The 140,592-nt window shown below is 45.2% G+C and overlaps 16 protein-coding genes, 4 non-coding genes and 3 pseudogenes across 20 annotated transcripts; 16 read left to right on the top strand and 7 right to left on the bottom strand.

The window, feature by feature from the left end:
• Positions 1-13,602: 13,602 nt before the first annotated feature.
• LOC113201044 (putative olfactory receptor 2W6) lies at positions 13,603-14,544 on the bottom strand. Its single transcript, XM_026414610.2, has one exon. The coding sequence runs from the start codon at positions 14,542-14,544 to the stop codon at positions 13,603-13,605; it is 942 nt and encodes a 313-aa protein (XP_026270395.2).
• Positions 14,545-39,298: 24,754 nt separating this feature from the next.
• On the top strand, positions 39,299-40,240 carry LOC113201043 (olfactory receptor 2B2-like). The gene has a single exon (XM_026414609.2). It carries the CDS (start codon positions 39,299-39,301, stop codon positions 40,238-40,240), a length of 942 nt encoding a protein of 313 aa, XP_026270394.1.
• An 8,867-nt stretch (positions 40,241-49,107) lies between these two features.
• Trnag-gcc (transfer RNA glycine (anticodon GCC)) lies at positions 49,108-49,178 on the top strand. Its single transcript has one exon. It is a non-coding gene; the product is annotated as a tRNA-Gly (tRNA).
• A 292-nt stretch (positions 49,179-49,470) lies between these two features.
• On the top strand, positions 49,471-49,542 carry Trnam-cau (transfer RNA methionine (anticodon CAU)). Its single transcript has one exon. It is a non-coding gene; the product is annotated as a tRNA-Met (tRNA).
• Positions 49,543-56,958: 7,416 nt separating this feature from the next.
• LOC113201012 (histone H2A type 1) lies at positions 56,959-57,351 on the top strand. The gene has a single exon (XM_026414580.2). It carries the CDS (start codon positions 56,959-56,961, stop codon positions 57,349-57,351), a length of 393 nt encoding a protein of 130 aa, XP_026270365.2.
• A 1,027-nt stretch (positions 57,352-58,378) lies between these two features.
• On the top strand, positions 58,379-58,791 carry LOC144256526 (histone H3.1). The gene has a single exon (XM_077801594.1). It carries the CDS (start codon positions 58,381-58,383, stop codon positions 58,789-58,791), a length of 411 nt encoding a protein of 136 aa, XP_077657720.1. The 5' UTR covers positions 58,379-58,380.
• A 13,358-nt stretch (positions 58,792-72,149) lies between these two features.
• LOC113201028 (histone H4) lies at positions 72,150-72,477 on the top strand. The gene has a single exon (XM_077801595.1). The coding sequence runs from the start codon at positions 72,150-72,152 to the stop codon at positions 72,459-72,461; it is 312 nt and encodes a 103-aa protein (XP_077657721.1). The 3' UTR covers positions 72,462-72,477.
• Positions 72,478-72,705: 228 nt separating this feature from the next.
• On the bottom strand, positions 72,706-77,144 carry LOC113201013 (histone H2A.J-like; annotated as a pseudogene).
• LOC144256525 (histone H3.1) lies at positions 73,165-73,575 on the top strand. Its single transcript, XM_077801593.1, has one exon. The coding sequence runs from the start codon at positions 73,165-73,167 to the stop codon at positions 73,573-73,575; it is 411 nt and encodes a 136-aa protein (XP_077657719.1).
• H1-5 (H1.5 linker histone, cluster member) lies at positions 75,797-76,477 on the top strand. Its single transcript, XM_026414588.1, has one exon. It carries the CDS (start codon positions 75,797-75,799, stop codon positions 76,475-76,477), a length of 681 nt encoding a protein of 226 aa, XP_026270373.1.
• Positions 77,145-77,266: 122 nt separating the features above from the next.
• Positions 77,267-77,537, top strand: LOC113201037 (histone H2B type 1-F/J/L). Its single transcript, XM_026414599.2, has one exon. The coding sequence runs from the start codon at positions 77,268-77,270 to the stop codon at positions 77,535-77,537; it is 270 nt and encodes an 89-aa protein (XP_026270384.2). The 5' UTR covers position 77,267.
• Positions 77,538-85,559: 8,022 nt separating this feature from the next.
• LOC113201050 (histone H2B type 1-K-like) lies at positions 85,560-87,589 on the bottom strand. The gene has a single exon (XM_026414617.2). It carries the CDS (start codon positions 87,503-87,505, stop codon positions 87,125-87,127), a length of 381 nt encoding a protein of 126 aa, XP_026270402.1. The 5' UTR covers positions 87,506-87,589; the 3' UTR covers positions 85,560-87,124.
• A 214-nt stretch (positions 87,590-87,803) lies between these two features.
• LOC113201035 (histone H2A type 1) lies at positions 87,804-88,347 on the top strand. Its single transcript, XM_026414597.2, has one exon. It carries the CDS (start codon positions 87,804-87,806, stop codon positions 88,194-88,196), a length of 393 nt encoding a protein of 130 aa, XP_026270382.1. The 3' UTR covers positions 88,197-88,347.
• Positions 88,348-92,985: 4,638 nt separating this feature from the next.
• On the bottom strand, positions 92,986-93,346 carry LOC113201034 (histone H4). The gene has a single exon (XM_026414595.2). It carries the CDS (start codon positions 93,344-93,346, stop codon positions 93,035-93,037), a length of 312 nt encoding a protein of 103 aa, XP_026270380.1. The 3' UTR covers positions 92,986-93,034.
• Positions 93,347-101,195: 7,849 nt separating this feature from the next.
• Positions 101,196-101,577, bottom strand: LOC113201031 (histone H2B type 1-C/E/F/G/I). Its single transcript, XM_026414592.2, has one exon. It carries the CDS (start codon positions 101,574-101,576, stop codon positions 101,196-101,198), a length of 381 nt encoding a protein of 126 aa, XP_026270377.1. The 5' UTR covers position 101,577.
• Positions 101,578-101,876: 299 nt separating this feature from the next.
• On the top strand, positions 101,877-102,323 carry LOC113201033 (histone H2A.J-like). The gene has a single exon (XM_026414594.2). The coding sequence runs from the start codon at positions 101,877-101,879 to the stop codon at positions 102,240-102,242; it is 366 nt and encodes a 121-aa protein (XP_026270379.1). The 3' UTR covers positions 102,243-102,323.
• A 2,837-nt stretch (positions 102,324-105,160) lies between these two features.
• H3c10 (H3 clustered histone 10) lies at positions 105,161-105,571 on the bottom strand. Its single transcript, XM_026414590.2, has one exon. The coding sequence runs from the start codon at positions 105,569-105,571 to the stop codon at positions 105,161-105,163; it is 411 nt and encodes a 136-aa protein (XP_026270375.2).
• Positions 105,572-106,783: 1,212 nt separating this feature from the next.
• H2ac13 (H2A clustered histone 13) lies at positions 106,784-107,227 on the bottom strand. The gene has a single exon (XM_026414591.2). The coding sequence runs from the start codon at positions 107,174-107,176 to the stop codon at positions 106,784-106,786; it is 393 nt and encodes a 130-aa protein (XP_026270376.1). The 5' UTR covers positions 107,177-107,227.
• A 249-nt stretch (positions 107,228-107,476) lies between these two features.
• On the top strand, positions 107,477-107,857 carry LOC113201032 (histone H2B type 1-C/E/F/G/I). The gene has a single exon (XM_026414593.2). The coding sequence runs from the start codon at positions 107,477-107,479 to the stop codon at positions 107,855-107,857; it is 381 nt and encodes a 126-aa protein (XP_026270378.1).
• A 4,506-nt stretch (positions 107,858-112,363) lies between these two features.
• Positions 112,364-113,352, top strand: LOC113201053 (transmembrane protein 161B-like; annotated as a pseudogene).
• Positions 113,353-114,752: 1,400 nt separating this feature from the next.
• On the top strand, positions 114,753-115,918 carry LOC113201014 (small ribosomal subunit protein uS12 pseudogene; annotated as a pseudogene).
• Positions 115,919-119,906: 3,988 nt separating this feature from the next.
• Positions 119,907-119,978, top strand: Trnaq-uug (transfer RNA glutamine (anticodon UUG)). Its single transcript has one exon. It is a non-coding gene; the product is annotated as a tRNA-Gln (tRNA).
• Positions 119,979-123,465: 3,487 nt separating this feature from the next.
• Positions 123,466-123,537, top strand: Trnaq-cug (transfer RNA glutamine (anticodon CUG)). The gene has a single exon. It is a non-coding gene; the product is annotated as a tRNA-Gln (tRNA).
• The last annotated feature ends 17,055 nt before the right edge of the window (positions 123,538-140,592 follow it).

The following is a 140,592-nucleotide window of genomic DNA, read 5'->3' as shown; positions in this document are numbered from 1 at the left end:
AGATATTGTGGTGCTCCATCCAGGTGACCTCTCAGGGATAAGGCACTCATTCCTGGAGAGCTGGCAAAATGATGATTGATGACTCACATCACTATAATTTCTTTGGTTGTAGTAACAGCTTATATCTCTTCCCAAGTTCAAAAAGAACCATTATCTTTTACTTCTATTGAGAAATTCCAGACAGCCATCCTTTCATAGTTCCAGAGCTCCTACTAAGATTTTCTGAGTTCCAGCCTGTTAGCACAAAATGACCAATCCAGGTGCAACCTTCATAGATCAGCAAAGCCTTTATTCATTGATGAATTCATGCATCTGGTGAACCCTCTTTCCTGATGGAAAATGAGCCACTGGCCAAAGGAGGAATCTGTGCTTAAATATGTTACACTGAGAGGTGACTTAATTATTGATAGAGTATGTCAGATTGGGCACTCAGGAGACAGGTTTGTGAGAATTCACAATTTGTTTTTACTGTGCAATATTTTTACTTGGAGAAGAATGGAAGTTCTGGGGTCAGCATTTAGTACTTATCTCTTTCCCTTCAGGGTCTCTTTGTACTATCACTGGGAAAGATCTATTTTGGGAAGGATCAATGCTTTGGCTTCCTCCCAGAGACAGTCTTACTAGGCTTGATGGATGTCTCCTCCCTAGGGATTGTCTTATCACTGGATGAGGTTTGCTTCCTTCCCAGGGATTGTCCTGTCACTGGGAAAGGATGCACTGGGAAAAGATCAATGTTTTCAATGTGTTGCCTCTTCCTCACTCCCTCTTCCCAGACCACACTATTTTGGGATTTGTCATTTTCCATATCTTACAGAGTCTCAGCCATAAATGCATCACCATCCCTCAGTGGGCCCCAGAATATGAAGGGGCTTCAGAAGGTCCAATACTAGGTTCTAGAGGGGCTATGTGGCGATTCAGGTGAGCCCTGGGGGAGGAGAGGCATTGCATCCCCCTAGGGTTCTGAAAGCCAACAGAAATCCAAAACTATACACTTATGCAATCAGCTGCTGTGATTAGATCTAGAATCTAGATCCCCAAAAGCTCATCTGTGGAAAGCCTGGTCCCCAGGGCAGCAATGTCCAGAGGCTGAACTTTGGGGAGGTGATTGGATCACAAGAGCTCTGACCTCATCAGTGGATTCATCTGTTGATATGCGGTAGCCTCCCACAACTGGGAGGTGTGAAAACTGTGGGCTTTGGGGCATGGTTGGAGGAAGCAGGTCATTGAGGGCAGGCCGTGGAAGGGTATTTCTTGTCCTCAAACCCTTAGGTTGTTTTTCATATTTTTTTTAATCATAAGAAATACTGTAACTGAAGGATATGGAAAAGAGGCCCCAAGGAAAGCACCTTCCTGTTTCCCTACCTGCCTTCCTGCCACACCTTAAATGATCCTGCCACCAAAACTCCTTCCAGGACCTGGATCTGCTAAGGCCCTATGAAAACCCAGATCCTCATGGTGATCTGCCAGCATTCCCCCACCCCAAAATGTGTCCCTCCAATGCCTGGTTCTGCTGCTTAATCAAAGGCATCACTGATCCATTGAGGTCAATTTTTAGTCAATTTTTCTTTTAGTCATTTTAGTCAATTTTTCTTTCTCTGACAAAAAAAAAACAAAAAAAAAAAACAAAAAAAAAAAACAAAAAACTTGTATGGATGCATTTTGTGATGAAGGACATATATCCTCAGGGTGAGTTCCTAGACAGGGAAATGCACCTATGATTTCCTTGAACTCATCACTTGCATCACCAGCAACCATGCAAATGGGGAGTCTGGCTCCTGACTGAAAACCCACATGCAGGATTCAGGCCTGACCATAGGCAACTTTACCCAGCAAGCCCTAGGAGGGGAAGCGGACCCCCACACAGGCCTGGAGCTGCCCTGCAGCATAGTCCCTGAAGGAAGCAGTGCCTTCCACCTCTTAGTACCCTGTGCAGGGGATGAACACCTTCACTCCTTGCCCAGTGCCTCCTTTCAGAGGCCTTTCCCCTGGGTTCTCTTGTGAAACCTTCCTCATGTGCTGATTGGGGGTGGAGGAGGATAAATTTGAGACCTCTCTTCATATTCAGTGCCAGAATGTTTCCAGTTCTGGCCTCTGGCCTCTCCCTGCCTCCACTTCTGGGGCCCTAAACCTGTAGGAGCATTTTCTTTGGGGCTTAAGTGGTGAGAAGATCCTGTGCTGCTTTAGGAAAGTGGGCCTGGGCATTTTGTGCAGTTGTTATAATTGAAAAATGGTGGGTGCAGACCTCAACAGATTCAGGGAAGCCATTAATTGTTCTTAGCTGTAGGGACTCATTTTCTGGATGCAAAAATGGCCATCAGTTAGAGAGGGGATTTTGGTTTTACAGGGTACAATCAGAGTGGTTTCATCACTGGAACCTGTGGGTTTGCCATTCAGAAATTCAGGGACTAGTTATGTATGTAAAGACTTTTAACTCAGGTGGACAGATGTAAAAGGTTGAGACTCATTGTAACTTGGAGAGCTAGGAGTCCAGATGGTGAGGAATGGGTATTTCTTTTTCTGGAAGTTATTGTCTCCCAGAGTTTCAGTATTTGCCTTTTTCCTTAAGGATTCATTGTTACCAGAAAAGGATTTACTGGAAGGCTAATGCTTGGCTAGTTTTCCCTCCCTCCTTCTAAGCTGCATTGTCTCTCCACTTTGAGAATTATTTTGTAGGATTATTATTTACTGAACATCCCGCTAAGTGACTGGAGACTTAGGCCAACCTCACAACAAGCTACTCCAGAAGCTGGCCAGAGTCCACAGGGCCTCACCCAGAGAACACAATCAATCTTAGAAACATTTTGTCTCAGTCAATAAGTGTGAAATAGTACCTTGGTGTTATTTTTGTCTGCTCTTATCTAATTGTGAGTGCATTTAGATGTTCACATGTTGGAAAACCATGATTATGTGGCTTGTGAGCTGTGTCTCCATGTTTCTATGTGGCCATTGGCCTTCCTCCTTCAAGCTTCACAGCTTCACCTTTCTTTAGAGCTCTAGTCCACTTGAAATTTATTGCTAAATTGGGTATAGATGAGATCTAGTTTTAACTTTTTAGTGGTTGTTGAACTCTGATGCAAGGAAAGATCACCAACTCCAATTTTAAATCAAATTAAAGCAAGCTTGTATTTGTGTATACAAAGAGAGCTGGTCAGTGGCTGTCTCTCCTAACACAGGCTAGAGACCAGCACCCCCAGCTCTCCAGGAACAAGGTTTTATAGCACAAAAAGTTGCAAAGGTGGGTATTTTGAAAACTTAAAACTAACAGGATTTTGACAAGCATAATACAAAGGCAGATAATAGGTTAATGATCTACATGGCTTAACATTTCAAGGTAGGGAATGAATACAGATCCCAACAACAGAATTTATGAGGCACTGAAGTGGCACCCCCTTTCTCCACAGAAAAGCCCTCTTCACCATGGCTGATTTTAGGACTGTCAGCAAAAGAGTCCATTGTAGATAAACTTCCTATTTTCATGTCACCCTGCTTACTTGGCCACTGGCTGAGAAGATACCAGTACTCCAGGTGCTGGATACCCCCTTACTAGTTTTTCACAAATGTATCCAGTACAGTACTTTGAAGAAATATGCAAACCAGGCCTCTGGCCTTGAGCTGGGCTTCACAGAGATGTCTATATTTTTAAGATAAGTTACAAATGGGCTCCATGGTAACAGCTGGCAGGGGGAGGAAAGAAAGGGGAGGAGAAGCTCCCCGCTTCTCAGGTGTTGTCCTTGAAGAGTTAACATGCCCAGAACAATAAAAAGAAAAGCTGCTTTTATGTGAATTTCTGCAGACTGTGAACTTCTGAGCCTCTCCCCTCACACGCTGGGTATAAAACTCTGAAACTCCCTAAACTCGGGGTTCAGGGGATTGATTGATTACAGCAAAGGCTCTACCCTCTGAACCTTGCTGCAGCTAAATAAAACTGTTTCCTGCTATCTTCAGTGCCTTGCCTCATTTGTCCCTACCACAGCACCACTGAGGTTTCAGAGAGGGTTTTTATCTGGTCAGGAGGAGCCAGGATTTATGAGGCACCACTAAGGTTTTAGAGAGGTTTGTTATCTGGTCAGGGAAATCCAGGCATGGATGAGTTCAAGGCACCTGCAGGAATTCCAAATAACTTTATAAATCTCAGTAATTCATAGCAAAATAGTATTTAACTTTTCATGACTTTGTTATGAGATGGCTCCCAATCTTAAGACAGAATTAGGCTGGGTTCAACATGACCTAGTTATCACCACTCTCTTAAATCAATCCATTTTTATCCAGCAACTTGGGCTGCCATCTTGATCGTACAATTAATTGCCATCTACTCCTGGGTCTAGTCCTTGGCTTTCTCTTTTAATCATGCATCAGTTCCATGCTGTTATAATGATAGAGCTTTAAGATATTGATGGCTGATAGGGCCAGCACCTCCTCATAGTGATACCATATAAGGAACATATCTGGATGCTGAGTAGTTCCTGCAGCATGTTAAACATTGGAATACACAGCCTGGGGGTAACCAGAAATACCCATGGGAGTAACCCAACACACCTATGGGCAAAACCAATCAATGTTGAGCTCAGCACCAATATAAACCAAAAACAAGAGACCACCCATGGCAGCATTTAAGGATGCCCTGATAAGACTGATCACCCCCATCATTTGCTAATCTGACATTCAACTTTCAGCTAAGAGAAGTCATGTGACCTTGGAGGCACTCTGGGACTTGTGGGAGGATTAATCCTAAGTATTGGTTGAAGTATGATTATGATTATTGCTGTGTAATGTTAGTGTGATCTCAATATATGCATTGTATTGAAAGACAATCTGCCTCCAAGTTATCATTTGAAAAGGCACTCATGACAGACATATCATTCTTGGAAATCCAAGTCCACTTTCCTCAGTATAAAAGAATGAACACCTAAGAAATAATAAGGCAAGCATAGAAAAGAGGTTTTATTTAAAGGTTAGAACAGAGACAGACTTCTGAGGAAGAAGGAGATCCAGACCTGGTGTCTGGGAGGGGGTGAATCTTGTCTTCTTATATTTTTCAGGTTTCTTCTCATGCCTTCTACTTCTATCTCACTCTTGTGGCCAAAGGATGGAAAGGGTGCAAGACTGTCCCCATTTTCCATTGTCTGCCTAGAAAGGCAGAAGGGGAAGCTGTCCAGGGAATACTCTGCTTGGAGGTACAATTCCCTGCTTGGAGGTACAGTTCTATGGAGGTAGATGACCTTGGCCACTGGTGAGGAGGAGGGGTATATGTCCTGAAGGTATTAACATTCCAGTCCCTTTGAATCAGCTTCCTTTTCCTAACCTGATCCCCTCATCTATCTATTAACTGCCTGTTCTTTGGTTTTGCTTCAGTATTCTTTAGATTGCAAAGCTGCAGTTTTACTGCATTTTTGTTTTTGGAGGGAATTCTATTAGATATGAAAAATGACAAACCCCAAAATAGTGAGACCTGGGAATAAGGAGTGAAAAAGGAGGCCATACATTGACAGCATTGATCCTTTCCCAATACATTCTTTCCCAGCAACAACACTAGCCCTGGGGAGGAAATATCCATCCAAGCCCAGACTGGCAATCTCTAGGAAGAAGCCAAGTATTAACCCTTCCCAAAATAAGTACTTTCTCAGTAGTAGTACAATGAGACCCTGAAGGGAAAGAGATAAATACTGACCACTGACCCCAGACTCTCCATCTGGTCCACTGACTGCTGACCTCAGACCCTCCATCTGGCCCACTGACTGCTGACCCAGGATCCTACATTATATACACTGGCAATAATTAAGTATTCTCAGTATAACCTACATAAGCCCAGTCTCCTCCTTTGTTCAGTGGCTCATTTTCTACCAGGAGAATGGGTCCATCAGAACCATGACTCCATTTATGAATAAAGGCTTTTGGCTGATTCGTGAAGTTTACATTTGGCCCAGTCTCTTTGTGCTAATGAATTCAGTATGCACTAGTTTCTGGCCAGCACTTCCTGTAATGGTTTTTATTTCTACCATATTTTTGTATTGCAAAAAAAAACTACATTTACAAACTGGCTTTTGCAGACCAGGAACCATTCTCAGTGCATTCATGCATTAATTCATTTAAGCATCAGAAGAGTCCTTTGATACTGGCAATATGATTATTCACATTTTTAAGCAAGGAAATTGGAGTTCAGAGATGTTAAATCTGGTGTTGAGGTGGGCTTCCTATTAGGTCAATGGAGGTGTCTGAGGAACAAAGCACCAAGCAACCCGTGCCAGCAAAAGAAATGCCAATCAGGCTGTCAATCAGCAGGTCTCCAGGCCAATCCTGTGTCTTAGCCAGCTCCCCACCGCCCCCTCCACCAGCCCCAGTAGGTCAAGGAACTCTAAAGACCCCTTTCCTTGTCCCAAGCCCTCCCTTTCTGCTCAAAGCCCAATAAAAATTCCAGTCCGGTCCAGCCCCCGCATGCTTTTCCTCAGACCCACCCTGTTGACCTGAGGGTCTCGCCTGGGAATGAAATCTCAATAAAGCTTTCTTCAGCAGCCTTTTTAAATCTGCCTCGTTTGCTGCCTGACCTTACACTTCCATTTATTCAAGGAAGTCCAGATCTTAAACACTTGTCCATTCTGTAAGTGCATGGCCCACAAATGATGGAGGCAGGAAATGGGAAGCAAATCTCAGATAAGCAAGCTTTTCTTTATTCTATGGTGATGTCATTCCATCAGACCAGGGAGGGCTCATTTACTGAGTAAGGGAAATGGCCCTTGGGTTCCAATGAGGGAAAATTATTCACTGGAGACTGCAGACTTGTGGTTTGGACAGTCAGGTTACCTAGTTAAGCAGGTTAAATTTTTAACTCAGGAAGGTAGTTGTAAAAAATTTGAAACTCCTTGTCACTGAGAAAATCTCACAAAGCAGTGTTAACTGTTTATCTTCCTTCTTCTGGACCAATGTTACCTAGAACTTCACTATATGCTCTTCTCCTTCCAAGACTCATCTGCAATGAGGGAGGGTTAAAGTCTATGGCCCAGCATTTTAGTATTTGTCTCCATCAGGACCCACTGGGTTTGGGAAGGGGTGAATGTTTGCTTTTGGTGGAGATGCTGGGGATGAACCCAGGAGGGGGTGAAAGTTTGCTTTTTCCATCAGAGCTCATTGATAATGTTTGGTTAACTCCCCCTCCCTCCTCCTGAGTCACACAGTTCATCCATTTTTCTTGGGGAGCTGTATTGTAGGAATATTATTTTTCATAATCTTTCACCTTCTCTCTGTTTTTCCCCATGACCTTGAGGCTAACTTCACTTTGACACAGAGTTATCAGCTCTGGGTGAGACAGTGGCTTGGAGCAGCAAAGGAGTATCCCTGGAATGCTCTTCAACTGCACATGGTTCCACAGCGCCAAGGCAGACCTTGCAGTCTCTAGGAAAAGTCACCAAGGACAAACTTCAGAACTTGACCTTTCCTTTGCAGAGCAGGACTGCCTATTTTCAGATATGGGAAATTAGGGTGATGGGAACCAAAAGAACTATGTGTAGCTTATGCAAGCAAGCACCATGTAGGCAGAATTTGTGATCCTCCCCCTAGAAATGTGTATCTATGACTCATTATAGTGTGAAGCTTCTACCTATTCTCAGTCTTAAGCTACTCTACTCCACAGCTACAAAAGATACAGCTGAAACAGAAGGGATCCATGGAGTGCTGCCAGGGTTAACTTAGCACATTCAGATGAAGATCTATGCCTGCACTGTGAACCATACTGAGCAAGAGTGTTGAGAGCCACAGCCAAGTCAGAATGATGCCTGGCATATTGCCAGAGGAAATGGTTGAAAGGTGACACCAGCGAACCATTGAGATGATGATTTGAGTGAAGCTGTATATAATTGCTGTGATGCTGGATTGATTGAGTTGTATATGGACCCTGCTCCAGGAATAGGGCGGCTCTGGGAATCTGCCTCTCTGGGAATCTGCCTCGGGTGCCCGTTACTTTGGAGTTCCCGTGCAGTTCTCCTGGGGGTTCGGGGGTTCGGCGAGATTGGGTGCTTGGAGCCTGGTGGAAGGAGTGTGTTCCTGAGTAGTGTGTGTGCAGTGCCGGTGAGAGTTGGGGAATAAAGAATTGCTGTTTGAACCTACAAGGCTTTGTGGTGGCTCGGTTATTTGTGCCCAGCCAGACTGCGACACAAGAGTGCTGCTTTGGAACTGTTGGTGAGGCATTTCAGCATGTGGGAACTGTCTATGATGAGAACAAGGTTGATGAGTTGCAAAGGCCTCAGTGCAGCTCCTGGGGGATTTTGCTGGTGGGTTTTAATGTGTAGTAAGAGTGTGTCCATAGAGCTAGCAAGGCACGAAAGTCCCATTTGACTCCATTTGGGGCACCATGCTTTTAGGGAGACCCATGCATCTGCTAGTGGTTTCCTATCTGACAGAGAAAGTGCCTTCAAACCAGAATCACAGAGAAAGGATGCCTGGAGCACATGCCTGGATCCTCTGACCTCCCAGTCATTACAAATCAACCTTTAATTGGCTGTGTGTTCATATTTGAATGCTGCTGTTGAAAAACCAGCCTCTATCTCAGAGCAAAGCCTGTCCAAGGAAAGGGCTTGACCTTTGTCCTTGGAAAGACCCACAGAGCACTCCTAGGCACATACTCACCCTGCTGAGTTGTTTATCTACAAATAACTGGAGAGGTCTTCAGCACCAGGTGTCCCTGACTCAGTCAGGCTAGGTGGGGACCCATAGCAACCCCCTAGCAGCCACCAATCAGCATGAGACAGGGAAATACCTGGGATGCCAGATGACCCTCCCAGTAGTTTATGATGGTAGATAATGTGTTGGAAAACCACATAGTTCAGCGTGAACCCCCCCTCTTGGCTTAAACCAATCAGTTCAAAGGAATCCTCCTCTCCCCTGCTCAACTTGTTGCTACCAGTGAATGTGCTAATCATGTTTTAGAGTTGTTGGTGTGTGATGATTTGCTAAGAGATGCTATGGTGTATGTGAAGTCCCTGCCTTCCCCCAAAGAGTGTATAAAACTGCTGCAAACCCTGGGCTCGGGGCCTGTCATTGTCATCAGTTGCTGTGTGCGTGCAGAGGTCCCAGCTAGCTCGCAATAAACACCTCTTTGCTGCTTACATCGATCTTGGTCTCTGGTGGTCTTTTGGGGGTCCCGAATTTGAGCATAACACCATTATTTTGTACTCTTATCAGAAATAAAGTTTAGAGCTTGAAGCATTGTAATTTTGCATCTGATGAATCTTCTTTAACAACAGTAAACTTTCAGTGTACATAATGTTGGTTTTAAAATGGAAAGTAGAGGCACTTTTAGAATGAGCTTATAAGGGAACACTTCTTAGAGAAGTGAATTTTCCACTGAATATTAAAAGCTGACATTTATTTTAGAAAAAAACATAGGGAATATTGCTATCTACTTGATAGTCTGCAATGTACTTTCACATATTGTGTATTTAATAAGGAGAAAAATAAAAGAGAGAGAAAGAAAGAGCAAGAACACAGGGAACATTTTAGCTGAAAAAATAAATACTAAGGGAAGAGAAAGAGGTGTTGCATACTTTTAAGTCAAAGAGAAAAAGATTGACTTGTACAACAGGAACCATTTAAATCTGCCTTACTACACTCCCTTCAAGAATTCAGGTAACAGTTTGTCTATTCCATTGCTCTCACATGTTGAAGAGTGAGTGATAAAACAGCAATTCCTTCTTACCATTGCACACTAAAAAGAGCTTACATAGATTCCCTCCAGACAACTCTTTCCCACCAGCATCTACCACCACTACCATTAGTGTTATGCTCCTCAGAGTTCTGTTATCTGTAACCCCCCTTTGTGTAACTTTCTGGGCTATAAAGCTGGGCTGCAGGAAAGCTGGGGTGCTGTCTTATTCCCACGGTTTTGGGAGGGAGAGGCAGCCCGGCCGGTCGAAATAATAAGCTTGCTTTAATTTGATTTTAATTGGAGTCAGTGGTCTTTTCTTGTGTCCTGGTCTAACACTGTCCCCACTGCAGAAGATCCTCTCAGGCTCACTTCAGGCAGAACTCACCCAGTGCCTTTCCCCACAGGGTGAGTGCAGCCCCACACTGCTGACTCTATGGCTACTTGGCCTGTTAGCCATACTTTGTACAGGTGATCACTCTTCCCTTCCCGGAAACTTACCGCTGTTTACCGGTTACGAGTCCTTGCTTCCCCAATGCTGAAGTATAACACCAGAGAAGCACACCGAGGCAAGTTTAGAGTGGAAAGTAGAAGCTTTACTAAGGACAGTAGAAAAGACTTCTCCCCGGAGGAAGAAGGGGACCCAAGAGGTGGAATCCGTGGAAGGGGGAGGTCTTCCCTTTTTTATAGCTAAGGTTTACTTTCAGATTTCCTGCATTCCCGTGGCAGGCATTTCTGCCCTTTGTTCTGTTTTCTTGCAGTGATGAAATGTAGGTGGGAAGGCCCAAAAGGAGGGGCAAAAGGGCCAGAGGAGTAATCTGGGCAGGAAGGGCCTGGGGCCACTTTTGATTAGCACCTCTCTGTTTGCTGAGAGCTGCTTCATTAACTGTTAGAGTCTGTAAACAAGTCAGGATGGCGCCTGGCATTTTGCCAAAGGGAGTGGTTTGTGAAGTAACGCCAGATTCCTTATTGGTTGACTGCTGTATCTAGTTTATGTTAAGTAAGATAAGCTGTGTGGAATGTATATATACCCCTCCTGTCCTACAATAAACGGCTCCCACTCCTGCTGTATCAATCTACACAAGTTGCTCGTCATCCCCCTGGTTAGTATGCTGCAGCCGGACTGTGGCAATTAACAGTTCCTTAGGATGGGCTCTGGGTCTTGGGGACATCAACATTTCAATCTCCCTCAGTGCTGCTCTGCTTTCCTGGGCTCCATTCTCTATAATGTCCTCCATTTTATTTATCTTACTTGATGTTAGACCCGATTTACCTAACTACACTAACTACCTGTCTTTAAATCTGGCTCAGAAACACTGTCTGCTCTTTCCCCTAGGATCACCCCTGCTCCTGATCCCCCTCAGTCCCTCCTTCCATTCCTCCAGTTTCTCCCCATTTCCCTGACCTGAACTTTGTGGTAACTCCTCCCTTGGCTGGGAACACTTCCCAGCTGTCTGCAGTGTTGGTGTCCCTGTCTCCCTCGGGTGTTTGTGGACTCACTTTCCTGCACCTTCTCCATGGTCCCCAACCCCATGGACCTCTGTCATGCTCATAACACCTACATGGCTATAGCTGTAGAAGTCAATTTTCCTCCTCTTCATGGGAATGCAAGCTCAAGGCAGCAATGATCTACTTTGTGTAAATATAGCTATATATTCTGCTCCAGAACCTAGAATACTGGCTTGCACCCAGCAGCTGCCAGCAAATGCACATTTGTGAATGGCTGCCAGAGGAGGAAGAACTTGAAAATAAAATATGAAATAGGTGAAAGTTGTCTCCAGGGCCCTTGGACCACCTGTGGAGACAAAATGGAAAATGATCTGATGCTCTGACAAGCAGCAGTTATAATGCTCCCCTCCCACAGTCCCTCATTGAAAATCACAGTGAGTACAAACTCCAATGCACAGAGGCATGAGTGATATTTATTTTCTGGGAGGAACTTTGAGCACCATGGCTAAGAGTTACACAACTATGCACAGTGGTCAAAATCCTGAAAATCATTTCCAAACCTCCATCACTTTAGGTAAAAGATAATCTGTAAGGATGTGTGTGGATTGTTGAAAGAATACATCTATAAAAAATAAAAACAAAATATTCCTTCTATGCAATTCCCAAGAGAAGATATACAATTAGAATATATTTAATTCATTTTTGATAAACTTTGTAAACTACTTTATGCACCAAGTAAAAAGGTGGTGCTGGGTGTGAAAATGTCCTTGAGGACCTAGTGACCTTCTCCTCATTCACTCTGACACCCTACAGCCTCTGATAATAGTTCTGAAGAGGGTAGAGAAGAAAGTGGTGAAACATGGGCTTTGTCAAGGAAAAGTGAAGCTTTTAAGAGAATTCGGAGTCCCCTAAATGGCTTCCAACATGGTGTAGCCACAGACATTACACCCTGCCTCCTGATTACCTGCCTGGCTCCAGATGTCAATTTGAAAGTGATGCATGTCTAAGCAATATCCAGATGTGGTGAAAATTATTGACATTGTTGTTCTCTGGAGATGATTCTGAAAGAGTTTATTTACAAAGGAAGAGTACATTTTATTTGTGGTGCCAGTAGGATACATACCACGAACTTCTTTTTGCAGAAGTGATGGAAATGCTAAGCCAAGGGTCTACAAATTCTGAAGGCTGGCTGCACATAGGACCCCTTAATAAGCCTCATGGCCTATCATCCTATTCTAATTAGATAATAAAGTGGGGAGAGTCAAATATGTTCTAATGTTCCCACTTCTTGAAAATAGTAGAATATCCTCCATAATCAAGACAGATCAAAGCCCATTCTCACAAATCCGAACAGAGCCACAAAAAAATCTAACCCATCTAGAAAAAATACAAGAGTTCATGTTCAAAAACAAGAAAATATGCACATTATGTCTGGCAATGGTGCTCTGAAGAATATTTATTAGGCCTGTGGTATATTTTCTGGGACCTCTAAGCTGACTTTCTTTAAATTTTGAGGACGTGTGAATGAGAAATTGTTAATTGTTAATTCCTCTAACTCCTAAGGGTGCCACTGTCAACACGTCCAACCCTGTCATCCTTATTCACTTGCAGAAATTTTAGCATGTTTTTCCACATTGTGGGATGGGATTCCTCCAAATGATAGGTCAGGTCTGAATGTCCTTTGGGTGGACATTTATTCATTTAACATAAATCATTTAAGTCGGTTTCCATCGTCACTGGAATTCTGCTGTTAGCTTTGTTGGGGTGAAGGGATTCCTATGGTTTCCCAAACTCTTCTCATTCCTCCTGCCTTGATTAAGGTTATTCTGATAACATATGGGGAAGGTAGAGGCTAAATAATCCTCAAGCATTTTAAGCAAGAGACCCATCATCTTCCCTTATTGCTAACAAGTAGTAATGAGAAATTATCCCCTCTGCATGCAGCAAAAACTCACAATCTTGTTTTGTCTCTTCTTCTTCATGAGCTATTGCTTCACAAAGTTGAACATACATGTCATTGAGCTCAGTTACATAAAAGAGTTAAAATACACAGAACCTATGACTCCCTGGTATTGGAGGTGCTAAGGTTAAATGGTTGACCAACTTATTTGGGCTCTCGTTCAGGCGTTTGGCACTACAAAGGCACTGTAGGGCACATTTAATTTTCTAGATGAAGCACAGGTGCTTCTTTTGGACTATTTGAAGCAGTCTCATGTTTGTTGAGGACCTCCTGGGTATAAGTCACTGTGCCAACCTGGCTGGCCACCACACTCACAGCTGGTGTTTCCCACACCTGTCTCACCCTGAGTCAAGCCCGAGGAAAGAACGCTTGGCTTAGAGGGACACGAGGGGCACTGTGAGGGGCTGTGGTCCACTGGAGGGGCTGCCTTCCCTCAACCTCCCCATGCCATTTCCAGTCACATCAAGGGCCTCCTGGGTCTACAGTGCCAGACACCCATTCGCTGTCGAGGTCCAGCAACATCCACGGAGGAGTCCAAGGCGATCCCCACCTCCCACCATTGCTACTGCCCTTGTGCTCGCCCCTCCCCCAGCACCTTCTTCACTGCCTCTTTCACGTCTTTGTTTCTCAGGGTGTAGATCAGGGGGTTCACACTGGGTGTGACGATTGTATAGAAAAGAGTGAGGAACTTGCCCTGGTCCTGGGAATAGGCGTTTGCTGGCTGGAGGTACATGTAAATGATGGTGCCATAGAAGAGCCAGACGACGGCCAGGTGTGAGCTGCAGGTGTTGAGAGCCTTCCTGCGCCCCACCGCTGAGCTGATGCGAAGCACGGCTCTGGCGATGTAGCCATAGGAGGTGAGGATGAGCAGCAGGGGTGTCAGGATGATGAAGATGGCCAAGGCGAAGGCCAGCGCCTCGAGGGTCGTGGTGTCTACACAGGCCATGCCAATGAGAGCCGGCATCTCACAGAGAAAGTGGTCCACCCTCCTGTGCCCACAGCGGGGCAGCAGCAACGTCTGGGGGGCCATGACGAGAGAGTTGCTGAAGCCGCTCAGCCAGGCTGCAGAGGCCAGCTGCCCGCAGAGGCGCGGGTGCATGATGACCGTGTAGTGCAGAGGCTTGCAGACTGCGACGTAGCGGTCATAGGCCATGACGGCCAGGAGCACGCACTCCACGCCTCCCAGGGCCAGGACGAAGTAGAGCTGGACGGCACAGCCCACGTAGCTGATGGTCTTGTCTGGGCCCCACAGGTTGTAGAGCATCTGGGGGATGGAGCCCGTGGTGAAGCACACGTCCAGGAAGGAGAGGTTGGCCAAGAAGAAGTACATGGGCGTGTGCAGCCGGGCGTCCAGGGCGGACAGCAGGATGATGGCCACGTTGCCCAGAAGCGTGAGCAGATAGAAGGTGAGTACCACCACAAAGAGGCCCAGCTCCAGGCGGGGGCGGTCCGAGAAGCCCACCAGGATGAAGCCCTCAGAAGAACTTGCGTTCTGCCTGCCCATCACCTGCCCCCACACGCTACCTGTTGGGAGAAAGCCTCTGTGAGCTGCAGGCACAGGTCTTCAGGACGGAAGGCGCGGGAGGACTGGGGCCGCCCTCCCATATGCAGGAGGCTCGGCCCAGGAGTTCCACAGTAGGACCACTCACAGTCTGGTTAGAAGAGCACAGCATATGGAGTTTGGGGGCCTCTTGTCTGTGATCACAGACCAACATGTTGCATCATTCTGTTCAATATGGCAGGGTGCAAAGAGTCAGTTTCAAAAGGTGATGATTTTACAAGGATCAAGCACCCAATTTTTTTTTCTACTTGTTTTCTTTTTAAAGGGAAAGTATCAAATTCTCCTAGTCATCTGTAACCCTGGGTAGGAGAACTGGCTGTGTCACTGGATCAGAAAACCAGATTTGCCATCAGGTGGAATCTCATTCTAAATAGTGTGACATCCTGAGAAGATTGGCATCAGATCCAAATCCAATTTCAGGAAGAAGAGTCTCACCTCATTGTTATTTTATCTGTAACTGGATTCCCATCCTGCTTGCTGCGGCAGGACCCCGTTGCCCACATCAGAGAAGCTGGTAGCAGACAGCTCACCTCAGGCCCCACAGCCCTCTCCCCAGCCTACCCCAGAGCTCTGTGGTCCATTGTGCTTCATACCATGGAAGTGTTTGCTAATGCTGGGACTGCTTCCCTGAGGAGAGGAAAAAAGCAATTCCCAGGGCCAACCCAGTGGGACTGATGCTTCGCATCTTCTGCTAGCCCCTCCTTTAACATGCTTTATTCTCTACTCCCAGGAGTCCTGCCTTGATCATTCATTTATCTTTCCTGATACCTTCAGAGAACTAAAGGTTTTCTATCTTCTGTGACACCTTATATTCTCAGTTACCTGGCAGTGGTTTCATGTCTTAGGGTGAGTGTGCAGTATAATGTAGGTCAACCATAGGCAGAGCCCCAATTACTAATATTTTTAAAATTTTTCCAAAACAGTTAGTAAAAAGTAATTGGGTCTGACTTTTGTTAAGAAGAAATATTTTTATCTCTTGGGTACACTGGGGCACAGAGTGGGGTTCAGATCCACTACTCCAGGAATGCTTTGCCAGGATTACATCCCATTGGCATGTGTCCCCCAATGGTTATAAGATATTGTGCCTTAGAACTGACATTTGCCAGAATTGAAGGATTGCCAAGGTCATCCTTGCAGAGGCTGAAACAAGCTTCTACAGGGGTGGTGAGTGGATTGACAGCATTAACAATATCTAATTGGGTAGAGAATGCTTTGATTTGCTAACTGAGGGCCCATCCATGTTGTCTGTCTAGCGTGTCAGTACGGGCTTTCCCTTCATCTCCTGTAAATTGAAAATCCACAAGAATGGCATTACGTGATAGTTTAGAGGGAACATACAGGTATGTGCAAAGGAGCCAGGAGGGCAGGTGCCAAAGGGAAAGAAGCCAGTGCTTCTGCAGAGGAAACCCATCAAAGCCTGGGACTTACTCTCTTTTGTTTCTTTAAAAATCACTGTTAGGAAGCATGACCATGGAGGAATAGCTGTTCATTCTGAGTGGCAGGGTATATGCATTGTTTCTATAAGTCTTAGTAAGTTTCAATATGTTTTGAAATTTCAAAATATGAAAGAAAAATAAAACTATGAATGTTAAATATTAGCAGGGCTAATATTGTGTCCCTCTTATGAGCTATGTATAGGTACAGTCATCCACCCCACTTTTTCCTCAGCTGGCCCAGGAGGCGGGCACTTTCACCCTTCAGCTGTGCTGGTCATGCTGCTAATCCAGGAGGGTGATGGATTAAGCTTCAGTCCCGCAGTTTCACCCCACGACAAGGTGGGCAGCAGAGCAATTATACCAGACCTGCATGTAAGAAAACTAGCAAGTCGAAGACTGCAACTCAGGTCTTTTGTTTTGCTGCCCAAGATATAATAAGAGTTTTCCTGCTTATAAGTTGGACGAGGCAGGTAGGTAGCTGGCATGGCAAAGAGGCAGACAGAAACCACATTTTTACTCAGAAAATGAGGAATGTAATCAAAACTTGCTTGCCAAATGGTGTGAATATGAGTGCATTGGGTGCTGTCTGTCAGATCATCACTCACAGGAGGATGTGCAGGAGGACTAATTGATAGTGACCATCTTGTTCTGGAATGTTCCTATGACATGTCTGTAGGCCAAGGTTCTACGGGTTAGAGCAGCTGGAAGTGCAGAGACCTGGGGCACTTTGCTTCCCACACAGGATGGTTAACTCACCACATTTGACTGAGCCTTTAGAAATGCCATATCCACAGCTCTTTCTCTTTCTCAGGAAGTCACTTGAGAGTCCAAGTGGAAAGACCAGAGAGCAGGAAAGACAGGAGAAAGATGGCACTTAACAGATCCAGGAGGAGGGGAAAGACTAGGCAGTGCAGGAAGGAGCACAGGGCACTTAAGCCGCCTGATCCGCCATGGGGCACCTGCAGGTGCACCAGCTCCTGCCCCAGCGGTGCAGCCAGAGGAGGAGGAGCCTGAGGGAAGCAGTGTCTGTGCAGCACAGGGGCACTGCAGACCCAAGGACTCAGACTGACAGACAGAACTAGCTCTGGCACCAGAGCTGATTAGGCTGGCTGCTTCCTTTCCTGCCTCACTCTCGGGAGTGGAACTTTTTTTTTCTTTTTATTTTTTTCATTTAAAAAATACCCTTAGCTAATTATCCATAACAAGGACTGGGAGAGGGTGTAGTCTCTGAGGAGATGTCTATTCCTAGCAAGCCTCCACAGGTCCACCCCAGAGAGGAGAGCGCCAGGTTTCCTCACCAGTGACTTCACCCACCGCTGGGAGCAGCAAGCCCCAAGGCACAGAGTGGCTTTCACACTCCCTTCAGAACGCATCCTGCAGTCACAGAAAAGAGCCACACTTGGCCTTGTTGAGTGGCTTTGTTGATCTTCACCTCCTGTGGCAAAGCACGGTGGACTTCCATTGGCTTTTATCACTGTGTGTACTTGAGGTTATTTCCTGTGCGGATCTACAACAATAAAGCTTAGTTGGAATACTTTCAATTTAAAACAGATATGGAGAGAAGGAGGATGGATTAAAAGAGAAAAAAATTGATTTTGATATTTTAAATCAATACAAACACTTGGTCAAAATATTAAAATAATTTTATCTCAATTTGCCTAATTTGGTATAAAATTATTAACATCTCAAATATGTCTATGTGACTGACAATGACCTCATCTAAGCATTAGAAAATAAAATATTAACTAGTTTTGGTTAAAAAAGAATACCAGTATTCAGTTCACGTTACTACCTGTTAGTTACAAGGCAAACAGTATCTAAACATTTGCGTATCAAAAGTAAATATTCTATATTTACCTGAGACTTCTAAGGGAGAACAATTGCACATTTCAGCTCTGTAGCTAAAAATCTTGATTGTACACATGAGACACAACATAAATGTGCTTTGTACATTTTAAATATTAAATTATAATAATAGTAATTACTGTTAATGATGTCCTGTGATCTACTGAAGGCAGTGACAATTTCTGGGTACTTTCATCAAGTAAAAACAAATTATCTGGCCATTAGCAGTCAAACCTGCTTTAACATTAAAAATCTTTAAATTCTTATCACACAACCTGAACACCATGAATCACACTGCTTGGATGGGATGTATCAGCTAGAAACAGTGATGATACCACGATGAAACGCTAAGATGAGCAGTTGAGACCAGTCAGTCCCGACTTTGTTTCTGAGCTCCCTTTTGGTCACAGGGGGATGAAGTTTCCTGGAGAGCTGACTATAGCACTTGGCCTCAGGCATTAGCCTGCCCTGTCATTTTTTCGGCCATCATTTTCACACGGAGACTTGTAGAAACAGCTAGAGAATTACATGCTCTCGTGAACGACTTTGTGAGTCCTCGTGAGGAGGTTGATTCTGTGAAGGATGTGATTCAGAAGCAGACCTCGGTTTCTTTCCATCTCACTTCTGCCGCTTGTGCTCACACTTGCCCACCCACCCACAACCCATCAGAAATGCTGAAACTTGTAGCGCATGAGGAGTTCATAGCTGCAGAAAGTGCTTTTGTATGAGATAAAATAACACAGCCCAAGGGTTACAAATGACCGCAGGATGGCTTCTCTGCACCCTATCCAGACTTTGTACACTACAGGACAAAATCATAGGCTGACTACAAAAGAGAGTCCACTTCAGGCATCTTTCACACCCGGTGCAATCACATCTAAGTAAGTGCTCTTTCACTGCAATTAAAGCTAATTACTATCACAGCAGCTTTTGTGGAAATGAAGGAATGATTTATGTATTCTCAAAATTTTATGTCAAAGATCCACCACTTCTTTGAACTTTATTTCCTAAACCTACTTTTCATAATTTTCATCTGTGTGATCTGTGTTGCCACCAAATTTTAACACGTCAGTTTTCTCGAGTCATCTTTTTCCCTGAATACTCATGCTCATTAAGTCTGCTCATCCACCAAGATGTCTGTCTCCCAGCAGCCCCAGGTGGCCCTGGGGAGAGTCCGGGGAGTGTTCCAGACTCAAACTGCCACCGGGCACAGGGAGCAAGAGCCTGGGAGACCGTGCCTCTGGGTCAGGTCTGGATTTGGGCTTGTGGCAGTGGAAGAGCTGGCCGCCGCTTGGAAAGTCCTTGCTGCACCATGACCGGCTCGCTGAGCCGATTCATGCACCCTCCGGTAACGAAAAGTATTTAGTAATAGCCTTTTGCTGCAACTTTTTTCCTGGTAATCCTTCCTCCTCTGAACTTTCTTCTTTTTGACTAGAGTTCCTGGGCTTCCATCAACACATGCCCCAACTATTCTTGGTTCCACTGGGGTGCCTCTTTCCCTTATCAATTTACTTAACACCCCTTCCATATTTTCATCACAAAGACAATACAATACACTGAGACAAAACAAGACACAAATATACTGCATCAATCCTCTCCATTTTCTTGAAATGGCCATTTTTCCTCTCGCCCTATCTGTCTAGGGACGAGCAGATTTGCTCCTGTCCTATCTAGGGACGGGCAGCTTTTTTTCGTCACTTACCCCCAAGTGTCCCGGGGCTCCCCGTACAGGCCACCATCTACCGCAGTCCGGCTGCAGCAAAATAACCGGGGGGTGACGAACAACTTGTGTACATTGACACAACAGGAGTGGGAGCCATTTATCGTAGGACAGGAGGGGTATACATACATTCCACACAGCTTATCTTAATTAACATAAACTAGATACAGCAGTCAACCAAAAAGAAATCTCCGCACTTAATGGCTCCCTGGCGTTACTTCACAAACCACTCCCTCTGTCAGAATCCCAGGCGCCATCTAGACTTGTTTACAGACCCTAACAGTCTCCCATCTCCAGCTCCAACTTCTGTACCATTTCCCTTTCTCTCCTCCTGGTCTGCTTCCTCATTAACTCTTGTCCACTTGCCTTATGAGCTGTTAGAGTCTGTAAACAAGTCAAAATAACACCTGGTATTTTGCCAGGGGAATGTTAGAGTTCCTAAATAAGTCTGGAAGGTGCCTGGCAAAATGCCAGAGGGAGTGGTTTGAAAAGTAACAAAAGCGAGCCATTAAGTGTGGAGATTCCTTATTGGTTGACTGATGTATCTAGTTTATGCTAATTAAGATAAGCTGTGCAGAATGTATAAATACCTCTGTTGTCCTACAATAAAGGGCTCCCTCTCCTGCTGTATCAAGGTACACAAGTTATTCGTCACCCCCTGGTTATTTTGCTGCAGCCGTCACCCCCTGGTTATTTTGCTGCAGCCAGACCCAGCAATGGGCCAATTTGATTTGCTAATGCTTTGTGTCTCACAACTTCAAATCACCTCCACTTTGCTACCAAAGGGTCCTTTCTAAACTGCAGGTGTTCTCATGCCCATTTGTAAATTCCCAAGAGCAAAGCCCCTAAGGTCCAGAGAAGCACACACTTTTATACTGATTGTTGTTCTGAACCAGCACAATCCCCAGCTCTGTCTAACAAGCTCTTGTTTATTTTATGCTCCCACTGCTCTAAACCACTGACTGCTTCTATAAACAATAAAACATTGAATCATTTCTGGAAAATACCTAGAATGGCTGAAACACCAGCCCAGAAACAATCACTTCAAGCAGAAGAATTAGAAAGGTCTCTTACTTGGGAGGCTGAAGCAGGAGGATGACAAGTTCCAGGCCAGCCTCGGCAACATGGTGAAACCCTGCCTTAAAGCAAAAATGAATTAAGACACACAAAAACAAAACAAACAAAGGTTAGAAATCCTCATTACTATTGAAAGGGTAAAGTTTCTAAGCTGGAAAGCTTGAATGTAAAAGATCAGGTATTATTAAGTTCCTCTGTTACACCCAGATTCCTGAGATAGTTAAAACAACGCCCTACTGGCCATTTAGCCTAGGGCCCTGTGCAGTTCGTCACAGGGCCAGAACCAATCAGTTTGAATGTGTAGCCTGCTTACGAATGACCAATCACCCCCGCCCGATCTGTTCCCACCAATGAATGTGCCAATCACGTCTCAGAGTTGTTGTTCAATGTTCCCTCGCCTCATGATGATTTGTTCTGATGTATGCAAAGCCCACTGCCCTCTCCAAAAAGTGTACTTAAGCTCTGCTTGACCTTTGCTCTGGGCTCTGGGCTGCTCTCCCTTCCTGAGTGAGCACAGAGTCCCAGCACGCTGGAATGGATCCCTAATAAATAAATCCCCTTTTGCCAATTGCATGGAGTCAGTCTCTTGGGTGGTCTCTCCCTCCGGCGTTTCCCCGTACCTTTACACTATCACTGGGGAGAAAAATCACTTTGAAGAATTGTTGAGCTGTGAAAGCTAAATGACACTAAAAGCATGATCCCTAAAAGGAAACAAAATCAATAAATTGACCTTATTTAAAATCAAAGCCTAGCATGGTGTGCAGCCTGTAATCCCAGCAACTTGGGAGAGCGAGTTGGGATGACTGCAAGTTCTAGGTCAGCCTCAGCAATTTAGCAAATCCCCTCTCAAAATAAAAAATGGCTGGGATGTAGCAGTGCCCTTAGGTTCAGTCCCTAGTACCAATAAAGAATAGTTGCTCTGTTAAAAGCATAAAAACCAGTTGTAGACTGCTAAGAGCCACAGCCAAGTAATATGATGCATGGCAGTTTTGGTTGAAAGGTGACGCCAGCTAGCCATTGAGATGATATGATTATGTTAAGATTTGCATTCATATGGATATTGGACTCCTGCTGTTCACCTCGGCCTGCTACGGGACTCCTGGAGAGCTCCCATTGGTTGGGGAAGTACAGTAGGAGGGAATTCCGGGGGAGGATCAGCAAGCTTCCTGGGGGCGTACGGGGCATTGGCGGCAGTTTCAAAAAATAAAGTTTGTTCCTGCTTGAGTGGCTCGTGATTTTGTGCCCAGCCAGACTGCGGCAGTAGACTGGAAGAAAATATTTGTGATCCATATAACTGGTGAAAGAATTATAACTAGGATCTACAAAGAACTCTCAAATTTCAACAGAAAAAAAAACACAAATAATTCAGTTGGAAAATGGGCAAAAACAGGAACTGATAATTATTATGGAGAATATATTATTGACAGCAATAAGTTCATGAAAATATATTCACCATCATTACCCATTAGGGAAGTGCAAATTAAAATCATAGTGAGAAGGTCAGGGCGCAGTGAGAGGGTAGAGCACGTGCCCAGCCTGTGGGAGGCTATGGGTTTCATCTCAACACCACACACACACACACACACACACACACACACACACCCCAAAAAATCACAATGAAATACCACTATGCAATTAATAGGAGGCTAAAATTAAGAATACTGATAATACCAATTACTGAAAAGAATGAGAAGTGATCTCTCACATCTGTTGGTGGAAACGTAAGCATACACCTGCCAAATGACCACATCCCTGAGCCTTTACCCAGAAAAGTGAGAACGCATGTTCACATACCAGTTTAGATAGCACGGTTTTCCACACTTAGACACAGCCACTGCCCAAAGCCCTTCCGTGAGGAAGCTGCACCCGTGTCTCAAAACATGACTGTATTACACAGAGGAACAAACTGTCGACATGCGCAACAGCTTGGGTGAGTGGGAAGAAGGATCAACCTCAAGAGCTTACACGGCATAGTGTCCTGCGACTATCCCCACAATGACAGACCAGAGTGAGTGAGCACATCCGCAGCTGCCAGGTTGGGGATGGGCACTGAGAGGGAAGCAGATACTCTGCAGATGGAAACCCCAGGGAGCCTGTGGGGATGGAGCAATCAAGCACCTGGATGGTGGCAACAGCTAACAAATCTACACTGCACAAAACTGCATAGAACTACACACACACATGCACTCACACGTACACACACAGGCACCTTATGGGAGGAAGGAAGAGAAAGAACAGGAAGGAGGTGAGAGCCAACTCTCTGACACTGGAGATGGATTTGGAAGCCTAGGTATGAACTGTGGATATACACTTATATGCACCCACACAAAGATGTAAAAATAAAATGTGTGTGTGTGTATGTGCAGAGTGTATTCATCATTGTTGCTATAACAAAATGCCTTAAGATGAGGATAAAGAAAAAGCATTTAGCTCAAGTTTGGACATCTGAAAATCCCAAGGGCATAGTACTGGGACTAGTGAGGCCCTGGGTGACATCTCATGAGATCATGTTGGAAGCACATGTGACAGGGAAAGATGCAGATGTGAGACAGGAAGCCAGAAAGACCCTGGAAAAGCCCTCCCACAGATCCCTTCTGCAGAACCAACTGGGGCCAACAGGAACCGCATTCCAAGGTGGAGCTCCAGGATGCACTGTGCTTTGGAGGGCTTGGATCTGCCACACTGGGGACCAGCCTCCAACCACGGACCTCTGAAGGACAACAGAGTGAACTCCAGTGTTAGTTATACACACAAACATCTCCAAGCTCCATTAGCCCACAGAGCCTAGAGGAACCAGAAGTCAGGCAATGAACACCACCGGTGTCTGGATCTCAGTCTATTCTCCAGTACAAAGAACCAGAAACCCTCAGAAAAATGGCTGCTTCCAGGACCCAGGTGGCAAAAGTACAAGATGACCCTGAGCAGTTGGGAGTGGCACAGAGTATAGAGGAACTCAACATTAATGGGGGCATGTTAAAAGGACACAGGTGCCAATTTGAAGATGTTCCCAAAGGCCAAAGTTGGAACAACGTAAGTAGCAACATAAATAATGACACAAATTAATTATAACCCATAGGACAAAGCACCACACAGACACAGGGCACCTGCTCATCCTACACAAGTGATCATAAAGTACAACAAGGAATCATAAAGGACGTGCTGAAGACAGAAGGGCCAACTCAAAGGGACTGCCAAGGGACAAATCAAGGACAATTCTAGCAGCAAGCTAAGTAACAGTAGTACTGGACTATAACCAATATGATAAGACAAACATCCATGAGTCCATACTGACTTAAATAAATGATTAAACAAAGTGTGAATGAGGGAGAAGGATCAGCTGTTTGTTCAGTAGCAGAGATTGAACCCAGGGACTTTGAAGTGCCAAGCCACTTCCTAGCCCTTTTTGTTTGTTTTACAGAGTCTTGCTGAATTACTTAGGGACTCACTAAGTTACTGAGGTTGGCTTTGAACTTTTGATCCTCCTGCCTCAGCCTCCCGAGCTGCTATAATTATAGGTGTGCACCACCATGCCCAGCACAGCTGTTCTTTACAGAGAATTTCCAATAATAAATGTAGAATAAATAATGAAACTAGAAATAGAAGTCAGAAACATTGTTGCAGGCAAGAGTCATTGTTGAATCCCAAGTGGCGAATTTAAGAAATTAAGAGTTCACTTCCATAATCTTAAAGCACTCCTCCACAGTAATTGCCACTTACCAAAGGGAAGTTGTGAAGAGCATCTTGCCCAGGTGACAAGGTTAGCTAGCATCACACTGCTGAAGGAACTCTGCGCACTCTCCACAGACACAGGAAGAGGGCGCTCATCACCAATGCACATTCCTGACAGATGTGCATCCTGGATCTGCCCTGGAAGGAATCATCAGACAAACTGAAGGAGAGAGTATCTCTACAAAACATCAGGCTTTAAAACATCAAGGTCCTGAAAGACAAAGGCATCTGGGAACTGTTCCAGTTGCAGGAGATGAGAAGACCAGGGGATTAAACGCAATGTGAAGCCCGGAAGGACACTAGGACATGGTGTTCTCCTGACGTCAATTTCCTGTGCCTTTACAGTTTTGCTGACTATGTAAGGTGCCAGCTTTAGGGAAACAAGGTGAGGGGTCTATGGGACCTCCATGAACTACTTTTGCAACTTCCTTGTAAGTCTAAAATCATTTCCAAATGAAAGGCAAAGACATCAAAATGCTTTCAGAACAACTCCTTTAAAGAACACTTAATTTAAATGTAAAGCAAATATACATGCATATGCCTATATATATATATATATATATATATATATATATATACCCTATCTCTCAGGAAAATTAAGAATGTAAGGTGTCTTTTTAAAATTTTTTCAATATTTATTTTTTAGTTTTCAGTGGACACAACATCTTTATTTTATTTTTATGTGGTGCTGAGGACCGAACCCAGCACCCCGCACATGCCAGGCGAGCGTGCTATCACTTGAGCCGCATCCCCAGCCCCTGTAAGCTGTCTTTTTAAAGCATTACCAACATGCTTGACCTCACTGTTTTCCTCAGTTGATGGCTCCTTGCCAAAAAAGATAACCTCGCTGCTTATACTCCATTTATATACAACATGTTAAAATGCATTCCACTCTCATGTACAACAAATTAGAACAAATTTTAAAAATAAATAAATAAAAGGTAACCTCGCTACAAAGCTCTGACAGCCTTTGCTGAAATCCCTCAAGGGCGTATACGGCCTCTGGGTGCCACCCCATTTGCCTCAGACAGATGGAGCATCTCTGGTTTTCTAGGCTGTGATGGCCAAGAGCCGGCGACACTTGCCTAGAGAAGGATGGGTCCCAGAGTCTTCTCTTGCTCAGGCCACACGAAGAGCCCACGTTTCCTGTGAGCTGATCTGTAATAAGCAAGAGCAATATGCTCAAATGGAGTTTGCTTCTCCTTCAAAATTGAAGTTAGCTCAGTTAGTCCATCAGTCCCGGTGGCCACTTTAACAGATTGCCATTAACTTGGTGACTTAAAACAATGTACGTTTACAGTTCTGAGGTCAGAAATCCAAAATCCATTCCAGTGGGTTAGAATTAAGATGTCAGTGATGAGCTGCCAGGTGTCACGGTGGTCAATCTGGAAAACAAGCCAAGCTGAAAGGGACAACCTTTCTTCATTGTCTCTGAGAAGCAGTGTGGGGCAAAGGTCCCGTGGGAAGGTTTGGAGGGAGGTAGTTCTGATTCCAAGAATCCCGCCCTTTCATGGGCCCAGAGAGCCCCTAGGGGAGACAGGAAGGAAGGACCAGGACCATCGGTGACTCAGAGCACAATGCCTTCATCAAGGCTGCCCTCACCCCAAGGGCAGGCATCCAGATAGCAAGTGGCATCAGGCACTGGGCAAGGAGAGTTGGTCAGTGACACTGCACCTGAAGGTGGCCCTGTAGGATTGTAACAGGGCTGGAAAGTTCCAGTTGTTCAGCGACATTGCAGCTGTCATAGCGTAACATAGCTCCCATGTTTGAGGTGATGCTGGGGTAGGCAAAACTACGGCTGTTGTGTAAAAGTGCAGCAGTCAGCTGTGCAGTGGGTGCACCCGATTCCTGCTGATGCTGCTAGTGAACGTCCTTACTGCAGTTCACTTGGACTGGTATCTTAGAGTGCAGTCCATCTGCTTATCAAACAGAGTTTACCATAGAACAGCAGGCCATCTTTTGCAGGCAGCAACCTCCTGTATCTTGAGTTTACTGCATCTCTTGGTTGATCATAAAAGCTACAGGTTGGGCCTGCACCTTTGATGATCTTCACAATAGGACTCTTCACAATAAGTGTTGCATTTCTCAAAACATCGCCTGTCCTTAAGGGACCCAGGACTATGTATGAAAATGGCTGCTGGGGTCCCAGGGGACATGAAAGGCAGGGCTGAGTTCCTGACTCCAGTTTCTCCACTGCAGCTCTCTACTCCCCTCAGAAAATCCATGTGATTACAATGGACCTCCATACAACCACCACCATAACTTCTCCATCTTGTGGCCTACTTAATCCTAACTACAAAGTCCTTACAACCACCACCATAACTTCTCCATCTTGTGGCCTACTTAATCCTAACTAACTACAAAGTCCTCTCATGGACAATGACATAGTCACAGGCTCTGGAAATTGGGATGTGGCTGTCTCTGGGACACCGTTCTGCCTCCCACATTCCTGAAAGGGAGAGGGAGGTGCAAGATGAAGCACCTTGACTTTGGCTTTAAAGTAGACACCTAAAATACTTTAAAGTAGACATCAGCAGGAAGTATTGGAGCACAATACTTCCAGAAGTGTCCTGATTTTTGTACATATAACCTTCCTCCATTGGTAAGGCCCTATGTTCTAACCTGGTTATCTAAGTGGTTTGCATTTCCAGCTCAATTGGTCCGTTTAGCAGAGTGTCACTAGTATACCGAGTCAGGCTGAGATCCTGTTACATGACAAGATGGTGCAGGGCACTGCAGTCTAAGTTAGGGCATGGAGCTTGGGAGCTGACACAGCCCTGAGGAATCTATGCATAATATTTAGCCCCTTTTGGTGTATTGCTTATTGAAATACATTTTCAAAGAAATTGCCACTTTAATATAGACATTCCAGGAACCAGAGGTTAGGTTAACCCTTAAGATGTAAGAGGACTATAACTCTGAGGTCAGTTGCAACTCAAATGGCCTTCTGACCAGGTGCACAAGCATCCATTTCATCCAGCAGATTCACTTGTCTTGTGCACAGGCCAAAGAGACAACACAACTGGGGACTAACGCCTCTGTCAAGCCTTTCGTGGGAGCATGACTCTCTGAAGTCTCCCCAGTGAAGAACCGCTGAGTGCAGATTGTGGCAGTCTGACGACGCCTGGAGTCTTCATTTGTGTTCACTCTCTGTGGCCCCAGGGTGACCATCATTCTAGTCTGTGGCACTTTCCCGACTCCTGACTCTCTCCCTTCCCTTTGGTGAGCATCTCCCTGAAAGTGAAGCCTAAGCTGATTGGACATTCAGGCCACCATATCAGAGAAGCTGTCCTCTCTCATAGCACTTGTGTGTCCTTGAGGTCTTTCCACTGAGACACTGGTGTATTCACTGGGGTCCATCCTCTGAGGTAGCCATGAACTGTTAACTTTCACTCCTCATGCCATAAGAATGTTGAAAATCCTGCTGTATTTTTCAGAGGCTTTGGGCATAGTGTTTAAATTTCTTTCCCTACTTTATTTAAAGACGTCAAATACCAAGTGGAAAAGGTGCCTTGTGTATTGCCCTCAAATCATTTTTGTCACTTTTGTTCTACAAAAATAACATTTCTCTCTGTTGTTTTTCTTTATTCCCTAATCATGTTTTTTTTCCCTAACTGCTGACAGAATGATCAACTTCCTTCTTGCATGCAGAATCAGCAAATTCCCATAAGGAAAAAGCAACTGCAGCTCAACATCCAAGTTGAAGAAAAGCACATGTCTGCAATAGGGATCAGGCAATGCCCATAGCACTCCTGATAAGAACCACCTACGCAGGAAGCAACCATAATACACATCAGTGAGAAACTGGAAAGCCGAAATCAGAGCATTGATGCAGTATTGATAGAGTGTGACTCCACTTAGTAACAAAGGGAAAAGATTCCAGGTCTCATAATAATGTGTAAGAATTTCAAAAGCATTAATCTAAGTAGAAAGTGCAGGTGAAAAGTTACATGCTATCTGATTTCACATGTAAGCAGTTTCAGGTCAATGGAAGAGTGTGCATGGCTTGCACCAAGTATCGGGAGTATGTGAGGATATCAGGGCTCAAGTGAGGTGGCCCGCATGGCAGGGAGATTGACTACAAGAAGATTGTAGAAATGAGTGTTGATGAACCAGGTTTCTTCCACGTGGGAAGAAAAGTATAAATAAACAAAGGCAGAAGACTCGCATAAACCCTATTGATTGAGCTAGAACGAAAGGTATGATTCAAACTCCTGTATTTACTGTATAGATGTGTTAATTAGCTTTCTGTTGCTGTGAAAAAATACCTCAGGAAAACAACTTCAAGGGGGAAGCACTTATATATATTGGCTCAGTCTCTAGAGTTTTAGTCACAGCCATCTAATCCTCTTGTCCTGGCCCTGTGGTAAGGCAAGGGTGGAGTTTGGTGGGAGGGCAGGGTGGAGCCAGCTGCTCACCTCATGAGGAGGCAGAAGCAAAGAGAGAGAGAAGGGAAAGGGCCAGGGACAAGATGCTCTGTGCAGGGCACCACCCAGAGACCCACTTCCTCCAACTAGGCCCACCATCTACAGATTCAGCCACCACCTAGTAGTCCCTTCAGGTACAACCCCGTCAAGGCGTTAAGCCACTGATGTGGCCAGATGATCAGAACCTCATGGTCCAGGCCCTTCCTAAAGCCCCACCTCTGTCTATGGCTGCGCAGAACATCAGACTGCAGCACCTGAGCTCTGGGAAGCTTCCTAGATCCAACCCATGACTATAGGTGGATAGGCAGAGTGAGGGAGTAGATCTGTGTGTGCATGTGGGTAGGGAATGGAGACCAGCACACATCATCCCTGGTTGCATGCATGTGAGAAGGGGGAAAGCACACACTATTCCTAGATTTCAGTTTCTAATTTCCGTTCTCTATTGAAAGAAGCCAGGGCTCTTCAGAGTAATAGCTATTTCAGGCCTACCTAACTGTGCTGAGATTGAGGAAACATTTATAGAACCAAGCAGAGAAGACAAAAGTTTATAGGAACCAGCTTGAACGGACTTCTGTTGGAAACCTAGGAAAACTGGAGTATCTAAACAAAGATAGTAATCAGTTACAAGCAACTGAAGGAATCCATGAGTGTTAGACCAGGACGCAAAGAAAAGAGCACTGACTCCAGTTAAAATCAAATTTAAGCAAGCTTATTATTTCCACCAGCTGGGCTGCCTCTCCCAACAAAAACCACAGGAACAAGATAGCCGTCCATCTTTCTTGCAGCCCAGCTTTATAGTTCAGAAAGTTACACAAAGGGGGATTACAGATAACAAAACTCTGACAAGCATAACACAAAGGCTAGTTTATATTTTTGCTGGCCCCAACATCAGAATTTATGAAGGTCATTAGAGCCACAGAGAGACTCGTTATCTGGCCAGGGAAGGCCAAGATTTATGAGGCATCACTAAAGCTTCAGAGAGGACTGCTATCTGGTCAGGGAAAGCCAGACATGGGTGAGTTCAAGGCACGGGCAGGCATTCCAAGCAAGTTCAGAATTTGCAGTAATTTATAGTAAAGCCAAAATTAGCTTTTATGTCTTTGTGGAGAGATGGCTCGAATTTTAAGAGGGAATCAGACTGGGTTTATCAATGAGTCCATACTGCTTTAAATTTGTGAATAAGTAAGTTGGCATTTGGCATTTGGTAGAATACCAACTAGTAAATTCAGGATGTAGAGAATCAGATGTAACTGCGTTATTATTACTGTTCTTGATGGAGTCTGCCTGCAAACGGGATATTCTGTCAAGGTATAGATAAGTAACAGCGGACATGCTTGAAAACGAGGTGTCTGCTGTCCTTGGGAGGACTTGCCTGCAAATGGGATGTTCTGCCAAGTGGGCTAGGAGGGCGCTGAGAAAAATTTTATTATCTGTTCTTAACTAAGAGCAGAGCTCAACATACTCTGAGCGGAGAATAGATTAGCCATGAGAAGCGGGTCACTTCTGATTAGAAAGTAAAACTTCTGTGTACTATGTTTAATTAGCTGAAAGACCTGATTTATTGATGTTGGAAGGCTGCCTTCTTTGTTCACAATACTATAAAAAGATTGCTTGTACACAATAAAGGACTTTTTTTCTGCTGCTGCTTTGCTTGCTCTGCTTCTTCTTTTTCTTTCTTTTCCCATGCTGACCTGCAAGTGAATTACTGCAACATTCAGAGGATGGTAACATTAGAAAAATCATCACTTCAAAGCCATCATTGTAGTAACTGACTCAGATAAGAGTCAATAAAGGCTGCAACTAGGGGTAAAATTTGAACAAGATAAAGGATGTTTACATAATTTCAAAGTAACTCTACAGATACTTCTTAGTTAATAAATGAAAAATACTTATGAGTTAATTTTAGAGTGAACAAACTTATCAGATTCTTTATAAAGCAGATCATAAAAGACAAAATCTCCACAAATGAGACACATTGACAACAGTGACTTCTAAATATAACAAATGAGATCATAACAGCATTTCTGTGGCATTCCTGCTGTGTCAGGGTTCTCTAGAGGAACAGAACTAGCAAGAGGTATGGATATAAACAGGGGATCTATTAGGTTGGCTTACATGACCAGAAGCTGGACAGACAGTGGCTGTCTGCATGGTGGAGAGCGGGGGAGTCAGTAGCTGTGCAGTCCAAGATGCTGAGGCCTCAGAACATGAGGGATCAGCTATGCTACCCCAGTCTGAGACCATGGGTTTCTGGAAACTCCCTGGCAGAGCCAGCTTTGAAAGAGTGAAGGTCTGAAATCCTCAGGTGATTGCAGCAGTAATCAAGAACCCATTCAAGAAGAATTGAGCTTGCATCTACTGCTGCTTCCTTGTTCTTCCAACTTTTATTCCACCCAAACCACGATCTTATTGGACAGTGCTGACCACACTTAAGGAGAGTCTTCACTTCAGTTGGCTTCTCTCTCTCTCTCTCTCTCTCTCTCTCTCTCTCTCTCTCTCTCTCTCTTTCCAGTTGTAGCATCTATATTAAAATACTCATGTGCACCAGGGTTGCCAATTGACTGCCATCCATAAATGTGCATGTACACACACACAGGAACATGCATGCTCACACCACACATTTATACATACCCAGCAAAAAGTCACTACAACCAGTTGCATTTTTCTATTATAAGAGTGACACATGAAAAAAAAAAGTTGACACATGTCCAGTAAGGAAATTTAGAAAAATCAAAACCAAAAATAAAAAAAGAGGAAATTCAAATTATTACTTATCTCACCACCCAGAGATAAGGTTAGTGTCATTAATGCAGAAATCAAAGGATATAAACTATCTATAAATTACCATCTCAAGCAGTTTGAATCCTGCTTTTCTTAATTTCACAATTATAACATCAACGTTTCTCCACTTTGGCATTTCTTAATCCAATCAAGTTGACAATTCAAATTAACCATTACACAGCCCAAGATGAATAATGATAAAAAAGAAAAGAAGTCCCAAAGTCCCAAATAGAGAAACCACCTGTCAAGTGAGGGACCTGTGTTTTCGAAGAAGTCCACATCATGGAAGACAAGGAACACGGAAGAGCTGCTCAGACACAGGGAGACAGGGAGATCTGACAAGGGCGGGCAGCATGGCACTGGGCTGGACCTGATGGAAAGAGTGGTTAGAAAGGGTATTCTCAGGGACACTGACAGAATTTATAATGATTTGGATGTGAGGTGTCCCAACCAAAGCTCAAGGGTGAGACAATGCAAGAAGGTTCAGAGGAGAATGATTGGGCTGAGAGTCTTAACCCAATCAGTGAATTAATCCCCTGATATGGATTAGCTGAGTGGTAACTGGAGTGGGGTATGGCTAGAGGAGAGGGAGATTGGGGGAATGGCTTGGGGTATTTATTTGTATCTGGCAAATGGAGACCCCTGTCTCTGCTTTCTGATCATCATGCCAGTTGGTTCCCTCTGCCTCACTCATCTGCCATGACGTTCTGCTTCACCTTGAGTCCCAAGGAATGGATCTGGCCTTCTATGGACTGAGACCTCTGAAACCCTGAGCCTCTGATAAACTTTTCCTCCCCTACAATTGTTCTGGTTAGGTCCTTTTAGTCACAGCAAAAAAAAAAAAAAAAGGTGGCAAAAACATAATTCAAGTATGTGGTGTTGCTGGGATGGGCTGGGATGGTAGTATTTGTATCAAGATTACTTTCCAACAGAAATGGTTAAACTGGAAACATTCTTGTCCTTGGGTTATACACTTTGAAGAATTTGGTGACAGTGGGCATCATGTCCACAACTGCAAATGCTTCAAAAATGCACACATGAACATGTGTGTGTAGGTATACGTGCACACACACATAGGATGTGCACAACACGGAGCATGGGGCTTTTGTACTGAAGGCTTTGTTGTTGTTTTTTTCAGCCACATGAGTGGTATCAGTGAGGAAATTGGTCTTGACTGCCCTTGTTTGGAGCAAGCCCCACACTCCCTTTGCTCACTTAAGACAATCCTTGGCCCCTGTACTGGGTGCTAGGAGTTCACTAGGAACAGGTAGCCAGAGTTGGGAGTGTCCTAAGCCACCTCCACCCCTGGCCCAAGAAGCCATGTCTTCAACCTGTCAAGCGATGACAATGTTATCTTACAGAAAACCACCGTTGTCTGTTGACTTTGCTACCATAGAATTTGGTAGTAAAAGTCAATATATTTTTCTATTCTAAAAAAATAAAATGGTCAGAAAAATAGCATTCAAAATAGACTGTTCCAGAATTCTTGCCAAGTAAGAATGTTACTTGCCAAGTAACATTCTTGTGAGAGCTGTGCTAATGGGTAGCTTTCTGAAAAATAAGTTCTAGCAGTAAGAAGGGAGGCACATGGTTCTTTGGGTGACTGTGCAAAAGGAAAAATAATAATAAACAGAGTGGCATTTCCACATAATGCCCAGTTTCCTAACGCGTTCTATTTTAAACTGCCTGGGCCTCATCCTACATCCATGGGATGGAGACAATGAGTGAATTGCCATTTTCAGGTCTCCTGGAAGGACTGAGTGACAATCTTCTCAAAGGACTCAGCACCGAGCACCTGGCCAATTGGAGGAAGGGTCTTCTCTCTTTCCAGGACCTGGGAAAGTGGGCATTACTTGGTAATTTCTAAGTTTAAGAATCTGAATCAATGTCCACTTGTGCATACTTAGTCATTCTGCAGAACAAATATTCATCTTTATTCATATTTTCTTGCTTCACCATTGGTTGACTTTCTTTTTACAGTTTGGTTTTGTTATTGAAATTGCAACCTGTTAAAAAATATTGTTAAAAATTTTCACATGTGATACAATTTTTCTCCTCACCATTCCTGCTCTTACTCCTACTTTTCTCTCCATAAGAAACCACTGGTATGACATTTTTTAAAAGTTTACCTGTACCCAAAGCTATTGCTTTCTCTTCCAGTTTGGTTACATGTTCCATTTTCCTCCCTCCTCCTCCTCTTCCTTCTCTTCTTACTGAGAAGACGTTGTCTCTTCCTCTCTCCAGGTCATTCTCCTTAATTATCTAAGTAGTGTTTTTTTTTCTATTATTATGGAGAAAAGCACTTGTATTTTCTCATATATTCTCATACAGCTAATTTAGAAAATCCTATTTAGTGTGCTTTAAATCATTATTTTACAAAATTGGGACTATATTATGTATATTTCTCTGCTTCTTCAGAAATAAGAAATGTTATTTTATATTAGAACCCATTTTGCTCATAAAGCAACGCCTCAGGAAAATACCTGCAAGCCTATTAGAGCAATAATCCCTCATTTTAGACAGATGCATATTATTTCATTCAGTGAGAATATTAATTATTTAGTAAATTCCCTACCATCACACCATCTCTGGCCATTAAGATATTTCTATCAGAACATCACTTTCCCTTTGTCCTTACCCTTTGTACTTCTCCATGGGATGGATTTCTAGGAATCATATACTAGACTGAAAGTGTACATAAATTTTTAGAAAATATTGCCATATGCCTCTCTAGGAAGCCTGTAATACTTTCAAGATCCTCCATTTGTGGAAGGAGGGGATTTTACCTTTAATTTTATCAGCAAAGACTTCAACTCTCATCTTGAAAATTATGAGTTGGGAGCTTTGTCATCATTACTTTAACATGTCTTATTTTTATTTAATAACTCAATCATATCTTCTCATCTCTAACAGTAATTTGGATTTTCCATTCTGTAGCTTGCTTAATTTATATAAGTTGCCATTTTTCTATTGAAATATTTCTGTTTTTTTTCTTTTTTCCAAATTTGTAAAAAACTTATTTTTCCTACTTCATGGATAAGAAATATTTTCCAGAATTATATTTCTTCCAAATCCATCTATCTAGGAAAGAAATTGAAATGAGCCTGAATATTACAGAGTATAAAATATATGTCGCATTCTGGTTGAATTAAATATTATATCATAAATAAATATTAAGGCAGACAATTTCAGTGTCTATGCACCATCTTGAGCTGAGGAAAAAACTAAGCTTAGAGAGTCAGAATCCATGAATGAGGAGATGTACTAAATATGCTGAGCATGTCTTAATTACTTTTTAAGTTGTTTTATGTGAAATATGTCCCAAACTAAGTTAATAAGCAGTTTTCATAAACAACTGGAGACTCCTTCTGATGTAGAGATCGAAGGCTTAGTCGTCTAACCTCAGTTGACACCTGAGAAAGTTCACCTGGGAAACAAAGAATTCCTTCCTGATGGAGCAAGTAAGCGGCTGCAGAGAACTCACTGAAGAGTTTACAATCCCAATCCATAGCACAACTACAGACGGGGACTTTTGTTTGATAAGGTATTTTAGTCCCCTTGTCATTTCCTTTGTATTAGAAGCTCAGGGTAGAGTCCCCGGAGAAAGGCTTCCTTGGTGCAAATCCACGATGCCAGAGGCGTGCAGTGGTGGGGATGGTCCCTCCCCAGGGTGTGCCAAGCCACTATAAACGGTGGGGAAGGGACTCACCAGTGCAGTGCCAAGAGTTCTGCCAGAGACAAGAAGCCAACACTGACAGGGAAAGTACTTGACCCGAAGCAACACGGACTGGGAAAGGTCGGTAAGGTCAGTACAGATGCGAGTTCTGAGCGAATGTCACCATCAGAGCACACTCCGGCACCTGCAGGGCTGCGCCCACACCTGCCAGCCCTGAATGGGAGACCCCATCGCTTGCTGTTCACTCGGGAAGTCGATGTGTTTCACTGAGATGCTACACAACTGAGAAACACAGGAGGATGTCATTTATCTGTGCACTTTAAATTGATCCTATTGAAAGCAAGACTTCTTGAACATAAAAATAAATTGATCTTCTCTAATGCTAAAAATCACAGGTAAGCAGAAAACACTTTTTAAGTTACTAAATAAAATTACATTGAAGTTTGAATGTCACTTTTTACATATAGGAGAGTCTTCAGTTCTGATCTTCAGTTTGCTATTTAATTTACTCTGGGAACTTGAGAAAGCAATTTAATTTCTCTGAGCATAAAAATTCATGTTTCTGCCTACAAAATTTCATCTTTTTTGAACTGGAAAATATTTATGACAAACATCCTTGTTCTGCTAAACCAACCTACAGAGTGTTAGCTGAGTGGGGAATAAAATGATTTGTATCATTTATCCTTATATTCTAGCCAAAAGAAGGTTTCTGAAAGACTATCTCATGTGGATGTGAGGTAATTTGGGAAAACATAAAATAATTATTTGATGAAAGGAAAACATCAATTACATCATGTTAAAAAGTAAAACTGATATCCAAACTATTGAGTTTATTACAGTTTACTACTATTAAATTAAGCAATGGCTTTCAGGCAGATTGGGGACTAAAACTCTTATTGCCTTTCTTGTCTTGATGTTCTTTCATGATGATGTTTAAAAAGAGAATCTCGAAACTCTGCTGAACCTCGTCTTTTTGAATACTCAAGTTCAGATATGGAATGAGAAAATTCAAGAGGGTGATGACCAAAAAGGCCGACCAATACACAGGTTAAAAAAGGCAGTGAGCATCTGTGTTTGTCTGGCATGTGCTCTAAACGCATCCTGTGGTGATTACACCGTGAAAGCCCTGTGAGCAGCCTCTGAAACTGGGTTCTACGAACCTCTGCTTGGCTCCACCTCCACTGTGCTCTTTCTGGTCTGCTGGGCACTCACAAAATTCAATGAATTCTTTTGGAGCCCAGGTGCATACTTCCCACTTGAAAAGAGAATGATACCATCTTGGTATGCTGGCAAGGCAGCTTTACCCGAAACTGGAGAGATCTACCCGATGCCCCAAGATGTGAGCACAAGTTGCCAATGACTGGGGCAGGTGTTCACAGCAGGTGGCCCGCAGCCTGCTGGACACGATGTCAGAGAGGCAGATCAGGCACCCTAGTTTTATATTGTTTTCTTTTACTCTTTATTTATTAACACTTCACTCCTGAAAGCAGTGATTTGAATAGATTTCAAATTACTTAAAACTTGTAAAACAAATTCTTACCACGACTATTTATCTAAAGATATGCTGCTAAGAGTGAACGGCGTTTGAGGTCCCTGGAAGATGGGGTAATGAGCAAACACTGGGTAACGCTGGGTGTGAGCAAGTGGTCCCTGAGACACCCACCCCTTGCCTTCCAGCCTCCAGCTTCCTTATTCTGACCCAGGTCTTCCTGTGAGTGGTCAATATTTTTCCTCTGCCTGGACACCCAGACAAGGCAGCTGCTACTTTGTAGTAAACGGAAGAGTGGGAGGTCAGTTGGCTAACAGAGAATTCACCATTTTCTCAACAGAGGATCCCTGAAGAGGCAGCCTGGCTGAGTTCTAAGGAGAATCTCCAAATCCAGCACTGGGTCAGGAAGGGCTGAGACCCAGATTGGAGAGAGAACAGGCCTTGGTCCCTGGTGGCCAGAGGGCTCGGGCAGTAAGGGAAGATCGCTCCCCTCCTTGGTGCTGCAGGCCGGGACATCATAACCTTCCACACCACGCAGGAATCCCAGAGCAGAGGTGAACCATCTGCAGCTGTACCAGGAGGCAGGGGTGCACCCGAGGCACACGGCACCCTGACAATGTGGGTTTGAGGGAATCTGTGCAACTCAAGGACTCTGTGAAGTGGGGGCCGTCTGTCCCTGAGCTACAACCTGCTGTGCAGGATTCCTAGCTTCCCTGGCAAAATGTTTTGAATAAAGGAAGATGAAATGCCCCCACAGCCCACCATTTAGATCCTATTTCTGCCTGAATTTTAAGGAAGTATCAAGAGTTTTTTAAAATTGGATTTCTTATGAAGATTAGTACCTGCATGGAAACCAAAGTGTTTCCTAAAGCAAAGCTAGTCTGAGAGAATAAAGCAGAGAACGAACTGGTGAGTAGGCAATCTTTTAAAAATTTCTAAAGTAACACACACTTATTAAAGAGTGGGGGAAGAAAAGGCAGATTTGAAAGTCAAGTTGGCTTTACACACCCACCTCAGTTCCTAGGGTGAGACTGTCTTCACAGTGCTCCAGGTAGCCTTCTGTTTACATCCAACATGCGGCTGATACTGTTTTCCTCCTTTATGTTTAGTAGCTCCTTCTCTCTTAGAGATACACTGGGACATCACTTCTGTATCTGTCTGTATATCTCAGACGAGGTCAAAGGATATTTTTCAGGGGACTGACAGTTCTATAGTAAGTAGGAAAAATTAAAACACACACTGCTCACCTTTGGGTAAATGTGAACAAAGCTGAATAATATAAACTCTGATATTAATAAAATAGTTTAATTGCCATTGAGACTTCCTTGGGAGAGTTGGCATACTAGACCTTCAGGGTTAGGCTCTGAGCGGTCTCTGCCAGGAGCATCACAGTTCCCATAGGAGCATTGCTCCTCTGCAGACCACAGCACTTCTCTGTCCTGGGCACTATGTACGGAGGACATTTGTACTTCACCACAGATGGTCCCTGTGTCTCTGTTGCTGAGGCTGATAGCTGGGTCTGGTCTCTGTGTCCCTATTCCTAAAGCTGATGGCTGAGCCTGGTCCCCATGACCCTATTGCTGAGGCTAATGATTGGGGTTGGTTCCTGTGTGTCTGTTGCTGAGGTTGATGGCTAGGTCTGGTCCCTGTGTCCCTGCCTTCTGGATATCACTGGATATTACATGAAGAATGGAAAGTGAGTTTCATCAGGCAGCGCCCTTTCCACTGGCAACCCAGGAAATCTGAAGGTCTAAACATCATAATCCCTCGTTCCTTGGATCACTGCACTTTCTTTCATTCATACCCCTGTTCTAGAGGGCAGCATCTGGACTAAGAAGTGTGCAATCATGCTACATATCAGGAAAACAAATGAGGAGCCTGAAGATCAGAGGACCAGAACATTCCCAGAGCACTATAACTAACCTGAAAGGGAACTGTCTGACCCAAGGCCTGACAATTTCAAATGCCATGTTATTAAATCATCCTGTACAAGTTCCACAGTTTCTAAAAGTAGAAGAGTGTGTCTCCTTAAACTACATCTGATAACTATCTAGGAAGAGCCTATCTGCATTCATTTGGGAGGTGGGCACGAATAGTGGAAAGGGGAGGTTAAACAATTTAATCCCCAAACCAAGGAATCTCATAGGCATTGAGGATAAATTAGAACCAGTGGAAAGGCAGGAATAGCATCTTAATCTGCCTGATAGAAAGCAGTGAGAACCGAGTAACAATGAACTACCAAGGGAAAGCCCTATGAATGTAGACATCGCTGATATGCTTTAACTTTCAAAGTCGTCTTGCTAAGAAGCTGTTACAAAATTGTCAATTTTTGAAATACCTCAACAAGTAGATATTTATATTTTTACCAATTTTTTTCACATTCTTAATATGATCAATCTATAAATTTGTGCAAGTCACCAGCCAAATGAGTAGCTAACTGACATGATCAATAAGAATATGTTTATTAATGTACTGATGTTTTTTTATTTCAGGAAACCAAAGGTCGGGTCATTTATCATGAGCAGGGCTAACGAGAGTGCCCCACAGGAGTTCATCCTGCTGGGTTTCTCAGATCGACCCTGGCTAGAGCTTCCGCTCTTTGTGGTGTTCCTGGTCTCCTACGTCTTGACCATCTTGGGCAATATGACAATAATTCTTGTGTCTCATCTGGATCCTAAACTCCACACCCCCATGTACTTCTTTCTCACCAATCTCTCACTTCTGGACCTGTGCTACACCACCAGCACTGTGCCACAGATGCTGGTGAACATCCGCAGCACCAGGAAGGTGATCAGCTATGGTGGCTGTGTGGCGCAGCTCTTCATCTTCCTGGCCCTGGGTTCCACTGAATGCCTTCTGCTGGCCGTCATGTCCTTTGATAGGTTTGTGGCTATCTGCCGGCCACTCCGGTACTCGGTTATCATGCACCATGGGCTCTGCCTGCAGTTGGCAACTGCCTCCTGGGTTAGCGGCTTCAGCAACTCGGTTCTGCAGTCCACCTGGACCCTCCACATGCCACTGTGTGGCCACAGAGAAGTGGACCATTTCTTCTGTGAGGTGCCTGCGCTGCTCAAGCTGTCCTGTGCTGACACGACAGCCAACGAGGCTGAGCTGTTCTTCATCAGCGTGCTGTTTCTCCTAATACCCGTGACACTCATCCTCATATCCTACACATTCATCGTCCAAGCAGTGCTGAGAATACAGTCAACAGAAGGTCGCAGAAAGGCATTTGGGACGTGTGGCTCACACCTAATTGTGGTGACACTTTTCTATGGCACTGCCATCTACATGTACCTGCAGCCGCCATCTCCCACCTCCAAGGACCGGGGGAAGATGGTGTCTCTTTTCTATGGAATCATCACACCCATGCTGAACCCCATCATCTACACCCTTAGGAACAAGGAGGTAAAGGGAGCTTTTAAAAGGTTGATTTCAAGGGCCTTCTTAATAAACAAGTAAGGGATACCTGATGGCAGGCCTTAATAAAGGCCAGAGGATTCACATGGCTTAATTCAGTCCTTTCTGCTGCTTTACTCTCAAGAAGATCATGGTGATCTGCAAATGAAAGGCTTCCATGGAGAACTGCATTTGTTTCTACTGCTTAAGTGTGTTTATTGGGTGGTCCTGAGAACTAGTCTTTTATGACTCCCCCAAATTCTGTGGTTTTAAATCTTTACATTCTCAAGCTTTATAAACCCTGGTTAGTATATTTGGAGAAGAGTCTTGGACTTCTTTGAGATTAAATTAAAAGCCCAGAAATTCTTCCCCCAGAAATAAAATGCTTTTATGCACAGACACACACACACACACACACACACACACACACACACACACACGCACGCTGACCTTTAGACATTTGCAAATCTAACAGAAGGCTATAAAGCTACCCATAGCCCCTTCTTGATTATAAACACAAGGTCAGTAGCCCTAGCCTAAATTGCAACATTATTCGCAATACTAAAATCCATGATAATTTTTCCCAGAGTTTCACTCTGCTCTCCCAGTCTTGTTTCTGTGCTTTCCACTTCTCCTGCATTGAAATTCCATCCCACCCCATCCACCAAATAAAACTGCAGCTGCAGCTCACATCCGAATCAAGTCACTGCCTCCTGACACTTTTCTTTCTGATTTCTCCTACTGTGTATATTCTCTTTCTGCGTGAAGTCTGGGTAGCTCATCACATAACCACATCCACTGCATGTTCAATGATCTTCTTCTAGGAGGAAAGCAGTTAGCTCAGTACTCAGCCCTCAGGGAGCACGGACTGTGACTTGTTTTTCTTGCACTAGGACTTTAGAACTCATCAAAGTGTGAAGGAAATATCTGCATGTTGGCAACTGCCTCCTGGGTTAGTAGCTGGGTTAGTTAACTACCTGGTTAATTGTGTGATATGTTGCATTGCAATTAACTGCTTATTTACTATCCTTCTTTTTCCAATGCTTTCTTCCACCAAATATATCAAAAACAGAAAATGCAATAACTAAGAAACACCATTAGGTCATTTTTTCCTCAACATCTTATAGTAACAAATGACATTTTGCCTCACTATAATGCCATGATTTATCTTAACACTGTGACATACATCCAAGTCCCTTGGAGGACTTCTAAAATTCAGTTCACTCTTTTTATGTTTTCTAAAATGAACAATTGATTCAATATATTGTGTACTAGTAAATTTTAAAGAGATTCACAACAAAATTCCATAAATATTTTGCTATCAAGATATTTATAAATATATATAATAAAATAATTTGTAAATAAATACATGATCACTGAACTCCATTCTAGATTCATTTAGAACAACGACAACAAAAATCTAAATTTCAGTGCTTTAGAAGCTACAGACTGATTACAGTAGGGAATATTGTGTGTGTGTGACATGGTTGATTTCTGAGTAGAGTTTGCAAAATTTCTCATCATGCTTTTGCATAATATGGAGCAATGATGATCAAGATGATAGAACAATTGTTTGTTCCCATCTGCTTGTGAAACCCTACTCAAAGTGAAAATACAATACTAGGCCTTGGAAAGAAGCCCTACTGCCACAGACATACATCTCTGTCCTACTAGAATGGGCATCTAGTGATACATGGCATGAACTGAATGAGGACAGGCTCAACAAGCTAAAAATAACACTAAAGGGAGAGAAATGTTGTCATAAAATCTAAAAATAGAACTTAAAAAACGAAAGCAATGAAGAAAGAGGTGGAATTTAGCATGACTCAATATGGACATTTTACTTCATTGTACCTTCTGCAGGGCGTGGAAATAGGACAGGCAGTGAATCCCCGAGGGTCTCACCTGGGAATAGGTGCTGATAATCAGAGGCTGATAAGCTGTTGGTTTGGAGATTTGCATTTAAGAGCTGTCTACAAAACTAAAACACCAGCACAGAACCGTGGCTGAAGCATGGAGTGAGACCACCATACTTCAAAAGAGCTCTGGAGCTTTGGGTGTGTCCATGTGGAGCAGGGAATGCTTAGGCCAAGCAGAGCAAGTGGCTCGCACCAAGCACCAAGCACCAAGGGTGGTCATGAGCACAGTGAAGTTTGTTTCATAAAGGTCACATTTCTAAATAATAGGTGAAAATTGACAGATTGTTTAGCGTGATATAGTGAAGGACTCACACTGTGATGAAACAGTTGAGAATTCCGGCATATGGGAAAAAGGAACGCCAAGATTGAGTTAAGAAACCGACACAATGCATTTCTTCTTTAAATTCTGTTTTAGGAACTTCCTACAGTGAAATCAAATTTGTCAAAATCATTTAACCTGTTAATGATCAAAGGAACCGATACAGGTAGGGAAAACCATAGCTATAATCAAACCTGGGGGAAATGTCAGACTGAGGTGATCCCTTGCAGCATGTAAGAGAAGGGCTGGGAAAGCTATTCTGACTTTGCACATACAAGTCAGCCCTGGAAAACACGGAATGACTTGGTGGGCAGACAGCTCTGTGGAGATATAATTTCAACACTGGAGGAAACTGGGCTACACAGCTTGTAAGATCCCTTCCAACCAAGAAGCCCATGGCTTTACCAATACAATATAAGAGGAATCCAGTTAGATATCAAAATAATTTCTATAAAATAAAATTTTGGATCAAGTGAAGTAACCAATGGTATTAGTTCCCTGCTAAAGCAAACTGCCACATGATGGTGGCTTAAGTCACCAGAACTTAGTTTTTTTAAGTTCCAGAGGCCACAGTCTGAAATCCAGGGTCAGCCAAGGCCATACTCAGGCTGGAGTATGGAGGAGAAAGTGCAGGCCCTGAAGGGTGCTCTGTGCTCCTTGGGTGCTTCTTCCCTGGAGCCACCTGACTCTCACCTGTGGGGAAGGGTACAGTCTTCTCTTCCTTGGGCACTTCTGTCAAACCTCTGCCTGTATCCTAAGGATTCATGATGGGATCCAGAATCCACCCAGATAATTTAAATGAATGCCTCCCCTTGAACTTCCTTACAATGTTTTTTGCGATAACTTTCACAGATCACAGGCATTACCACGTAGACATGTCTTTTGGGGGGCAGAGGGCATCACTCAACACACTATACCATCTGTATTGTTGAGAACTGTGTAGCCCATTGTGGGGAGCCACATTGAGTTACCACGCCTTCCAGTCCTGATGCACCGTGGGATCTGAAAGGTCACTGTAGTCTCTCACTCAGCCTTTTCCCCTACTCTGATAGCAAGGCCAGTCTTCTGAGTAGGCCTACCCTGGGGTTGGGCTACACTCACCTATTCCTTTATAATCCTGCCCCTTTGCCCTGTTTGGGATAGAATGTTCCATGGAAACTCCCTTTGTGTGTCCCCTTCTCTTGCTCTGCCTTTGGGTGTGGCCTTCCTAGATGTCAGTCAGTCTGCTGACAGCGGACATCAGGAAGCTAGACTCAGCCCCTGAAACCTGACCCCTGGCCTCATTTGAATGGCTTCTCCCCAATAAAAGGGCTCAGCATGCGCACGCGGAAACACGCTCTGCTCTCTCTTTTTGTGGACCATTAAGGTCAGAAAAGCCATCACAGGACCCAAAGAAAAAGGTTTCTCTGTCTCTTGTGTGATTATTTCCTACAGCCCAGTTCACCTGGAGAGACCTCGAGTGTTTTAGTCATGAGAAACTCGACAGCCCATCATAAAATTAACATTTTGTGAGGAGGGGATGTTCCAGATTGTATAAAAACAAACCCAGTATACACTGTCTATAAAATATAGACTTCATTCTTTTATTTTTATAAATTAAGTTTATTTAAACTGATTAGATAAAATATAAACTGTGTATGCTAATGGCCTATCATGTGGTGTTTTGATACATGCATATATTGGGTAGTGTTTAAATCAGGTTAAACATATCTCTTCAAGCATTTGTCACTTCTATATGGGGAAGACAATCAAAGAACTGTCTTCCCACTCTGTGAAATGTGCAGGGCATAATTGTCATCCACAGTCATCCTATTGTGCAGCATCACAACAGAGCCTCTGGCCCCATCTGACTTGGGCCCACTGATCAGCTTCTCCATTCTCTCTATATTCTGACTCCCCCACTCTACTCTCGACTCCTGTGAGATGGACTTGTTCTTGTTCCACTAAGAGATGTGCAGTACTTGTCCTTCTGTGCCTGGCTTAGCATACTTGACACATGATCTCCAATAGACAGGACTTCATTCTTTCCTATAGCTGTACAGTCTGCCAGTGTGGATGCTTAGGACACACTTCCCCAAAAGATGACTGCAGAAGTCTGGTGTGCTATCCCAAAATACACTCCTGTGGCATGTTTTAACAGACTGCAGATTCAGGAGGAGCTCTGAAAAGCTGCCCTTTTGCAGAGAAAATGTACATTAGCAAACATACCTGTCAGGAAGCAGGTTGTTCCAGCCACTTTTGTTACCTGGGACAGTCTTCTGCATAAGTCAACCCTGAGTCACTGTGCATTTCTTCCCTTCATCCTCCTCCAGTTGGTCTGTATTCCCACCTGATGCCCCTTTCCTATCTGTAGCTCTGGGTGCTGTATGAGTGTCAATCATGGGTCTTTGTTACCCAAAGACGACAGCTTCCCAGGCAGAGCAGGATGCCAACCATTAAACCAATGGGTTCTACAGATGAGAAATGGATTATTTATCAGGTGTAGGGAGATGGGAGCCCCAAGTCAAATCGGCCTCCATGAGGATATGACTCAGGCGCATTTGTAGGACAAAGGAGCCAGTGGTCTGAGGCATGGGGACAGACTGGAGGCAGAGAAAGTGAAGTATCTGGGGGTTGCGCCTGCAGAATCGAACATGGATCTTCATAAGCCACAAGTTCAGATGATGGTGGCCTCAGCATGCTCTGAGGGAGGAGCTTTCAGCCCTCTGGTGTCAGAAGGCCACCATCAGACAGTTGTGAAGGTCCACAAATGGATGAAGTGGCCTCCACATTTCTTAAAACAATAAAAAAGTGACCACTACTATTGTGACCCCATGGTTAGGTGTCAGCAAAGCTACTGGTGCACACTACTAAGCTGTGTGACATCCAAAATTCAAGCTATGGGGAAGTAAGGAAGAGTAGGAGAAGTCAGAGAATTTCTCCACACTTGCCCTCTTGTCCTGGGAGGTTTCTTTCTGTGCAGGACTTCTCTATATGCACATGTAACCTCACTGGTTTTTTTATTGCTGTCTTACATCGGTTTTATTTGAAGCTCAGCCCAACTCCTTGCTGGACTATATGTCAGGCCTTGTTGGGTTTCCCCTTCAGTTTGCTCCTTTCAGCTCATACCTTTTCTTTGTACAATCACATTTCTACATGGCTGTCCATGCTTTATACAAAAATAATTCACCCTGGGACTTTCAGAATAGTTCTGAAAGTTCCCATGCCAATTAAAACCTATATCAGATAACTTTGTTATTTTCTCTTATAAACCTGCCTTTTCTTGTGGACATGTCAGCCTATGTGTTTTATGATGGACAGGAGAGGGGTCATCTCTTTTGTTGCCCCTGCTAGAAAAAATCACGTGTGAGGAAATTAAATGAAAAGATGACATGATCAACTCCTAGATCAGGGACTGTTTTGCTAGCCTCAGAGGGACTGTGCAATGGCTCAGGACAAGAGAAGCCAGAGTTCAGTACCTGAAGGAAAGACAGTTAGCAAGCACTTCGTTCTGACTGACCAGTAGAGGGAGCCATGCAGTCAGGCCTTACTACAGAACAAGGGGCCTCTGTGGCTGCTGTCAGGGAGGAAGGATGAGGGTTGGAGAAGTCAGAGGAAGGCCAGGCACAAATTGCCGTTGCTGCACTAGTCCCCCTTCCAATGGACAGAGTCCCTTTCTCTCTGGGACCAGGAACTGTGAATTGAATCTGCTTCCAAGCTGAGACTTGTTTTTTATTTGACGCTTCCAAAACTAGGGTGTTCTCCCTACCGCCACGGTCTCTCTCCCTGTCCTAAGGATCCTCTGAAGTAACCTCTCCCTAATCTGAGTCAATCTTTTTAAACACATTTTGGATGACATCCTTGTCAGGTAGGCTACTTACACTTCCTTCTGTGCCTTGTCTCTGCATTCTCTAAACAGCGCTTTCCACTAAGCATGTTTTTAATTTTGAAACTGTTGGGTTTTCCCCCACCATTTAGTTTAGGATTTTTATGGTTACTTTCATAAAAGACAGCGGGATGCTATTTTCCTCTGTCTCCCAATAGTTTTTGAAACTCTAAAAGTTCTGGGGAATTTCCCCGCCCCTTTTTCCTTTGGGAGCGGAGTTGTGCTCGGCCGCAGTGGGACTCTGGCGGGAGGTGGCCGCACAGACACCGCTGCCGCTCGACGTCTCGGCGCCTCTGTAAACCGCAAGCACAGCCTCGACCGCACGTCAGAATTCCCGTCTTTTCCAGAGCTGCCCGCACTCGGGCACTCGGGCACTTGGGCACTCGGGCACTCGGGGACTCGGGCACTCGGCACTCGGGTACTCGGGCACTCGGGGACTCGGGCACTCGGGCGCTCGGGCGCTCGGCACTCGGGCACTCGGGGACTCGGCACTCGGGGACTCGGGCACTCGGGCACTAGGCACTCGGGCACTAGGCACCCGGGCACCCGGGCGCTCGGGCACTCGGGGACTCGGCACTCGGGCACTCGGGCACTCGGGCACTCGGGCACTCGGGCACTCGGGCACTCGGCACTCGGGTACTCGGGCACTCGGGCACTCGGCACTCGGGCACTCGGCACTCGGGTACTCGGGCACTCGGGCACTCGGGCACTCGGCACTCGGGCACTCGGGGACTCGGGCACTCGGGCACTCGGGCACTCGGGCACTCGGGCGCTCGGGGACTCGGCACTCAGGTACTCGGGCACTCGGGCACTCGGCACTCGGGCACTCGGCACTCGGGGACTCGGCACTCAGGTACTCGGGCACTTGGCACTAGGGCAATGGGCACCCGGGCACCCGGGCACTCGGGCACTCGGCCTCCAGCACGACCGCCTCCACAGCGATTCCAGCTCTCCCACCCCGCGCACCGCCTCACCTCCGCGCCTCGCGATTGCATCTCTTCGCCAACGGGTCCGTAGAGCCCTGGCTCTCCCTGTGCCTGAAGGAGCGTCCAGGGCTCCTCTGCCGCGGCGCTTCTAGTTCCGGACCCTGGAGTCCGCGCGGGGGTTTCCGGGCGCCCTCGGCTCCGGAGCCAGCGACGCTCGTCGGAGGTCGCCTCCGAGTCCAGGAGCGCCCCGGAACGCGGGGCGCAGCGAGCAGCCGGGTCAGGAGCCGCAGGGCCCCCACGGCCCTCAGGACCCCCACGGCCCTCAGGACCCCGACGCGCAGGCCCCCACGACCCTCAGGGCCCCGACGCGCAGCCCCCCACGGCCCTCAGGACCCCGACGCGCAGCCCCCCACGACCCTCAGGACCCCGACGCGCAGCCCCCCACGGCCCTCAGGACCCCGACGCGCAGCCCCCCACCACCCTCAGGACCCCGACGCGCAGCCCCCCACCACCCTCAGGACCCCGACGCGCAGCCCCCCACGGCCCTCAGGACCCCGACGCGCAGGCCCCCACGACCCTCAGGGCCCCGACGCGCAGCCCCCCACGGCCCTCAGGACCCCGACGCGCAGCCCCCCACGACCCTCAGGACCCCGAAGCGCAGCCCCCCACCACCCTCAGGACCCCGACGCGCAGAGCACCCACCACCCTCAGGACCCCGAAGCGCAGCCCCCCACGACCCTCAGGACCCCGACGCGCAGCCCCCCACCACCCTCAGGACCCCGAAGCGCAGCCCCCCACGACCCTCAGGACCCCGACGCGCAGCCCCCCACCACCCTCAGGACCCCGACGCGCAGCCCCCCACGACCCTCAGGACCCCGACGCGCAGCCCCCCACGGCCCTCAGGACCCCGACGCGCAGCCCCCCACCACCCTCAGGACCCCGACGCGCAGCCCCCCACCACCCTCAGGACCCCGACGCGCAGCCCCCCACGGCCCTCAGGACCCCGACGCGCAGGCCCCCACGACCCTCAGGGCCCCGACGCGCAGCCCCCCACGGCCCTCAGGACCCCGACGCGCAGCCCCCCACGACCCTCAGGACCCCGAAGCGCAGCCCCCCACCACCCTCAGGACCCCGACGCGCAGAGCACCCACCACCCTCAGGACCCCGAAGCGCAGCCCCCCACGACCCTCAGGACCCCGACGCGCAGCCCCCCACCACCCTCAGGACCCCGACGCGCAGCCCCCCACCACCCTCAGGACCCCGACGCGCAGCCCCCCACGGCCCTCAGGACCCCGAAGCGCAGCCCCCCACGACCCTCAGGACCCCGACGCGCAGCCCCCCACGACCCTCAGGACCCCGACGCGCAGCCCCCCACCACCCTCAGGACCCCGACGCGCAGAGCACCCACCACCCTCAGGACCCCGAAGCGCAGCCCCCCACGACCCTCAGGACCCCGAAGCGCAGCCCCCTCACGGCCCTCAGGACCCCGACGCGCAGCCCCCCACGACCCTCAGGGCCCCGACGCGCACGGCCCCCAACAACCCTGAGGGCCCGACGCGCAGAGCACCCCCTTGACCCTAACGACCCCGCCCCCACGGCCCCGAGACCCCGCGCGAGCCTCAAGGCACCGCAAGTTCCCCCACCGATCCGCCTGGACCCGGTCCAGCTCCGAGAGCCCACCTCTGTCGCTGCCTGAGGCTTTCAATTCATAGTGAGTGGGATCTCCCTGAGAAAGCAGAAAGAAGGGCCGCTGAAGCTCTGTTAGTAAAAGTGAAATTACTGAAGCTTACTTTTTTGAAAGGAAAATATGTCAACAGTTTGATTTAAAAAAAAAAAAAAAAAAAAAAAAAAAGCAGGCAAAGCAAGCATTCTTAGTACCATGAGAGGAGGACGTCAGCGAAGCATTGGTGGTTCAGTGGTAGAATTCTCGCCTGCCACGCGGGAGGCCCGGGTTCGATTCCCGGCCAATGCAGATTAATGTTTTGTGCTTTTTAACCTCGCCATTGCTTCCCCACTAGGAGCTGGCGCACTTCGCTTCTTCACGGAGAAGGAAGCCAGCAGGCTGCATGCAAAAGGGCTAGTTTCCTGCGGGAACATCAAGCTGCTCTCCTCTGGGATGTTTCCAGTCAGTGGCCCTCTGGGTTCTTTTATTTAGGAATGAACCAGGACAAACAATTCGCTTGCAAGTAGCTGAAGGTGGGATGGGGCGGGGAGCCCTTCTGTGGACATGATAAAGGCGCTATTATCTAACATCGCGGCCAAGCAGCAGAGTGGCGCAGCGGAAGCGTGCTGGGCCCATAACCCAGAGGTCGATGGATCGAAACCATCCTCTGCTAACCTTTTCTTTTCGTCTTGCCTTTTCAAGGATGTTTTCACCCAAAAATTCTTCTAAAATTTTAATACACGTTTCAGAAAGCAGACTTCGGTTAAGAAATGCGACGCGATAGATTAATATTAACCCATCACTGGGAATATTTCTATCTCTGCTCCTATCATACTGTGAGCCAGAAGTAAATTCCTGCCACTTCACTTGAAAGAAAATAGCTTTATGTAAAATGGCTCTCCCAACAATCCCTGCCATGTTCCTCCTCGGCATTTATTAATATACTGTATTTTGTTTACTCTTTTAGTATTTTCTCCCCATGGGAAGTCAATTCACCAGGACTGACTTTGTGTCTTAACACTGTAGTTTTTCATTGTACTTAGAACAAGGTCTGGTGCCACCTGGCACATCTTAGGTTCTGTTTTGTTTAATATTAGTTAAAAACTACAATGTCTAATTCATTGGACACCCGTATTCAACGTTATCCCTCACTGTCTTTTAATTTTTAAAAAACTATGGAAGAATACAAAAAGGACCACACAGAATTAATCTATTATTTAATATCATGATATTGACTACAAATCTATTTTATACTTTAATGAAGAAGAACAACCATTCTTGATATGTAAGTACTGTTCAACTCCATCCCCAGACTTGTATCCACTTTCTTAGGGCAACTGTATCATTGATGTTTATCTGTCCCACTCCATTTTCAGTCTGGCCTAAATATGGACATATGGCAATACAATTACCATCTGTCTTGAATTTTAAAACACTTCTCCGTGACAAGATTTTTAATCTCATAGATCTCCAAAGACACATGTAATTTGCCTTCAATAATTGCCAAGCGAGATAAACCATCATTTCCTATTTATTCATGGGACTTATTCAAGTAATGGATTTTTAGTTTTTTCAAAGACATTGTGACTACATAAAGAATACTATTTTAATGTAGGGAACTCTGTTACCTCCTAATTCCTACAAGGACTAGTTCTTGGCTTTATGTAGTTTCCTATTGGTAAACATGGAAATGAAAAGGGTACAGCTGTATAAATGTACCATTTTGAAAAGAGCCAGCCCACAGGCCTCAAAACACATTCTCTTCGTATAGCACTCTTCCAAAAACTGAAACAAATGTCATCTTATTGCATCTGTTGTGATGGTTTCACTGACCCACAGGGAGGAGGAGACTCATGCTGGAAGACATTCTAGAGATCACTTTTAATTGAGGTGAAGGGGATCAGGAAGACCAGACCAGTAAATCACACAGAAAGTGGATTTACAAGCAGCAGGTTGGAAGACGGAACTCAAGCCTCTGCTTCCTCAAAGTGTAGTCTTCAGTGGCCCACTTTGTACTGCGAATGCCAACGATGGAGACTTCCCAATCTCAGAATTTCCTAGGGCGGCCTGATACGCTCCCAACTGAGAACTGCATGTTTCTGTGAGTTTTGGAGGAGAAAAGGGAACTGAGACTCCATGTCTGCCTTGTTTCCTTTCTACACTCTCCACCTGGAATAATTTCGTATTCTATCAATTGTTTTTACAACTTAAATTCTCCCTCTATTGAGTTGTAAAATAGTCTACTAAATCAAGGACAATCAAAGATGCAAACCCCCATGGATTAGCTCATTTCTGGAGGCTCTGCCCGCCATGGCAGTGTACCTACCTAGAGTCTCCTCTGTCCACTTGTAACTAAGTGATGACTCAGACCCTTTTATTAGTAGTCCTGTTCTTCCCTATTACTTCTCCATCCCAGTGTTCAGCTGAAGTCTGTTTTTATCTAAGCACTAAGTTGACTCTTGAACATCTCACCTTGAAAACACAGGCCTCCTAGTGCTGAGAGACTTCCTCCCAGCTGCAGAGGGACAGAAGATAGACCCCGCTGCTAATATTTCAGGTGAAGGATTTTCAAAGGCCACAGACTTCTGAAGACTTTCATGACCCATGAAAGTCCTGCCTGTGGTCCCAGCTACGCAAGAGGCTGAGGCAGGAGGATGATTTGAGCCCAGGAGTTTGAGGAATGCCTGGGCGACATAGTGAGACCCTATCTCAAAATAGCAAAAAACAAACATAACAAGCTAAAAGTCTGTCACTGACTTTTAGTCTATTAGTCTTGCTTCTAAAAAAAAAAAAAAAGTGTTGCCCTATAAGATGCAAGTTGACATCTTTTCCCACTCAAAATGTTTCTTTAAACCAGACAAAAACAACTGGTTCTTCCTACCTCTCAGAAAAAAAAAAAAAAAGACTAGATCAGTGACCCGTTAGATTTCATTAGATAGCTGATTTAAGCCTAATCTGAGAGATCCTGTACTTTATTTCAATAGACTGTAGGAAGCAGTAAGACAAAAAGAAGGCATCAATCACAAAGAAATGGCAGGGAGTTCTAGAGATGGTACCAAAGGAATTCAGGCAGAGGGGACTACATCACAGTGAGACAGAGGTGAGAGGTGACTGATATGCTAATCACACACATTGTGCACATATATCAGAACATCCATTGCACCCCATTAACATACACAACGGATTTGTCAATTAAAAATAAAAGCCAGGGGCTGGGGATGTGGCTCAGGCGGTGGCGTGCTCGCCTGGCATGCGTGCGACCCGGGTTCGATCCTCAGCACCACATACCACCAAAGATGTTGTCTCCGCCGAGAACTAAAAAATAAATATTAAAAAATTAAAAATAAAAAAATAAAATAAATAAAATAAATGAAAAATAAAAGCCAAATGCAGCAATGCCCACACCCTCCACTATTTCCACCTCTTGCTGTCAGCGGCTGAGAATTTTAATTTTTACTTCAGTTCACTTCTGTATACACTCAAAGAAAATGGCTCCTGACGGCCTGTGGAGTGAGACCCTGCATTACAGAGGTAGTTCGTGGGCTAAGGGTGTGGTTCAAGAGTGAAGCATTTGCCCAGCATGCTTGAGGTCTGGGGTTCTATCCCCAGCACAGAAACCCTCTTTCATTACAGAGGTGATCAGGGTTAAATGAGGTCATTAGGGGGGAGGCCTAACCTGATAGGACCCAGGAGACACAAATGAAAATGTGCAGAGAAAAGTCCAAGAGAGCACAACCAGAGGGAGCCTTCTGCAAGCCAGGGGCAGGCCTCAGAGGAAACTGAATCTACCCACACCCGGATCTTGAAATTCCATCCTCCAGAACTGCAAGAAAATAACTGCTGTTCAAGCCACCCAGCTTGTGGCACAGTGTTGTCAACCTTGCTGAATTAACACAGGAGTTTTAACAGGATGTTTAGACACAGTGAGGCAGTAGAGCTGTCAAAGGAGGACTCACAAATATTTGAAAAAAAAAGTCTACCTGCAAAGAAGGCAAGAGAGCAAACAGAACATAAGAACAATAATGTTTAACGAGAAAAAGGAAAAGAAAATGTGCCAGTCATTGAGGTTTCCAAGTTTACATTGGCCAGGTCACCGTGGAAAAACTTCAGCTTGGTCACACAATCATCCTGCCCCTAGGTGTTTTAGCCTAGGTGGTTTTTTTGTTTGTTTGTTTTGTTTTTGCCTCTGTGACCAAAAAGAATAATTTTATAGAAGAAAAAGTTTATTTGGGACTCATGGTTTCAGAGGTCTTAGTTCATAGACAGCCAACTCCATCTCACTGAGCCTAGAGGTGAGGCAGATCATCAAGGCAGAGGAGTGTAGAGAAGGAAAGAAGTTCAGGACATGGCACCAGGAAGAAGAAATATAGCTCAGCTTACCAAGGACAAAATATAACACCCCCCTGAAAAACCAGCCTCTACCTCAGAGCTGTCCAAGGAAGGGACATGACCTTTGTCCTTGGAAGACCCACAGAGCACTCCTAGGCACATTCCCACCCTGATAAGTTGTTTATCTACAAGTAACTGGAGAGATCTGCTGGGCCAGGTGTTCCTGACTCAGTCAGGCTAGGTGGGGACCCATACCAACCCCCCAGCAGCCACCAATCAGCATGAGACAGGGAAGTACCCGGGATGCCAGATGACTCTCCCAGTAGTTTATGGTGGTTGATTATGTGTTGGTGTTACCGCTGTTGACCGGTGACGAGTTCTTGCTCCCTGATGTTGAAGAATAACACCAAAGAAGCACGCCGAGGCAAGGCCAGAGTAGAAATTAGAAATTTATTAAAGGACAGAAGAAAAGACTTCTCCCGGAGGAAGAAGGGGACCCAGAAGGTGGAATCCGTGGAAGTGCAGTTGTCTCCCCTTTTATAGGTTTAGTGATGGAATGTAGGTGGGAAGGGTTTGGGACAAAGGAGTAATCTGGTCATTTCCGAGTCAAGTTTGCTGTTCATTAACATTTCTTTGGGATGAGCTATCTCCAAATCTGTTGGGGGCTGTATCCTGGGCTTCATTAACATTTCTTTGGGATGGGCTGTCTTCAAATCTGTTGGGGGATGTTCATTAACATTTCTTCCAGGTGGACTTTGGCCTAGGGCCTTTTCGGAACTTTATTAACATTCCATGAGTTGTCCTGTTTTCCCTGAGTCATTCCCAGCATGGCCTCCATTTTAGATTTCACTCGATATTAGACCCGATTTACCTAACTACACTGACTACCTAACTTTAAATCTGGCTTCATTGGGAAACCATGTAGTTCAGCATGTTCACCCCTCTCAGTTTAAACCAATCAGTTCAAACAAATCTCCCTCTTATAGTAACCAATCACCCTTACCCAACTTGTTCCCACCAGTGAATGTGCTAATCATGTTTTAGAGTTGTTTTATGATTTTCTCGTGGTGTTGATGATTTGCTAAGAGATGCTATGATGTATGTGAAGTCCCTGCCTTCCCCAAAGAGTGTATAAAATTGCTGCAAACCCTGGCCTCTCAGCGTCACCAGTTGCTGTGTGTGTGCGGGCGCGGAGGACCCAGCTAGCTCGCAATACATGCCTCTATGCTGCTTACATCGATCTTGGTCTCTGGTGGTCTTTTGGGGGTCCCGAATTGGAGCATAACACCCCCCAAATAAAAATTTTTTTAAAAAATGCCCCTGTTGACTTATTCCCTCCAGCCACACCCCACCTGCCTACAATTACCACCCAGTTGATTCATATCAGAGGATTAATCCTCTGATTCAGTTAAGACACTCAGGTGCCATTCATTTCACCTCTAAACTTCCTTGCATTCTCTCACACTTTGGGTGACACTTCACATCTAAACTTCAAGTCATGACAAACCTTCCAACAGCAGCCTCACAAAACTCGGGAAGATCATTGTTTTTTGTCAGTGTTTAGGTCTATAGGAAATATTTAGGTATTTGTTATTTTGAGGGCCAGAACTAGAAAGCATGATCCTATTATTTTCATTTATTTTAGGATACAATTTTGTTTTTTGTTTTGGACAGTTTGATCATACCACAGTACGGCCCCTCTCTCCCTCCACTCCCCTGCCCTCCCCATTCGCCTCCCCTCCTCCACGCTTAAACTTCAATCCTTCCGTGGAAACCTTCCTCTAACGTGCAGACTGCGGCACAGAGAGATGGTCTCAGTCCCCTTAGAACAGCGCCTTGGACGTGCGCTTGTCTTCTACCACACGATGGCAGAAGAGGGCAATAAGTCTTCTCCAGCCGGCTCCCGGAGGTTCATCCCTCGAAGGCATGGAACAGTCTTCCCACAGTCTTCCCGGAAAGCAAAGAATGAAGGGAGGTGACAATTGTGAGGCCTACAAATTCAGGAACACTAGGAAGGCAGCTCTTCCGAGGACTGTCCCCAGTCCCAGTGCGTCCAGCCTGAATGACGGCGCAGAACTGAGGGAGGAAACCCTGTTTTAGAAAAGTAAAGCATAAATCCGTGCATTTTTCAAGATCCGCTGGCTATTAGTATGACTTTGGGGCTCTTTGTGGCCTGGAACTGACAAGACAGAGAACGCAACCCATAGCTTCAAGGAAAGCGAAGACAGAGCAAGAAAGAAGCCTTAAATGGTGGTTTTGGAGTCCCTGGTGAGATCCTGGGGGGGGTAGAACATGGATTTACAATACAAGTGTTCTATGGCAGAGAGGATAACACGGTGGCAGAGGGTATTAATACTATGAAATGCCAGAAAGGAGAATTTAAGCACCATTGTGATACTGGGGAGGGAGAGATTGAGGAATTTTACATCAAGCACTGAAAGTCTCCAGAATACTCCTAGCAAGCCATGGCGTCTGGCTCTCTGCCTACCTCTGTGGCCTTGCTGGATCCCTGTTCTTTATGCACTAGTTCTCCAACCTCTTTTGCTGATAATCAAATCATGGACTCTCAAATCCCAGCCTGATAGCTACCTCTCTGAACCAGCAAAATGCATATCTCCTGATTAAAGATTCTAAGAAAGTGGCTTCTCAACGTTGCTGGGTTCCTTGCTCAACATTTTAACCTGAAGGAGCTTCCCGGCCTGTTGCGCTTGGATGCAAATCATTTCAGCTCGCATATGTGCAGCACTGCAGAGCTTATGCGAAACGGGCGCAAATAACAATTCTTAACTTTACCTTCCAAATAACTCCTTTTTTAAAAAAAAAATTATTCTTTAAGTTTTAGGTGGACACAAAACCTTTATTCTACATTTACGTGGTCCTGAGGATCAAACCCAGTGCCTCCTGCTTGCTAGGCGAGCACTCTACATCTGAGCCACAATCCCAGCCCCCACAAATAACTTATTTGAAAAGCACGACTCCGTGACAATTTGCAACCCCTGGCGGGGTTTTTCAAGTACTGCTACTTCCGGGAGTTCAGTGAATTAATTACGTTGCCAAAAGCGATTTTTGGCTATTGTAGCAGAAAAGAAAACTTCAATACTTTTTCCGAACGCGATAGGGAACACAAACTAACCTGACACTGCCTGTAAGCCTGACCTTTGCAGCGCTTTTTACGCTCTGCCGCCCCTGCGGATTCTTCCCAGCTTCACTGAAGGAAACAAAACAATAAATATGTATCTGCTACTTTCGGTGGAAGCGTGGTTGGCTCTGAAGAGAACCTTTGTTGTACAGGCAGCCATTGGAGAGCCCACGTGGCGGTGGTGTACTTGGGCAGCGGCAGGCGCACCGTGGCCTGGATCTCCCAGAACTCGTGCGCGATTCTTTCCATCCTACTTGGGCGCCTTGCTCCGCACCTCCTTGGAGCCCTCGTGGGGACCGAGGTGGACTCCACTGGCTCGTGTACAGGAAACCTTAAGTACCCAACCAAAAGAGAATCACTACGAGACGGGTCCAGTCCTCCTTAGTTAGAACTCAACTAGCAGCAGAGTCTAACTTGTGATTGGAGGATATATGGAGCTCACGGCTCGGTATTGTCCAATCAAAATGCGTGTTTTAGAAATTGCGTTTACAATATTTAAAATGAACTTACAACTTCAGCCAATGGCTCAGCTTCTTTTTCGCGCCCAAAGTGGCTATAAAGTGTGTGGGGTTTTTTTGTTCTTTTCACACGCGTTTTTGGTGTAGTTTGAGCGCACACGTCATGTCTGGACGCGGCAAGCAGGGTGGCAAGGCTCGCGCCAAGGCCAAGACGCGCTCCTCCCGCGCTGGCCTGCAGTTCCCGGTAGGGCGAGTCCACCGTCTCCTGCGCAAGGGCAACTATGCCGAGCGGGTCGGGGCCGGCGCGCCCGTCTACCTGGCGGCGGTGCTCGAGTACCTGACGGCCGAGATCCTGGAGCTGGCTGGCAACGCGGCCCGCGACAACAAGAAGACGCGCATCATCCCGCGCCACCTGCAGCTGGCCATCCGCAACGATGAGGAGCTCAACAAGCTGCTGGGCAAAGTGACCATCGCGCAGGGCGGTGTCTTGCCCAACATCCAGGCTGTGCTGCTGCCCAAGAAGACCGAGAGCCACCACAAGGCCAAGGGAAAGTGAAGTCCCTATAACCTAACCTTCCTAAAACCAAAGGCTCTTTTCAGAGCCACCCACCGTTTCTGAGGAAGAACTCAGCACTTTATTCTCTGAATGTCAGAGGTGCACGGTTATGTTTTAAGCATATTGGAGTAGTAAGATCAAGAAGAGTGCTTTGAAGATTCACTTTGAATAGAACCCCCCTCCCATTCTATATCGTCCCCTTGCTCTAAATATTTCCGGGTCGTTATATAAGCATTTTTGTGATTTGCCGCAGTGAGTGTGATGTTAAGATGACTAATTTTTCAGGATTTTTTTTTATAGGAGAGCTTGATGGTCTCATAGTCAACTAGAATTCCTTCCTAACAAAGGGCCTTTCAGGTCTGCTTATATTTACTGTAAAAGACCTTAGTATACATCAATGCAAACATCACTCCGCGGATAGTAAGGGAACCTTGAACCAAGCAACCATTTGACTTCATGACCCTCAGTTATGTCAGATACTATTGGTATCACAGTCGAGCACATTTCTAACCCTTCGCCCCACGCGCCCCAACCACTACTTCCCCACACCAGGCAAGACAAACAAGTTTTCATGTTCCAGGAGCCAGCCACTGTGCCAATCTGTTTTCAAACTTTTTTTTTTTCGGGCTTTGGTACAATCGTTAAAAGTAGTTATGAAACACTTTTATATACTAACGATTGCATCATTCTACTCGTAACTTTTTCAATTTATCTGAAATAGGAAACAAAGCTTCAAAAAATGCTTTGGTTTAAGAACAGTTTAGACTGACTCCCACGAATTCCAATTCCAATTCTATTTTCATTAGATCTTATTTGCTTGAAACCGTAAACAAAATAAGTCTCTCAGAAGAGAAAAATGGCTCAGAGGAAAACGGCTCGGAGGAGGGGGTAAGAAACAAAGATTGAATTAGAAGCCAATCAAGTTACAGCTGCAACAGCTCTGACCAATCAGGATGAGATCGTCAGTATAAATTCAGGTCCTTGCAGCCCCATTTCAGTTCTTTTTCCTGAGGGCTCTGGTGATTACTCATGGCTCGTACCAAGCAGACAGCGCGTAAGTCCACCGGCGGCAAGGCCCCGCGCAAGCAGCTGGCCACCAAGGCCGCCCGCAAGAGCGCCCCGGCCACCGGCGGCGTCAAGAAGCCTCACCGCTACCGGCCCGGCACCGTGGCGCTGCGCGAGATCCGCCGCTACCAGAAGTCCACCGAGCTGCTGATCCGCAAGCTGCCGTTCCAGCGCCTGGTGCGCGAGATCGCGCAGGACTTCAAGACCGACCTGCGCTTCCAGAGCTCGGCCGTCATGGCTCTGCAGGAGGCCTGCGAGGCCTACCTGGTGGGGCTGTTCGAGGACACCAACCTGTGCGCCATCCACGCCAAGCGCGTCACCATCATGCCCAAGGACATCCAGCTGGCGCGCCGCATCCGCGGGGAAAGGGCGTGAACTCAAGGCTCCTAGCCACCTCCCCAAAGGCTCTTTTCAGAGCCACCAAAGTTCTCAGTGACAGTGCTGCTCCACCTTGACTTAGGCTTGGTCTTTTCCTCGTAGCCCACGTGAGAAGATCCTCGGCACCACAAGGTATTTTTCGTTACTAAAATCGGTGAACCTTACTCCAAAGGGCGTAAGAGTCAATTTCACATTGGCTCTGGAGTTAGGCTGTGTATGTAGTACGTAGGCAACTGTGGAAAGTGGGTTTCTTTTGTTTGGGGAGCTATTGGAGATGGAGCTGAGTCACATCCCCAGCTATTGCCAAGTTGCTTAGGGTCTCGCTGAAATACTGAGGCTACCCCTGAACTGGGCTAGTCCTCGGCCGCAGCTTCAGGAGTCACTACCGCACTCCGCTGAGGAGTCCTTTCAAAGGATGATTGCTTCCTCCGCCAAGGTAGGCTTTGCCAATAGGTCATCTTGCGGGTTGTGAGTGCTACATAGTCGGGGGGCGGACAACTGTCCCTCCAGGTTCCTGGGAGGTGAGATTGTTAGGTATGTTAGGGGGTGGCACCTTTCAGGAAACAGGCACCCCCAAATGTCCTACCCATCCCACCCGGATTTATGAGATGAAGTGAGGAAGTTTTACGTACCTCAATAACGGGCACGAGACTAAAGAGTGGTCCTTATAGAGAGGAGAGGGATGGGGTGCCCTCCAGTTTTATTGGGAATTCCCAGAGGTTTCCAGAACCCTACCCAAGTCCTCATCTTTACTTGGGACTGACAGCCTGGGAGCTGCATGGACCTTCTCCAAGATAGGATGGTGTAATGTTCAGAATTGGAATTTTTAAGAAAACTGAGAATCCCTGTCAGTTTCCTGCCCCTTCAATCAGTTTATTACCTACCCTTTGAACAGCTACCATCAAGCTTTCTGTGTGAGGGTCTTGATGTTCTGGTTGCCAGGGTGATGGGGGTTTGTGTCAGGTTTCTGTGATGAGGGTACAGGCTACTTGGGAGGCTGTGACTTTGTTGTAGGGACAAATGCATCGAAGATGAAGCTAGCAGGAAACGGTTTTATTTGCCTGCAGCCAGGTTCAGAGGGTACAGCCTTTGCTGTAATCAATCAATCCCCTGAACCCCAAGTTCAGGGAGTTTTAGGATTTTATACCCAGCGTATAAGGGGAGGGGCTCAGAAGTTCACATAAAAGCAGCTTTTCCTTTTATTGTTCTGGGCAAGTTAACCCTTCAAGGACAACACCTGAGAAGGGGAGAGCTTCTTCTCCACTCTTTCCTCCCCCTGCCAGCTGTTACCATGGAGCCCAATTGTAACTTATCTTAAAAATGTAGACATCTCTGTGAAGCCCAGCTCAAGGCCAGAGGCCTGGTTTGCACATTTCTTCAAAGTACTATACTGATACATTTGTGAAAAACTAGTAAGGGGGTGTCCAGCACCTGGAGTGCTGGTATCTTCTCGGCCAGTGGCCTAGTAAACAGGGTGACATGAAAATAGGAAGTTTATCTACATGGGACTCTTGCAGAGACTCTTGTTGACAGTCCCCAAATCAGCCATGGTGAAGACGGCTTTTCTGTGGAGAAACCGGGTGCCACTTCAACTTGATCTTGAAATTAGCTTTTTTTGTTTGTTCATTTGGTACTGGGGATTGAACCCAGGGGCACTTTAGCACTGAGCTACAGCCCTTTTTTAGTTTACAGTTTGAGACATGGTGTCACTAAGTTGCTTAGGGCTCTGATAATTTGCTGAGGCTGGTCTTGGACTAGAAATCCTCCTGCCTGAGATGGGACTGTGGGTGAGGGAGGTTTGACATTCCAGGCCCCATCTTCCAGGTGCTTATCTGTCAGACAAGTCTCCCTGTGGTTTTTACTCCTTTCCTGCTCTTCCATTCAGGGCTGAACTAGCTACCTAACAGGTGGGTCTCATATTCTCTTACCCAGTACTGTGATTGTTAAATCGTCACTCCTGACCTGAAAGAACCACACCTGAATTCAGCAGAGCCAGCTGAACCACTGTCACCAGAAAGAAGGACATGGTCGTGTTCAAATGAGCATTCTGGTTCCCACGAGAACTGACGTTTTGTCTGGCAGTGACTCACCTGATAACCTCATAGGATAAAGCTCTGAAATGTGCATTCCCATGCTAAGACTGTGATGTTGTAAAGTTAGCGCCTTAGCCTTTGGTCTTATTTGCAGGAGCCTAGTAGTGCAGCCATGTGCCTGAGAGGCAATTCAGGGGCATTAGGCCATCTTAACTGTAGGCCAATCACCTGATGCTACACTAGTGATTTACCAGGCAGAAGCCAGAGTGGAAACCACCTGGTACAGACCTGTCTCACCTGGGGCAACTGAAAGCTTCTAAAGACTTGGACCCTTGCATGACTGACTTGCATGAAGTCCTAACCCAGGAGACCAGGTGCTGCCTGACATCTGTGAAGCTAAGTGGTAACAGTTACATTTTGCTTTTTTTTTTTTTCCCCCTGTAGAAGATGCAAGTTATAGACCAAAGATTTGTTGTTTTTGCTCGCTGCTTTATTTCTAGGATGGATTGCTAATTTGCTATCACTCAGGCACAGATTGCTCAGCTCAGCCCTCCAAAGGCTTTAGGAAAACAGAAGATTCCATTCTGGGAAAGACATCAATAGCCAGGGCAGAAGGCCTGATTTTCTTCAGTGGAAAAGACAGACACACAGGCCCACACAAAGGTCTTCCTGCTCTATTTCAAGGACCCTGGCTGGGATTTTAGAGTCTTCTGAGGTCTGCTGTTTCAAATGGAATGCACACTTAAGTGTGAACTTAGAAATTATGGTTTCATTTGATGCTCCTTCCTTCAAAAACTGGAGCCTAATTCCAGTCCCCTGCATGTACCCTGAATTTAGAGATGAGCTTCTAAGGAAAAAAAAAGTCCCGCGCGGCTTAAAGACTAGATCATGACAAGCACTGTACTTCCTACTGGCTAAGTCTAGATGCTCTGGACCCCAGGGGCCATGTGGAAGAACCCTCCAGCAACCCCTTGGAGAGGCCTGCCTAGTAAGAAAGTGAGGCCTTCAACAGTCAGCAAAGAATTATAGCCAGGAAGTGAGCCACTTCTGGCCCCTGTCAAGCCCCAGATGACTATAGCCCCTGCAACAAGTGGACTCTGCACTTCCTGAAATACCCCAAGCTAGACCCCCACAGCTAAACCACTGTGTGCCTCATCTTCAGAAGGTGAGAGGTAGTAAACTTGCTGTATTAAGCTGCTACACTTTTTAGTAATTTGTTTCACAGTGAGGAACTGATGAGACAGGAGAGTCAGGAGTCATCCTAAAGAATCAAGTAGCCCAGGTGGGATGAGGGCCCACAGCTTGGTCCCTGGCTACAGGGACGTCTGGTCCAGCAGACCTCTCCTTTCCTTCCCAGGAATCTGCAGGATTTATTTGTGTTGCTATCCAGAGGCTGAAAACCAGCCTAGCACACTAAGAATTCAGGAGGAGGAGGCAAGCTGTGGCCTCTCAGGCAGAGCAGCTGTGCAGGTAAGCACCTCTGGCTAGCAGCTTTGAAGGAGAAAGAAACCTTACTTTATGTTTTTCAGTTCACTTAGAAATGAGTAAGACTCCAAGAAATCAATGTCCCTGTGAACACATATTGACTTATCAACCAATTTGCTATTTCCAAGGAAACTGGCTAAGAATTAACTCAGTTAAGAGACTGCATGTGCAGGAAGCCTCTCTGACCTTGCCCTGTTAGTGCTAACAATTGTTTCATGCCCGTCTCTTTTAAGCTTTCCCACATTTACGATCACATCTATTAAAGGAACATTGTGAGGTAGGCACACAGTTAGGGTATAGCTCATTCATGTAGGGCAGGGGTAGGGGGGCTTGGCACACAAAATGTTCTTGGTGCAGGTGGGCCCAGGCATTATGGCTGCACCCTCCAGTTTTTGAAGAATTTCTGTGTGTCAGAGGTACCATCTCTAGTGGTCCTACTACTTGTTAACTAAGCCATTACAAATCATTGTTCTCCTTTTTCTACATCCCACACAAATTTAAACCAATGCAGGGGAGGAGAAATATCTTCCTTCTACTTAAATTCATAGGCCAGAGCTTCTGTAACAAAAGATTCATGAGAGAAAAGCATGCAAATGTATTAAATGTAAATTTTGTATGAACAGTCTTGTTAAGGCAATGAGTACTACCAAAAAAATATAAGTCCTCATGCCAATCCAATAATGAGGACACATTGTAAGGAAAAGAAAAAAAGAAGTCTTATTGCTTTGCTAGCAAAGGAGAAATACAGGGGACTTCTAGCCCAGAGGCTGTGATTCTGCCTGTCATGGGAAACAGGACTTTTAAAGAGGGGATTCAAAGGCTACATTCTAAGCTGTTCTTTGTCATGGGTCATAATTCACATGTAGCATTTCTTAGACCTGGGGCCATCCCTGAAGTCTAAATCACTTCATTCCTGTGGTACATAAGCTCAAGGACAGATAACCTGGCCTAGGATGGGAAGAAAAGTGATCTTGATTCCCCAAGGTTAGGGAGGGGAAGAGGGAAAAGAGGTGGGGGAAGGGGATATCAGTTTTAAAATAAGCCTCAGTGGCAGAACAGCAAAGCATGAAATGAACCTGTTGCATTTGGACCCAAAGCAGTTAAACTGGAATGTTGCATGCTGGGGGAGAGGGGGTAGTTACCAAGGCCAGCTCACCAGAGGGCGTCCTGTGGCTCTCTGTCATTCCTTTCCTCTGTACTTAAGACTTCAAGGGAAGGTCAGAAATCCTTCTTGCATGTGCTATTACTCAAGTTCCTGCAACTTTAAATACCCCAAATCCTGGGATAGCATGCTCTGAACCCATCACTCACAGTGGATTTCATTATTTGAATGCCATTTTCCTGAACTACCTGTCAGAGGTACCATCTCTAGCGGTCCTACTACTTGTTAAATAAGAAAAGCCATTGCAAATCATTACTCTCCTTTTTTCTACAAAACAGGTCTTTCCCTTTCTTTAAGAGATGTTTTAGAGGTTAAATGAGGTGATATGAGACAGTGCCTTGATCGATGCCCCAGAGAACACGTTAGTTTCCTCTCCGGATTTGGGTTAGGAGAGCTGGAGAAACAAACCCAAGTCCTCTGATGAGACTAAACTGGGGTTTAACTCTTGTCACTGGTTAAGACTTAGGAAGCTATCCAATTCAATGACTGACACATAAACAAGTCAATTTTATGGCTCATCTCATAGGCAAATAGCTCATCTTATTTCTTTGGCAATCTGTTAGCTTTTGTTTTCCACCAGGCAGACTCCCCCACACTTCTCTTCAAATTCTGGACACTCCATGGAATCCATGAAGCATCAATCTAGGAGGCAGAAATGATGTTGGAAATATGAGTTGAAAACTAATGCTCACAGGGCTCTGATGCTCCCCAGAAGTGCCGAGGTCCTGAAAGGCACTCAACAGGAGCAAGCAGAGCTACAACCACACACTCTAGTCCAGGCTCAGGGCGGTTTCCGCTTCATCACGGGAGCTGCCAGAAGCACTCCCCACTGCCATGGCTCTTACAAGGATGTGGGCCATGGAAACACGCAAGGGAGCATTCCTCTGGTGAGCCAACTCCCGGAGGGTAATGGGCACCCTGTTCTCCACACTTGGAATATTCTACAGTTTCTCCCTGAAACTAGTCAGATAACTAATACATGCTCAATGCCTAGCTGCTGTCCTTGGTGAGGAGGCTCTATTCTAGGGTCTTATCAGCTTCCATCTTAGTCTCAGACACTCAGCTTCTGGGAATAAAGGAAGTTCCTTTATAAATAAAGCTGGCCACTCAGATGAGTAGTGCCCTTTTTACTTCACCCCTGCACCTTGCTTGCTTCTGTCTCTTTCTGTTTCTTTATAGGCTCTCATCAGGAAAGAGGCTGTAAGATGTAAAAAACTGAATTTATTTAGGTATCCTTGCTGATAATAATAATAATAATAAATCTTGAATACATTTAAAATGCTGTACTTTCTTTTTTTTTTTTTTTAAAGAGAGAGTGAGAGAGGAGAGAGAGAGAGAGAATTTTTAATATTTATTTTTTAGTTCTCGGCGGACACAACATCTTTGTTGGTATGTGGTGCTGAGGATCGAACCCGGGCCGCACGCATGCCAGGCGAGCGCGCTACCGCTGAGCCACATCTCCAGCCCAAAATGCTGTACTTTCTGAAATGGAAAATGAGAGAAGCTGTATTAAAATTTTCATTTACATAAGTAGCCTGAAAGAGGGGTTACAAGCAATAGTTCTATATAAGAAAATATGCTTTGAGTGTTTTAATTTAAATTGAAGAAAAATCTTCAGATTTTTTTTAATGTTGTGATTCTTTTTTAGAAAGAGAGAGAATTTTTTAAATATTTATTTATTTATTTAGTTTTCAGTGGACACAACATCTTTGTATGTGGTGCTGAGGATCGAACCCGGGCCGCACGCATGCCAGGTGAGCGCGCTACCGCTTGAGCCATATCCCCAGCCCAAATCTTCAGATTTTTAATGGAGAAAAAAATTTTTGACTTCACTTGTATTCAGAGACATTCAAATGAAAACAGCAATGAAGAACTGTATAACACCCATCAGACTGGCAAAATAAGAAAGCTAGTGTCTGAGTCCCCTAGCACTGTTACAGCAAAAGGTTCTAGAGCCACCTGTTTGTTGCTTACGAACAAGATACTGCCCTCTGTTCTAGGCCAAGCAGTCCAGTATGATCCATTTCCTTGTTCACTGAACATTGAACCTCAAGCTGTGTCCTAAGACGGCAGAAGGGCAGGCAGAACTCTGGGACCTCCACTATTAAAGCCCTGATCCCATGGTAAAATCCTTGAACTTGTGACCTGATCTCCTCCTGAGGCCCTGGCTCTCAGCACCATCACTTGGGGGACTGGGCTTCAACATATGAATTTTGGCACGACAGGAACCTTCCATCCAAAGCACTAAATGTAACTGTGCCTTGGTAGGAAGTGGAGAGACCCCTGTGCTCAGGTGGCCCTTGGCCATGACTTTGTACAAGATGGGTAGGAGAACCACCTACCCATCTCTCCCACGCCAGGCCTGTGCCCCAAGGAGGTCTACAGATCCGTGAAGTCAGATTCAGGATAATAGGAAGGCAGGGAGAATTTAAGGGGATAAGTAAAATAAGAGTGTAGGAACACCAAAAAATGCCCTCTTTTGTCTAAGGTAAGATTAGAAGTAAACGGCAAAAGCCAAAGCTGAACTCAAGACTAAGTCCCCCTTACTACAGGCACCAGTTCACACCGGGGAACACCAGTGCTGGGAACTGAATGGGATGGCCTAGCTCTAGTCCCAAGGAGGCTGATGACCACAGAAGGAGTCCGACCTGTGTGGCTTTTAGAGAAGGCCTGCCTGTGCCTGCCTGTGAAAGCTCCTGTCCCTAGCCTGAAGCCAGAAAGGAGAGTCCGCATGGTAGCAGAGGGCTACATCATCTTGACCTTGGATTCTGTTCTCGAGACATCCAGGTTGGGCGATGTTAGCAAGAGGTAAGTTAGAGAGTAAGAGCTAAATATTGGCCTGAACTGCATGAAAACCAGCAAAACTGAGGGAAGTCTAGAGGGGAGCCTAATGACCACCATTGGCTACGTGCAGAAGGACACCATAATGTGTCACCCAAAATATGCCTCTTTGGCATAAGGATTATGTTAAGCAGATGGTTTTGAGAAACTACAGACATGGGAGAAGTTCTGAGAGCAAAGGGTTCTTTTGTAAGGGGAATTTACATCTAAGCTGGAAGTCTCCATTTGTAATGCTCCCTCTCTCTCCATGCCCCACCATGTCAGGAAAGAAAGGAGGGCTGCCTCAAGATGGATTCTCAGTGACCGTTTGCAGGCCGACCCTTTTCTTGTTGCCATGCTTCTCCACGTCCCCATAACTGGCCTCCCACACCTGCTCCTGTTCCAGCTGAAGATAGTTTCTATGCCACTTCTATGAGGTGCTCAAATTCCTTTGTATCTTTTGTTTATATATGAAATACACATCCCAATAAAGATTTGTATGTTTTGTTTTGTTTTTCTTCTGCTTACCTGTCTTTTGCTACTTTTAAGAACTCAGAAAAAAGTAGAGGAAAAATTATTTTTTCTTCCCTGAACATACACGGCACCAGAACACTGCAAAAACAGCCAGGGCAGAGAGCGCACTCGGTCAACAAGAAAAAAACATCAGGTACCGAAAGGCTCTCATACTGGAAGGCATATTTAGCTCTTTTTTTTTTTTTTTTTTGATAGGATCTCCTAAATTGCCGAGTTAGGCTCAAACTCACAATCCTCTTGCCTCAACTCCTGAGTCATTTGGATTACTGCGGGACCATACTTGGGTCTTGAGAGAATTCCAGGAGCAAGTAAGGAGTTTCTCTGATAAAATGACTTTACAATCAGATTCCAGAGGCTATAGAATTGTGGGCCTTAGGAGAGATGGTGGGATAAGGGCAAGAGAAATCTGATGGGCAGTGTTTTACTCGGCTTTCTCATGGCTGTGACTAAAAGTCCTGACCAGAACAACTTAGGAGAAGAAAGTTTATTTGAGAGCTCATGGATCAGAGGTCTCAGTCAATAGACAGCTCAACCCATCCCTCGAGGCTTGAGTAAAGCAAAACATGACAGAAAAGTGTGGTGGAGAGAAGAAGCTCACATGATGATCAGAAAGAAGAGAAAGAGAGTCCATTAACCAGATACAAAATACATACCCCAAAGGCAGGCTCCCAGTGACCTTCCTCCTCCAACCACACCCCACCCTCCTTCAGTTACCACTCAGTTATTCTCCTCAGAGGATTAACTCCCAGATTAGGTTAAGGCTCTCATAACCAAATTGTTTCTCTTCTAAACCTTCTTGCCTTGTCTCATATATGAGTTTTGGAGGGATACCTCACACCCAAACCATAATAGGATGGATTCTGCATCTGCAACATTCTTTAAGTGGTCTTATAGGAGCTTAGAAAACAATAGCACAAAATATGCCACTTATTTTTCCCCTCAAACCAAGAGCATCCGTGGAACAGCAAATGCAGGGAGAGGCTTTCTCTGAACAGAGTTCCCATCTATCTAAAGGCCTGATCCTTGAGAAGATATTCAATGTTGTGACTCCCTTCCACAGATATCTCATCATTAGCAGGAGACTGGTGCACCCAGAAGAAAGACTAGAGCTGACAACACAACTACAGCCCAGATAAACTTTTTCTCAGGTCATTCCCTGTCCTACCCATTCATCTTCCCTAAAATCCATGCCTTCTTCTTCTACAATCGCCTGCATCCCTAGCTTCCCTCTCTCCTGAGAGGAGAGTTTATAAGGTGCTTGACTCTGTTAGGAGGTGCACACCATAGATTTGTATGCCTTTTCTCTGCTAACCTGTCTACTGCCAGTTTACTCCTCAGACTTGAATTCCAAACCTTCAGAGGGAAAGAGGGCTCTTCTGGTCCTACAGTCTTAATGACACATGGAGACAATGCAAACTGAAGGGTCTTTAAGGAGGGTAGGGATGGTGTTTATGCTCAGCTGTGACCAGGGAAGAGGGGAAGTTCCATGTGTCTAGGTGTCGTGATGATGTTTTATTTTGGGTAAAATGTATGGAGGAAATATTTGAGAGAGTAAGTACATGGGAAGAAAAAGATTGAACAATTAATGGTCTTTGCATTAGTGCATATGTCCATGTGTTCACATGTGTGTTTGGGGATAGGAAAATGAGAATTAGGAGAGGCACTGATGAACTATTTTTTGAAAGAAGAGAAAGAAAAGAATATGCAAAACACAACCTACTAGAGAAAGAAAAAATGATATGCGAAACACAATCCACTAGTCAATTCCAAAGCTTTAAGCAAAATAAGCAGGACAAAATCAAGTGTCAAGGAGATAAGTAAGGTAATATATCAAACTGAAAATTTAGTCACATTAAAAGAGATCGAACCCAAAACCTTGAATTAAGAACATTAAGAAATTGTTAATAAGACAAGTACAGATCAATAAGCAAAACATAGAGCCTTGTTTATTCATTTGATCAGAAAGAAAGGGAATTGTATGAAACCTGAAATGGTCAACATTTCTCTTGAGAATGTTATGCTCAAATTCAGGACCCCCAAGAGACCACCAGAGACCAAGATTGATGTAGGCAGCAAAGAGGTGTTTATTGCGAGCTAGCTCAGTCCTACACACACACACAGCAACTGGTGACGCTGAGAGGCCCCGAGCCCAGGGTTTGCAGCAGTTTTATACACTCTTTGGAGAAGGCAGGGACTTCACATACATCATAGCATCTCTTAGCAAATCATCACACACTGCAGGAAAATCAAATAACAACTCTAAAACATGATTAGCACACTCACTGGCAGGAACAAGTTGGATAGGGGTGATTGGTTAGTACAAGAGGGGGATTCATTTGAACTGATTGGTTTAAGCCAAGAGGGGTGTTCTTGTTGAACTACATGGTTTCCCAACACCATAAACTACTGGGAGGGTCATCTGGCATCCCAGGTACTTCCCTGTCTCATGCTGATTGGTGGCTGCTAGGGGATTGCTATGGGTCCTCACCTAGCCTGACTGAGTCAGGGACACCTGGTCCAGCAGATCTCTCCTGTTATTTGTAGATAAACCACTTAGCAGGGTGGGAATGTGGCTAGGAGTGCTCTGTGGGTCTTTCCAAGGACAAAGGTGATGTCCCTTCCTTGGACAGGCTTTGCTCTGAGGTGGAGGCTAGTTTTTCAAGAACATTCATCTCCCCTAATGTAAGGAAAATACACAATCATTTATCACAATCAATAAGAATTTATTGGGCAACTCATGCTAACTAGCATTACTGTTTCCGGGGGGGGGGGCATTTTGCACCTACTTAATTTAAATGAAACTAGATTCTCCAACTCTTTAAGAAATCTCAAGAATCAATTAATTTTCTCCACATAGGTACAAGAAGAGAATTTTAAAACTCTGATTTGACAAAGAAAATTTACAAGCATTCACATCCCTAAAAAACATGACCCCTTTCCTCACCGTTTTGCTGGTCCTGGCTGCACTTGAGAAAAGACAGGCCAGGGCAAGAAGACCGCAACAGACACACCTCATCATTCTTCCAGACACGTGCCTTCAGAAATGAAAGCCCAACAGCTCGGAGCAGACTGCTGATTTTTATGCTTAGACTTGGTGAGGAGTGGAGAGCTGTGGACAAAAGGTTGCAAACCTGGTGTTCAAGGACTGAAGGGGAGCCCAGCAAGGCCCATCGGTCCGGATTCTTCCTGGTCTCTGTGGCAAGCTTTACTCCTGGGTATGGGGCAGGACCCCTCCAGAACCGGGCATCAAGGGAGATAGGAGAGAGTGACCTCTCCAAGGGTTAGGGCCTGCCTCCTTGGGGAGAGAATTTCTAGTCTGCTGCCCCCTCCCCCCAGCAATTCTGGCTTCTGTCACTAGCTTTGGAAAAGAAAGAAGGGAAGGTCAGGGAAAGGCTTGTGTCTGAGGTCTTTCAACCTGAAATGCTAGTGCACAAAGTGCCAAATTTTGGAACATGGCTTTCTGAGCCCCAACCAACAATGAAATATTCTCCAGGCAAGCCATTGTTAAGCCAATCAAACCGGAGCCCTTCCTGAGTTATGTTGGCAGGGGACCGTAATAATATTGAACTGCAAACTAAGCTACTTGGGTGTAAGGATTATGCTGAGCACATTATTTTAAGAAACAGCAAACACAAGAAAAGTACAAAAACAGAGTAAAAGTTTACTCTTGAAAAAAGAAAAAAAAAATCCTTACATTAAGAAAATTTTCAGGGATAAAAGTATCTTCCTCTACCATACCAGAAGAGGAGAACAACTCACAGAAGAACATGCTCATCCCTGAGATAATTAGAATCTGCAGACTTCACTACATAACCTTCATCTTCATAACACTTATCTTCCAGTAGTTTGCCCTGTAGGTTTACCTCACCCCTTTAAGATGGCCTATAAGCCCCCCTGGGGCCTATTTGCTTCTTTGGGCTTTCATTCATTTTTTGTAAAATCTCCCATATTTATATTTAAAAACCCCATGTTAATATGCCAATTTAATTTGTAAGGCCCAGCTACTAACCCTGAGCTGGAGGAAAAGTCTCTGCTCCTGACACTTCCTATAAAAAGTAGCACTCCTAAGGGTTCTCACTGTTTCAAGATTTCCTCATATAAAGTTTCACTTTAAAAAGAATAACTGCCATTTAATGACGAATAATGCCCGTGGATTTTCGAGTTGCAAGGGAAGCAGATTATGGTGATTATGCCAGTAGAAGAAGCAGGGCTAACACCTTCAATATTAAACATGGGGATTCCATATTAGCAAGAAGACAAAAGACACCAGTTCAATGAGAAATAGATTATATAACAGGAGCATGTAATTAATGCTTTGCGTGTACAATAATCATAGTTCACAGTGCAGTTGGAGAGACTAACTTCTAAAATATCTTACACATTTGTTAAAGGAGTAAATAACCAACCAAACATGCCTGAATCAAAAAATAAACATTCCCAAGGTTGGGAAAAGGAAAGTTAAGAACTCAAGACTTGCATCAAGTAAAGGCAGCTGACTCCTAGAAGCCAGGGGAGGGTCGGAGGAAGTCAATCCGAACTACTGGCCAAGTGGAAACGACCCAGCACTCTGCCTTTGAAACTCTTTACCCTGGAAATAAAGCATCCCTGGTTGCCGGATCGGGCATTATGTGGGCTTCCAGTTAATTTTCTTCAATAGAGGAGACGCTGGAAGGGCCCCAAGCTACATCGCATTCGCCGCACTCTCCAGAAAAAAAGAAAGTGAAACGCCCTTCCTCAAGCTTTTCCCAAGCAGAATAAAGACAATATTAGTCACTTATCCCCAGAAATACGGCGGCGCATGAAGGAAAGAAAAAGTGAATCATGAGAAGGGCAGACAACCACACTTCAGAACAGAGAGGAAGCTACACCTGAGCAGAAGACGACCGTCCTCCTCCGGCGGACAATGCCCAGATCGGAGAAAGCACAAGGCATACCAGCTCACGTCCCAAATACCCAAGTGGCTGCGATGGCCTCTCTCGAAATGGCCAACTCGGTTTCAGAAGCGAGAAGGAACTGCTGCGGCCAATGTTAAACAAGCGACAGAGAACTCTAGGAAGGTTCGGATAAAGGAGAGGAATGGTAGCGCAGAATATTACGAAGTTGGACGGAGAAACTTTTAAATATGTCTCTTCCTAGAATCTGCAGTTTAAGCACCGCCCTTTTTTTTTTTTTTTTTTTCCTTGAAAACGTGGGACGGGCTTTCTCTGGGATTTCTCTGAGCTTGTGCCATTGCCTTGGGAAGTTCTCAAACAGGTCCGAAACTCTGCTATATACATCAGCTCTCAGAGGTGAGAGCGTCAGTGTCTGTTCACTTTGGCGGGATGTCTGGCCGAGGCAAAGGAGGCAAAGGCCTGGGCAAGGGCGGCGCCAAGCGCCACCGCAAGGTGCTGCGCGACAACATCCAGGGCATCACCAAGCCCGCCATCCGCCGCCTGGCCCGCCGTGGCGGCGTCAAGCGCATCTCCGGGCTCATCTACGAGGAGACCCGCGGCGTGCTCAAGGTGTTCCTGGAGAACGTGATCCGCGACGCCGTCACCTACACGGAGCACGCCAAGCGCAAGACGGTCACGGCCATGGACGTGGTCTACGCGCTCAAGCGCCAGGGCCGCACCCTCTACGGCTTCGGCGGCTGAGCGTCCTGGTGCCGCCATCTCTCGTCAACCAACGGCCCTTTTCAGGGCCACCCACTAGATCTCTTAAGGGCTGTAGGCATTTTAAAAAGTTCAGTTTCCCCAAGTTAAAAAAAAATCCTCACCAGCATAATATTTTGCGTACAAAGTTAGGCTGATTCTCCTCTTCAGCATTCAAGTGTGGTTTTAGTCAGACCCTGATCGCAACTATTTAGAACTCTCTTGTCTATTAAGGAATCAATATGTCTCACTTAAGTTTTCCCTTTTGCCTTTTTACAATGGCGAGGACTGCCCGTACATTAAGTAGTTTCATGAAACCCTTTATAGGAAGTTAAGCGTGGTAGCATGGCGCATGTCCAATAGTAAATCAGTAAATAATTCGCAATTACTAAACCGTGATTTCCCTTTCACGTTTCCCAGCATGCTATATTTTTTTATGTCCAAAGTAATGTGACTTCGACTGGCCACATTTCCTAGCTTTTTAATGCACGTAAACGCTAGAAACTCATTCAGTCCATAAAAAAATTCCTAAAAGATAAATGTGGAGGCGGAAAAGCTCCCTCTTTAAGAAGAGGATTGAAGTAAGAACCAATTCGGTGGGTGGAATGAGGAGCGGCAGTCTGCTGTCCAATCAGGACGCGAAGCTTGCTATAAATACCGGAATCTCTTGCTACTTTGCTCAGTGTGGAGATTGGTGAGCTCAAGTATGGCTCGTACCAAGCAGACAGCGCGCAAGTCCACCGGCGGCAAGGCCCCGCGCAAGCAGCTGGCCACCAAGGCCGCCCGCAAGAGCGCCCCGGCCACCGGCGGCGTCAAGAAGCCTCACCGCTACCGGCCCGGCACCGTGGCGCTGCGCGAGATCCGCCGCTACCAGAAGTCCACCGAGCTGCTGATCCGCAAGCTGCCGTTCCAGCGCCTGGTGCGCGAGATCGCGCAGGACTTCAAGACCGACCTGCGCTTCCAGAGCTCGGCGGTCATGGCGCTGCAGGAGGCCTGCGAGGCCTACCTGGTGGGGCTGTTCGAGGACACCAACCTGTGCGCCATCCACGCCAAGCGCGTCACCATCATGCCCAAGGACATCCAGCTGGCGCGCCGCATCCGCGGGGAGAGGGCGTGAATTTCTAGTGGCCAAAAGTCTGAACTACCCCCAAAAGGCTCTTTTCAGAGCCCCTCATTTATCACTAAAATGGAGCTGTTCCACGGATAATCTAACCCAAGGTCGGTTGTCTTCCCAGAGGTACTTTGCTTCTGGACCACACTGACGTGTTCTTGAGTCTTTTCACACCATATAGTGTTGGTGTGTAAACGGGCTCACCACAGCAGCTGGCCCTAAAGCTTTCTGGAAACTGGGCATTGATTAAGGAAAGAGTTCTGAATCATGAGGCTAGAAGGTCTTCTAATTTAACCTCAAGCTCCTGCCATGCTGGCTTCATTGTTCTCTCCCCCCATCTTCTGTTATCTTCCTGCCACACTAGAGATGAGACCAGATGTCTAGACAGGTTAAATACAACACTGTCAGTTACTAGCAGTATAGTTTGCCAAGTCATTCTCTAGGCTTAGGCTTGTACAGCTATAAAATGTGGCAAAAGAAGTAAAACCTGCAGAGAATACTTAGGGGTCACTTGTTATTTACTAAATGCTACAAGAAAGGCATCCCATATTGTTACACACTTGCTCCCCTCAATATTGGAGTTTGGAGTCTTTCCCCTCATTCTTAAAAGTTTTGTGATTGAAATTGTGGAAAGTTTTGGTTAGAGTATTGTATTGTTGATCTTCAGTTTTAATTTGCTTTGTTGAAGGAGACCTATAGCATCATCTGTCTGAAGTTCAAAATAGCAAAGGGCCAAATAGCAAATATTTTTAGGCTTTAAGAGCCACATGGTCTGTGTTATGTATTTTTTTTTTTTAACCATCCTTTAAAATGTAAAGACAGTTCTTAATATGAGGGTCATATAAAAAAAGACCACTGTCCAGAATCAACCACTTTTTTGCACTGGCACGTACTAAAGCAACTTGATTTTCATTTTTTTTTTTAACTTATTATTGTTGTTATTATTTTGCTCAAAAAGAACCTTTAAAAAAGAAAAAAAAGTTGATTTCATTTGAGATCTGAATTAAATCTGAACAAAACTCTGTCCATTTCCCTTTTCACCCCAAAACAACAACCCTCACCTACTTTCTAACTTCAAGGTCATTATCTCTATAACTCTAAGTCCATCATTGAATACTCAATGCAGTCTCACAGTCCATATCCAGTTATTCCACAATATTTGTATGTCTGCACCTACAAACAAACAAACAAAAAAATACCATGCCTATGTATGCTGGCTTCTTACAAAAAAAAGTATTTCTGATAGTGCAGCTTATTAAATGCTAATGGAGCTTTCACTGTGAACACTTTCAAACCTCACAAGGTCCCAGATCATCTAAACAATTTGTGCATTTTAGGGTTACAGAAAGTTCTCAATTTTCTTCAGGTTTTAGAAATTCTTTCAAAAGCAAATTATCTGTATTACTTATCATTAACCCTATTTTAATAAATTTTCCCCAAGAAATAAAGTGAGAAAGAACTTCCACCAGAAAACATACTGAATTTAATTTTGAATTCAGCTGGAGGGTTTCTGAAGTTCAAGTGATTTCAAAATCTGCTTCAGCAATGGAAGAAATCACTCTGACAACTGAGTTTTGCCTAGCTACAAAATCTCATTTTTTGTAAAAGACATCTCCACATGGAAACTAGTAGGAGGCAGAACAGGTTTTTAAAATAAGGTCTGTGATGTTAATTTCAGATTGTAGCCCACCAGACCCCTGTGCCTGTGTTTCTTGCTACAGTTAGAAACAAAGTATATACCCCAACCAGGGAAACTATTGTCTTCTTTCTTGCAAAAATCAAAGGTGGAAACTACTGACAAATCCTTTCAAATAATGTTTATTGGACACTTACTAGAATAACACAATCCCCTCAGTCTAGTGGATTCTTATGAAAAAACTTTTTAAATAAAGGGAGTTTTAAAAACATCTTTCATATACTAGGTGTGACGACAGACAATCGTGAAAACAGACAATCATGTAGACATAGAGGATGTTCTCTTCCTTTTGGCGCTTTAAAACACAAAATTCTGGGCTGTTGTTTTCAATATTTAATCAAATTTGCGGGACTAACAAACACAATTTAGGAGTTCAACCTTGAGCCATAGCGGCCTGAGGGCGGTGGATTGGACGCTCCACCAATCACAGGCCAGCGCCGGCTTATATAAACCCCAGGTCGGAGCTAAGGAGCATTGCAAAAGTTGCTCTTTAGATTTCGAGTCTCTCCTGTAGGAGTTCTTCCTATCGCCATGTCGGAAACTGCTCCTGCCGAGACCGCGGCCCCGGCGCCAGTGGAGAAGTCCCCTGCCAAGAAGAAGTCCACCAAGAAGGCTGCGGGGGCTGGCGCGGCGAAGCGCAAGGCGACTGGACCCCCAGTCTCAGAGCTCATCACCAAGGCTGTGGCCGCCTCTAAGGAGCGAAATGGCCTGTCCTTGGCCGCGCTCAAGAAGGCGCTGGCAGCTGGTGGCTACGACGTGGAGAAGAACAACAGCCGCATCAAGCTGGGCCTCAAGAGCCTGGTGAGCAAGGGCACCCTGGTGCAGACCAAGGGCACCGGCGCCTCCGGCTCCTTCAAGCTCAACAAGAAGGCGGCCGCCGGGGAAGCCAAGCCCAAGGCCAAGAAGGCAGGGGCGGCCAAGGCGAAGAAGCCCGCGGGGGCCACGCCGAAGAAGCCCAAGAAGGCTGCTGGAGCCAAGAAAGCCGTCAAGAAGACCCCCAAGAAAGCCAAGAAGCCTGCAGCGGCCGGTGTCAAAAAAGTGGCCAAGAGCCCCAAGAAGGCCAAGGCTGCTGCGAAGCCTAAAAAAGCAGCCAAGAGCCCGGCTAAGCCCAAAGCGGTAAAGTCCAAGGCAGCCAAACCCAAGGTCTCCAAGCCCAAGGCAGCGAAGCCCAAAGCGGCCAAGGCCAAGAAGGCGGCTTCTAAGAAGAAGTAGGAAGCAGGTTGTTTGCAGCAACCGCAGCCCCAAAGGCTCTTTTCAGAGCCACCCACCCATCTCTGAAACCAGCTGCACACTTATCATTTTATTCCCAGCTCTTCTCCAGAAACACAGCTGGCTCTTAAGACCCGTTTTATTCTAACGAGTTGTCACTTGACCTTGTGGTGGTTCTGGGTCTTGTTGGGCAGGACACTACCTTAGCGATGGTCACACGACCCCGGAGCTTAGTGAGCTCATCGCTGTGGATGGCCAGCTGCAGGTGGCTAGGGATGATGCGCGTGCCGCGTTGCCAGCCAGCTCCAGGATCTCGGCGGTCAGGTACTCAAGCACCGCAGCCAGGTAGACCGGCGCCCAGGCGCCGGCCCCGACCCGCTCGGCATAGTTGCCCTTGCGCAGAAGGCGGTGAACTCTGCCCACGGGAAACTTCAGGCTGGCGCTGGGGCGCGTCTTGGCCTTGCACGCGCCTTGCCACCCTCCTTTGTGCGTCCAGGTTTTCTCAATAAGACAAACCGCCTAGGTCCCTTAAAGCTGATGGTCTGGTAGGACACACAACAGTCTCCTGGGCGCGAAAACGAAGCTGTACGATTGGTTGGATTTCATTTTTATTTTGATAAATGTAACGCGCTTTTGCAGGTCGCGAGCTATGATTGGACAAAACTGGCATCTGACGTCAGGCCAAATTAACCACCAATCACCACAGACCTCTACTACTCCTCATTTACATAACATTCTATACTTAAAGAGGCCCCAGCGGTGAACTCCTCACTTTCGCCAGTTCGTTCTCGCCATGCCTGAGCCAGCCAAGTCCGCTCCTGCCCCGAAGAAGGGCTCCAAGAAGGCGGTGACCAAGGCGCAGAAGAAGGACGGCAAGAAGCGCAAGCGCAGCCGCAAGGAGAGCTACTCGGTCTACGTGTACAAGGTGCTCAAGCAGGTGCACCCCGACACCGGCATCTCGTCCAAGGCCATGGGCATCATGAACTCGTTCGTCAACGACATCTTCGAGCGCATCTTGTCTCCAGAAAATGAAATCTCTCAAACATCCCCCGTGAGACATTAACCATGCAACTGGGCACTAGTTAACAGGACTTTTCAGTTGAATATCAGTCTTAGGATCTCAGCTTTGCATTCTCCATCCAGTGGTTCCCAGCTTTAGCCTTGCATCAGAATTACCAGTAAAACTTTGTTTAAAGGCTTGGCATTGGCTAGCCTCCTCCCCAGAGGTTCTGCTTCAGTGCATCAAAGGCTGTGAGGGTGAAGATGTGCCTTTCTGTGCCAACTGTGGGAAGCAGTCTACAAGATGTCACCAAAGGACCCCTGAAACTGGTTCCTCTGCATGACTTTCCCACACTGTGCCACAGCTGGTCACAGGAGGTGGCAGACATGATATGTCCTCCTGTGATGACAAGAGATCTCTGGTTTGGTGGCTTCCACTCTCTTGGAGTACTCCCTCTAGAGCAAGGGAGCCAGCCCTTGTCAGGAGCAGCCTCCAGGAATCCTGAGGCTCCAGTCCCCTGCAGCCTGTAGACGTTGCAGCCAGTGACTGATCAGAGATGGAAGAAGAACATCCAGTCCCCCTGCTCCCAGAACCTGACCTTCATAACTCTGGTGAGAGTCGCTGAACTTGGGATAACGTCACACAGCAATTGATGATACCTTACACCAATCAAAGTCTCAGCGACCCTTTAAGGGCTCACCTTTGTCATGCCTTTCCCAAGAAATTTCCCAGTCACCTTCCAGAATAATACTTACCCTTCCACATTTCCACATGAATATAATAATATGTTTATATAATAATATAAAAACATATTATTATATTTAGCAGTTAGTGCTAAATATAATAATAATTTACATATTATATAACTTACATAGATATTTGCAAAGATAATATGAAGTACAGAGTTTTATTTTGCCTTGCAAAAGAGGAGGGCCTTATTCCCATCTCTTGTCTTGCAGACAATCCAGGATCACAGCCACATTGCAGTTTCCAGGTCACCCAGCTCAACCATGGAGCAGGGCATCTGTCTCCCAGTGGTTTCCAGGGCCTTCCCCCTCAGGGAGCTTTGTTAATGTGGAATATCAGAATAATCTGCATCAGTTCCTGTCCCATTTTCCCCTTTACTGAATTTTGTTATCATCCATGTGATACTTGCCTCCCTGCACATCTGAGAGTTCTTGATTTAGTTTGCTCTAATATTCTGGTGTTCTAATATACTCTCAGAGTTCACTTCATGGCTTTGTACTTAAGAATCTTCCCTCAAGCAGTGAATAATATGGCCCTTAATTTTTTTTTTTTTTTTTTGGCATGTTGCAGAACATATTGATGGCATCATCAGCTGCCACTCCTGGAGTGTGTGATGTCTCCTAGATACCAGGTACTATCTAATTTGCTTCCTAGTCCTGCAAGGTTGGCACTAGTAGTATCTCTGACCAGCAGGCCAGAACAGAGAGCACTAGACATGTAATAGCACATGAATGTTTCCACTGCTGTATATGGCCAATGGGCTATTGTAGCAAAGTACCACAGACTGACTTGAAAAAAGAAACCTCTTCTCTGCCATCTTCTGGCGGCCTGGTCTATCTCCTTAGCTTGCAGATGGCTGTGTCAGGGAAAATAAAGTGTCAGCTTTTCTTCTACTCATGGTGCAGAGCAGCGAGTGAGGCAGACAACAGAGTGGAGTCAATCCCTGAAAACTTTGGCTACATATTTCACTAGCCAACAGACACTTACACACACTGAATATATGTTGATATGTTACTGGATGGTGTAGGACTGGAGTTACGGAATAATAAAAAAATGGACAGTCCATGTCTTTGTAATTTTTGGTCTTCTTAGAGTGAGGATGTTAGAAAAATGGAAATTTTGTTTTCTTTTCAAATAAGTGGAGACTCATGTGAATGTAATCACTGCAAAGAGAAAACCGTAATAATTTTCTTACATGTATTAGTTGTAGACTCATAAAATCAATCTTATACAATTGCATTCTAAAGATTTGAAGGACTGAAAGTCCTAGAATAATTTAGACCTTGACGTTTATGAAACATTTTATATTTTGTTGTGCTGAGGAGTGTATTTTTAGTAATAGTAAATAAATGACTCGGATCAACCCTGATGCTTGGAACAGCTAGGAAATCATCTTATTGACACTGTAGGTGATAAAGTCTTCCTTTGCTCTCTTAAGGCTCAATAATGAACTCTAGGAAATAAATAGCAGGCAGGACAATAGGAAAACTGGTACAAATTTGTTATGTGCATCACAAGCAGGGAAAGGGGAAAACAGATGTAGACACTTATACACTATATTCATTAGGCACAGGGGAAGGGAAATAGGCAACGGGGGGGAGTATAGGATTTGGGGGACGTCAAGTGGTCCCTCAGGAGAACAGGGGACCGAACTCGGCAAAGTCCATCTGGGCCTGCTGTGAACCTCCAGCCTCCTCTCCTATGATGCCAGCCTTCCCTGGTGGACACATTCCCAGGGAAGGAGTCCCTCACCACTGAGTTCCCCTGAAGGATCTGTCTCTGGGCAGATCCTCAGTTTGAAGTCCAATCAGCATATTTTGGAAGGAATTTTCTAAACTCCTTGGAAAGTATCAGGCAGCTACCAAGACAAGGCAGAATCACAGAGCCGACAATCAGAAAAAGAAAGTGTGTTTTGCAGAGTGTTTTGCAGCTGGAAATAAGAGAAATTCCCTATGTGCTGTCATGGAATGATTCTCAGGGTATGCATGTTCTAAGTAAGATAAGCAGGATAGAAAGACAGTGTGTAGTATGTTACTATTAATGTAATGGGGGGCGTTCAGAGTATATATATATATATATATATATATATATATATATATACTCTCTCTCTCTATATATATATATATATATATATGCTTATAATTAACAAACAATAGAATGAAAAATCAAAATATTAAAAATTGTTACCTATCAGTCGATAGAGGCTCTGTTCTAGTCAGCTTTTTGCTGCTATGACCAAGACTGACAAGAACAATTAGAGAAAGAAAAGTTTATTTGGGGGTCATGGTTTCATTAGTCCTAGCCCATAGATGGCCAGCTCCATTGCTCTGTGCTGGAGGTGAGACAGGGCAGAAGGGCAAAAGGATGTGGCGAAGGATATGACAATCAGGAAGCAGAAAGAGACCTAACCCCACTAGGTCAAAATATAAACCCTAAGGGCACATCCCCCAGTCACCTACTTCCTCCAACCACCCCATACTTGCCTATAGTTACTAACCAGTTAATCCCTACAAGGGCTTGATGCATGAATTAGGTTGAGGCTCTCAGAACCCAATCATTTCACTTCTAAACTTTCTTGCATTCTCACACATGAGCTTTTGGAGGATACCTCATATCTAAACCATAATAGGCCTTATGAGGAAGGAAAAGATCTCTTTGAATGTAGTTTCATTTGACCTTGGAACTCTGTAAAAATATTTTATGCAATGATAAAACTAAATATTAAAAAAGTTCCAGTCCCTAAACGTCAAAAATGCAATGAATTAAATGGATCTGTGTATCCAATGGGGATGAACACAGAGAAGGGAATCTTCCAAACAGACTGGGAAACAGGATTGTAACTTCTCCTCTGTGACAGACCTTACAGCAGCAGTTCTGACACTGTGAACACAGCGCCCATTTATACTCTTAAAAATAATGAGAATCCAAGGGCTGGGGTCATGGCTCAGTGGTAGACTGTTTGCCGGGTATGTATGAAGCACTGGGTTCCATCCTCAGCACCACATAAATAAATAAAGGAAGTAATAATGAGAACCCAAAGAGTTTATGTTTTATAGGTCATTATCATTGACATTATTCATGTTCTATATTAAAACTGAAAAAAATTATGTTGCTAATGTATTTTAAGATAATAAATAACGATAAACCCATTTTATGTTAGCATGCATAGCATATTTTATGAAAAATAGATATGATTTTAAGAAAAAAAGTAAGAGGATGGCATTTCTGTACATCTTTGTAAATCTCTCTGAAGTCTCACTTAATAGAAGACTAAATCTAATTCACTTTTCTTCCGGATCTAAAAGTTTCATTTTTCCCTGTCATACAAAATATCCCCTTACCAAAGTTAAGTTACCATATTTGGGGTTGTTAATTCTAAAAAAAAAAAAAAATGTATTTAAAGGACGTGTTATGGTGTGATAGGAGGTGTATCCCAAAAGCTCACATGAATCGATGGAAGGATACTCAGAGGTGGAATGATCAGATCAGAAAAGCTGTAACCTAATCAGTAAATTACTCTACTTGAATGGATTACCTGGGTCGCTGGAAGCAGGCCTTTAGAGCTCACGTTATTTTGTCTCTGGCACTTCCCTCTCTCTCTTAGCCTGGTACTGCATGCCAGTGAAAAGGATGTGAAAACTGAAAATAAATTGGGGGATATTTTGGGATGGTGGCCCAGACTACGCAGCTGCCAGGTGCTTTGTTCCATGTTTAGCCATGGATTTTCACCCCGGGCAATCTGACTGATTTAACAGGAGAAAAGCTCGGCATCAGGTGACCTGGTGGCTAGAGGAGGCTCCTGAGGCTCTGCAGCACAAAGGCTGCTGCAAGGCTTGCCCGGGAGGCCACTGGGCGGGGCTGGCCCCTGGTCTGGGTTGGCCTGGCTCTGCATCATGATCTTAGCAGAGTCAGTTTCCCATGGGTTCTTAAGGTCTCTGGTAGATGTAGGAGCTCCAGGATCTCAGGGAACTCCAGAGGCGGCCAACAACTTGCAGCCCAATGTCCTCCTCAGCTTTTTCTGTTCATCAGGCTAAAGTTGCATGTGAATCTCATGGCTGCTGCCTTCCTTAAAAGCCAGTGGGGTGGATACTTGCAGATGAAAAAGCTCCAGTAAATGATGAGGTGGCCAGAGCCAGAGCTGCTGAAGAGGGCGTATGACCTGGTGACCCTTTGGCCTGACAGGCTGTCCACCTCTTCAGCATTAAGACCCTCTGCTCATTCTCATTTCCATAGATAAGCTGCTGGGAAGAAAAGGCACTGAGAACCACCAAACCAGGCATGTGGACTTACTGGCCTGTCTGGGCAGGTGCTCTGGAGTTCTGGTGATACCTCAGTTTTGCATACTATTTCTGGAGACATTCTTGGATTTCTTCTAGACCCTAACAGCTTTGCTGTGTCCACTGCATGGCTACTACAGTAAAATAATTAATGTTGGTGTTCTCATAGAACAGTGCCAACCCTTAGAGAATATTCTAGAAATTAGGCAAATCAGCTTTTGGTTGTCCCACTGATTAGAAAGAGATACACTACTAGTAAAGGACTAGACTTCCTGCAAAGAGTTGTCTTATGTCATGTCGCAACTCCATGTATCTCAAAGTAAAACTGAAGGTGAAAAATCTCCCTGAGCCTAGAACCTAATTCCTCTACACATCGGCACAAGAGGTAGGTAGTTTTTGTGTGTAGTTTAATATGCACTAAATTTTCCAAGAATGTAATCACTTTATGAATTAAGAAAAGATTGTATCTTGTTCTGTTCAATGTCATCCAAGAGTTATTAACATAAAGAATAAGTGGCATCATTGAGAGCAACTCTTGCTGGCATCTAAGTCACCTGAGTTGGCCAGCTCCATCTGTATTTGGGATAATTCCAATTGAGATAAAAACAGCCAAAAACTTCAATTTTCTAGTGTAAGGCCCAAGCATTTACATGTGGAGAACATGTCCTTTATTATTAAAATAACTATCTCTTATTTAGCTTTTATACCATAGTAAGTTATTTTAATGATTTTTTTCTTTTTTTCAAAACATTAAGAGAAACTTTACTACCTAAGAATTTGATTTCAGGCTGGAAAGGGGACCAAAAAAAAAAATTAGATATAAGCAGATAGACTTGGGACTGACAGGTGTGGGAACACTGCTTCTCACACAGAAGCTTTAACCTCACAGGAGTCAGTAGAGGGGCAGAACACCAGCTGTTGCTCTAGGCCTGCCCTGGGACCGGGCTGTCAAATTCCGTGACTTGGGTGTCTGCCTTTGTGTCTTGGGATCTAAAGGTTCTCCTCAAATCAATAACTTCAAAACCTCTGTTCCCTTCTCACTTTTCCTAATTTCTCAATCCAAAAATAGAAAACGTCTCTCTAGCAGGACCACAGAACACTAGTTCAGGTGCTCTGTTGTTCTTCCTTGAACGGTGGAGTCCTGGGGCTCCTGTGGGGATGGCTTACTTGTCCTCAGTACCCAACCTCCAGCATTGCTCCTTCCACCTCAGGTCCGCCTCAAACCCTGGTGAAACCACTCACATGCATCAACCCCGAGGAATATTCATTTTCAAGCAATTTCTTAATTATTTTCAAGTCTGGGAAAACACTCTTGGGTTGTGTTTTGATTCATTGGGGCTTTGGTGCTGCACTTTTGCATTACCAAAGTCTCCCAACAGGAACCAATTTAAGATTTGATGATTGTATCAGAAAAGCACAGCCACAGAAGTCAAAGTTAGGAAGCGAAAGGCAATGGATAAAATGTCCACCTGCAGAAATAGTGTGTTTGAATGGCTGAGAAGTTTATGATGAAGAGATGCTAGCAATCCGAAACTTATCTCAGACAACACTAACATATCTGTCTGCTATAAGGTCATAATTGAAGCAGGGTGGCATGCCTAAATCTGGAAGGACTGAAGTTAAGCTCTGTCAAGTTTCTTACTGGCTCCCAGGGAAGGAGTGCTCTCTCCAATGAAGTTCCTCTAGGCTGGATACGGGCCCTGGTGGTGACACAGCTTGCGGTAAAGTCCTTCAGGATCATATTCCCTCTTCTACTTCAATGGTGGAGAGTGCTCTTTTCTGCTCCATAAATTGTTCTTCAGGGAAAATCTTTTTTTCTTTTTTTCTCCCTAGTACTGGATTGAACCCAGGGCCCTCTTCCACTAAGCCAAATTCCTGGCCCTTTTTATTTTTTGAAACTGGGGAAGAGATTGACAAAAAAAAAAAAAAATACTTGAAACAATTTATATAAATTATTAAAGATACCAGGTATGAATTCCAGAATAAAACAATGAAGCAACATCCTATTTTAAGTTAGGGGAAATCAGTTTCCCAAGCTGAGTGGTAAGAAATGTCATCAATTCATCAAGATTATTCAGCAACAAAAGGTTAGGCACTGGGGTCACCAAGATGCAAATAACACAAAAATCTACCCTTGGGTTCTTTTGATTTGGGATTTGTTTGTTTGTTCCTTTTTTTGTGTGTTTCCAGAATTTTGACTTTCTAAATAATGGAGACCAACGATGCTGATACATAAATCTTTTGAGAGATCACAAATTCCTTCTGTATGTGTTTCTCCATTCTGCACAGATTTTAGCCACCCTACCCCTGCATTCTTCTAGACTTCTTTCCTTCTGACAATTCCAAGTCTCTCATGTAGGTCCTGATAACCAAAACTTATCATATGCCTGTGACTTCCCTGTGTAATTTCAATAAGCAGTAGCCTCTGTCATCTTCATCCTGGCTAGAGAAAATACTCAGGAAACTTAACCCCTCTAAATCATTTTCATTTCCTCTCTGGATTGTATCCGCTGCTTTCCTCATTCTGGATAACTGGTTAGACCAATACCAGAATTTGCTGCTGACTATATTGACAGAAGTTCAAAGTCACCTGTGCCATAAGGAATCATTAAATAAACATAGAGTGAATTTACTCTCCTCAAATGTGTTGGTGGTAAGAAGTGGGAGAAGATATATAACTGAAAAAAACGTACAATGCCTGTTCTAACAAAATGATGGAGGGATGCACACCCACACATGTAAACGTATGACACACAAAATACCTATGCACATTGACACCACAGAGAGATGGCACGGAGATTCTGTGAGAGGCTGTGCAGAGGCGAGGTTTACAAGAGCTGGAGGAACTAAAGGAAGTCTAGTTTTACCCTGGCCTCATATAGCCAGCTTTGGAGGCTCACTGGGGATTTAGGTAGCTGCTGAAGCAGGGGAAAGAGCATTTCATTAGCTGAATTTCATGAAGCATGAATTCTATCAGTTTTATGCTACATGCAGATTCAATACATCAAATAATGTGAAGAAACCAACTGAAGTCCCACCAGGATCCCCCAAGTACTTCCTAGAAGTCTGCAGAATCAGGAGCAAAGATATCTGGAGGTTGGCTGATGAATGAATCTTAACCAAAAGAATGAGCTTACTGAATCCATGGGCCTTTTTAATGGTCTATCAAGCTTCTTTTCCCTTTCCTTCTCTCTAAAAGAAATAAAATCTGGAGAAGCATTACTAGGTACAGGGTTCTCATTTACCCATTTTTTCTGAATACAAGTTACATGGCTTGGAAGTTATTTTTACATGTTTACTTTCACTATTTGCAGTACAATATTTGATACATGAAGGGAACACAGATGATATACATGTAAAGTATAAAGCAAGCAAATTATATCAAACACACAGGCCAAACTTCTAACCTCCAGCATAAAATGTTGCAGCTATTTGTCCTTACCTCTGTGGCTTTCCCCATTCCACTTCCCTGTTTTTATTACCAGAGGCCACTGCTGGATATTTTTAAAAATGTATTTATGAATGTCTCCTTTTAAAAGTTTATTATCATATACATGCTTCTAAATACACTTAAACACTATATAATTTGGGGTGTTTTTTTTAACCTCTAAAAAAGTGATATCTTTTTTTTATATATTTATAAAATGGTATCATGAAGCTAATACTGACGTTCCTCTGTACGATAAGCATCCTGTGAACATACCTCAACCTTAGAGTTTATCCTTTTTACCATAAACACGAGCTCGCTGTTAATATTGTTGCTCTATTCTTGTATGTTTCCTGTTGCACGTGTGCAGAATATTCTCACCTAAACACCCATACATCAATTAGTTAAGTTACTGGAGTACACTAACTAAATAAGTTATCATTAAACTTTCCGCAAATAAAAGTCCAGAGGCAGTCTGGGTTGAGGGATAGTGGAACAGCTCTTCTTTCTCCTCTCCTTTTCAAATTTATTCCACTTAGTAGAGAAATATGAAGTGAGAGTGACACAGAAAGAAAGCATCATGTGGACCACACCAAGAAAGGAGGAGAGCAGAAACCAACTTGTCCTGGAGAGCGAATTCCGCAAAGTAAAGGATGGGTTGACTGGTAAAGGTCCACCACCAACAGCCCCGCCTCAATCTCCCAACTAGTCAAAGAAACCGGTAGCTAATTTTCAAATTGCCCGCGCAGCGTCTGGATTGGCTATTGAACCAACTCAGCCCTGATTGACGCGTAGGATTCACCAATGGGGTTCTGGCTTTTGCTTTTCTTTCTTAACTTTTGGCAAATTCAAATAGGGGAGAAACAGCATCGCTTTCAAAAGAAAAATCTTAAATGAGTACTCTCCATGTCTTGATGTCCAGTGCCCAATTAATAAGGGGCACTGGTAAATTATGCAATGTCCAACTAAATTTCGCCAGGTACACGCACTTACAGGTGGGCTATTTTGGGGAAAGAAAAAAGTAACCCTTCTTTATATGCTCGTGAATCAAACAAGACTAATGAAACATAGAAACTATTTTATGCAACAAATAAATGCACGATAAAATATGCGAGTGCCAGTTCTCTTTGGAGGAGTGAGTGGCTCTTAAAAGAGCCTTTGTGGTGTGAGCTGAGGCTACCGCTCCGCGGTGTGCGAACTCACTTGGCGCTGGTGTACTTGGTGACCGCCTTGGTGCCCTCGGACACGGCGTGCTTGGCCAGCTCCCCGGGCAGCAGCAGGCGCACCGCCGTCTGGATCTCCCGGGACGTGATGGTCGAGCGCTTGTTGTAGTGCGCCAGGCGCGAGGCCTCGCCGGCGATGCGCTCGAAGATGTCGTTCACGAACGAGTTCATGATGCCCATGGCCTTGGACGAGATGCCGGTGTCGGGGTGCACCTGCTTGAGCACCTTGTACACGTAGACCGAGTAGCTCTCCTTGCGGCTGCGCTTGCGCTTCTTGCCGTCCTTCTTCTGCGCCTTGGTCACCGCCTTCTTGGAGCCCTTCTTCGGGGCAGGAGCGGACTTAGAGGGCTCTGGCATGGTGGAGAGGACCTGCCGAAAAGTACAACAGGAACAAAGAGTGTACGACTTAGCTGCGTCTCCTTTGGCAGGTTCTGGGGCAAAGTTGAGTCCCTAATTAGTGGTGACTCCAGAAACGTCATCTACTAACTTTATCCAATCAAACTAAGTATATTTCACAGCCATCATACCATTGGTTAAAGTGAAAGTGTAATTGGAGCCAATGGCAGAGTGTCATTTTCGCGCCCGGGAATGACTATAAGTAGCCAGCTCCGGCTAGTTCAGGTTAGATTGCAGCGACTTCCAAAGTCACTTCAGTATGTCTGGACGCGGCAAGCAGGGTGGCAAGGCTCGCGCCAAGGCCAAGACGCGCTCCTCCCGCGCCGGCCTGCAGTTCCCGGTAGGGCGAGTCCACCGTCTCCTGCGCAAGGGCAACTATGCCGAGCGGGTCGGGGCCGGCGCTCCTGTCTACCTGGCGGCGGTGCTCGAGTACCTGACTGCCGAGATCCTGGAGCTGGCTGGCAACGCGGCCCGCGACAACAAGAAGACCCGCATCATCCCGCGCCACCTGCAGCTGGCCATCCGCAACGACGAGGAGCTCAACAAGCTGCTGGGCAAAGTCACCATTGCGCAGGGCGGTGTCTTGCCCAACATCCAGGCGGTGCTGCTGCCCAAGAAGACCGAGAGCCACCACAAGGCCAAGGGAAAGTGAAGTCCCTATAACCTAACCTTCCTAAAACCAAAGGCTCTTTTCAGAGCCACCCACCAGATCAAGCAGAGGAGCTGTGATGCACAATTGTTCCAATAGTTGATAGCCTGCAGTAGTTTATGAAGACTGTTTGGCGCTTACGGTATAACGGAATCCACGAATGCAAAGTTGCCGTGTGCGTTCATACTACAGGGCTGAACTCCCATCTGGGGCAAATTAAGGATCCTGTGAGTAGCGTCCCTTTTCTCCTTGGGCACGTGTTAGAGTGTCCTGTAACCCCCTTTTGTGTAACTTTTTGGGCTGTAAAGCTGGGCTGCAAGCAAGCTGCAGGGCTGTCTTGTTCCTGTGTTTTTTGGGGGGAGAGGCACCTCGGCTGGTGGAAATAATAAGCTTGCTTTAATTTGATTTTAATTGGAGTCAGTGGTCTTTGCGTCCTGGTCTAACACCTCCAACCCATCAATCTCAGATTTACATAAATGATAGTGATGGTAATAATCACTAAGTACCTCATGGAGCAAGGAAGAAGTACAAGTGCTTAGGGGGACCAGTGTTTTGGAGGGATGCAAGGAGTCCTGAAAAGGGGAGAGAACTACAGTCAGAGTATCAGAGCTCCTAATAAGACATGCACAGGCCTGAGCCTCCCTAACAATGCTTTTCTAACCCTTTTTCCCTTGAGGTTATTTTTGATGGCTCCAAAATTATAATATCTGTTATTCCAGATTTTTATTGATTATGCTTAATATTTCAATTACTTACATGATATGATGGCAGTGTCTGAATGGGGTCTGTATAAATAAAGAGGGACTGGCAGTGGGACATTGAAAGTGATCACCTTCCCTTTACTGTTTCAGCTGTTGTGACTGAAGAGGCTCAGAACATATCACCCCAAATAAGCAGTTTTAGTATTTTGATTATTTTGAGCTGAAGAGAACTGAGAAGCAGCCAACAGAAAAATCTCCTTCACCCTCGACTGCATAAAATATATATTTCCCTTTTGTAAGGGAGGCTTACACTTATAAAGGAAATTTTCACTAGCAAAGTCACTTGGACCAAAAAGCACACAGAGATGATTCTGTACCCTGAGAGACTCATCTGTATAACAAGGTGACTTTCATGCCCCTACTCTTCCCTTCAGCTTCCCTTTGTCCCCACTGTCCCCCAGGAACCCCCAAGTTTTATTCCTTTTATTCTGGGGGCCTACATTATCTGGTAAGTCAGTTAATACAGTTAGAGATTTTAAATTTGATATATTAAAAAAATAAAAATTGCAGTTATTGGTTCCAAGTGTAGGGAAGAGGTAAATCTATGTTTAGTGTGGAAAATAATTATTTAAAAACAAAATGTGTCTGATTAGCAAATTGCTAGGGAATTGACTAGACACCTACACAGAGCAGACCTTGCTATAAGCATTTGCTATGTCCAGCAGTTACAACCAAGACACCAGAAATCAGGAGTCTGGGCTTTCCTCTCCAGCTGCACTGACACCCATGTCAAAAGGAGATATGGTCTTTACTCTAAGACCCTGAGAGGCAGCACTGTTACTCCACAGGATTTGCTAGTGTTGCTGCCTGTTTAGTACTCTGCCCTGGCCAAGCATATTACTGACAGAGGTCTCAATGGGCATTAGGAAATTAGTTCAAACCTTCATTCAATAAGTTCCTTGAATAACTACTATGTTTCAAACCCTTACTTGGCACAGTGATACAAGGAGAAAATAAAAAAGAAAAGAAAGAAATCCCTCTGCCCCATGGTGCTACTTTTGCTAGAAGACAAAATAACTGGTTTTTAAGATCTTCATTTTGCTATATCTAGTGGCCAATTTTTCAGCACTCAGTCTTCATTTTACTTGGCTATTGAAAATACTGACACACTGGACTGACAATGTCTCTCTTCTGTACTTCCTTCACTTGAACCCCAACTCATCCCCACCCCCCTAGCCCTACCCACCCAATGGTTCTGTATCTACTGCTAGGCCATATCTTCTCCCCAGCCCCTCAACAGACAGCAGCACAGGGCTGATTTTAGGACTTTTCTGTAAACTCACTCCCTTGGAGATCTCATCTACCAGAACCTTAAACTCCATCTGTACATAAAAGATTTCCACTTCTACATCTCCAACCCAGGTTTCCCTCCTCCAGACATATTCAACTCTGCTTTCTTTCCTCACATGCATACTTCATAAACTAAGGGTGATATACGTAAAATGGAACACCTCATATTCCCCTGCCAAGTCTTATATTTAGAAATCACCCCATTTGGTTGATAATAATTTCACCTGTGTCTGTTTTTATGTTTTCATCCAATTCTTCAAGAAGCTCCTTCTTTTCTCCTTCAAAAAATACACAGAAATTACCATCTCTCAAGACCTCCACCTGTGAGGGACTACCTCCTCTGTGGCCTTAGTCTCCTTAATGTTTTCTTGCTTCCACTTTTATCCTGTGGGAGTCATCTTGAGGCCAGGGTAGTCTCCAAATACATTACCAGATGAACTCTCCCATGGTACAAAAATACTACAGCCAAATTAAAAGGCTGGGGTTAGATGGCATATGGAGTCACTTTAAATGCCCTGCAGCTCAGAATGGAGCAGGTGGGCCCCAGCAGCTGCACAGAGGGCTGGAGAGTGCTCAGGTGTTTCATCTCTCTCACAGATGCATCAGCCATTGTCAGTGATGGTGGCACTATTAAGAACAGAGTCCAGGTTCAGGCAAGGTGGAAGGTACCTGCATTTCATGGAAGGTACCCTGGTCCACGACAGGGACCTACTGTATTGAAGAAGAGAGACAAAATATGCCTGGCCACAGCTGGTGCTCAACACAAGATAGAGAACCATGCATTTTGCTTGCTTCCTGGAAACAGGCCACATGGGCCAGACTGGGTATTGCCAGTGGGCAGCTGAATTGAGGCACTTGGAATCTCCAGCATGTTTAACACCCAGGTGTATCCTGTATAAGTACTGCCTCCTGATCACTTACTCTCAGTTCTTTATCCCCCCTTCCTTTTTTAATTATAATATATTTGAACATGTGCTGTACTTACTAATCATCTACCCTTGACACATGTGGGGAATTTCATCATCACACTAAATATTGTCAAGTAAAACTACGGTAGAGCCAAATTTTCAAATGTCAGGAAACCAAGATCATGAATTCTAGCAATTATGATCCAACCCTTAAACAAGTATTTTCATAATATGGTATTTTGAATCTCATCATTTGTCCTACTTGGTCTGTTTTCATGATAGAGTTGTGAAGAGATAAAAGACTGCTTGTTTTAAGAAAGAGTGAGTCCTCTGTCAGTAACTACATCCCTATGAAAAGTACTGGGGCATAGTAAAATTATTTTGTATAACATCCAATCTCTCCTCTGTTGTTTTCTAAACAAGGCCAATCCATGTGTGTTGTATATTTTCTACAAAGACATTCTTAAGTATTCCTAACAATATATCAGAAGATGTTCAATATTTTCCTGAAACTGGAAATTTAAAAAGATAGCAACTAAAAGTAAGTTAGGAAGAAATTAGTAAAGGAATTTTAGCCACAATAAAATCAGTAATTTCACTCCTAACTAAATAATTCTAGCCTTGTTGATCTTGGGTGAAGCCTTCTGCTTCTATTGTGTCCTGAAAATCTTAAATCAGTCCTCAACTTTAGTCTGAATGGTATCTGTAGGCTTTTCTTTTGATACTTCTTGAAAACTCAATCTCAGATCTGTAATTTGTAGTAGGAAGCTTTGGATTAGTGTATGTAGATGATGGAGATTATGACTTGTTCAGTATATGACTCAACAACAGTAGGCAAAAGGATGAAATCATTTATTTAGGTATCATACTGTCAATAATGGGGACACAGACTTCCAGGTCTTTTGATTTATCCCATAAAAATATTTCCTATTATTTAACAGCAAAAGTATGTATACATAGGAGCAAAACCAATCCATGTAAGGCCAATGTGTTACCACATTTGTGCTAATCTTTTTTAAAAAAGCATAATTGGTAAACAATATATTAATAACATTTTATCTGGTTGAGACAAAATTTTCTTTTTTGACCTGCCCCTTTTCTTATATTATGCAGAATATAACAGTTCTTACAATTGCATATGACTAACTATAAACTCTTATAACATTAGGAAACAATATGTACGACTTATGGTCCCTTAGGCACCTCCTAAAATATTATATATAAATAATGCAGTGGCTGCATTGCAAAAGCTGGCCCTTTATTTGGAAAAGGCTGTGTTGTTACATGTGTTACATGATGCTGCACTACATCAGGCAGTAAGCAAAAGTCAGATTTCTAAGCCGGATTTAAAAATGTTACATATAAAAAGAACACTTAAAGTATATGCAATATAATACTTTCTCTTCAGTGCTGAAGGTTTATCATGGTATAAAGCTGCCTCCTTTTGTCTTAAAGGCTGCCTTGGTGAGGCAAGAGCACCTTACGTCTTAACACAGTTCTCAAATGTCACCTCGTGTTTATGTAACCTTGTTGGAACCCTTTGATGGCTTCCCATTTAACATTGGTCTCAGAGCCACTTAAGGCTTCAAGCCCCTTCAACCTACCGACGATCGTAGAGAAAAAGGCTCAGGGAGACCATTAATAGCACCCACCCCTCCTGTAGCAGAGGAAAATACCAGGGGACCTCGGAGTCTCGTAACCGCTAAGAGGAGCCCCAAAGCCCCAGGGCTCAGGGAGGATCCGCTTCACCCTAACCGAGGACGCGGGGTCGGGGTGGGCTCCCGAGTTGAGGCGAGCTTGTCGGTGCTGCGGCCCTTCCGCGGGAGTGGGCGGCCCTGAAAAGGGCCTTTAGTTGAGAAAAGCGACGGCGGCACCAGGACGCTCAGCCGCCGAAGCCGTAGAGGGTGCGGCCCTGGCGCTTGAGCGCGTAGACCACGTCCATGGCCGTGACCGTCTTGCGCTTGGCGTGCTCCGTGTAGGTGACGGCGTCGCGGATCACGTTCTCCAGGAACACCTTGAGCACGCCGCGGGTCTCCTCGTAGATGAGCCCCGAGATGCGCTTGACGCCGCCACGGCGGGCCAGGCGGCGGATGGCGGGCTTGGTGATGCCCTGGATGTTGTCGCGCAGCACCTTGCGGTGGCGCTTGGCGCCGCCCTTGCCCAGGCCTTTCCCTCCTTTGCCGCGACCAGACATGGCAACTGCAAGCGAAGACCGAAAGCCACGAGAACACCAACCCTGGAGGCTGCCTTTATACGTCTCCGGCGGACCAAGCTGAGAACCACGGGAGGGAGGCGGCAAGCCGGCAGGGGGAGGGGAGAAGACCGCGGGTTCTCACTTCCTGGCCCGACGTTGGCGGGGAGCTGTCTTGGCCCCGCCTTCAAGCTTTGTAAAGCTGCTTTGGGACGCAGAACCACACCCTGTGGAAAACCGGCCTGCGGTTGGGTACCCTGCGAGGTCCCGCCGCACAGAACCCACCCTGCGGCTCACGGATCCTAGACGCCGCCTGCGGACAGCGCCATGCGGGCGCCTGCAACTTCCGAAGGCTGATTGCATTTTAATCAGTCTCCGTTGAGAGAATCCAAAAGTGATTTTCGAGTCGGACCTCTTCATGAGTTCAAAAGACAGTCTCACCGACTCACTAGCAGTCTGATTTTTTTTTAAATAATTCATCTTTTACCCACTGATGACCTACCACTTTTACCACATGCAATTACTATTGAAATTCTAATCTATTACATAATTTAGCCAGTCTTCAGATTGTTCACAATTTGATTTTGAAAATCAGCCTCAGGAAAAATGTTAAAAGTCACTAAGTCTCCTTAATAGTCCATCATAAAAAATTTCTGATTCATTTTAACAGATGTCTAGTATTTAACAATAATATGCTTTCTCAATTTTCTCCTACTATAAAGAAAATTTTGATATTTTCTGGGGATGGCTTCTGTTGAAATGTTTTGTCACAGAGGGTGCAGCTTTAAAAGTATTTGATTAATATTATTACCTTACCCTCAGAAAGCTTTTTTATTCTCACTGGTAATAGCAGTAACTGTTTATAAGTGTACCCTCACTGGCTGTTGTGACTTTTGTAGGTGAAGTGTTGACCATGTGCATGAGGGGTCTATCACTGGGCTACACTCCAGATCTAGTATGATTCTTTTCAATCTATTATACTCAGAATTTATTTTTGATGTAGATGATTGAGTCAGGTTAATCAATTGGCCACTAGGCCTTAGCCTGATTTATTGTTTTCAAGTGAGAAAATATTCTTTAATATATTAACTTCTTGGGCTGGGGATGTGGCTCAAGCTGTAACTCGCTTGCCTGGCAGGCACGGGGCGCTGGGTTCCATCCTCAGCACCTCATAAAAATAAAATAAAGATGTTGTGTCCACCGAAAACTAAAATAAATAAATAAGTATTTAAAAATTCTCAATATATATAATATATATAATATAATATATAATATATATATTAACTTCTTTACTAGGTAAAATTGATGCACTTTCTATTTCATTTCCATTGAAAGGTGTTTGAAACATTGTTAACTAAATGCAAGTTTAAGTAAAAATAAATGAAATCTCTTTAGCATTTTGATCATAATTTATTAATAATGTGATCAGCGTTTATTAATAAATTGAAGCAGAAAGAGTGGCTGCAGGGATGGAAAGCTGTGATCCCTTTCCTCAGACTCCTATAACAAAAGAGAGGCTAACAAGAGAAAACCGTAAATTATTTATTTAATCAAAATTTTACATGACACAGTAGCCTTCAGAAACAAAGATCAAGAGAAAACTGTCTCCTTTTATGCTTCGATTTGATGAACACTAGTTGTATAGAAGTGAAAATGTGCAAAAGGTTCTGATTTAATGGCAACAGGCTGAGAGAGGAACCCAGCAACTCCTGTCCAGATGTCTTGGCCTCTCATGGCATTCCTTCTCCCAGGTGGAGGGCAGGGCTGCTCCAGAAGGTGGTTTTCTCTACCACCAGCCAAGGAAGGTCAGAGACTTTCTTCATGGCTAGCACTTACATGGAAGGGCATGAGAAGGTTAAGTAATATTTCCGTGTTTTATCTGTGTTGTTTGGAAACTCTTTGGATTTGTATAAAGAAATGAGATGACCCAGGATGGGGCCTGGTCACCCACCAACAAGATCAGCCATAGGATTAAAGTCAGGGCTTAAAGCCAGCACCACCTTTCAGGGAGTCTAGGAATTAAGTTCAATCACAGAATGTTTCAGTCATGTCCATGTAATTAAGCCCATAAATCCCTGGACATCAAGGCAGTGAGCTTGCAGCTTGGTGCATACATAGATGTGCTGGGAAGGTGACTTCCTGAACCTACAGGAGATGATTTCCAGAATCTGCATGGGAAGGGCACAGAAGTGCTGCTTTCAGGGAATTTCCAGGCTTTACCCTGTGTGTTTCATTTTACTGACCTCAATTTGAATCATTTAATGATAGAGTGTAATCAGAAGGGCAGACTTTTACTGTATTTTATGTCATTTTTCCAGATTATAGAGCCTGAAAGGGTTGTGGGAGACCCTGAATTTGATGACAAGTACCTGGAAGGACAAGGGGCCTAGTAGCCATACTTGCAGCTAGTGTCTGAAAGTAAAGACAGCCAGTCTCATTGGAAACATGCTCTTCAACCTGCGCCCCTCAACTGGTCGTCTCCAGCCTCTTAGTGCCACAACTGAATTGCAGTACAGCAGTTGGTAGGACTAACTACCAAGCAATTCATGTATATGGTTAAAAATTCAGAAGATACAGATTAGACACACTGGGGAAAAAAAAAACTAAACTAAAAATCACAGTTTAAAGGTAACCCTAGCACTGATATATATCTATAAAAATATTCGTCTCTTCACATATTTGTTATTTTTCAACATCTATTGGGATGCAGGTGTTTGCTGAGTGCCAACCCAAAATATGTTCATTTGCACATCAAACTGAAGGCATGTGAGGAACAGCAAATACAGCCAGGGGCTTTCTCTGAATTCCCCTTATCTAAAAATAGAGAAAGAAATTGTGAGGAATTCTCTTCCAGGAATCTCATCAAGTAGAGATGAGCTGTATCCTAGAAGAGTGAAGGTCACCAGCATGCAGACAGACCTGGCCACAGGACCTCACCTGTTCTCCTAGGGCCCTTCATCTTCCCCCCAAACAATTTGCTTTCCCCTCCCCATTATGAGGAGGGCTAAACTTCTAGACTACCAGGGCCTCAGGTGTTCATCTCTCCTTCACGTGGTGCCCCGTGCACGTAGTAAATGTATAGCCTCTACTTACAGTTCATCCACACTTGGAGGGTGGAAAGTGCTCCTTCCCTCACAGATCTATTGTGCAGGTCTTCTAACTCTAAAAGAAATCGTCACAAATCCTGACACAATGTAAAAAGGTAACTACTTCTTTTTCAGGTTTTTGGTGTAGTTATGACCAGGGAATAGTAAATAGTTCATTCTACCATCAGACAAGCCTAGACTTGAACCCTGGCTTTGGTGCAGTTACTTCTTATTTTGCCTTAATTCCCTCATCTTTGTGAGTGTGAAGACAATAGCATTTGCTCCAGAGGACACTAAAAATTAATGGAGATAATCGAGTGAAATTATTAGACTAGCTCATAAGATCTTACTAGTTACATAATAGCTAAAAAAATCTATTGTTAGCATCTGCTCTTTTGATATTCAGTTTTGATATTCAGTTACCTGTTGACTTTTTATGTGTATACTTTAATTAACGTTTATTTGTATTTATTAGCCTATATAAAGTGTTTATTACAATAATTTATTTTCTTTAAGTTCCTACTCTATTTGAATACATCTTTACCTAAAATTTTGTTTTGAAACAATTTCTAAATAGTATCTTACAGCTAAAATAGGAAAAAGTCACATTAAGATCCTCCTTGAAGCTTACTCTCCTATTTTCTACCTTCAAACATCACCAACACCTCAAACAGAAGACACACACGTACATGTGGTTAAAGTCAAGTCTCAGTAAGCAGATGAAAGATATGAGAGAGGAATTATGAAACCAAGAAGCCACCTAAGAAGGAGATTGCTTTCCCAAGTCTGTCATTACCTTTGTTAGAAACACCTGGTTTGTCTGTATGCCCCAGGGAGGAGAAGAAAAATTATTTTCTCTCTGCCCTTTTGAGTTCTTAGTTGGAGCTGAAAAGAGAAGAGCAATGCAGAGAAGAAAGGGAAGGAGAGAGTAGCAAAAGCCAAACAAGTCCACTGACCTGCTAATGGTATATAGCATATGTCTCCCAGAAATCATTAGTTCAGAAAGGTGAACTAGAGCTCTAGTTTACATAGCATGTTAAACAGAGAACAATATGTTTTTAGAAAAGTGGCAAACCAAGGAAAAGGATCAGGCTTCAGAAAAATCAGCTGTGACATTTGAGTTCAATGCAAGGTTAACGAACAGAGGACATGACCTGGTCCAGTTGGTCTGGTCAATGGCACCAGTGGCTTTGAAAAGCTTCCACATGTCCTGCAAGCTACTTCAGCCCATCCAACTCAAGCTGCTTTTTCCACTTTCATCTTACACCACCGTTTTACATTTTCATCATAATAAAATTCAACCATTACAACTGAATAATAGCTACATGTTAAAATTGATCCATTGTGCAAATTTTCTAAATTGTTGCATTGGGCCCGGTTCCCAAGGTGAATTCTCTCCTCTCTCTCCTCCACTGAAAAAAAAGTAAAAAAAAAAAAAAAAAAAAAAATCGGGAGGACTTTGACCATGAGTTTACAGCAGGTATGGTGTCTTTATTGAGGCATAGAAACAATGCAATTAATGCAAGGAATGGGTATAAATACCTCTAATAGTAATGCAAACACTACTACTCTGGTTTATTAGAACACAGATTTCTCAGAAGTTGACTCATTATTTCTAACCATAAAGATCCAAAGGACATTTAAAGAGGGAACGATGGAATAAACTAGTTTAGCACTGCGGTTTTATTTGAATATAATGCTATTTGGATCAGAGTTCTGTGACTGTCCTGCTCCATCAAGCCCAACTCTGCCTGAGACTTGGCATCACAGCTTCGCCCAAGCGTGCTCAAGTCTTCCTGAGCCCTGTCCTTGCTTTACTCGGGGCTCACCTGAGAGCCCCTTGTTAAAGACCGAGGGACGATGCACGTCTTGATTTCCCATCGTGTGCAATATTCTCTTCCTCCTAGGTTTGTCCTTCGCCCTGGCATTTTGCATGCTGTCCTGGCTTTACAGGGCTAGCCGCCCGCATCCCCGCGGAGCCGAAGCAGCTGGGGAAGTCCTCGCTCACCTGCTCACCTCGCCGGGGCGCGGAGTCCCCGAGCGGCGGGAGCTGCCCACGCCCGGCAGAAAGCGTTTGCGGGGGACTGACTGGGAAGACAGGACGCGCGCAGGGTCCTAAAGACCGCCCGTTCTTTGCAATCTAGCAAGAAAGAATCGCGAGTGGGACGCACATAGTAGTAGGCGGAATTTATTTGGGAAAACGAAAATAAGAAAAATACGAGTACTGGATCTCCTCCTCCGAAGAAGGCGTACGTTCCACAGAACCGGGAATTTTTAAGGAGTTTGAAACAGGCTGAATTTGGAAAGCTCTTAAATCGGGAAACGCAGATGTCAGACCCCGGAAGCCTCGGTCCCTTTAAAGGTAGTAAGGAAGGTTCCCAGGACTGAGAAGAGGCCAAGCCAGTGAGATCCTGCATCTTTGAGCCCCGGAATCTTTGGTCGAGGTAAAGCTCATGAATTTCTTCTGCAGATAACAGATTTTTGCTGAGAATGTAGCATAGCTTATTTACTTAAGCCAGGACAAGGCCGCAGGTAAACTGCCCTTTAAAAGAAAGCATGTGGAGGGGTCAGCAGAGTAATTCAGACTCAAGAATTATGTCTACATCCGGCTCCCATTGCTCACTTCTATTATCTATCACTTCTACCCAAGAAGCTTGTGAGTTTAGGATTTCATGTATGAGACGCTTCTAAATGTGAGGCTCCAGAAATGTGGCCCATTCCCATTTTCCTTCCTCATTGTCCCCTGTCTGAGCTGCCTCAGTGTTCCAGAACAACTCAGTCCTTGTGCCTGAGATCAACCCCCGGATGCCATGAGATTAAAGAGTTAGAAGAGTAAGAACAGGAGAGTTAGACAGATCCAGGATTGCACAGAGTGCAACTTTTTGAGGAATTATTGACAGAAGCATGGTTCTGGACAGCAGCAAGGATCCCTGCAGTTTGGGTCAGAAGGAGAGTATTTAGGTGAATTAAGACAAAAGCAACTCCATTCTGGCTGGACTGCAACTGGCAAGTCTCGAATTAATATGGAGGAGTTGTGTACATTCCTTGGGCAGGGTCAAGTTGTAAAGTTCCACCCACCACTGCAAAGCTTTCGTTTACTTATAGTTTGCTGGAAAACTATGCAGGAAAAACTGACTGGCATTCCTCTGGGGCAGTCCACTCAAGGCGGCGACAGGATGGTGAGCTGAATTCACAAACTGAAGCTCTCCCGTAGTCTCACTTCAAGCTTCATTAAGTTTATTCCTCAGACAACTTGCTGACCCTAACCCTAACCTTTTCAGCTCTAAAGTGGGATTAATAGCAGAGCCTATTTAAGACTGTTGAGACAATGAAGTGAATTAAAACAAAATAATTTGAGTATAGCTTACAGTTAACAAGCCATCAATAAATGTTAAATAGGTCAATAGGTTCATTATTATCCCTAGAAAATACTAGTTGGCTACACAAATTGCTCTATCAACCAAGGGATGTACATCAGCCAGAAGATGCATACTCTAGAAGCCTGAGGTCTGAGGAGCCTAACTTGTAGTACTCACTGCATTCAGGCACTTTGTTGATAGGCTGAAACATGAGACTGTCTTCTCTGAGGGTCAAAAGCAGTCAAATGTTGTGTGTGGCTAAATTTAATATTCTACTCACTGCCATATTGATAGAATTTCTAACAATGCCTGGCTCATAGTGGATGAGTAATAAATATTTCTAGTATGAATGAACAAAGCAAATTCTCTTTTCCCCCAATCCTCCTTCTGCAAGCTTTTTCTTAACTATGTTTTGTGATAAGGAAGGTTCCAGGGACTGAGAAGAGGCCAAACTGGTGAAATTCTGCATTTCAGCAGAAGCTTAAGTCTACATGTCATTCAGGTTTGTCCTCCTTTATTTTCCCCTCAAGTCAGCAGACTCTTGTCCCTTCCATCCTCCTTCCTCCTTTTTCTCCTCCTCTTTCCGACTGCCTTATTTCTAATCTTGCTGCTAACTGGCTTTTCCAACCTCTTGACCTCTGATCTCACTACCTTCCAATCTACTCCCAGTTGAGCCACTAGAAAAAATGAATCTGTATCACACATTTCATAAATTTTTAAATTTTGCATCGAATCTGCCTTCCCATGGTAAATCCTTTTTCAAAGTGAACAGAACCCCTCAGGATCTTAAAGGCCTCTCTGGCAGATCCTGCCACATTTATCCTCAACCACTCATGACACCAGCAACTAAAGGAGTCCTCCATTCTACTCTGCTCAGATCCCTGCATTGAGCAGCTCTTCCTCCGGACTGCACGGGTTCTTATCACTTGAAGCAGGGTCTACTTTGCTTCTTGCCCAGTTTAGAGCCTACATTCCCATTTTTCCCAAGATTCCATGTGGACTTCCCCATTGCAGGAAGTTTGCTTGATGCAAATTAGGCACTTAAAACCAGTTTGCACAGCAAATACATATGACTAAAGGATGGATAGATGGTCTCTTTATAGAGAAATGCGTGATAAGAACAAGTGGATATGCTGGCTCCAGAATAAAACAGGTCTTGGGCAAGCATGGTGGTGTACACCCAGAATCTAGAGACTAGCAACGTAAGGAAAAAGATGAAGAGCCTTGTCAATGCAGCAAGGCTTTCTGAAAATAAGAATCGGCGGCAAATACAAAGAGACAATTCCAACAGGATTACAAAACATTTCTACCTTAAAAACGAAAAAACAGCGAATTGGCTCTTTTTGAGAAAACGTGGGTGGCTCTGAAAAGAGCCTTTGGGTTTAGTCAACGCGGCCTCAGGACCATTCACTTGGAGCTGGTGTACTTGGTGACCGCCTTGGTGCCCTCGGACACGGCGTGCTTGGCCAGCTCCCCGGGCAGCAGCAGGCGCACCGCCGTCTGGATCTCCCGGGACGTGATGGTCGAGCGCTTGTTGTAGTGCGCCAGGCGCGAGGCCTCCCCCGCGATGCGCTCGAAGATGTCGTTCACGAACGAGTTCATGATGCCCATGGCCTTGGACGAGATGCCGGTGTCGGGGTGCACCTGCTTGAGCACCTTGTACACGTAGACCGAGTAGCTCTCCTTGCGGCTGCGCTTGCGCTTCTTGCCGTCCTTCTTCTGCGCCTTGGTCACCGCCTTCTTGGAGCCCTTCTTCGGGGCAGGAGCGGACTTGGCTGGCTCAGGCATGGCGAGAACGAACTGGCGAAAGTGAGGAGTTCACCGCCGGGGCCTCTTTAAGTATAGAATGTCATGTAAATGAGGAGTAGTAGAGGTCTGTGGTGATTGGTGGTTAACTTGACCTGACGTCAGGTGCCAGTTTTGTCCAATCACAGTCCGCGTCCTGCAAAGCTGCGTCCCATTGGTCAGAATGAAAATGAAGCCCAACCAATCGTACAGCTTCGTTTTCGCGCCCAGAGGAGACTATAAACACTGCGTCCTTCCACTTGCCTTTCAGTTTTAGAGGTTCCTCGTGGTTTTTCTGTGAGTATGTCTGGACGCGGCAAGCAGGGTGGCAAGGTTCGCGCCAAGGCCAAGACGCGCTCCTCCCGCGCGGGCCTGCAGTTCCCGGTAGGGCGAGTCCACCGTCTTCTGCGCAAGGGCAACTATGCCGAGCGGGTCGGGGCCGGCGCGCCAGTCTACCTGGCGGCGGTGCTCGAGTACCTGACTGCCGAGATCCTGGAGCTGGCTGGCAACGCGGCCCGCGACAACAAGAAGACGCGCATCATCCCTCGCCACCTGCAGCTGGCCATCCGCAACGACGAGGAGCTCAACAAGCTGCTGGGCAAAGTGACCATCGCGCAGGGCGGTGTCCTGCCCAACATCCAGGCCGTGCTGTTGCCCAAGAAGACCTAGACCCACCACACAACTAAGTGAGCTCCAAATTTGCAAGTGCTTAAAAAGGCTCTTTTCAGAGCCACTTACACAGTCATTAAAAGGGTGACACTAAGCGTTAACGTCTCTTAGATACCGTTAATACTGTCTTTTTGAGCGGTAAACCATCCAGTGTGCGCCACCTCTTTCCTTGCGGTAATTTTCAGCTGGTAGCTATGAGGGACTTGGGGGTATTTGCTGACTTGTGCTCTACAGTGTGAAGTTCTTTACAAGAACATTTAATTGGAAATAAACCCATACTTCCAGTAGGTGATCTTTTATGCACCAGAGCGATTATTACCCCTGATGCTTAGGAAATGTTTATAGAGATGCAAGCAAAAAGCTGCTGTCTAAAGACAATAAGTCTTTAGATTTTTATTTTTAGTACTGGGAATTGAGCCCAGGGGCACTTGGCCACTGACATCCCCATCCCTTTTTGAGACTGCATGTCTTTAAGTTGACTGGCCTTGAATTTGATGTCCTCCCGCCTCAACCTCTAACTTAAGTTTCCTTTAATGTAGTACTACTAAGGCATAAGTTATTTTAGCCTATCTGTTTTACCCTCAACTCTTGAAGTTGCAAAAGTTTAAAAATAATAGTCTCATGTAGGTGTGTTTCACATGTAGGTTTTGTTTCACAAAATACCTTTAAAGTTGTGTAAGAAGCATACTGATATTTTCCAATTCTATTTTGTATATTTCTAGTTTACCTTTTTGTACCTGTGGATTTTTATAGACCCCTCACAAACATTGTTATGGTCAAATGAGTTAAATACCTCCTCAGTACACTAAGCAGGCTAAATAGCTGGCCAGGTATAGTAGCCCAAACTCTGTTGTAATAATAATTATGCTACTGAATGCTGTTATTCCAGGAGTACTAATGGGTGAATATCCTAAGTTGGAAAAAAAATTAAAATATATGTAATATGTATACATATATATTTATATATCCCTATAGATAACATCCACATATGTGTATATCCATATATCCCACCAAAAGCCAATGGCCATTTTGAGAGTAGTGAGGTCAAAGATCCTCATTGTTTTCCATATGTCTATACAGGCATAGTGAGTTTCTTTTATTCTGGAGCCTTAAAAATCATTGGAACATTTGTGCCATTTACCAGTTTTTCCATCTTGGAAAATTCAGATGTAAGGACTACTTTTCTTTTTATTAAATTCTAGTTTGGCTATTTTTTAAAAAAAGTTATTTCTGTCCTAAAAAGACAATTTTACTGAGAAGAAGCAGAATAATGAAGATATTATAGCTAAAATAACCAAAGCATAGGTAATTAGGAGAACATAGAGGGGTAGTATCTGTGGAAGGTAACGTGTGATATGAGGGAAAGGGAAATTGGAAATTATGGGGGATCCAGCAGCAAATGCCCATCACGAAAGACTTGGCTTTGCTGAAGAAACGAAATACAATTTTCAATATTGACAGTATGACAAAGGTTATAAGAGACCGGCCAATAGGAATTTTGTAGGTCACTCTTTTAGTTTAAAATACTTTTTATATAATAATGACTTCCAAATCTTTTTGTCCATCACAAAATTTTTTCCTGAATTCATACATGCATATTCATCTACTTTCTAGATTTCTCAGCCAAGGAAAGTCATAAGACATACCCCAGATGGACCCTGTTTTAGTGAATAGCATTGCTATCTACCTCTTAGCATGAACAAAAATAATCTGGCATTATTGATTATTCATTTTTGTGTGTCATTACTATAGCAAAAATGAATTCCTATATGGTAAGTTGAAAGCATGCATGCTCAAAGTTCAGAAAATATTAACAGACTACTGTAGTTTAACCACATAGAGTGTTTTCAGAGAATATCCATGTACTTATAACTGCAACCAATCACTGTCCCCTGAACAAATGCTTCATATAATCAGAATCTAAGCATTAATTGTGAAAAGTATATTGGCTGTAGATTCCCAGAAGGTGCCCAATCTATCCAGCAAGAATAAAATTTGATGTAAACCTGGAAAAAAAAATTATGTGGGGTCTTCCTGAATTATTAATATAAGTTATTAATATAACTCTTAGTTTCTCGACCAGGAAGGAAGGAATGCACTGCTTACAACACTCAAGAATACCATCTGTTTAGCAATTAGCCTTAGCTTGGATCAGCACACTTAACCTGCAGTATTCAGCAGAGGCCCTGTGATCCCATTGCTTCCTTCCTTCCCAGAAGAAAGTTAATTCCTAATTGTTACCTAAAGCTCAGTCCTTGTCCTTGATGCCAATCCAATAACGAGGACATTATTTTGAGAAAAAGGGAAAAGTTGTATTGCTTTGCTAGCAAAAAAAGGTATTCCTGTCCGAGTCTGATTCTGACCAGGAGGGAGAACAGGGACTTTATACAGAGGCGATTCAAAAGCAACATTCCACATGTTCTGTTAGTTTTAATTTAGTTGTTAATTTGGGAGAGTGAGATTTTCCCTAAATCTGGATTACTTAATTCCTGTTGGTGTGTGCTTAATGACCGATTTCATTGAGCAGATTCGAAGGCTGCAGTAATGATCTTGTCTAATTTCTAAAAGGATTGAGATTGTAATTCTGATTACTGGATAGCATACATTAATAAGGCTTGGGTTTGATTCAAAATTGATTTTTTCCCCAGACATTTTGCAAACTGAAAAGTTCAGGACAGAAATGATACATATACACGGGCCAATCTATCAGGTCTTATTTAGATGCTTAATGAATGACATGTTGGAGAACCCAAATAATATGGAACTAACGAGTACACGTATAACAGTAGCAAGATATTAGAATGAGAGTCTAAGAAGTCCAGAATTGGGACTAGGAAGCACAAGCAACAGCTCTTTTAAGCGTGCGTGTGGGTGGCTCTGAAAAGAGCCTTTGGGAAGATTGCTAGGGAGTCTTGAGCTCACGCCCTTTCTCCCCGGATGCGGCGGGCCAGCTGGATGTCCTTGGGCATGATGGTGACGCGCTTGGCGTGGATGGCGCACAGGTTGGTGTCCTCGAACAGCCCCACCAGGTAGGCCTCGCTGGCCTCCTGCAGCGCCATGACCGCCGAGCTCTGGAAGCGCAGGTCGGTCTTGAAGTCCTGCGCGATCTCTCGCACCAGGCGCTGGAACGGCAGCTTGCGGATCAGCAGCTCGGTGGACTTCTGGTAGCGGCGGATCTCGCGCAGCGCCACGGTGCCGGGCCGGTAGCGATGAGGCTTCTTGACGCCGCCGGTGGCGGGGGCGCTCTTGCGAGCAGCTTTGGTGGCCAGCTGCTTCCGCGGCGCTTTGCCGCCGGTGGACTTGCGCGCGGTCTGCTTAGTGCGTGCCATAGCTCCAGATCAGGGTTCGCGTAAAGAAAGAGAAAGCCGGCCGCTTACTTATAGTCGGAGTCTGAAGCTGATTGGACAAAAATAAGCCAGGCCCCCAACGATGATCAGATTGGTCAAGGACTTGAGACGTTTCCTATGGTACCACAAATACTTTGATATTCTTAGTGTATATGACCTGCCCCCCCCCCATTTTTCCTGTTTGCTTTATACCAGATATTTCTAGTGGAAATAAATGCGAGTGATGTAATTTAACATTTCTAGAGCCAAATTACAGCAAAATAAAACGACGAGAAATGTTTCAATATTTTTCTTAACCCAGTATGTCCACAGTATTTCAACATAGTATTACCATAAAAACTACCATTCATTTTTTTGGCACGCTAGATTTCGAAGGACTAGTGCCAAATAGTACAATATTTAGTACAGCAGTTTTTACTTCGGACTTCCAACTTCGAATTTGCCAGTGATCATGCGTTTGGCTACCATGTTAATCACTTAAACTCTACCGGTGACCTCAATGTTCAAGCCTTCACTTTAAAAATTTTTAGTTTATTTTGCACCAAGAAAATCTGACTTGTATGTGAAAAATTTAAACTAATAATCTGGAGAGAAACATCCTTGCACGAGATAGTTTTCACTTTTAGATAACGCAGCACAATTCTATTTTTAAAGTGTGATTCCCTTACATTCATAAAACCTTTACCCATTTACACAAAATACTTAACAAGTCAAAGTCATCTTTAAAGTAGAATCTAGCATGTGAAAAAGGCCATCAACTTGTGGCATTCACAACTGCTTTAACAAAAAACCAGTAAGGACAGTCAGACACCCTAGCCAGAAACTGTTCAAGCACCATTAATTAAATTGCACCCTTGGCTCAGGAATGTAAAAGACCCTACGTGCTGAGGACTTGTTATGTGCGAAAACTCAGGATATACCTAAAACCATTACATTCAGCACTGAAAATAATCCCTTCACTTGATCCTCTATCGGGAGGACTAACAAGGGGGGGGTGGAAGAGTGGTGGAAAAAACGAGCATAGTCACGACACTTGAGTACGAAACACTTGAAAGTGTAGATGTAGTTAGAAAACTACGATTTGAGGCTGTTTGAGCCTGAAAGATGTAAGCCCAGCGTTCAGTTCTTCAACGGAAAATTGTAGGTGGCTCTGAAAAGAGCCTTTGGTTTTAGGAAGATTAGGTTATAGGGACTTCACTTTCCCTTGGCCTTGTGGTGGCTCTCGGTCTTCTTGGGCAGCAGCACCGCCTGGATATTGGGCAAGACACCGCCCTGTGCGATGGTGACTTTGCCCAGCAGCTTGTTGAGCTCCTCGTCGTTGCGGATGGCCAGCTGCAGGTGGCGCGGGATGATGCGCGTCTTCTTGTTGTCGCGGGCCGCGTTGCCAGCCAGCTCCAGGATCTCGGCAGTCAGGTACTCGAGCACCGCCGCCAGGTAGACGGGCGCGCCGGCCCCCACCCGCTCAGCATAGTTGCCCTTGCGCAGGAGACGGTGGACTCGCCCTACCGGGAACTGCAGGCCCGCGCGGGAGGAGCGCGTCTTGGCCTTGGCGCGAGCCTTGCCACCCTGCTTGCCGCGTCCAGACATACTCACAGAAAAACCACGAGGAACCTCTAAAACTGAAAGGCAAGTGGAAGGACGCAGTGTTTATAGTCTCCTCTGGGCGCGAAAACGAAGCTGTACGATTGGTTGGGCTTCATTTTCATTCTGACCAATGGGACGCAGCTTTGCAGGACGCGGACTGTGATTGGACAAAACTGGCACCTGACGTCAGGTCAAGTTAACCACCAATCACCACAGACCTCTACTACTCCTCATTTACATGACATTCTATACTTAAAGAGGCCCCGGCGGTGAACTCCTCACTTTCGCCAGTTCGTTCTCGCCATGCCTGAGCCAGCCAAGTCCGCTCCTGCCCCGAAGAAGGGCTCCAAGAAGGCGGTGACCAAGGCGCAGAAGAAGGACGGCAAGAAGCGCAAGCGCAGCCGCAAGGAGAGCTACTCGGTGTACGTGTACAAGGTGCTCAAGCAGGTGCACCCCGACACCGGCATCTCGTCCAAGGCCATGGGCATCATGAACTCGTTCGTGAACGACATCTTCGAGCGCATCGCCGGCGAGGCCTCGCGCCTGGCGCACTACAACAAGCGCTCGACCATCACGTCCCGGGAGATCCAGACGGCGGTGCGCCTGCTGCTGCCCGGGGAGCTGGCCAAGCACGCCGTGTCCGAGGGCACCAAGGCGGTCACCAAGTACACCAGCTCCAAGTGAATGGTCCTGAGGCCGCGTTGACTAAACCCAAAGGCTCTTTTCAGAGCCACCCACGTTTCCTAAAAAGTGCTGAGATACTTATTGATGTCATTTTCCTAGCTTTTGCGGTTTTAAGAGATGAGAAGACAAATTGATGGTGAGTTGCAACTAAGAAGTCACCAGGCTTTGTTAGCGGATGAAGCCAGGGAGCGTTAGGTCTTAGCGTTTGAGCTTGTACACCACCCCCCGTGGCCGTGATCTTGGCGTGCTCCTTATAAACGCGGGAATACGCTACTGTGGTACGCCAGGCAGCGGATGGCGAGTTTGGTGATGCCTGAATGTTGTCATGTGTCACCTTGTCGTGGCGCTTCCCCCTGCTCCCCGCCCTCGGCTAAACATATTTATTTTGGCAACAAACGCTTAGAAAACCAAAATGGAGTAAGCATGTTGCCAATGACTTTCCTTGACTTTCAAGGCTTCGGACCAAATTGAAAACTGGAGGAACAGCCTTGCAACCTCTCGTCTCCTGGAGGAGGAGGCTATCAGCGCTGCCCGCTGGCAGGCATCCAAGTAATCTTACGTGACCGCAAGGCTGGCTCTATGCTGAAGCCTTGAGCGTCCTCTAGTCTCCGAAATATGGTTATTTTAGGCAAGGAATTGCTTGGTGAAGATGGCTCTCTGCTTGCGGAAGTGGGAACGTAGTGTAATAAAGTTCACAGCCTAGGTTGGATAGGATGGCTTCTGGCGCCAGTGGCAGCACTTGCCATGTGTCACCACGAATAAATTTAAGGACTCAGTTATCTGTTTATCTGTAGAATTAATGTATTATTACTAAGCACAGCGTATACAGTTTGTCATGTTACAGTGTTGGATTTGTGTTAACTTGTTAACAACAGCACCATAATGAAGTTAAGTACTGCCATCTTTGGTTTCTCAAATGTCCAAGGTCATACAAGCCAAAAGCTGGGTGAATAGAACTTAAGCAGCCGAACTCTGGAGGTGTACTGTTTGTCTTAGGTCATAACCCTGCAAATAAGCACTAAAAGAAGCCTTTGCTTTTATCTGTCACTCTTGTATTACAACTATTTGTTTATTCAATTTTGTTGGATATTAACATGTTCAGGTACTGTGCTTGACCCTTAATCCACTTAGGCCAGTTCTTGCCTCTGTCTTCAAGCAAGTTAAGCAGTTTCTTGTAGATGTCTTTCCTCTGTAAAATGTGAATAACCTGGAGATTTCAATGACAATTTTAAAAGAGAATTCAGCATCTAACAGTCATTCGGTATTTCTTTTTCCTTTTTTCTCTTGACCTTAGCATATATCAGAATCGTGTATGTGAAGACAATATTACAATAATAAAGAATTTTTCTACAGGAAAACCAGTAAATCAACAATCTCTGGCCAAATTTTTATTAATGAACTGCCATCCTGTTGCATTACAGTATTAACAGAACTTAGGAGATGCTTTTTAATCACCCTTTCCTGGTTCTAAGAGAAATTTCTGTAATTGACCAGCCCAAAGTGATCAGTAAAAGTTAGCATCTTGACTCTTCTTAATGGCTTCACTAGCAAAACATATACTAAAGTATATTTTTAAATGTTTTTCTTGGTACTATTAGGTAGAAATTAGACAAGAGCAGGGGATCAGCCCTTTAGGAATACTTGGTACAGAGCACATGAGTTAATCAACAGCCCTACCTCATTGGCATTCAGTGATGTAACTGACAGGACAGCTACTTTAGGACCCTTAAATGGTCTCAGCCTTACAAACTACTCCTTTTGAATAGAAGGAAGACAGATAAATTCAGGAGAGGACAAGGATGCATTTGCTCAGAAGGGCCTGATTGATAAGATGTCTTAAACAAGACACTACACAAACAACCCAGACCAGAGAGCCCCAGACTTGGGGAAGCAGGATGATTGAGACCAGAGCCTATCACCATAAACTATGTAAAACCAGTTCCAATTAGGACCTGTCAGCCAGGCCAAGATGACAGGGATGCCTCAGGTTCTTAAGCTAATGTGTTTGTGAATCCAGAGCCCATAAGTGATATGAGGACAGCACCTTCTCACAATCTCCCTCCTCTTTCTCTCTCTCTCTCTCTCTCTCTCTCTCTCTCTCTCTCTCTCTCCCCCTCCCTCCCTCATGCTTCCCCCTTCTACTTTCTCTTCTAATAAACTTTGCTGTACTTTCACTAAGTCTCATATCTTGCTTGAAGTGCTCTTATGCAAGATCACAAAAGCAGAGATCACGATGCAATCTCTGTTAAAAACTTTTCCCAGGTATCATATTATCTCTGCTATTGGTACCACCACATCCCAGCTGTATTTCCTAAACCATTCACCACCCAGTAACATTTTATTCAGTATCTACTATTCACCATAATCCATTCATTGTCTGCTGGGATAGGAATGGAAAATCCTGAATAAATCTACCAAACTTTAATTCTTAGTCAATGCTGGTGATCCTGCAACCTGGTAGAACTTTCAAAAAGAGTTTCACCAGGTGCAGTAGCACATGCCTGCAATCCTAGTGGCTCAGGAAGCTGAGACAGGAGGATCACGAGTTCAAAGCCACCCTCAGCAAAAGTGAAGCACTAAGCAACTCAATGAGACCCTATCTCTAAATAAAATGTAGAATATGGCTGGGGATGTGGATCGGTGGTTGAGTGCCCTAGAGTTCAATCCCCAGTTACTCCACCCACAACAACAACAAAATAATTTAGTAATATCTGTCAAAATTAAAAGTTCTTATATGTTTACACCCAGAAAGTCTACCTACATAAAATTACTATTTTTAAAAATGTGCAAAATGATATATTTACAGGATTTTTCAGCAGCATAGTTTGAAGTGCAAAAGACTAGAAGCAATCTGAATGTTCAGCAATAAATTTCAGTACACCATTCTACTTGGTGGATAAACAAATAAGAATGCTCTTTTTCTTCCCTGTGCCACATAATGTTCTAAAAGTTCTTTAAATAGTTTAATTTTTCATAGCAACCTCATGAGATTAAATATTATTATAACTGTTTTACAGATCATAAAGTGAGGATTCAGAGGAATTGCACAAACTGCCTGAGGTTGTATAACTGGTTAGTAGTGACAACATGTTCGAAACCAGACTTTGGCTTCAGAGTCCATATTACAGCTACTGTATACTATACAGCCTCTCTAGGCACTTGTGGTGACAATCTTCAAAATTTACTGTCAAATACCAAAAGCAAGTAGAGGATAGTGCAGTAGAAGTGTGTGCATGTGTGATGGTGGGTGGTGCTTGTGTAAAGTGTGTGTGCAAGAGCATGTGTGTGTGCACATGTGTACATGTGCATTTGTGGTATGTGTTTGTGGTAGGTATGTGCCTGTGTGGGGGTGCTTATATAAATGCAAACACTCTCCGAGAGAATACTAAATAACTATAATTGTGGTTGCCTCTGAAGAAAGATAGCTAGATGGATGGAGGATCTTTTCATTATAACTTTTTTAAGGTGTTTGGATTTTGATTCATAAAATGCACTGTTCATTCATAAATAGTATAAAGAATCCCTTCACTCAAATATTGCTAAAACACACCTCAAGACAATATAATGAATATTCCTGGAGAGGTGTGTGAAAAGCCTAAGGGGCACAGAATAAATAGCACTGCTGATAGGAGTAGAGGGAATGCAAGACAGCTTTCCAGGCAATGAAGTAAGAAAATCAGAAATGGTGTGGTGGGCCTAAGGTCTGCAGGGACAGATGGAAAGAGCAGCCCAAGAGGAAGCTGTCACTAAGTAGCTACACCAGGGTCTTCCTTTGAGGTGTCTTTAAATGATGACAGAGCTTGAGGATAAAACAACTAGATATGAACTGTGAAGAGCATCAAGACTCTGAGATATGTACAATTCTAGATGCCAGTTTAAGGTGACAGAGTTACTCATTAAATCAATCTAGCAATCACAGTGTTTCTTTGTTCCTCTGAGGAGGTGGAAGAAAGTAACATTAGTTCCTTTGGGAACTAGTAGACAAATCTGACAAGTAATAATTCACACTTAAAAAGAGAGAGATCAGCTTCCTCACGGTTTCTGCAACACGGCAGGGGAGATCCAGCAGTTCCGGGGTGTCTGGTCCACTACCCGTCCTTGGTGCCATGTTTAAGGTGGTATCAGCATCCTACAGAAGAAGAATTAAGAATTCTTGCAGGGAAGCAACAAAAAGGGAAAAGCAGAAAAGACAGGAAATATAATGGTCACATTGAAAATAAACCACTAACCATTCCAAAGGATATTGACCTTCATCTAGAAACCATGTCAGTTACAGAAGTGGATACTTTAGCATTGCTTACTTTCCAGAATACCAGTGGTTGGTGAATTTCACAGTGGCTGCTACAGTTATATATCTAGTAACTGAAGTCTACTACAGTCTTATGAAGCCTACACAGAAAATGAATATCAGCTTAGTATGGTGCCTGCTGGTTTTGTCTTTTGCAATTAGAAGATGGTGGTGAAAGATCAGTGTGTGTCACCTTTGGATTTTTTTCCTCATCAAAGCAATGGCAGTTTTTATTGTAACAGAGAATTATCTGGAATTTGGACTTGAAACTGGGTTTACAAATTTTTCAGACAGTGCCATACAATTTCTTGAAAAGCAAGGTTTAGAATCTCAGAGTCCTGTTTCAAAACTTACTTTCAAATTTTTCCTGGATATTTTCTGTTCACTCATCGGGGCTTTTTTGACATTTCCTGAATTACGGCTGGCTTAAATGCATCTGGATGCCCTGAATTTGGCAACAGAAAAAATTACACAGTAAGCAGAAAATGCACAAAAGCACATGCAGATAAATATATGTTTTCCATCTTAATGAAGAACATTACTTCATATCAACTTCTTGGCACTTTTATTTATGGTTCTGCTCTGGGTAAAACCAATCACCAAAGACTACATTATGAACCCACCATTGGGTAAAGAAAGTGTCCCTTTAATGACAGAAGCTACATTTGATGCTCTACTACTCTGGTTAATAATCCTGCTGTGTGTTTTGAGATTGGCCATGATGCATAGTCACCTGCAAGCATATTTAAACTTAGCCCAGAAGTGTGTGGATCAGATGAAGAAAGAAGCAGGCCAAATAAGTATAGTTGAGCTACAGAAAATGGTGGCTCGAGTCTTTTATTACCTTTGTGTCATTGCCCTGCAATATATGGCACCTCTGGTAATGCGACTTCATACAGCTCTGCTTTTGAAAATACTAGGTAATCATTCCTGGGGCATTTATCCAGAATCTGTCTCTACCTTACCAGTGGATAATAATCTACACTCCATTTCTGTTTACTCTGAATTACCATCTGCTGATGGGAAGATGAGGTTACTTACATAAATAACAGTGGCACTGAGCAACTTAAAAAACACTTTTACTCCTCTCCTTTTTCGAGGACTTCTATCATTTTTGACATGGTGTTTTGAGATCGGCCATGCTGCTTGCCTCTTTTCTACAAGCCTTTTTGGGCTCTTTTATCATCAGTATCTGACTGTGGCATGAATCTCAGTTAACAAAAAAGGTTATCCAAGTCACACTTTGAATTCAAATATCTGTGTCCTTGAAGGGCTAGCAAAAACCAGAAGAAAGCAAATACAAAGGAAAAAAAAAAACATATCAAAGTATCTTGTTTTAAATGCTTCCTCTGTATTCTCAAGGTGAGTTAATGTTGTAATATTTAAAATCACAAGGTGGAGTGTTAACTATTACACTGTGTCATTGGAATTTTAACTTACTGTTTTAACTAATGTGAGAGGGCTATCTGCAGGGGTAATACTTGTGATTACCTTGGTTTACAGAAACCTCAAGCAGTCTTTCAAACTTCTATTATGACTCTAGTTACTGAATGCTCTTAAAGGTATTAAGGTACTGTTAGTAGTCCTAGTGGCTGCCTATAGAACAATCTTCAAACTGAGCCATGCTTTAGGGGAGAGAACAGAACTAAAGTCATTTCTGTTGGTAATATATTAGTTACTCTTCAAACAACAACAAAAATCCAACAGAAAGGAAGAGATAGCTACTGTATATTACAGTAAGGAAAGCTGCATAGATACTTTAAATTTAATGGAGTTGTATGTGCTTGATATCTGCAAGTACTGCTGCTTAAGAGTAGCAAAAAGTGTTGTTTTAAATTATATTTTACCTAAGTTGAAAGTTTTTTTTTTTTGAGAGAGAGAGAGAGAGAGAGAGAGAGAGAGAGAGAGAGAGAATTTAATTTTTTTTTTTTTTTTTTTTTTTTAGTTTTCGGCGAACACAACATCTTTGTTTGGATGGAACCTGGGCGGCACGCATGCCAGGCAAGCGCGCTACAGCTTGAGCCACATCCCCAGCCCAGTTGAAAGTTCTTTTAAAACTGTTGGCCATATGAACATTTGCAGTCTTGCTGTTAGATTTGGGCCTGCCATATTTTATTTTATTCTGTGATCCTAGATAGTTTCTTTTAATTGTCTAAAAATATTTATCAGTACTGATCAGACTTTTAAGAAATTACGTTGAAATCCTGCTGACTACATGTATGTATTGTATATATAATACATTATATATAATATATTGAGATTATAAAAGATAAAAATATTGGGATCCTTATAATATTTTAAGTTCTGAATGTATGTTAAAAACTCATTTGAATGAGATGTATTTGTATCTAGAATTTTTTTTTCTGTTTGGAATAAGATTAAAATACATTTTGAAAGTTCAAAAAAAGAGATATCAGATATAATATTGCTAGTTTATAGCTTATGATCAAATAAGGAAATGGATTGGAATTGCACACCACACAGATACAGATCTATGGGATGTGCAGCTATGTCTAGTGTTTGCACATTTAAGGAGACTTGGTACAAGTGAGATGACCCTCCCTGTTTGTGTTAATTTGAATAAACAACCTGGTGCAGTGGTACAAGATGCCATCTGGTAAGCAAAGCACCATCCCTCAGCAAACTGAATATATTGGCTCCACAATTTTGAAATCCTGCCTCTAGAAACATATGAATAAGTTTCTATTATTTACAAGCCACCTAGCTTATGGGGTTTTTTTTGTTGTTGTTATAACAGCCTAAATGGATTAAAGTGCACAAAAATGTATCATGTGGGAGAGAGAAAGAATTTCACATGCCATCTCAAATTCTTTGACCTCATTTATAAAAAGAATTATAATTATTTTTGCTTCAAGGAAGAGGGAACATGTCCTTTGATTTTCTTCCAGTCATTTTGTTAAATACAAACTTCATTTATGAAACTAACTAGATTCTGAATTTGTATTTGTAAATATGATAAAATAAAGGAGGCCTGAATGCATATTTTGCATCAAGAAACAGGAGAAAACTGAAGAAGATGCGATTTCATAACAAGAGGATAGAAAGCATGTAGAACCCATACAGTATGCTTTGTTTTTTTTTTTTTTAATCTTCATATATTTAGTGTAGGTAGATTCAAATTCTTTCATGCAAGTTTTTTTCTCATTTTTCAACAATATTATAACCTCATGTTTCCCTATGAGAATCTGCTCTTCAGTCTCTCAGAACATATTTATAAGACACAAGCTAGAGTGGAATAATCTGGGGGATTTAAGGCTGGGAAACCTTGAGGCAAGTCAGTCCCTTTGTGCTGCTCTTTGGCTCACCCGTGGCATCGACAAGATGGCAAGTGTCACCGTCTTCGTACGGCCAGGAAGCTCCGTAGTCACCAGTGGGACCAAAAGTGGCATGATAAACAATACAAGAAGGCCCATTTGGGTACAGCCCTGAAGGCCAACCCTTTTGGAGGTGCTTCCCATGCAAAGGGAATTGTGCTGGAAAAAGTAGGGGTGGAAGCCAAACAACCAGATTCTGCCATCAGGAAGTATGTCGGGGTCCAGCTGATCAAGAATGGCAAGAAAACCACGGCTTTTGTACCCAATGATGGTTGCCTGAACTTTATTAAGGAAAATGATGAAGTTCTAGTTGCTGGATTTGGTCGAAAAGGTCATGCTGTCGGTGACATTCCTGGAGTCGGCTTCAAGGTTGTTAAAGTAGCCAATGTCTCCCTTTTGGCCCTATACAAAGGCAAGAAGGAAAGACCAAGATCATGAATTTTGCTGATGAAAACAGTATTCCAGAAATGTTTTGTATTTTATTTTCTCCCTCTTGCTGCCACTAGTTACATTGTGTGCTTTACCAGTTTTAGGAAATGGAAGAATGATTATTTGAGCATTTGTTAGAATAGGTGTGATTAGTGACCTAGAACAGCTTCCCTTCCTCCATGGAATAAAGGAAATGATTTAAACCTTTAATAAATGCACAGTTTTTTTACTCTAGAGTACTTTTTTTTTTTTTTTTAAAGAGAGAGTGAGAGAGGATAGAGAGAGAGAGAGAGAATTTTTAATATTTATTTTTTAGTTCTCGGCGGACACAACATCTTTGTTGGTATGTGGTGCTGAGGATCGAACCCGGGTCGCACGCATACCAGGCGAGCGCGCTACCGCTTGAGCCACATCCCCAGCCCCTAGAGTACTTTTTAAACTGATTGAATTTCTAGATTTTATTTTAGCGGTTCTCAGGTTCTATTGAGTAAGGATCCATGGGTATCCTTGGAAGCACATGCTTGCCACCATCTTCCTGGGGCTCCAAGATGATAAAGAACCCTCATAAGTTGCTCCCTGTTCGGTTGAATACCTAAAGGTATCAGGATGTATGTTGTAATTCCGTGTCTATGTTATTCTGTTTAAAGTGGGAATGATTTAGTTGATGGAAGTACCTGCCAGGCAAACTGAGGCATAGAGGGAAAGGTTATCAAAGAGCAAGGAAGAATCATAAGCCACATAATTGGTCTTTTGGGTGCCCTTTCCCATGAGTATCAGTAAATGATGTATTTTGACCTTAAGCTTCACTTGTCTGTTGTGTTTTGATAACTGTTGAAGGTGAGTGTTGAGTACATGGAACTTCTACTGTCAAAATTTTTGTTTTTGAAATTTCCATAAAGGGCATGGCTGTTAGCCTTCTGGATTACATTAGTGATCTAAAAGACTCCTGTTGACTGCATTAATAAATGTGGCTAATTTGTTTGAAAAAATAAAAATAAAAGAATCTCTGACTCTGGATCATTTATCAAGAACAGAAATTCGTTTTCTCACCATTTTGGAGGTACAATCCTAAGATCAAGGCCCCAACAAGTCTGGAATCTGGTGAGGGCCTGGGCTGTGCTTCTAAGATGGCTATTGACCTCTGTGTCCTCAGGAAGGGGGAGGGAGTATGGTGTCCCCACTGCCTACTGCAACCCCAGGGCAAAAAGTAACCCACCTCTGACTCCATGGGGCACTTTGATGATGGCATTGACCATAAATGAGGACAGAGCTTTGGGATCTAACACCTCCCAACAGGCCCCACTCCTCAATGTTGTGTCTACCACATGAATTTGGGGGAACGCACACAGATCACAGCCAGCCCCACACACTGGACTCTCCCCTAGCCAGTTCACATCAGCAGTGTGATCAGGTGTGATTGACTGGTGCAAGCAGGGACCTTATTGGGATGCTTGCACTTGATGGATACTCCCACGTTGCCAAAACTTAGAAGGCATAGCAGTGCATAGCAGAAAGCTTCGGAGAACTTTTAGAAATTGCTGTTATAGAAGATGTGCCTGGCCTAAGCTCTGACCACAAGTTCTCCATCAAAAAGTGTTTTAGCGAGGAAAAAAAAAAGGCAAAGTAAAGGAAGTAGCCTAATCACTAAGCAGCATTCCCACAATTCCAGGGGTATATTATAACTTTTCTCAGTGGCAGTCAACACACTTCTGTTTTCCTTCACTTCTTAGAATTTCTTTCTAGATTTTAAGCATGCCAGTTATAGACTCATGCTCGGGTCTGTCATTAAATTGTTACCATTTCACTTTGACTTTTACATTTGACTTGATAATTTTCCTAAGGTCTGGGAAAGAATATTTTATTGTGGTTTTGCTCATATGATAACCAAGTTCTATCCTTTCTTCAAATTCTGGGAAAGAACTCCATTTGAGGCCTGTGACACAAATCCCTTGATGACAGCCTCAGAAGATGCACTTGCATCTTAGAAAGCTTAGCACAGCTCGGTTCTCGAGTAAGTTGAGCTGGAATTTCAGTGTCTGGGTGTACAGAAGTCTACAGGCTCAGAATTTTAGTCAATTTTGCCAGGTATAAGAACTGTGTGTCGGAAAGAAAGGAAAGAGTGCAAAGACCCGCAGGCTTGACCACGCAAAGGAGTCTAAGTTCCCATTCAGTGGCCCACAGCTCTTCCTGTCCCTCCCCATTCAATGGAAGTAGGAGCTAGACCATCTAGCCTGATTCTGAGGTCAGAGCGAGAAAAAAATCAGGATAGGCAGACAGACAACAGCAAGAAAGGGAAAAGAAACTGTAACTTTAAATCTGAGCAGCTCCACACCCTCACCTTTACTCCCCAGGCCTGAATTCATAAAAAGCCTTTAAATTTTAGAGGACTGTGAGTCTAGATGATCAATGCCTGCATGCATGGCTAGCTTGCACAACCTATTTTCTTTAGACTAAATAAAGCCAAGGGAAAAAATATTGTTAGAGACTTGTCGTGGGTATATTCCAAACATCATCTGTTCGCTGGATGCAGTCAACCTAGAGATCCTGAAAGGACCAAGTACTGAGGAGCCTGTCTGTGCTCCTTGGCAAAGAGAATGCAATTCACCAAGCTGTCGCCCCAAACAGCCCCAGTCTCCCGGCTTACAGTGGCCTTTAAAAGAAGAGCCAAAGACCCCCAAAGTGCCTCCCTCTCACATGACTTCTCCCTTTGAGAGAGCATCCTGCACTATTGCTGCTTTCCTGAATAAGTCACCTTGCTTTTCTAAAAAAATCTCTGTGCCTCTTTTCATGCATCCTGGAATTTCTTTCTGGGCAAGTCAAGAACCTGCAGGACTGAGTTGAGTTCTCTTCTTCCTTCTGGGAACCTCCTCAGACCCCTATCCAGTGACCATTCCTTGATGAGAAAACAAAAACAAAGCAACAATCTGAGGATCTGAGGCCACAAAGGGGCCTCCAGCCCAAGGAGGCAGTTGATGGCTGTGCAATGAGACCTGTGCGGAGACTCATTCTACCCAACCTCATCTGCAGAGTGTGAAGTAGGAAACCAGCCGGGTTTCACTGAAGAGTGGTAAGAACCAAATAAGAAGTCCCTGCAACAGAAATAATTAAGCACCATGCATTAAGGGGGATGAGAATAATGCTGGAATCACAAGGGGACTTTGGGGAGCGTCTTCTTATCCCTAATCATCTTATTAATATTTTTTACTTTTTCACATTTCACTCCACTGTCTCACACCCCAGATCCACAACATTGTGACCAACCGTCAGGTCTTAAATAGTCTCCTAAGGAATCTTTGAACTTAGTTGTTCACTAAAGCATTAGTTACAGCAGCAGAAAGCTGGGGTTCGTCCTACCGGACGTCAGGGGGAGTGCTTAGGTCAGGATCCTGTGCTGGTTCCTACTGCCACGTGAGCCAGCCTGAACCCCGGGGGCATGGAACAAATGTGTCATCTTCCCGGGTCCGCAGCCAGAGATGGCCACGGGCGGTGATGCAGACGGTGGGCGAGTGTCTGCGCTCTCTAACAGCCGGACGGTCACGGGCTGGCTAGGGAGGGATTCCGTCTCCGCGGACGTCGGGGGCAGCAGCGAATTCCCGTTTCAAAATGAAGTGAATAGGTCCTGATCAGCGCCGCCAATCGCCTGCCAAGATGGTTTTGGGGCGGCTCCAGACAATCCCGGGAACGGGCCTTTCACTGTCAGAAAAGGCCCGGGAACACCCGGTGGATGCTCAAGCTGGTTTTCCCAAAGTTGTGCGTCCTGAGGTCAGTCGCCGGTGCCGGACCCCAGTGGGCGTGGCAAGACTTCCAGCCTCTCCTACCCCGACGTAACCCCCAAAGGACGGTTGGCCCTGGACCTGCAAAACACCCACAGGTTTCCCAGATGCTCCGCTAGGGGGCGCTGGGACCTCATTGAAAACGACCGTCTTAAAATTTCACGGTGATGGTGCAGGGATTAATTTTCGTCACAAGAAAAACTTGTTAGAAGAGGTTGCTTGCTGGCCCCATGGTGTAATGGTTAGCACTCTGGACTTTGAATCCAGCGATCCGAGTTCAAATCTCGGTGGGACCTCATCCCTTTTGTCATTTTTCCCTGCAAATCCACCGTTATGTTTATCCTTTGAAATCCACTAACACCTGAGACCCATATCTTATCTTTTCAAACCTTCGTGTCATCCAGCCCACCCACCATTTACCCTAATGAGCAAAGTATTCTCAGTCCTCAGAAGTGTGAGCCCACCTGTGCGAGCAAGCCCATAGGCAGAAATCAACACTTCTAGATGGTGAGGGGTTCATCCCTCGGGGTCTCCCTTTGGCTTGATTCCTAGAAAGGAATGTGTGCATAAAGGAGAAGGGCTTGATTTTAAAAGAATGCACACTTACCTGCTCCCTGCCTGGAAAGCAGCATCTCAACTCAAAAATCGAGGGCAATGAACTTGGACCTGCGCTTCCTCCAGGCTTCACTCTGGCCTAAAAGCCCAGCTCAGGGAGGGGCTGGGTTGTGGCTCAGTGGTAGAGTGCTCCCCTAGAGTGAGGCACTGGGTTCGATACTCAGCACCACATTAAAATAAGTAAATAAAAATAAAGGCGTGGGCTGGGGATGTGGCTCAAGCGGTAACGTGCTCACCTGGGATGTGTGGGGTGCTGGGTTCGATCACACCACATAAAAATAAAATAAAGATATTGTGTCCACCGAAAACTAAAAAATAAATATTAAAAAATTCTCTCTCTCTCAAAATATGTAAATAGAGGCGTTGTGTCCACCTACAACTGAAAAAAAAATACATTTAAAAAAAGAGTGGAGTTCACAGGTGGGAGCAGAAAGCATTATGGCTGCAAATCTCATGCCCTTGGTGAAGCCTCTCCCTTGCACTGGGCTTCTCTGTATGGCACTTAGCAGTTTGAAGTGCACAGCCCTGGAGAGTGACTCCAGTCCTTTGCCTTCTGCTTGAGGCTGCTCTCTACACACCAATAATTGTCACCCTAGCCTGCACACATCTCCAACCTATTCGCCACTTTTCCTGTCACACAAAAGCCCAAAGTTAGCTTCGATTTCATCCACTCGATTTTTCCTATTCTTTTGTTTTGCCTGCAAAACTTTCTTTCCTCCTCTCCACCTTCATGAGATCTAGATCTCTAATTCTCTTCCATACTCATTTGGACCTCCCAGACCTTCCCACTGGGGCCTTTGCTGGGATCCCTTTACCTGGGTTCAGGTATCCCATCTGTGGACCTGAAGTCTTTGTCTGGTTTGGGTTACCTGCCAGTTGTAGGAAGCCCAGCTCCTATCCTAGGTCTGGCTCCTGGACGGCACTGTCTACATCTGGAAATTAAATTGAAGATTTTTTATCACTGCAGAGTAGGCAAGGGTCTAGGCTGAAGGCGCCTGTCTCCTTCCTCGACACTGGCACTTACTCTTCCCTGGTCATCAGCGCCTTCCTCGATGCTCTACTCCAGCTGACCTGCAGGAGAGTCTGACAGCACTGCAGGCTATGGCCCCAGAGAGAGCAAATGGACTCACTTTTGACCCCTGCTGCAGAGGCACGGCTCCATGTGGGGCACACTAACTAACTTTTCATGAACTCCATGGAGACAGGGTCATGGGAACTATTTTCCCCTTTGGCATTGGAAAATGGGAGAAAATCAACGTATTCCCTTTGGGTGGATATGCTCAGGGACCAGAAGCCCATGAGCTCTTCCTGTGCAGGTCAAAACCCATCCCCATCATAAGGTTTTCCCACCAGGTTTGGGCATTTGGAGTCTTCCTGTGGAGAATTTTGACTTTCTCCTGCAGGGTTACTACCCTCTCTATGCAAAGAATTGTTCTTCATCATTCTAGGTCTTTTCTAGGCCTGAGGAAAGACCTAATATGAAGTCCTTGTCCTGTGACAGCCACTGCAAGGGACACTCACAAGAAACCTGTTATTTGTAGGATGTGTTAGTCAGCTTCTCACAGCGATGACAAATACCTGAGAAAAACAAGGCTCTGGGCTTGAAGTGCAGCAGAACCTCAAGTCAGAAGGGCGTCAGAGGAAATGTGCTTAACTCCTAACATCCAGAAAGCAAGGACAAAGAGGAAAGAGCCAGGAACTGAGAATACCCTTCCAAAGCATGCCCCCAGTGATGCGTCACGGTTTCCATCATCTCCCAGCGCCGTCAAGTTATGATTCCATCAGAAAATAATCCACTGGTGAGATCAGAGCCCTCATCTCATGGCCCAGGCACTTCCCAAAAGCCCCACCTCTGGACTTCGCTGCGCTGGGACCAAGCCTTCAACACAGGAGCCTTTGGCGACGTTCCAGATCCAAGCACAACACTGGAGTTACCCGGAGGTGGTTTGAGATTTGTTGGGGTGGGGGTCTGGAGAGCTGGTGCCTGAACATCCGGAGGATGGAGGGCATCCTCGGCCTCTAGAGTCCTCTGCCGTGACCTTGGTGAAATCTTTCCATATTTGTCCTCAAAAGCACCGATACCACCCAAGGAAAGGAGGGTTTCCATGGAATCAGTGAGATCTGATAGGGAAGCGGAGTGGAGGGTCCCGGGTCTCCCACAGGCTCCCACCTGCCAAAGAGAGCCCAGGGTGCCAGCTGCCGGAGCACTGCGAGCCTTACACGAGGCCAGCTGCCCTCGCACTGCAGGCCTTACAGGAGCCAGCTGCCCAGGCACTGAGAGCCTTACAGGAGCCAGCTGCCCAGGCACTGAGAGCCTTACACGAGGCCAGCTGCCCAGGCACTGAGAGCCTTACACGAGGCCAGCTGCCCAGGCACTGCGAGCCTTACACGAGGCCAGCTGCCCAGGCACTGGGAGCCTTACACGAGGCCAGCTGCCCAGGCACTGAGAGCCTTACACGAGGCCAGCTGCCCAGGCACTGGGAGCCTTACACGAGGCCAGCTGCCCAGGCACTGAGAGCCTTACACGAGGCCAGCTGCCCAGGCACTGCGAACCTTACACGAGGCCAGCTGCCCAGGCACTGAGAGCCTTACACGAGGCAAGCTGCCCGCGCACTGCGAACCTTACACGAGGCCAGCTGCCCAAGCACTGAGAGCCTTACAGGAGGCCAGCTTCCTGTGCACTGGGAGCCTTACGCGAGGCCAGCTGCCCAGGCACTGAGAGCCTTACACGAGGCCAGCTGCCCAGGCACTGGGAGCCTTACACGAGGCCAGCTGCCCAGGCACTGAGAGCCTTAGACGAGGCCAGCTGCCCAGGCACTGGGAGCCTTACACGAGGCCAGCTGCCCGCGCACCGAGAGCCTTAGATGAGGCCGCAGCACGAGGTGCGCGTCTCAGAACCTAGCAGATGTTCGGTGCAACTACCTCACTTTGTTCCGGGGAAGAAATAGACGCCAGCACACCAAGCTCCGTAACCCCTCGGGGCTGGGCGGGCGGGGTGAGGCAGGAGGAGGCGGTCCTGCCCCAAGTCAGACGCAAGAGGGATTCGGTGGGGGCTTGGGGAGCGCCGTCAGCGCCCTGGACAGCCCGGAAGAAGAGGTAGGAGCTTGAGGCGGGAGCCCCACCCGAGCAGCACACAGAGAGGTCTTGATAAAGAGGATAGCATGAGCAGGCCCCATGGTGTAATGGTCAGCACTCTGGACTCTGAATCCAGCGATCCGAGTTCAAGTCTCGGTGGGACCTTCCTTATTTTCTTCATTTGTTCCTCCCAAACTGCTGATGGTTTTGTGGTTTGTGATTCCATTCCAATTCAGTCACATCTGAAGACACTAGAGCTAAAAGGGGACAGGGTGAAGGATACCCAGCCCTTCCGATAAGGATGAACTTCCAACACAAGTTTGTTTTTTATATACAGAGTACTTTTAAAAAATTATGTATTCGCTTTTTGGTGATTGCATACTGCCCTTAAATTTAAAACCAATGAAAAAACTCAAAATACAGGGAAATATTGGTAACGACTAAAAATAATGTCTTCCTTTTTACATATTTTTCTGTTTCCGAGTGCTATGAAAGGTAGCCAATCATAGATTTTAAGCATAAACACGTTACATGTTGAGATAAAATTCTATGGCAGATCGGGAATGGAAAGAGAGAAGAAGGATTCATGAATATTTTTAAACTGATAAATAAAACTATAGAAGTATATTTTCAAATAATTCCAGTTCATGACAGATTATTAGATTTTAGGTTACAATAGACAATATTCATTAAAAGCTAATTCTTCTAATATTCAAATTTCACCACATGCTGGCAATTCTATTCTCAAAATTATTTAAGACCAGTGGGAAACAATGCATGGAAGCATAAAAAATATGGTGGCAATTGGTGAAAACTCTCCAGGGTTGATGGAGCTTAAGGACACTGCTTTTGATTGACATGATGAGAGAACAGCTCATCCTCATTGTTGCATGATCAGACTCCTCCAGACTCCTCCATTTCTATTTTTCAAGTGGATTTTTGTTCTGTGATATTGTATGCATTTTAGTTAAGATAGTTTGTATTTTTATTTTGTAAGAATTCATTTAAGCATTTTTATTAAGTATTCAATGATTAAATATTTTTTAACAGTTATCAAATCAATGTGTTTTCTTCTGAGTTCTCAATTTCAGCCATATTGGCTATTTATATATTGTATTTAATCACTACTCGATTTTATATCTTGTATTTAAATCACTACTCGATCTGGAACTTGATTTGTCATAAAAAATAGTTGAGTGATAAATGTCCCTTTTTTGTTTTCTTCCATAAGCAAAGTTAGATGTGCTGTCACAATGTATTTTAAAATTACCTTTGCCTACGGATAAGAAATATTAACTTTCTATGCATCCTTGAATCCACTCTTAATTTACATATTTCCCTGTATGAATACATATGCTAATGAAAATCTTTTAATTACCTTAACTTTTAATACATTTAATACATTTTACTTCCCCAGAGGATTACAAAGCTACACATCAGTTTGGGTTGCTTCCTTGGGAGGGCAGAGTTAGGTCTGGGTGATTTCCTGCGCACTGCGGTGTGTGTGGAGCCATCCTCCAGTAGTCAGAGCCGGGGACCAGCGGGCAAGCAGCCTGGTGCCTACTGCGCCCCAGCGGCCCAGCGCAGGCCAGGCTACCAGGCTCTAGGCAGAGCGGCCGCCGCGTGCTGGCTGGAAGGTATCTGTGGAAAGAGAATGTGGAAGACAGGCGGGTCTCCTCTCCCGCTGGTTCTGCATTCCCCGCTTGAGACCCTCCTCCACAGATTGGGAACCAGAGGCGGTTGGGTAAGGACCATTTGGATTCTGCAAGGAGACGACAGGAGACTGCTGGGAGCAAGGCTGGCCCAGTCATCAGAAGGTGGAACTGGGTCTGGCATCAAGCAGAGGCAGAGACGCCCTTAGCATCTAGAAGCTGCGCCATGGAAGGAAGAGACCTGTCCCAGTTGTGTCCCTTGGCCTATTTTACGGCCTAGGAAACTTTGGAACGGGTGTTTTCATGGGCTGAATCATGTCCACTGAAATTCACAGGCCAAAGCCCCAAACCTTAAAGTGACCACATTTGGAAACAGGGTCTTTCAGGTGATTATGGTTAGTGAGGTTGTGAGTGATGCTGTCATCCAATAGGACTGGTGTCCTCAGAAAAAGGGCTAGGTGTCCCTAAGAGAGGGGCCTCACCTTCAGGAAAAAAAGACGGAGACTTGGTCGGTGGGCCCTGAGAGGACCAGCCTTGTGAGGACAGGACCCTCCACAAAGGTGGCCAAACCTTGACCGTCATGCAGGTTGGGTATTTTGGAATGGCAGCCTGAGCAAACTAGCACGGGTGTCACCTGGAACTGGGAGTCTGTGGATCAAATGTTAGGGTGCCACAGTCTGGCTGCAGCAAAATAACTGGGGGGTGACGAATAACTTGTGTACGTTGATACAGCAGGAGTAGGAGCCCTTTATTGTAGGACAACAGAGGTATTTATACATTCCACACAGCTTATCTTAATTAGCATAAACTAGATACATCAGTCAACCAATAAGGAATCTCCACACTTTATGGCTCGCTTTTGTTACTTCTCAAACCACTCCCTCTGGCATTTTGCCAGGCACCAATCCAACTTGTTTACGAACTCTAACATTCCCCTGGCAAAATGCCAGGTGTTATTTTGACTTGTTTACAGACCTTAACATTAGGGGCCCACCCCTCACCCCCCTGGTATTCATAGAGTACTGGTGCCTTTCTGCTAGGTGGTCTTGAGAGTGGGCCAGGAGTATTCTCATGGTGCCTTAAAAGTATCCACCTCTAGATCAGCAATGTTCTGCTTTTCTCTCTCTCTCTCTCTCTCTCTCTCTCTCTCTCTCTCTCTCTCTCTCTCTCTCTCTCTCGTTTGACCTATAGGCAACCCTGGCACTGGATTCTCCTCTTTTATTCTCTTATTCACCTTTGGCAAAATTTTTCAAAGAAAACGACACCTCTCATCCTTTCAGAATATTGATGTAATTAATTATCCTGAAGTGTCAAACCTCCTGCAGTAAATTGAGATACAGAGGAAATGGTGTTTGAAAGGGCCCTGAAGGTCAAGATACTGGGCTGTTTATTTTGCATTGATTCACAGAGAAGGAGGCCAAAATGCTCTTTTTTCCTTCTAAAATATTTGTTGTATGGGCTGGGGTTGTGGCTCAGTGGTAGAGTCCTTGCCTAGCATGTGAAAGGCACTGGGTTTGACTCTCAGCACCACATGTAAATAAATGAATAAAATAAAGGTCCATCAACAACTAAAAATACATGTCAAAATAACTTTTAAAAAGAGAGTTAGCCCATTATTTCTTTTAAAAAAAATAAAAAACAAAATATGTTGTATTATGCAGTATAGAAATGACATTATAGTGTTTTGTGTTCCTTGGAATTTTATTTGTAGTGAGGGAAGGAACGATTTTATTTTTGCCAACATTGTTTGGATTCCATAAATCCAGCTGCTGGGAGCAAGCATCTGCTCCCTACTCTCTCCCTGGCTTGCAGATGGCCATTTTCCCTGTATTTGCCAGGTATTGTCTCTGGAAGGACACCATCATTGGATTAGGGGTCGTTCTAACAACCTCATTTTAGCTTCATGTCCTCTGTAAAGAGGTTGCCAGTGGCTCCATTCTGCTCCCCTGGGGCTAGAGCTTCAGCCTTGGTAATTGAGCCCCCAGACTCCTGCATGGGGCAGAGCCTGTGATCCTGCCCATCAAGACCCTTGCTCTACTGATTTTTAGGTCTTCTCGAGAACTGATGCTTATTGTTGTGTGATGCTTTGTTCCTGATCACCTTTCTTGCTTTAAAGTCTACTTTGGCTCTCACTGTGCTCTGACCAGGACTACTGTTGGCACTGTGTACGCTTTTCCGTGTACAGTTGGGTTTTATTTTTTATTTTTTTTAAGCTGTTAGGGCAGCCTCTGACTTGGAGGGGCGGGGGTAGGGGTCTGGGTAGAACCCAGGACCTTACATGCTAGGCAAGTGCTCTACCACTGAGCTACATCCCCAGCCCAGCCTATGACATTGATTTGGTATCTTTAGGACAATGATGTTTAAAGCAAGGATTGAGAGTTAGATTAACAGCTATCATCATTATTTCTCTGTCCATTACCTTGGTTCTTGTTTTCTTTTTAACCTCACTTTTTTCTGCTTCTCTGATTTTAAGTGAATATTGTATGTGATCCTATTTTTTCTCCTATCTTAGCATATCAATTATACTTCCTTTTTTTTTTTTGTGTGTGTGTGTGTGTGTGTGTACAGCCATCCTGGAGTTTACAATATAGATTTACAACTAATATGCTATCATTTAAATGTATCCCTCAAAAGTTCATGTGTTAGAAACTAATTTATGTTTGTAACTAATTTCAGGGAAACCAATTCCTGTTCAGTGGTGTTTGGAGGTGGCTTTGATGAGGTCACGCAGTTGGGACCCTTGATGGCACTTGACAGTGTGACGGGGGGCAGGAGCTATTGTGCTGGCTAGTTCGCCCTGGCTGCCCTCTGCTGTGAGGCAGGAAGGTCTCACCAGACCCAGGGCCACGCTCAGGAACTTGTCAGGCCCAGGACGGTGAGTCACATGCACTTCTTTCTGTGGTGAAGTTCTCGGTCTGGGTCACCTGGTTGTAGCAACAGAAGCTGGACTAAGACATGACCCCAAGCTCTGAGGTAACACCGAGCCACTCAGTCTTCCTTCCTCTGCTGCCGTTCATTTCTCTAGGCATCCACTATAGTCACAGAGTGTCTCGTTGCCATTATTATTCTTAACAAACTGTTATCTGCTAGATTGAGAATAAGATAAAGATCTTTTTACTTTTATTTATTTCTTCTCTAATGCTCTTCTTTAGTCTGTGTAGATCTAGGTTTTTGACCAATCTCATTTTCTTTCTCTTTGAAGAACTTATTTTAATATTTCTACCCGTGACAAACCCCTGGTCACTCAGGAGTCAGGGCAGAACACTCCCCTCCACTTCCTGCCTGTGATGTGACCCATTGCCTGAGTCAGGTGACAGAGCACGCTCACACACACAAGGCAATGAAGCTGCTGTATCACTCCCTGACAGGCCAGGAGGGACCACAGGGGCCTGCCACTCATCTGCAAGGCTCAAGAAGCCTCCAGGACCCCTCACCGACCCACACCACATGGAGGGATCCTGACGGCAGCCTGCCGAGGGTCACACACCTCACAGGCAACAGGCACCACACCTACCCCAAGGGGCCACCTTCCTAGCCACTCAGACAACATCTAGAACTGCCTTTGAGGCAGGATGCATCCAGGTCATCAGTGGCCAGTGTCATCCTGATCAGAAGAGCTGGGCAAGTCAGAGCCCCCACTGTGACTCTGTGAACTATGGTGGTGATATTCTGTAACCAGTTAAGACAGGGCACCCTAGATACCTCCCATGTGGCCTCACGTGGGAAACCAAGCCCTGGGTCCTGTTGGTATACACGGAGGCATAAAACTGCCAGTGTCCCAGATCACTGGCAGGAAAAGGGGGTCACCCAGGTTAATGGCAGGAAAAGATCCAGAATGGAAAACGTAGCCATTGGTTGGATTTTTCACAGTGGACACCTTGGGAAGCCTAAGGGAGGTATTGTGTGCTGCAGCCCGGCTGCGGCAAAATAACCAGGGGGTGACGAGCAACTTGTGTACATTGATACAGCAGGAGTGGGAGCCCTTTATTGTAAGACAGGAGCGGTATTTATACATTCCACACAGCTTCTCCTAATTAACATAAACTAGATACAGCAGTCAACCAATAAGGAATCTCCACACTCAATGGCTCGCTGGCGTTACTTCACAAACCACTCACTCTGCAAAATGCCAGGCTCCATCCTGACTTGTTTACAGACCCTAACATTTGCCAGGCGCCATCCTGACTTGACAGTTGTGCTTCAAGGTCTTTGAAGCCATGCCCCTGCGGGAAGAGACTGACACATTGGTGCCCCACCCTGCCTCTCCTGGGTCTCAGGTATTCCCTTCCTATCAGGTAAGAGTGGGCTCAGTCGCTGTCGAGACCTGGTCTGCTTGTCCCTGCTCCCTCCACTTCTCCCAGCTACCACTCTGAGGTCCCCTAACCCACGCCCTCTCCCGGCATAAGCAGAGGGTCTTACAGGTGAAATCAGTGCTACCCTCTCAGATAGGCCAAGGGGAACCTCCAGAGCCACAGGTCACCCACTCAGGTCGATGACTGAGCCCAGGGAACCAGCAGGCCCTGGCCACTGGGCCACAGTGCCCCGGGGTGTTAGAATCTGTAAACAAGTCAAAATAACACCTGGCATTTTGCCAGGGGAATGTTAGAGTTCGTAAACAAGTCTGGATGGTGCCTGGCAAAATGCCAGAGGGAGTGGTTTGAGAAGTAACAAAAGCGAGCCATTAAGTTTGGAGATTCCTTATTGGTTGACTGATGTATCTAGTTTATGCTAATTAAGATAAGCTGTGCAAAATGTATAAATACCTCTGTTGTCCTACAATAAAGGGCTCCTACTCCTGCTGTATCAACAGGCACAAGTTATTCGTCACCTCCCCCCCCAGTTATTCTGCTGCAGCTGGACTGCAGCACCGGGGGTCAGGACTTTAATATCAGAGTCTTCCAATACATGTGTCCCCCATGCAGCCTGCTCTCCCATCATCCTGGGGACAATAGAGAAGGTTCCATAGGGAAAAAAGCCTGGAGAGAGGCACTGGGGAGTAGTATCAGGTGCTCTAGGTCCCACTCCTGCATGGGATCCCTGTCTACCTCCGGTTCAGCATTTCCTACCCTTTTTGCACCCTGCAGTCCTCCACCTGAACCCGCAGCCTCAGGGCTCCGCTAGCCTGGGCACGCTGCTCTGTGGAGCTCCCCACAGCTGCGTTCTCTTTGTGTGGCACTGAGGTGTTCAGAGTCTGGAGGTCCCACGCAGCTGAAGAGTCCATCCTGGCCAAGCTCCTTCCAGTGCCCCTTCTGCAATGCCATCTTCAGCTGCTCATGTAGCGTCTCCCTGAGCTTGTGTCTGGGGTGGCAGGGCACGCAGATCCATCTGAGAGAGCCCTTCACTGTGCGGCTTCAGTGATGAAGCTGGGCTTCGACCTATTTGGATGACATCAGGGTATGGGAAAAGGTGAACAACCTGTTTTCCAGTGTGGTCACCATGTTTGCCCAGGGAGGACACTGAGCTTGGAAAGCCAGGATGTCTGCATCATGTGTCCACAGCGGCAAGGACATGCCGAGCCCCCTGGGAACTGGCAAAGGTGTCACGTGGCCCAGCTGCAAGCTTGTGGGGGCAGCTTCCAGGGGAATGTGTCCCAGTTCTTCTTTTGTGCTAACCTGAAGCTGACAAAGCTCACAGTTCTTGATGGCAGTTTCCACACATGGGAGACTGGTTCCTGGTTCCAGAGCCCACTGGATCTTGGTGGCTTGTTAATACACCCACATCGCCTCAGCAGCAATACAGGCAAAGCCTGACCCTTCCTGATGTCAGCATGGCCAGCTCCTTAGTGCGAGTGTGATTACCAGCTGCCTCCTTCCATGGGCGTCCTCTGACATGCAGGCCCTTGTATGGTGGCCTCCAGGAGCAGCAGACAGATGGCAGCAGGGTGCCAGTTTCCTCCAGACTGGCACCCCAGGCAGAGTTGCCCTTGATTGCCCAGCTGCCAAGCTCCTGGCCACTCAGCCAGGCAGCGATACTGCCCAAGAGTCAGTAAAGAGGCAGCCTGGCTCCACTGGGGGCGTGGGCCACTGCCGGCCAACCCCACCCCCCATGGGGCGCTGCAGCTCCTCCACCACGAGAATGCCATGATGCCCCTGCTCCCAGGTTGGTGACTCTGCTGCCTACTCACCCCTCCGGGCTCTAGCTGTGCTGAGCTGTAAACAGGGTCCCCTCTTGGCTACGGGGTTGGCAGTTGCTCTGGTGGTGGGCACGGCCATACCTTTTCCTGCAGCTGATGTACAGCCTTTTCTCACGGGTCAGTTTGTGACACAGCACTTCCATCTGATGGGGCTACTCTGCTGGGCTGACCTGACTCGAGCATCTAGACTTCTCCTAGCCCAGGACAAGATGGGGATTTCCGGTCAGAGCACAACCTCAGCATGCACGGTCGACCTTGCAGTTTCCTCCACGGCCCAATCATAGACCAAAAGCTGCTTTTCCAAAGAGGTGCAGTGAGAGGCTCTTCTGGGGAGCCCATGGATTCGGCAGCCTAGGATCGCTGGAGCCCTGGGGCCTTCTCTTTTTGCCAAAGCCTGTAGTCAGCATCATCTCCCAGCACTGAGGCTTGGAATCCAAATGGGAGGCAGGTCTGACAGCCCTGGGCAGGACCTGGGTAAGCACTGTGCAGCCTGGAGGGCTCATCCTCCCTGGGTCCCAGGGGGAGCTCAGCTGGTTATCTGGTGGAGAGGGGTCAATGGAACATCCAGGGAGGGTATGTGTTGTCCCCCAAAAGTCCATCAGATGTTGGACCTCCTCTTTCACAGTTGGCCAGTTTGATGTCAACAGTTTTGACAGACAGGACCTAGAATTTGTCACTGATCTCCAGCCCAAGTACACACTAAAAAGGTCACTTGTTAATCTGGTCCCTGGATTTTGTCTGGGTTCACTTCTCAGCTTGCTTATAGCATCTCTGCCATGGTCAAGTCCAAGTCCTTTTGTGTGGTTTGTAGTAGACAGTGCTCCTTCAGACACAGTGGCCACATCACATCCCAGCCTCTGGTGGCACATGGAAGAGGGGTTCAATACCCCTGTGTGTGGCATCACTGTAAGGTATGCTGTAGGGCATGACTTGCTGCCCGCTTCCCGGTCTTGGGGCCACACATGTGGCTGGGATGGCACCTGGTGATCAGCCAGGAGGCAGTGCTGTGGGTGGTGACGGAAAAGGCGGACCACCTCCAGGATAGGTCCAGGACTCTTCCGCCCTTGTGGACAGCTCTTGCCTTCCTTTTCGGACTAAGGGATGGGTGTACACATGAACTCGCTCCACCCCTCTGACCTTTATCCTGATTGGCTCCTGTGCAGCATATAAGCTATGTGTATTTCCTCAATAAATGAGATCCTGCTTCGACTTGTCTCCCTGGCGTGTCTGATTGTCCTTTGGCAAGGGAGGATGCAGGTCGCCAGTTGACCTTTATCTTTGACCTTTACCTTTCTTGGCTTGTCCTGGTTGGGGCGTGCTTTCCCCGATTCTCTCACTGGTCAGGAGGGGGGATGGGGGCTAAAAACCCCGACAGTATGCTGTGTACCTTGGCACATGAATGCAAATTGACCTTGATCTTCATTCCTCAAAGGGATGGAGACGAATGCATCTGGTTGAGATTAATAACTACATCCATGTACCAGGGGCCTTCCTGGTGCTTCTGATGACCAAGATGATACCTGGGACCACCAGTGCATTTCTCTCTCCTGTTAAATACTTGGCCCCACAGGCTTTCTTAGATGGCCAAAATGGACTCTTAAAAATGGAGACAGTTCCTCACAACACTCTTGCTCTAACCAGATCTTGGGCAAGGATTGTGGTGTCCTTCTCTCCCTTAGGAATACTATATTTGGAGCCAGATTTACAGATAGGTAGTTAGTGTAGTTAGCTAAATCAAGTCTAACATCCAGCAAGATAAATGAAATGGAGGCCGTTATAGAGAATGGAGGCCGGGAAAGCAGAGCAGCACTGGGGGAAACTGAAATGTTACTGTCCCCAAGGCCCAGAACCCATCCTAAGGAACTGTGAAGGAAACAGCTCCCAACAAACAGGGAGGTGCTAAACCGCCCCAGGCCCTCCCTGCCCAGATTACTCCTCCAGCCCCCCATCTCCCACCTGTTGGGCCTTCCCACCTGCGCTCTCTCTCTGCAGGATAGAGGGAGACAAGGGTCAGGAGGGTGGGAGAGCTGAAAGAAGACCTTAGCTATAGAAAAGGGAAGACCTCCCCTTCCACGGATTCCGCCTCCTGGGTCCCCTTCTTCCTCTGGGGAGGAGTCCTTTCTGGGGTCCTTAATAAAGCCTCCACTTTCCACCTACACCTGCCTCATCGCCTGCTTCTCTGGTGCTGTACTTCAGCCTTCGGGGAAGCAAGGACCCATCACGGTCAACAGCGGTAACACATTATCTGGGTGGCACTACATTAGGAGGTTAAGGAGCCAGGTGGCTCTCAGCTAGAGACTCATCCCACTATTGTTCTAGTTGGGGCGGAGCCCAGTAAGCACTTCAGCACTGTGCACTGTATTACGAGGTCAGTCCCTGTGGTACACCCAGGGGAAGGAAACTCCACCACCCACACGTCCAGTGAGCCAAATGGCCCCACACATAAGCAAGCCAGCATCTCTCTACTGTCAAGAGCCTTCATGGGCTGTGTGTGTGAGTGCACGAATGGACTGGACGGACGTCGACGAGCACAGGAGGGGACTGGACGGACATCGCTGCTCCGAGTGGGCTGCGCCCATCCGTGTCCTTTTCACTCACTCTGCCGATGATCCCCACACAGCACCTGAGATGGGTGTGGCTTCCCAAGATGTCCATCTGCTGACTGTCAGGACATCACCAAGCAACCCCCTAACCCAATCCCTTGCCTTACTTAGGTGGAATTTTCTTGAATGTTTGAATGTCTTCCCCCCCAATAAATGGGGGGGGGGTTTAGGCATACTCTCTCTTTTGCCTGCCTCTTTTGCCTCCTTTGTGGGAGCTGAGGTTTAGGAGATGCCACTGAACCCCCCCAAAAGTATCTTCTGTCTCTGTGTGGTTATGTAGCCATCCCAATCCACCTGGTGTGACCCTGAGTGATTCAGTTACTTGTTACAGCACCCTACCTCGTATCCCCTTAATTGCCCCAAACCTTCAAAGATCACCCTACCTCCTGCCCTTCTGCTGGACCAGGAACCTGCAGAAGTGATCTGAGCCTCAGCGTCTAGCGGTACAATGTAAGTTAAAGTCCCATTGCCCACGTCCACTCCAGCCAGCACCTAGGCCTCTGCTCTTCAGGAGCTAATGGAGACTTCCACCCCACCCTCATGCCTGTGTCAAGAGGCCTCGGCACAGAATTCTTAATGCTTTCCCCCAGGAAGATGGCTGCCAGAGAGACTGAGGGCTGCCACTACCTCTGCTTGTCCCGGAGTCCTCCTCCTCTGCCCTTAGCCCCTGCGGATTCCTGGTCGTCAAGGGCTCCCTTCCACCAGCACCAGTGGTATTCATCAGACACTGGAAACCATCAGCCACTCACTCAGGGGCCCCCAGCTTCATCAGCCAGATCCACACGGTGTGCCAAGTGGGGGCCCCAGGAGGCAGTCCCAGTACCAGCCTAATTCAGCTTTTCATAGCATCCTCATTCTGCTGTCAGACTTCAGGAAAGCTTTTCATTGTTTCTCCAAGTGCAATTCCAGGAGGAAAGGGCAAAAGCCATTGGTCACAACACGAATGAGCACCCTGCTCTGTGAAGTTGTCAATCTTGTGTCTAGACAACTGAGTGTCCGTCAGTTCCCCGGGATGCTACCGCACCTGCACAAGGCTGCGGCAGCCTCATCATCAGTGGGTCAAGAGCACATAGGAAGCGCAGACAAGTCACCTGGGTCAGGTCGGAGGTTGGAGCCATCAGTTGTTTGACTCTGCAGTCTGCGGCTGCAGCCCTGGGTGCCGAGCCCAACTGCCCAGCAGTGCCATGGCTTTCAGGATAGCAACTCCTCCCCCACTACCCAGGAAGTCAGAGACAGCAAGTCCCCTCCTGGCTTTAGCCCATGGCAATCCCAGAGGTCACTAATTCCGCTTCCATGTTGATTTCTTCTCAAGGGCCTCTCGGACCAGCGAGTACCTCTTGCCCACACCCACTCTGCTGCCTCAGGTCTGTCTGAGCACTAATCTCTTCAGTTTTCAGGGTCCTCCGGGAATGAGCGATTACATAAGCACCTAACAACCACGGATCTTCTGTGGCACACTCCTTTCTCCCTGCCTCAGTCTAGGCAGCCAATCCATTCACATCTGCCAGGAGGTGTCCCAGTTGTCAGGCCTCTGCCCCACAAAATATCCAGCTGCATGTCCAGACCTTGAACCCCAGGTTGACATGGCACCTGGACCAGAGGAAGAGATATCCTCCCTCCCTCTTCACCTGTGAGCTGTGGCTTGGTGGACATGACCCAGCTTACTGCACCAACTTTGTGTTCAGTAATCACCAGTCTCAACGAAGGACCCCGACATCGAGGGAAATAGCCCAAAATCACACGTGGGCCTTCGCCCAGGAGTCAGGTCAGAACTCTCCTCCTGTGCATCCTGGCTGCAGTGTGACCTATGGCCTGAGTCAGGTGAGACACACACACACACACAAGGTACGAGAGGCCAGTTTATCTGCATGCGTGGTTCCTTCCTCCAAACTTACTTGGAACAGATAGAGTATTCAAAACCATCTCAAGTTGTTTCTTAATATACACACAGGCAACAAAGGACCACAAGAGACTCTACTTCATCTAGCTCAAGAAAGCAGCCAGGACCCCCAGCCCCCACCTGTGCTACCGTGGAAGGACCCCAAGGCAGCCTGCTTTGGGTCACACACCTCAGGGGCAACAAGAGCCACTGGCAAGAGCTTGGAAGGACCACAGCTGGGGCCATGAGTTGGGCCCTCCCTGCCTCAGGACATTGCCTTCCCAGGGACTAGGAGAACTGCATGTGAGAAGATGGAAAGAAACTCTATCAGCCAAGGCTATCCAGGGCCCATCCCACAGAATCCAAGTAGAAGATGAAAATTCCTGTTACACAGAAGGGAATTATAAAAAATGTTTGCAAATACAAAGAAACATTTTTAAATGTATGTGAATTCAAGATGCACACATGTATGGCTTATTGTTAAATGCATTGTTGGGGGACATATAGTACAAACAGAGCTCTTCATTTAGTCAGCAAATATTTGAGGATCTATTATGGGCCTTGTGCTCTAAACATAACCATAAAAATGTGTGGCTCCCTCCTCCTTCAAACTTACTTGGAAGCCAGGCACAGTGGCACAGACCTAGAATCCCGGGGGCTCAGAAGGCAGAGGCAGGAGGATTTTGAGTTCAAAGTCAATCTCATCAAATTAGCAAATAAAATATAAAATGGCTGAGAATGTGGCTCAATGGTTAAGCACCCCTGGGTTCAATCCCTGGTACCAAAACAAAACAAAACTTACTTGGAACAAATAGAAGAGTATCTAAAACTGGGCTGGGGTTGTGGCTCAGCGGTAGAGTACTCACCTAGTATATGCCAGGCCCTAGGTTCGATCCTCAGCATCACATAAAAGTAAAAAAATAAAATAAAGATACTGTGCCCAACTAGAGTATTTAAAACTATCTCAAAGTGTTTTTCATATATATTAAATAAATCACTTAAAACCAAAGTATGGGAGTATTAAACATTCATTAGTTAGTATGCCCCCCACCTCCATCCCCACACACACTAACCAGGCAGATATGTCTTTTTGACCTATTTCTTTGTGAATATGGATTGTCTGCTCATAATGTTATGCTCATGTGATTGACCTTGGTATACCTGAGTACTGATGCTTGCAAATATACCACTATTATGGCTTATCTTAACAGGCAGTTTACTAATGTTTTCATATTTCTCAAATAAATTACTGTTTAAAAATAAAAATGTCTTTTAAAGAAATTTTAAATTGTTTTTCCCAAAATTATATTTTCAGGATTTTAAATTTTAGAGATTTGACCTTTACGAATTTTAACACTCTTATAGTATTCAAGAATGTCTTTCGGGTCCAATTACAAATCCACTCACAATTTTGAAATGGACTTATTTTCCAAGGGAGTGTTGAGATTGTCACTTGTTAAATGAAGTCCCTTTAATTATCTGCCCAAGTGAAAAGGGACAAGCTGGGAGCTCAGTTGCCCACCTGTAATCCCAGCAACTCAGGAGTATTCCAAAGTGGAGGCCAGCCTCAGTAACTTAGGGAAAACCTGTCACAAAATAGAAAAAAAAAATTAAAAAGGGTAAATCACCCCTGGGTTCAATCCCCAGTACCAAAACAGAAAAAAAAAAAAAAAAAAAAAAAAAAAAAAAAAAAAAAAAAAAAAAGCAACAGACCTTTCTCTTGTCCTGACAGGCTCGTCTGAGCTCTCACAGTCTGCTCTTGGATCTCACCTTTACCACTTGTTCTAGTTTTAGCAAGAATCCTGCTCAGTCCTTTGGTGAGATTCTCTCTCTTAGTCCGATCAGCCTGAATATTTGATCAAATTCTTTATGTTTCACTCTCAATTTCCTATCACCCTGGCCCATCTTCTGCAAAAATCCCAATAGGTCACTTTGGCAAAGAAGTATTTCACCTCTTAGCAAAGTTCTACCTGCTTACTCCCACCCGACCCTTAGTCATTCATCTTGCTTGTTGGTGCTGCTGAGGGAGTTGAAGTTCTCTCTCCTCCACTGCGAAACTCCATCATACTATTCCCCAGGTGGAGAAATCTGCCTGGTTGTGATTAGCAGGTGTCATGAACAATTTTTCTTGGGAAAAAAAAAAAAACTAAAAGGTTCCTTACAACACTGTAAATCAATACCAATAAACTGAAAAAGACTAAAGGAATAACAAATATATATGTGATTCTTTTACACCAATGAGTTCTCAAAATAGTATCCTCAAAAAGATAGAATTATCTATAATCAAATAGTAATATCAATTTTATTTCATAAATGCTCTAAATTTCAAAAAACAATTTGGATGAAGGTCTTACCTAGATACAAATCTTTTAATGCAAATAATTGATCTTTATAAAAAATATTTTAAAGTTTAATCTAATTTGTGACAAGATTTATGCCAAAAAGAGTAAACTAGGGCCAGGCCTGGAGGCCCTTACCTGTGATCCTAGCGATGCAGAAGGCTGAGGTGGGAGGCTGAGGCAGGAGGATGGAAAGTTGAAGACCAGCCTTAGCAATTGAGCGAGGTCCTAAGCAACTTAGACCCTATCTCAAAAATAAAACGCAGAGATAGGGGTGGGGACTTTGGAAGGTAACTCAAGGATAAAGTCCCCCTGGATCAAGAATAAACTAGTATAGCCTCATTCTCCTGCAAATGAGACAGGAATAGCTTTTAACAGGTACTGAAATGAGTACTTATCAAAACAAAGCAGTAATGAATGAATGCTTGTGAATAAGTCCACTTTCAATGTCCCCAACTCTGCCTGATGTCTAGCCCTGTCCTCTGCTTGGCCAGGGGCCCTGAGGCCTGTGATACAGGTGACGCCACAGGAAATGACTAGGCCCCCATTGCCTGGCTAGGCCCCCATTGCCGCAGGCAGCCCATCAACCCATTGGCCACCTCCCTCTGTGGGCTCACCAGTTGTGGTGCCAGGGTCACAGTCCAGCCACCCCTTCTACTCCGGAGCTGGCGACTTGTTCAGACAGGGATGCGTTGGCGGGAGCAGCGGTTCCTCCAGGGCCCTTTGCCTGCACCTACAGGCTGGGTGCATCTAGCTGGGGATACCCTTTCGGCTCCCAGCTCTGCACAGCGGGGGAAACCCAGGCTTCCCAAGACACCCAGGCAAGGCTAGAATGAGAGCAGCTCTGCTCCCATGCATCAAAAGAGCTGCTCTTCTGGAGGCCCTCCTTGCATAAGGCGCTGGCTCGAGAGATGCAGGGCCTGGGCGCTGTGGGGACCGACCGAGCGCAAATCCCCAAACCCTCAGTATTCCCTAGCGCCCAGACCCCAAGGGTCTGAAACGCAGAAAGCAAATGCAAAGTCTCCACTCCACTCCCCTTGGCCAGGGAGGAGGTCTTCAGAGGAGGGAGTAGGAGAAGATCTGGCTACAGGAGGACAAGGTGGCCCGGAACCAAGATGTGCACTGATGGCTTTGAAAATGGGGGAAGAGGCTCTGCACTGAGGGAGGCTGCTGCGGAAGCCGGAGAGGGGAAGGTGCCAGTACTCACCCAGAGCTTTGGGGGCGCCCGAAATTTTGACACAGGGATGTCGGTCCACTGAAATTGAACTCCGACTTGACCTCCGGAAATGAAACAGAAAAGAAATGGTCATTTATTTTAGCTGATATGTAAACTAATTCAGGCTGCTGAAACAAACACTGTAGACTCGTGGCTTAAACAGCAATCATTTATTTATGTAAAGATTTAGAAGGAGCACAGTTTTATTTTATTAGGAGGATCAAATAATGGTATGCTAACTTGAGAGCTGGGTTGCACAAGCAGGAACCTGAAAGTTCCCTTTCTGTCAACCTCCAAGATAGATTCCTTTTCTTGCATTTTTCTTTCCTGAGGCCTCTGATTTAAATCCAAGGCGGAGTACAAATGTGACTCAGTTGCCTCAATGCGTACTTGTGCCTCACAGGAGATGCAGGACCTTGAACCAATCAGCAAGTCGCTAGCACCAATACCTGCAGAAGTGCAGCCTGATGGTGAAGTGTTCCTACATTCCCCACCGCAGCCCTGCAGCATCTGGGCAGGAGTGCTCCTTTATCAGAGTTCCGTGGACTGAGGTTCAAGGTCAGGGTGCCAACGTGGCAGTTCTAGTGAGCACTGCCTGTACCCCTTGTGTGGCAGAGAGGAGCTCCCCAGAGCTCTGGCCTCTTCTTACAAGACCACCGATCCCATTCATGAGGACCACACTCTCCAGACCTGGAGACTCCCAAAGCTCCACCTCAAACACACCCTATAAGACCAGGGCTCTGTGTTTTGTTTTGGTACTGGGGACTGAACCCGTGGCATTTCTACCACTGAGCTCCAGCTCCAGTCCTTTTAAAATTTGTTTTTGTTTTGTTCTTTGTTTAAAACAACAGGGTTGAGCCTGAATTTCAACTTGCCGCTCTCCTGCCATCCCTCCCAAGTCTCTGGAACTATTGGTACCCAGTTTAGATGAGGGTTTCAACATAGAATTTTGAGGAAACTTAAACATTCAGACTACCGCCTTCAACCACTGCCCCTCACTTCTTGTCCTTCTTCATGCAAAACTACATTCATTCCATCTCAATAGACCCCACATTCTTAACTTGATCCAGCATCAGCTCTAAAGTCCAAAGTCTTATCTATATGTCATCTAAACATGGTACTAATCGGATTCAAAGTTCAGTTTATCCAGAGACAAAATTCCACTCTGCCTGTGAAACTGCAAAAACAAGTTATGTACTGTTAAGGCCTGTAAATAAGTCAAAAATAACACCTGGTATTTTGCCAGAGAAATGTTAGAGTTCGTAAACAAGTCTGGATGGTGCCTGGCAAAATGCCAGAGGGAGTGGTTTGAGAAGTAACAAAAGCGAGCCATTAAGTGTGGAGATTCCTTATTGGTTGATTGATGTATCTAGTTTATGCTAATTAAGATAAGCTGTG

This window comes from Urocitellus parryii, chromosome 8 (assembly GCF_045843805.1).
Source record: "Urocitellus parryii isolate mUroPar1 chromosome 8, mUroPar1.hap1, whole genome shotgun sequence".
Taxonomy (NCBI): domain Eukaryota; kingdom Metazoa; phylum Chordata; class Mammalia; order Rodentia; family Sciuridae; genus Urocitellus; species Urocitellus parryii.
The sequence above is the reverse complement of the archived record's forward strand: the minus strand, read 5'-3'. Positions and strand labels throughout refer to the sequence as shown.

What these genes read in the sequence shown, in the direction of transcription:
- LOC113201044 (XM_026414610.2), bottom strand. Translation starts at nt 14,544, where the DNA reads ATGGGCAGGCAGAACGCAAGTTCTTCTGAGGGCTTCATCCTGGTGGGC.
- LOC113201043 (XM_026414609.2), top strand. Translation starts at nt 39,299, where the DNA reads ATGAGCAGGGCTAACGAGAGTGCCCCACAGGAGTTCATCCTGCTGGGT.
- LOC113201012 (XM_026414580.2), top strand. Translation starts at nt 56,959, where the DNA reads ATGTCTGGACGCGGCAAGCAGGGTGGCAAGGCTCGCGCCAAGGCCAAG.
- LOC144256526 (XM_077801594.1), top strand. Translation starts at nt 58,381, where the DNA reads ATGGCTCGTACCAAGCAGACAGCGCGTAAGTCCACCGGCGGCAAGGCC.
- LOC113201028 (XM_077801595.1), top strand. Translation starts at nt 72,150, where the DNA reads ATGTCTGGCCGAGGCAAAGGAGGCAAAGGCCTGGGCAAGGGCGGCGCC.
- LOC144256525 (XM_077801593.1), top strand. Translation starts at nt 73,165, where the DNA reads ATGGCTCGTACCAAGCAGACAGCGCGCAAGTCCACCGGCGGCAAGGCC.
- H1-5 (XM_026414588.1), top strand. Translation starts at nt 75,797, where the DNA reads ATGTCGGAAACTGCTCCTGCCGAGACCGCGGCCCCGGCGCCAGTGGAG.
- LOC113201037 (XM_026414599.2), top strand. Translation starts at nt 77,268, where the DNA reads ATGCCTGAGCCAGCCAAGTCCGCTCCTGCCCCGAAGAAGGGCTCCAAG.
- LOC113201050 (XM_026414617.2), bottom strand. Translation starts at nt 87,505, where the DNA reads ATGCCAGAGCCCTCTAAGTCCGCTCCTGCCCCGAAGAAGGGCTCCAAG.
- LOC113201035 (XM_026414597.2), top strand. Translation starts at nt 87,804, where the DNA reads ATGTCTGGACGCGGCAAGCAGGGTGGCAAGGCTCGCGCCAAGGCCAAG.
- LOC113201034 (XM_026414595.2), bottom strand. Translation starts at nt 93,346, where the DNA reads ATGTCTGGTCGCGGCAAAGGAGGGAAAGGCCTGGGCAAGGGCGGCGCC.
- LOC113201031 (XM_026414592.2), bottom strand. Translation starts at nt 101,576, where the DNA reads ATGCCTGAGCCAGCCAAGTCCGCTCCTGCCCCGAAGAAGGGCTCCAAG.
- LOC113201033 (XM_026414594.2), top strand. Translation starts at nt 101,877, where the DNA reads ATGTCTGGACGCGGCAAGCAGGGTGGCAAGGTTCGCGCCAAGGCCAAG.
- H3c10 (XM_026414590.2), bottom strand. Translation starts at nt 105,571, where the DNA reads ATGGCACGCACTAAGCAGACCGCGCGCAAGTCCACCGGCGGCAAAGCG.
- H2ac13 (XM_026414591.2), bottom strand. Translation starts at nt 107,176, where the DNA reads ATGTCTGGACGCGGCAAGCAGGGTGGCAAGGCTCGCGCCAAGGCCAAG.
- LOC113201032 (XM_026414593.2), top strand. Translation starts at nt 107,477, where the DNA reads ATGCCTGAGCCAGCCAAGTCCGCTCCTGCCCCGAAGAAGGGCTCCAAG.